At 42.3% G+C, this 144179-nt stretch overlaps 1 pseudogene; it reads left to right on the plus strand.

Moving 5' to 3' along the window:
• Positions 1 to 36672: 36672 nt before the first annotated feature.
• On the plus strand, positions 36673 to 110641 carry LOC114226013 (small ribosomal subunit protein uS10 pseudogene; annotated as a pseudogene).
• Positions 110642 to 144179: the final 33538 nt, after the last annotated feature.

Below are 144179 nucleotides of genomic sequence, written 5' to 3' on the forward strand. Positions count from 1 at the left end.
TCTGCAAGATGAAGAGATTGGAGTAAATGGTTTCTGAGGTTCCAGACTCTTTACAAAATAAATAAAGTTCATTTAGTTCCAAAAAAGTATTGGGTTATAATAACAATACAATTGTCGTTATAGCTAATATAATTTATTATGTGCTAAAATCTTTATGCATTGTTTTAGTTGATCCTTGTGTAATCTTAAAAGATAGGTATTTCCTCATCTATTTTTAAAAAAGATTTATTTATTTATTTGAGAAAGAGAGAGAGAGAGCATGAGTGTGGGGAGGGATAGAGGGCAAGGGAGAGAGAATCCTCAAGTAGACTCCCCACTGAGTGCAGAGCCCAATGTGGGGCTCAATCTGAGGACCCCGAGTTCAGGACTCTGCTCTTAACCAATGCCCTATAACAAGGATAATAATAGTAGCTAACATTTATATAGAGCTTTCATGTGCCCGGCACTATTCCAAGCATTTTGCATATATTAACTCATTCAATTTTCACAGCAAGTCAATGAGGTAGCTACTATACTATTATGATTTCCATTACACAGCTGAGGAAAGAAACTGCATCATGGCAATTGTAAATCACTGGCCCCATAAATGGCAGATCTGGGATTATAATCCAGGCAATCTGGCTCCAGATATCAAGCTCTTAACCATGAAGCTATTGTGTCCTTTATTATTATATGCATAACTGCAGAAGAGGTGTGGCTTTCATAATGTAATTATTACATTATTACATTACATTCTACACCTGAAAGTGGGGTGTGTGTGTGTGTTATGTGTGCATGTGCACTCGTGTTTCTGAGCGTGATATCCTAAGAGAAAGTCTTCCCGCCATCTTGAATATGGCTTGCAAATTGGGGAAGGATATGATTTTACAGGGAGGAAGCAAGAGGGGCAGTTCTACATAGGGATTAGCCAGCACCCCGGCAGGACATGGTAATGTGTGGTGAGCACGGAGTCAAGACACTGCTGGCAGCAAGGTGGTAAACGGCCTTGATAATGTAATTGTCAGTATTGAGTAGGGCAGATAGTGACAGCATATAAATCTTGGTTACAGCTTATTCTTTTTTTTTTTAAATTTCTTTTGGTTATGTTAATCACCATACATTACATCATTAGTTTTTGATGTAGTGTTCCATGATTCATTGTTTGCACATAACACCCAGTGCTCCATGCATAATGTGCCCTTTTTAATACCCATCAAAGGGCTAACCCATCTCCCCAACCCCTCCCCTCTAGAACCCTCAGTTTGTTTTTCAGAGTCCATCGTCTCTCATGGTCCGTCTACCCCTCCGATTTACTCCCCTTCATTCTTCCCCTCCTGCTGTCTTCTTCATTTTTTTCTTCTTCTTAATGTAGTGTTCCATGATTCATTCTTTGTGCATAATACCCAGTGTTCCACGCAGAACGTGCCCTCTTTAATACCCATCACCCGGCTAACCCATCCCCCCACACCCCTCCCCTCTAGAACCGCAGTTTCTTTTTCAGAGTCCATTGTCTCTCATGGTTCATCTCCCCCTCCAATTTCCCCCTTCATTCTTCCCCTCCTGCTATCTTCTTCTTCTTCTTTTTTTTTTCTTAACATATATTGCATTATTTGTTTCAGAGGTACAGATCTGTGATTCAATAGTCTTGCACAATTGACAGCGCTCACCATAGCACATACCCTTCCCAATGTCTATCACCCAGACACCCCACCCCTCCCACCCCCCCCACCACTCCAGCAACCCTCAGTTTGTTTCCTGAGATTAAGAATTCCTCATATGAGTGAGGTCATATGATACATGTCTTTCTCTGATTGACTTATTTCACTCAGCAGAACACCCTCCAGTTCCATCCACGTCGTTGCAAATGGCAAGATTTCATTCCTTTTGATGGCTGCATAATATTCCCTTGTGTATATATACCACTTCTTCTTTATCCATTCATCTGTCGATGGACTTCTTGGCTCTTTCCACAGTTTGGCTATTGTGGACATTGCTGCTATAAACATTGGGGTGCACATACCCCTTTGGATCCCTACATTTGTATCTTTGGGGTAAATACCCAGTAGTGCAATTGCTGGATCGTATGGTAGCTCTATTTTCAACTTTTTGAGGAACCTCCATACTGTTTTCCGGAGTGGTTGCACCAGCTTGCCTTCCCACCAACAGTGGAGGAGGGTTCCCCTTTCTCCGCATCCCCGCCAACATCTGTCGTTTCCTGACTTGTTCATTTTAGCCATTCTGACTAGTGTGAGGTGGTATCTCATTGAGGTTTTGATTTGGATTTCCCTGATGCCGAGCGATGTGGAGCACTTTTTCATGTGTCTGTTGGCCATTTGGATGTCTTCTTTGGAAAAATGTCTGTTCATGTCTGCTGCCCATTTCTTGATTGGATCATTTGTTCTTTGGGTGTTGAGTTTGATAAGTTCTTTATAGATTTTGGAGACTAGCCCTTTATCTGATATGTCATTTGCAAATATTTTATCCTATTCTGTCAGTTGTCTTTTGGTTTTGTGGACTGTTTTCTTTGCTGTGCAACAGCTAGGACTTCTAATAATATGTTGAATAGCAGTGGTGATAGTGGACATCCCTGCCACGTTCCTGACCTTAGGGGGAAAGCTCTCAGCTTTTCCCCATTGAGAATGATGTTCGCTATGGGTTTTTCGTAGATGGCTTTTATGATATTGAGGTATGTACTCTCTATCCCTATACTCTGAAGAGTTTTGATCAAGAAAGGATGCTGTACTTTGTCAAATGCTTTCTCTGCATCTCTTGAGAGGATCATATGATTCTTGTTCTTCTTTTGTTAATGTATTGTATCACGTTGATTGATTTGGGGATGTTGAACCAACCTTGCAGCCCAGAGATAAATCCCTCTTGGTCGTGGTGAATAATCCTTTTAATGTACTGTTGGATCCTATTGGCTAGTATTTTGGTGAGAACTTTTGCATCCATGTTCATCAAGGATATTGGTCTGTAATTCTCCTTTTTGCTGGGGTCTTTGTCTGGTTTTGGGATCAAGGTAATGGTGGCCTCATAAAATGAGTTTGGAAGTTTTCCTTCCATTTCTATTTTTTGGAACAGTTTCAGGAGAATAGGTATTAATTCTTCTTTAAATGTTTGATAGAATCCCCCTGGGAAGCCATCTGGCCCTGGGCTTTTGTTTGTTGGGAGATTTTTGATGACTGCTTCAATTTCCTTAGTGGTTATAGGTCTGTTCAGGTTTTCTATTTCTTCCTGGTTCACTTTTGGTAGTTGATACATCTCTAGGAATGCATCCATTTCTTCCAGGTTATCTAATTTGTTGGCATAGAGTTGCTCATAGTATGTTCTTATGATTCTTTGTATTTCTTTGGTGTTGGTTGTGATCTCTCCTCTTTCATTCATGATTTTGTTGATTTGGGTCATTTCTCTTTGCTTTTTGGTAAGTCTGTCCAGGGGTTTATCAATCTTGTCAGTTCTTTCAAAGAACCAGCTCCTAGTTTCGTTGATCTGTTCTACTGTTCTTTGGGTTTCTATTTCATTGATTTCTGCTCTGATCTTTATTATTTCTCTGCTCCTACTGGGTTTAGGCTTTATTTGCTGTTTTTTCTCTAGCTTCTTTAGGTGTAGGGTTAGGTTGTGTATTTGAGACCTTTCTCGTTTCTTGAGAAAGGCTTGTATTGCTATATACTTTCCTCTCAGGACTGCCTCTGCTGCATCCCAAAGATTTTGAACAGTTGTGTTTTCATTTTCATTGGATTCCATGAATTTTTTTAATTCTTCTTTAATTTCCTGGTTGACCCATTCATTCTTTAGTAGGATGCTCTTTAGCCTCCATGGATTTGAGTTCTTTCCGACTTTCCTCTTGTGATTGAGTTCTAGTTTCAAAGCATTGTGGTCTGAAAATATGCAGGGAATGATCCCAATCTTCTGGTACCGGTTGATACCCGATTTGTGACCTAGGATGTGATCAATTCTGGAGAATGTTCCATGGGCACTAGAGAAGAATGTGTATTCTGTTGCTTTGGGATGGATTGTTCTGAATATGTCTATGAAGTCCATTTGGTCCAGTGTATCATTTAAAGTCCTTATTTCCTTGTTGATCTTTTGCTTAGATGATCTGTCCATTTCAGTCAGGGGGTTGTTAAAGTCCCCCACTATTATTGTATTGTTGTCAATGTGTTTCTTTGCTTTTGTTATTAATTGCCTTACATAATTGGCTGCTCCCATGTTCGGGGCATAGATATTTACAATTGTTAGATCTTCTTGTTGGAGAGACCCTTTAAGTAGGATATAGTGTCTTTCCTCATGTCTTAATACAATCTTTGGTTTAAAATCTAATTTGTCTGATATAAGGATTGCCACCCCAGCTTCCTTTTGGTGTCCATTAGCGTGGTAAATGGTTTTCCACCCCCTCACTTTCAATCTGGGGGTGTCTTTGGGAATAAAATGAGTCTCTTGCAGACAGCATATTGATGGGTCTTGTTTTTTAATCCAATCTGATAGCCTGTGTCTTTTTTTTTGAGGCATTTAGCCCATTTACATTCAGAGTAACTATTAAAGGTATGAATTTAGTGCCATTGTATTGCCTGTAAGGTGACTGTTACTGTATATTTTCTGTATTCCTCTCTGGTCTATATGGCTTTTAGGCTCTCTCTTTGCTTAGAGGACCCCTTTCAATATCTCTTTTAGGGCTGGTTTCATGTTTGCAAATTCCTTTAGTTTTTGTTTGTCCTGGAAGCTTTTTATCTCTCCTTCTATTTTCAATGACAGCCTAGCTGGATATAGTATTCTTGGCTGCATATTTTTCTCGTTTAGTGCTCTGAAGATATCATGCCAGTTTTTTTGGCCTGCCAGGTCTCTGTGGATAGGTTTGTTGCCAATCTAATGTTTCTACCATTATAGGTTACATATATCTTCTCCTGAGCTGCTTTCAGGATTTTCTCTTTGTCTCTGAGACTCGTAAGTTTTACTATTAGATGTCGGGGTGTTGACCTATTTTTATTGATTTTGAGAGGGTTTCTCTGTGCCTCCTGGATTTTGATGCCTGTTTCCTTCCCTACATTAGGAAAGTTCTCTGCTATAATTTGCTCTAATATACCTTCTGCCCCTCTCTCTCTTTCTTCTTCTTCTGGGATCCCAATTATTCTAATGTTGTTTCGTCTTATGGTATCGCTTATCTCTCGAATTCTGCCCTTGTGATCCAGTAGTTTTTTATCTCTCTTTTTCTCAGCTTCTTTATTTTCCATCATTTGGTCTTCTATATCGCTAATTCTCTCTTCTGCCTCATTTATCCTAGGAGTTAGTGCCCCCATTTTTGATTGCACCTCATGAATAGCCTTTTTGATTTTGACTTGGTTAGATTTTAGTTCTTTTATTTCTCCAGGAAGGGTGTCTCTAATAACTTACATGCTATTTTCAAGCCCAGCCAGTATCTTTAAAATCATTATTCTGAACTCTAGGTCCGTCATTGTACTAATGTCCGTATTGACCAGGTCCCTGGCAGATGGTACTACCTCTTGTTCTTTTTGCTGAGGTGATTTTTTCTGTCTTGTCATTTTGTCCAGAGAATAGATGAATGAGAGAACAAAATGCTAACAGGTTAACAACATCCCCAGAAAATATACTCTAAACAAATCAGAAAAGACCTGAAACCAAGGGAAAAGAAAGGGAAAGAAAGAAAAACTTAAGAGAAAAAAAAAGAAAAAGAAAAAGATAAAAACAAAAACAGAACAAAACAAAAAAACACAATATGATCAGATATGATCAGGCTAGTGCATAGATCAGCGCCACACACTAGATTTTGGGTGTATTTTGGTCTGTTAGAAGAAAGTGCCTCCTAAAATTTTAAAGAAAGAAAGACATATATGTACAAAATAAGGGTTGATACAATGAAGGGATGGAAGATGACTGTGAAGATGAAAATTATAAAAGATTTTATAAAAGGAATTGATAAGAAGTTGTTTGAGAAAAGAAAGAAGATTTAAGAAAGAGAAAAAAAGGGAGAGAATGTGATCAGGCAGGAGACTAGAACAAAGCCATACACTAGTGATTTAGGGTATATTTTGATTTGTTAGAAGAAACTGTATCTCAAAATTTTAAAGAGAGAACAACTTATATATATATATATGCTAAAAATAAGGGTAACTACTATGAAGGGGTAGAATATGACTCTAAAAATGAAAAATAAAAATATTTTTTTAAAAAAGGGATTGACAAGATGGTTGAAAAAGGGAAAAAGAAAAATTAAAAAAAAGTTAAAAAAAAATCAAGTTTGAAAGACTAATGAATCATGGTAAAAAAGCCGTGAATTCTATGTGCAGTATTCCCCTAGTGCTGGAGTTCTCCCATTCTCCTTGATCGGTAAACTTGGTCTTGGCTTGCTGGCTGTTCGTGCTGATCTTCTGGGGGAGGGGCCTGTTGCCGTGGTTCCCAAATGTCTTTGCCGGAGGCGGAATTGCCCCGCCCTTGCCGGTCCCGGGTATGCAGTCTGCTCGGGTTTGCTCTCGGGAGCTTTTGTTCCCTGGAAGCTCTTGGTACAGCTTTGGAGGATGAGAGTGAAAATGGTGGCCTCCCATTCTCTGCCCGGAGGAGCCAAGAACTCGGGACCGCGCTCTTCAGTGCGCCCCCAGAGAAAAGCAGTCAGTCACTCCCGTCTCCCCGGTCTCTGGCCACTCTCCGTGCTCACCCGGCCTGTGACCGAGCGTTTCTATCTCTGGCACCCGACTCGGTGTTGAGTCTCCAAACCCAGCAGATCCCTGGAGTGCGCTCCCACGCCGCTACTCCCAGGGGAGGAAGGGGAGTCTCCCCGCATCTGCCACCTGTTGGGTCCCTGCTGGAGGAGCAGTGGCCCGACTGTGTCACCTATCACAGTTTATGGCCACCCCGAGCTGAGAGCCCGCGCCTCGGCTGCATCTCTGCAGCCGGCTTCCCCGCTCCGATACCCGGGAGCTCTGCCGCACTCAGGCACCCCCGGTCTTTCTGTGACCCCGAGGGTCCTGAGACCACACTGTCCCGCAAGGGTTCCACCCCCCGCTTAGCCACTGCAGCGACGTCCCTCAGCCGAGCCGACTTCTTAAAAGTTCCAATTTTGTGCTCCGCGGCTCTAGCACTTGCCAGAAGCGGCCGATGGAGGCCCCCTCCCCCGCCGTCTATCCTCCCGAATATCGCCTCGGATTCACTTCTCCGCACGTCCTACCTTCCAGTTAGTGGTCGCTTTTCTGTTCAGAGAGTTGTTGCTATTCCTCTCTTCGATGTCCTGTTGAGTTCGTAGGTGTTCAGAATGGTTTGATCCCTATCCAGCTGAATTCCTGAGACCAGACGAAATCCAGGTCTCCTACTCCTCCGCCATCTCGGTCCATCCCCGGTCACAGTTTATTCTGATAGATTTAGGAAGAAAGGAAGGTTTCAGCTGGTAGATGTAAACATTCGGGAAAGATGTGAGAGGGAAGAATAAGACCCTAAAGGAAAGAGTAATTGGATGAGAATTACTCATCTTGGAGAAGAGGCCTGCGGGAAAAAAATAATTTTCAGAGATTAATTTTTTTTAATTTATTTATTTGTGAGGGGAGGGGTAGAGGGAATAGAAAAGGGAGAGAAAATCTCCAGCAGACACCCCACTGAGTATGGCGCCCAATGTGGGGCTCGATCTCACGACCCTGAGATCATGCCCTGAGCCGAAACCAAGAGTTGGTGGCTCAACCGACTGAGCCACCCAGGTGCCCTGAGATGAAGTTTTTTAATAATCAAAATTGTGAGACTGTGGAATAAGTTTTTATGAGATGCCATGCTTTTCTTATCTGAGGATCCTTTAAAAAACAGCTCAGATTGTGCTAACTTAGTTTAGGTTAATCTTATTCCAAGGGAGTGTGCTGGCCATCAGAAATGACAGATATACAGGATGCCTGTCACCAGTCCCCCATGCCACACCTGCGGCAGGCTGCGCTAGCCCATCACCCTGGCGCTCTTTTTCTCTGAAGCCTGCTCTCGCCCCAGATAATCAATACAGTATTTCAGGAAATTCTAGGAAACTTCAAATAATTGAAGGTGTAGCATACACGTTAGAAGTTGTCCTCCATGGTTAGTGGATTTTGCAATGTCCCTTAAGGAATAGATGATTCTTCCTCCTAAATATCACCCCATCACTCCTGCTTCGACTGACCTGCCTTCTCATTTGTTTTTGCCCAGAAAATTGATAAATTTCCCCTTACAGACTCTGTGTCTCCAGCTTTCCTATCTCATCCTTTCTTCATGGCATCGTCCAAATTACCCTTCTATACCACCACCCTGATCATGCCATCACCCTGCTGGAATGCTATGCTGGTTTCACTTCCTCTTCAGAAGTGAGCCCCAATACTTGTGTGGACACTAAGGCCCCTTCCTATTTTCCTCCTGCTTGCTCTCATTTGCCCAAATTCAACCTAAAACCATATGATCTCACTTATATGGGGAATCTAAAAAAGCTTAACTCATAGAAACAGAGAATAGCATGGTGGTTGCCAGGAGCTGGAGGGGGTGGGGTGGGAAATGGGGAGATGCTAGTCAAAGGGTACAAACTTCTGGTATAAGATGATTAAGTTCTGGTGGTCTAACATTCAGACAGCATGGTGAGTCTAACAGTACCGTATTGTATACTTGAAAGGTGCTAAGAGAGATCTTAAATGTTTTCACCAGACACAGAAAAATGTAACTATGTGAGGTGATGGATGTGGTAACTAACCTTATTGTGGTGATCCTTTCACGATATATATGTATATCAAATCATCGTATTGTACACCTTAAACTTACACAATGTTTTGTGTCATTATACCTCAATAAAGCTGAAAAAAATCCCCCAAAGTCACCCTTATTCTAGCCCTCCCAAATTACTTGGAATTCTTAAAACTCCCTATGCTGTTTCTGCTTTAATATTTTTCCATATACTCTGTCTCTTCTCTTCTTTACAAAATATACTCACTCCTTTTTTTCTGCTTAACAAACTTCCTACACATGCTTCAAATCTTAGTTCAAGCATCAGTCCTATAAAGCCTTCCCTGACTTCCCCGAGATAGCTGGCTGCTTTTTCTTGAGCTTTCTCCTGGCCTTTTAGAGGCAAGGACTTGTCTTTTTCACCCCAGTATCCTGATGCTTAATATAACATCTGGCATGTAGTACATTATGAAATTTGATTAATAAAAATATACATCAAATGACATGCCCGTATTAGTTTTCCCCAGTCCATTTGGAAATGAATACAGTAAAAGAGAATTGAAACCAGGTTTTCTGACCACCACTCCCTTTGATTTTTCTCCCTTTTCCATCACGAGCTGAGGATCTTATTACTTAGACCCCTGAAATGGCCTCCTTCAGGGTTTCCTTGGTCCAGAGTTTCTTTCCACCAAACCAGCCTGCATCCAAGCCACAAGCAGATTAATCTTTTTAAAATTAATATTGGTACCACTTTTCTGTACAAAACTCTAATCTCTTTTTCTTCTACCTAGGAAACTTCACTCCTTAGCCATATATGTAAGGCTTCCCAAACTATCCATGATCTTATTTTCCCACTTTAGCTGACACTTCTTCCCAAGCAAACATTTCCTGCTGCATCATCTGTATGGCTTGTTATGGCCGATGTGCACCTTGATTGCTTACCTGTGCACCTTTGCCCACACCAACCTCTTTTGCTTGGATTGTCTATCTTTTTCCTCAGCGCACTGTAACTCTTCCCTCACATCCTTTTGCCTGTTCTCATTCCTCTTTCTTGCAACCACTTTGTGATTCTTTTTTTTTTTTTTTTGACCACACCTCTCAGAAGTAATCCTGCCATTTCTAATCTCCTCCTACAACACTTAGGCGATTTATACCATCTCTTTGGACCTTGTCATATATAGCATTATCTTGCAGAAGCCAGAGCATTTGGGTTCTAATTCTAGCTTCACCCTTTATAAGCAAAAATGATTTACTCATCTTTGAAATGGGAGTGGCAATAGATACCTACCTATCTTTTGTTATAGTATGATAAAGATCAAGCATGAAAATGGTATTTGTGTGAAATTATCATAAGCAGTAAGAAGGCTCTTGTTACATTTTATCCTTTACATCAGTTTGCTAGTCTTATGAAAGCCAAACCTGCCTCTTGTACAGTAACACTTTCCCTTTGTATCCTGAACAGTTGAAAGCCTGGTGCCTTGCTTATCACAGGTGCTCAGGAAATATCTATTGAATGAATGATGAATCATCTCCACAGGAAAGAGAGTGAGCCAGCTGATTGCCCTTGTAGGGTTTGTTTGTTGACAACTGAGACTCGGTATCAGCTAGAAATGTGAGATCATGGAGGTTTGCTGACACTCTCCTTTTAAGCTTCTCTTCCCTCAACCTCCCTGATATACTCACAACCACACCTACTTGTTCTCAGTTCTTCCTGGCTGTCACTGTGTTTCAGAGGGTACAAAGCAGGACTGTGAACATCTGCTATTCATTTTACTTCAGCGCTTGTGCGTGGGTAAGCCGCTGGGCCCTTTGCCCAAGCCAAAGACCTGGGATGTGTTATGGGACTGAGCATATTTTCTTGGTTATGGTAAAAGTGACAAAGGCCAGTGAGCTATTCCACAATGTTATGGAGGGAGAATGAGAGAGCTGGAGTTAGAAATTGGAGACAGACAGGTTTGTGGCTGTTACCTTTTAGTGTTGTACTAAAATCACCATCTAAAACATGCCCTCTAATGAACACCACTGCCAAAACTAAAGAGCAGTTCTGGACATTATTATGAAAGTGAACAGATCCTCAAAATGAAGGACTAGTGATGGAGCTGGGATGCCTGGATAAGAGCTCATTAAGTTTTACCTTTGTGGAATAGCTCAGGCAGGTGTCCAAGGATTTTTCAGTTCTGTGCCAAGACATATCAGGACCTAAGTCAAAAAGACAAGTCACTAATACTGATCCTGACTTTTTTTTTTTAAAGGAGTTTTTGCATTACTTTTACTCCTTACAGTGCTGCATTAATATATTATTTATCTTGATTATTGAGATTTTTTAATATACCTTAAATCTGTGCCTGAGGCAAATGCCTCACACATCATGACCCTAGTCCCGGCCCTAATTCATTTAATTTTAATGTGTGTATCTGTGTATGCACTGGTAACAAGTGAAATTTTTTTAAAAACGTCTCAGTAATAGAAAAAGTACATGCTTCCTTGATTGAGAAGATAATGAACATATACGACATTGCCTGCAAAGTCATAGAATAATTATTATCGTCATACTATCAACATTTAGTGACTAATAGTTTTTAGATTTCTGCTAGTGTATTCTGGAATGCTGTGGTCAACATCTCCCACCAGGGTGGCATATTTGTTACAATTGGTGAACCCCCATTGACACATCATCATCACCCAGGGTCCATAGTTTATATCAGGGTTCACTCGTGGTGTTGTACATTCTAAGGGTTTGGACAAATATATGATGACATGTGTCCACTACTAGAGTATCATACAGAGTATCACTGCCCTTAAAATCTGCTGTGCTCTGCCTATTCTTCCCTTCAGCCTTAACCTATGCAATCACTGATCTTTTCCCTCTCTCCATAGTACTGCCTTTTACTAGCATATCATACAGTTGGCCCCACACAGTGGGTAGCTTTTTCAGATTGGCTTTTTCTTCTTAGTTCTATGTATTTAAGTTTCCTCCATGTCTTCTCATGGCTTGATAGCATCTTTCTTTTTAGCACTGAGTAATGTTCCATTGTCTGGATGTTATTATGTCCATTTTCATATGAGGAAAACAAGGCTCAGTGAGATAAAGCACCTATACAAAAGTCAAAGTGAGCAGAGAGCCAAGGTTTGAGCTCCAAATCTCTCGATGCCAACAGGAATGCTATCTCCATGGATCTAGTGACTTCAGATAAGAAAGTAAAGGGCCGTTCAAATAGGGCTCGATACCAAAGGAAAGTGCCCTGATGGGCCCGCCGGTTAAGGGAGTGGTCTTTAGAACTTCAGTTTGAGATAAGACACCAGTGGGACCAGCTGCCATTTTCCTTTGGTGATTCCTGGAAGGTTTCCTGGAGTGAGGAGTCATCAGGAGGCATTTTAAGGGCTCCTTAAGGGATGAAATGTAGACTGGGGTTGGGAATTTCCCAGGCAAATGATGTAATTTGAGAAACGTGGAAAGACATAGGAACAAGTTAACTTCTTGAAAGACTCCCCGTACAGAGTACATATAGTTATGGTACCAGCTGCCAACTAATACAACAAAGGATGACAAAATACAACTCTTTCAACAGAATCAAGTCTATGGTTCTCTTATTTTGATATTTTTCTTCCCCACTTAATGATGCATGTGATATGGGTATTGACCCCCATTTGCATTTATTGAGTACTTAACTGCAGGAGGCCTGGTACCAACTACTGTATATGCAATAATTTATTTCTTTTTTTTTTGATGGAAGATTTAATCTTATTTTATTTATTTTTTCTTTGAATTTTTTATTGTTATGTTAATCACCATACATTACATCATTAGTTCTTGATGTAGTGTTCCATGATTCATTGTTTGTGCACAACACCCAGTGCTCCATGCAGAATGAGCCCTCTTTAATACCCATCATCAGGCTAACCCATCCCCCCACCCCCTCCCCTCTAGAGCCCTCAGTTTGTTTTTCAGAGTCCATCATCTCTCATGGTTCCTCTCCAACTCTGATTTCCCCCCCTTCATTCTTCCCCTCCTGCTACCTTTTTAAAAATGTTTTATTGTTATGTTAATCACCATACATCATTAGTTTTTAACGTAGTGTTCCATGATTCATTGTTTGTGCATAATACCCAGTGCTCCACGCAGAACGTGCCCTCTTTAATACCCATCACCCGGCTAACCCACTCCCCACCCCCTCCCCTCTAGAACCCTCAGTTTGTTTTTCAGAGTCCATCATCTCTCATGGTTCCTCACCGACTCTGATTTCCCCCGCTTCATTCTTCCCCTCCTGCTATCATCTTCTTTTTTTTTTTCTTAACATATATTTCATTAGTTTCAGAGGTACAGATCTGTGATTCAACAGTCTTGCACAATTGACAGCGCTCAACATAGCACATACCCTCCCCAGTGTCTATCACCCAGACACCCCATCCCTCCCACCCCACCCCCACTCCAGCAACCCTCAGTTTGTTTCCTGAGATTAAGAATTCCTCCTATCAGTGAGGTCATATGATACATGTCTTTCTCCGATTGACTTATTTCACTCAGCAGAACACCCTCCAGTTCCATCCACATCGTTGCGAATGGCAAGATTTCATTCCTTTGATGGCTACATAATATTCTGTTGTATATATATACACCACATCTTCTTTATCCATTCATCTGTCGATGGACATCTTGGCTCTTTCCACAGTTTGGCTATTGTGGACATTGCCGCTATAAACATTGGGGTGCACATACCCCTTCGGATCCCTACATTTGTATCTTTGGGGTAAATACCCATTAGTGCAATTGCTGGATCGTATGGTAGCTCTATTTTCAACTTTTTGAGGGACCTCCATACTGTTTTCCAGAGGGGTTGCACCAGCTTGTATTCCCACCAACAGTGGAGGAGGGTTCCCTTTCTCCACATTCCGGCCAACATCTGTTGTTTCCTGACTTGTTCATTTTAGCCATTCTGACGGGTGTGAGGTGGTATCATCTCCTTGAGGTTTTGATTTGGATTTCCCTGATGCCGAGCGATGTGGAGCACTTTTTCATGTGTCTGTTGTCCATTTGGATGTCTTCTTTGGAAAAATGTCTGTTCATGTCTGCTGCCCATTTCTTGATTGGATCATTTGTTCTTTGGGTGTTGAGTTTGATAAGTTCTTTATAGATTTTGGATACTAGCCCTTTATCTGATATGTCATTTGCAAATGTTTTCTCCCATTCTGTCTGTTGTCTTTTGGTTTTGCTGACTGTTTTTTTGCTGTGTAAAAGTTTTTATCTTGATGAAATCCCAATAGTTCATTTTTGCCCTTGCTTCCCTTACCTTTCGCGATGTTTCTAGGAAGAAGGTGCTGCGGCTGAGGTCGAAGAGGTTGCTGCCTGTGTTCTCCTTTAGGATGTTGACGGAAACCTGTCTCACGTTTAGGTCTTTAACCATTTGGAGTCTATTTTTGTGTGTGGTGTAAGGAAATGGTCCAGTTTCATTCTTCTGCATGTGGCTGTCCAATTTTCCCAACACCATTTGTTGAAGAGACTGTCTTTTTTCCATTGGACATTCTTTCCTGCTTTGTCAAAGATGAGTTGACCATAGAGTTGAGGGTCCATTTCTGGGCTCTCGATTCTGTTCCATTGATTTTTGTGTCTGTTTTTGTGCCAGTATCATACTGTCTTGATGATGACAGCTTTGTAATAGAGCTAGAAGTCCGGAATTGTGATGCCGCCAGCTTTGCTTTTCTTTTTCAACATTCTTCTGGCTATTCGGGGGTCTCTTCTGGTTCCAAACAAATTTTAGGATTATTTGTTCCATTTCTTTGAAAAAAGTGGATGGTATTTTGATGGGAATTGCTTTGAATGTGTAGATTGCTCTAGGTAGCATTGACATCTTCACAATGTTTGTTCTTCCAATCCATGAGCATGGAACGTTTTTCCATTTCTTTGTGTCTTTTTCAATTTTTTTCATGAGTATTTTATACTTTTCTGAGTACAGATCCTTTGGCTCTTTGGTTAAATTTATTCCTAGGTATCTCATGGTTTTGGGTGCAATTGTAAATGGGATCGACTCCTTGATTTGTCTCTCTTCTGTCTTGTTGGTGTATAGGAATGCCACTGATTTCTGTGCATTGATTTTATATCCTGCCACTTTAATGAATTCCTCTATGAGTTCTAGCAGTTTTGGGGTGGAGTCTTTTGGGTTTTCCACATAAAGTATCATATCATCTGCAGAGTGAGAGTTTGACTTCCTCTTTGCCGATTTGGATGCATTTGATTTCCTGTTGTTGTCTGATTGCTGTGGCTAGGACTTCTAATACTATGTTGAATAGCAGTGGTGATAGTGGACATCCCTGCCACGTTCCTGACCTTGGGGGGAAAACTCTCAGCTTTTGCCCATTGAGAATGATATTCGCTGTGGGTTTTTCGTAGATGGCTTTTATGATATTGAGCTATGTACCCTTTATCCCTATACTCTGAAGAATTTTGATCAAGAAAGGATGCTGTACTTTGTCAAATGCTTTTTCTGCATCTCTTGAGAGGATCATATGATTCTTGTTCTTTCTTTTGTTAATGTATTGTATCACGTTGATTGATTTGGGGATGTTGAACCAACCTTGCAGCCCAGAGATAAATCCCTCTTGGTCGTGGTGAATAATCCTTTTAATGTACTGTTGGATCCTATTGGCTAGTATTTTGGTGAGAACTTTTGCATCCATGTTCATCAAGGATATTGGTCTGTAATTCTCCTTTTTGATGGGGTCTTTGTCTGGTCTTGGGATCAAGGTAATGGTGGCCTCATAAAATGAGTTTGGAAGTTTTCCTTCCATTTCTATTTTTTGGAACAGTTTCAGGAGAATAGGTATTAATTCTTCTTTAAATGTTTGGCAGAATTCCCCTGGGAAGCCATCTGGCCCTGGGCTTTTGTTTGTTGGGAGATTTTTGATGACTGCTTCAATTTCCTTAGTGGTTATAGGTCTGTTCAGGTTTTCTATTTCTTCCTGGTTCAGGATTAGTAGTTGATACATCTCTAGGAATGCACTCATTTCTTCCAGGTTATCTAATTTGCTGGCATAGAGTTGCTCATAATATGTTCTTATGATTCTTTGTATTTCTTTGGTGTTGGTTGTGATCTCTCCTCTTTCATTCATGATTTTGTTGATTTGGGTCATTTCTCTTTGCTTTTTGGTAAGTCTGTCCAGGGGTTTATCAATCTTGTCAGTTCTTTCAAAGAACCAGCTCCTAGTTTCGTTGATCTGTTCTACTCTTCTTTGGGTTTCTATTTCATTGATTTCTGCTCTGATCTTTATTATATCTCTTCTTCTGCTGGGTTTAGGCTTTATTTGCTGTTCTTTCTCCAGCTCCTTTAGGTGTAGGGTTAGGTTGTGTATTTGAGTCCTTTCTCGTTTCTTGAGAAAGGCTTGTATTGCTATATACTTTCCTCTCAGGACTGCCTTTGCTGCATCCCAATGATTTTGAACAGTTGTGTTTTCATTTTCATTGGTTTCCATGAATCTTTTTAATTCTTCTTTAATTTCCTGGTTGGCCCATTCATTCTTTAGTAGGATGCTCTTTAGCCTCCATGGATTTGAGTTCTTTCCGACTTTCCTCTTGTGATTGAGTTCTAGTTTCAAAGCATTGTGGTCTGAAAATATTCAGGGAATAATCCCAGTGTTTTGGTACCGGTTGATACCTGATTGTGAATGTTATCACAAATATAGAATATAGAATGTTATCTATTCTGGAGAATGTTCCATGGGCACTAGAGAAGAATGTGTATTCCATTGCTTTGGGATGGAATGTTCTGATATGTCTGTGAAGGCCATTTGGTCCAGTGTGTCATTTAAAGTCCTTATTTCCTTGTTGATTTTTTGCTTAGATGATCTGTCCATTTCAGTCAGGGGGGTGTTAAAGTCCCCCACTATTACTGTATTGTTGTCAGTGTGTTTCTTTGCTTTTGTTATTAATTGCCTTATATAATTGGCTGCTCCCATGTTCGGGGCATAGATATTTACAATTGTTAGATCTTCTTGTTGGAGAGACCCTTTAAGTAGGATATAATGTCCTTCCTCATGTCTTATTACAATCTTTGGTTTAAAATCTAATTTGACTGATATAAGGATTGCCACCCCAGCTTCCTTTTGGTGTCCGTTAGCATGGTAAATGGTTTTCCACCCCCTCACTTTCAATCTGGGGTGTCTTTGGGAATAAAATGAGTCTCTTGCAGACAGCATATCGATGGGTCTTGTTTTTTAATCCAATCTGATAGCCTGTGTCTTTTGATTGGGGCATTTAGCCCATTTACATTCAGGGTAACTATTGAAAGATATGAATTTAGTGCCATTGTATTGCCTGTAAGGTGACTGTTACTGTATATTTTCTGTTTTCCTTTCTGGTCTATGTTGCTTTTAGGCTCTCTCTTTGCTTAGAGGACCCCTTTCAATATCTCTTTTAGGGCTGGTTTCATGTTTGCAAATTCCTTTAGTTTTTGTTTGTCCTGGAAGCTTTTTATCTCTCCTTCTATTTTCAGTGACAGCCTAGCTGGATATAATATTCTTGGCTGCATATTTTTCTCGTTTAGTGCTCTGAAGATCTCATGCCAGTCCTTTCTGGCCTGCCAGGTCTCTGTGGATAGGTCTGTTGCCAATCTAATGTTTCTACCATTTTAGGTTATATATCTCTTCTCCTGAGCTGCTTTCAGGATTTTCTCTTTGTCTCTGAGACTCTTAAGTTTTATTATTAGATGTCGGAGTCTTAACCTATTTTTGTTGATTTTGAGAGGGGTTCTCTGTGCCCCCTGGATTTTGATGCCTGTTTCCTTCCCCACATTAGGAAAGTTCTCTATTATAATTTGCTCTAATATACCGTCTGCCCCTCTCTCTCTTTCTTCTTCTTCTGAGATCCCAATTATTCTAATGTTGTTTCGTCTTATGGTATTGCTTATCTCTCAAATTCTGCCCTCATGATCCAGTAGTTGTTTCTCTCTCTTTTTCTCAGCTTTATTTTCCATCATTTGGTCTTCTGTATCACTGATTCTCTCTTCTGCCTCATTTTTCCTAGCAGTTAGTGCCCCCATTTTTGATTGCACCTCATGAATAGCCTTTTTGATTTTGACTTGGTTAGATTTTAGTTCTTTTATTTCTCCAGAAAGGGTTTTTCTAATAACTTCCATGCGTTTTTCAAGCCCAGCTAGTATCTTTAAAATAATGATTCTGAACTCTAGGTCTGACATTATACTAATGTCCGTATTGACTAGGTCCCTGGGAGACGGTACTACCTCTTGTTCTTTTGTTGAGGTGATTTTTTCCATCTTGTCATTTTGTCCAGAGGAGAATAGATGAATGAGAGAACAAAATGCTAACAGGGTAACAACATCCCCAGAAAATATACTCTAAAGAAATCAGAAAAGATCTGAAACCGGGGGAAAAGAAAGGGAAAGAAAGAAAAAAGAAAAAGAAAAAAACAAACAAAAACAGAAGAAAACAAAAAAAAACCAATATGATCAAATATGATCAGGGTGGTGCATAGATCAGTGCCACATACTAGATTTTGCGTGTATTTTGGTCTGTTAGAAGAAAGTGTCTCCCAAAATTTTAAGGAAAGAAAAACATATATATATAAAGGGTTGATATAATGAAGGGATGGAATATGACTGTAAAGATGAAAATTATAAAAAAATTTTATAAAAGAAATTGATAAGAAGTTGTTTGAAAAAGAAAGAAGAGTTTAAAAAAAAAAAGAAAAAAAAGGGAGAGAATGTGATCAGGCAGGAGACTAGAACAAAGCCATATACTAGAGATTTAGGGTATATTTTGATCTGTTAGAAGAAACTGTATCTTAAAATTTTAAAGAGAGAACAACTTATATATATATGACAAAAATAAGGGTAACTACTATGAAGGATAGAATATGACTCTAAAAATGAAAAATAAAAATGTTTTTTAAAAAAGGGATTGATAAGATGTTGGTTGAAAAAGGGAAAAAGAAAAACTAAAAAAAGTAAAGACAATTAAAAAAATTAACTTTGAAAGACTAAAGAATCATGGTAAAAAAGCCCTGGATTCTATGCGCAGTATTCCCCTAGCTCTGGAGTTCTCCTGTTCTCCTTGATCGGTAAACTTGGTCTTGGCCGGCTGTTCTTGCTGATCTTCTGGGGGAGGGGCCTGTTGCCGTGGTTCTCAAATGTCTTTGTTGGAGGTGGAACTGCCCCGCCCTTGCCCGGTCGAGCTAAGTAATGTGTTCGGGTTTGCTCTCGGCAGCTTTTGTTCCCTGCAAGCTTTCTGTACAGCTTTGGAGGACAAGAGTGAAAATGGCGGCCTCCCAATCTCCTACCCGGAGGAGCCGAGAACTCAGCGCCATGCTCCTCAGTGCACCCCCAGAGAAAAGCAGTCAGTCACTCCCGTCTCCCCAGTCTCCGGCCGCACTCCGTGCTCACCCGGCCTGTGACCGAGCGTTTCTATCTCTCGCACCTGACTCCGTGCGGAGTCTCCAAACCCAGCAGATCCCTGCGGTGCGCTCCCGCGCCACTTCTCCCGGGGGAGGAAGGGGAGTCTTTCCGGATCTGCCGCCTGTTGGGTCCCTGCTGGAGGAGCAGTGGCCCGACTGTGTCACCGATCACGGTTTATGGCAACCCCTAACTGAAAGCCCGCGCCTCGGCTCCGTCTCTGCAGCTGGCTTCCCCGCTCCGATACCTGGGAGCTCTGCCGCACTCAGGCACCCCCGGTCTTTCTGTGACCCCGAGGGTCCTGAGACCACACTGTCCCATTGAGGGTTCCATCCCCCGCTTAGCCACTGGAGTGATGTCCCTCACCGGAACTGGCTTCTAAATGTTCCGATTCTGTGCTCCGGGGCTCTATCACTTGCCAGAAGCGGCCGATGGAGGCCCCCTCCCCCGCCATCTATCATCCTGAATATCACCTTGGATTCACTTCTCCGCACGTCCTACCTTCCAGAAAGTCGTCGCTTTTCTGTTCAGAGAGTTGTTGCTTTTCTTCGATGTCCTGTTGAGTTCGTAGGTGTTCAGAATGGTTTGATCCCTATTCAGCTGAATTGCTGAGACCAGATGAAATCCAGGTCTCCTACTCCTCCACCATCTTGCTCCGCCCCCCTAATTTATTTAATTCTTGAGTGTCTGTAAAATAGGTTCCATTATTCTGCCCATTCTACAGACAAGCAAGTTCCATGTCTAAAGAGAAGTAACTTGCCCAAGACCAGGCAGCTAGTTTATGCTGTAGTGAAATTTGAACTCGTGTCATTCTGATTTCAGAGCCTAGACTCTATTCATTGCAGTCAGTATAATCTGGCCTCAAAGTGTATCCAGCTGATGTCAATTTTTCTTCCCCACGTTTGATCATCCTCTTGAGACTTCTGAAAAGAGTCGTGCAGGAGAACTCAGCACCACTCAACACATACTAAATCCATTATTCAATAAGGCTGTTCTACGTACCCTCAAGTTTCCTGGATGTGGACTTGATATTTGTGATCAGAAAAGTGAAACATGTTTTATGTCTTTGATGTTTCTGTGTTTACATGTAGTGACACCAGACAAATATTGTCACGTCTTAAACCTAGAGAGGTAAGTAGAGTTGGCAATTGGCCAAGGCTCATATATCGCATGAACACCGCTAATGAACAGAAGAGAAGCCAACATGTATGGAACACTATGGCAAAGATTTTATTCTTTCGATAATGAGGCATCGTTTTTTCATTTCAGAGGTGAGAAAACCAAAGCTCAGAAAAATGGTGTGCTCGATTACCGAGGAGCCAGTTAAGAGGTCGAGTTTAGGATTTCACCTCACATCTGTGTGGTGCAAAAGGCTTTATTCTTTCTTGTACATCTTAATGCTTCTTGTTAAGCTCAGTTTCCTGGATAAATGTTATTTCTGCCTTTTATATGTTGGCCCTGTTGAATACAGTACTTGTTGGATGCCTAGTAAAGACAGACATGGTAATTAAAAATGCCTGTGAGGAGAGATGTCAGAAGCATGTTGTGAGTTTAATGTTGGCTCTGAAATACCCAGGTGCTCTCTAAAGGGAATACTCAGATCCATCAGTGCTATTCTCTAAACTTCATATTCATATTTATACACTTTCCTCCCCTTTTAGGTGGGCTAAAAATAGTGCAGTATTGACTCAGGAGTCCTAGCCTATGTACAAGTTAGCTGTGTGGCTTTCTGCAGCTTTGGACATTGGTTTTCTACCACCACAAAATGCAAAGGGGGTGGGCACATTGTGTTCCTCGGCTTACAAGTTTATAATATACCTCAGATTTGGGAGTGTGCTCTGGCTGAGTCTTCCTAATTCAGCTGCGTAAGCTGGATCGTCACCTGGTAAAATCTTTATTTCTGACTTTTCACTATAACCACAAAACATCCATTACACTTAGACAACCTTCATTACTTTCCATGATTACGGTGACTTATGTTTGTATAGCTCTCAACAATTGGTAAAACTCCTTTGTATGCCAAGCCTCATTTTGTCTCTCAATAACCTAGATGAAGGGAAGCAATATCAAACATGGGTTTGAGTGCCTTAACTTCTTCATCTATAAAATGTGCATATATTAATATCTATCTCCTTAGTTGACTGTGAGGAAAAAATAAAATCATGCCCATAACATGCTTAGCAGGGAGTCTCCCATAATCATCAGTGTTGAATGAATGTTGGCTGGTTTTTGGTGGGTTGCTCCACATCTGACACCTTCCTGATAATGGATCTGGACTACAACCTGTGTGTTCTAACTCAGAGAGGAGTGCTTTTGCTAATACACTATACTGTTCTTCAAGGTCTGTGAGAAAAGTAGAAGGAACATTTCTTCTGGGGAAAGAGTGGACCATTGACTTTAATCCTGGGTCTGTATGTGCTCAGTATATTCACTCCATAATATGCTCTGAGAGCCACCTACTCTGGGTTAGGCACTGTGCTAGGCATTGAAGATACTAAAATAAAAAAGTAGCACAACCTTTGTACTCAGAGAGCTCACATCTAGTGGGTGAGACAGATATATAAAAAACAATGTGTCAGGTGTTTCATAAACATTCTTTAGATGAATAATGAAAGAAAGTACAAGGTGCTTTGGCATGCATAAAGAAAGAGTCACCTCAGTGCCAGGGGAGTTTGGCAGTTATGTGTGAGCTGAGTCCTGACTGATGAGCTGGTATTAGCTAGACAAAAGGCCAGAGGAAAAGAGGACATTATGAATAGAGAGAACAGTGTCTACACAGGAAAGAATTGTGAGAGAGCATGGCACACTCAGAGGATGCAAGTACTTCCATATGGTTGGACCTCAGTGAGAGTCTGAGGGGTTGACAGAAATTGAGTCTGAGGAGGTGGGTAGGAGTCCAATTGCAGAGGGATTGTATGCCATGCTAAGGGGATGGACATTTATCTTAAAAGTAACCAAGGAATAGTGCATGATTTTAAACAACAACAAAGTGGTAGACTCGTTTTTGTTTTTTTTTTTTAAGAGAACACTCTGGTGTTTATGTGGAGAAGGACTGGAGAATATGATTATCAGAAGCTGAGTTTAGATCCTAGTATCCTCTAAGCAAGAGAAACTGCAGATATGGTTTGAGACTACACCAGGGCACTGGAAAATGACCTAGATTGGTGATGTATTTGGAGATATTTGGGAGGATTGGTTGTTGGGAGTGAGAGTAATTTAGAGGAGGAAGGTGGGGTGACTCCCAGATCTCTGGATTGGATCACAGGGTGGATGAGTGGCCACTATTAGCACAAGGAGAAGTCTAGTAAAACTTTCACAGTATCTGTTTGGTGTTCCAGAGAGAGACCTGGATAGCAAAGGGAATGTGAATGAGCAATATCAGTGAAGTAGGCAGGAGTTGAAGCTTCAAGCTCTGGAAAAGATGGCCCAGGGAGAATGGGTAGTGAGGAGTTGCTTTGTTTTGCCTGTGTTTATAGAGACCAGAGAGATTACCACATGAATGATAATTGTTGGATAAAGCTCCTCTAAGAACCACAGTTCCAGGCATTTCACAGGGTCCCCACACTTCTCTGACTGGCAACTCCTGAGTAATTAGGAAGTGATTGGGTAGCCAGGAGGTGATTTAGGCTTTCTCCTCCCCACTGCTTACCTTCTGCCATGTCACTATTCATCGGAGGCTGAATCAAGTAAAGATGAGGAGGGAGAAAACAAAAGAGTCCACTTGGCTACATGTGAAAGACCCATAGTTTATTAGGTTTGGAGATGAACCCATTAAACAGTTGGCTATCATGATGTTATAGTGTTATTTTTGAATCTGTGTTGCCATACCCATGCTGTTACAGATAGTAGAAAAATGATGGTTTCAATTATGGTCCATATTCAACTTTGTGTGAGGCAAGCTTTTTAAAATTTAGTTGAAAAAAAAATTTTTTTAAGGACTCCTCTCTCCAAGGTTCTTTCTCTAGAAAGCTGCTCCAGAGTGAGTAGTGCTCTGATACTTTTCTCAGAACTTCTCTTTTCAGTTCAGAATTTTATCAGCAATTCTTATGCTAAGAGGGGTCAGGAGATGAGGCACTTCTCACGTTACCCTTGAAGCTACTCATGAATAATGGCCTATATCACCTCTATTGTCTGCCTCAAAACATAAGCAACCAGACATAAAGGCAGAGGAGAAATTAAAGATCACTGAATGAGCTGGACGAGCAGGCTGAGGCCGCGATAGTGTGAAGAGGTAAAAAATGCAAGGTAGAACAGATGGTTATGTAGGGGGAAATGTTTGAGTAGATTAACTACTCAACAGCTAGAGAATGGGCCAGATTCCCCGGTTTAAAGGCAAGAAGAACAACAGAAAAGTATTCTGAAATCTTCAGAGTGAGATTAAGGGCATCCCCACCAAAGAGTAATGTGGCTAAAATAAATTAGGGGTCATTATTCCAGGCTAAATGCATAATGGACTAAGAAGCTCACTGGGCTTTTCACTGCCCCTTCATATCATTTCCTGTGATTTATGCTGCCAGTTTTTGCTGTGTGGGGGAAATCTGTCTCTCTAAATACTTTCTTCCTTCATCTGTGAATTGATTTCATTGAACTCTGACTGGAGTTTAGGTTTGTCGGGTGGGGGCGGTGGTGAGTGAGCACAGAAGTAGGTACTCAGCAGGACTAGAACAGTCTAAGGGAGCCAATAATTCCACACTGGTGGACTCCCAGGGGCTGTCCTGGGAAAATTCATTTCCATTTCTTTGTGGGGAGGCTGTGTGTATTTTGTTTTCCTGGCCACAGGTAGACACTATATACGAAAACAATGACTTCCTCCAACTTGAAAGCATAGCACCTGCCTAACCCGAAAAAACTCATCGAAGAGTCTCAAGAGAGGGGCAACCTTCAAAATGAAAACTTGGCTGGGCTTCAATTCTGTCCTGGCTGAGTTATTCTTAAGTAAGAGGAAGAAACAAAGAACACACCGACTGAGGAGGTCACGGAGTGTGACAAGGGGTCTGTGAGAGGGCATACTGTGCTGCCTAACGAGAGAAAACCAAGCCCTTTGTGCTGGGGCACGAGTCCAGGGAGTGATGGATGCTTTCTGTACGGAGGCTCAGACCTTTCTGTCCTGCACCCTGTGACATGACTGGCTTGGAGGAGCCTGGCCTTTTGTTTCAGTGCCTTCTGAGGCAGTGACATCAGAGTTGATGGCTATTGGCGCCTTCAGAGAGGCAAGGTTTATGTTCCGATGTTTTTTATTAAAGCTTGTTGGAGCTAAGTAGAAAGGGGGTGCTTTAATCCTACCTGTGAATAAAAGAGCTGAAACTTTTAAATGAGAATAATAACACAACTACAATAAAATCACTTTTACACGCCGCCACCGCCCCCTCCCCAGACTTTCCCAAAGGTTTCCTGGACGCAGTACCTCTATTAGGGCAGGAAGAGAGTAAAACAGCATTGCACTGTAGCCGAAATTGTCCTTGTTTTGTTTTTAAACAAATTGTGTAAGGCAACAATTCTCTTTCTCCCCACTCACCCATATAAGCCCCGCAGTAGGGAAATTAAACCAATGGCTGCACTTTGGTGGGTTCGGAATACACCCTTTGGTTTGGTGGGGGTGCTGGTGCTGGTGCTGGTGGTGGTGGAAGGGGTGAAGGTGGGGTTCTCTTCTAGAGCCTAGAAGGATCTGATGTGTTCAGAGTATCCTTTGAGTGAGATGGTTTCAAGGCCTGTTCTAAGGACCGCCTAATGTTCACATCATGGACTGTTTGGACTGAGATGGTAACAAATCAGAATCTACAGAATCAGAATTAGAAATGGAAAGACTTTGAAAGGTCTTTCTTGTCCATCACATGTTGCTAGGTGAAGAAGCCCTTTAATTACCCTAGACAGATAAAAATCTCCACATATAGGACCTTATGCCCTCCATTTAAATAACCAATATGCAGTATTAAACACTCTCCTAAAATGACTATCCAGCCCTAGCGAGGGATGGCTTGGTTTTGTTATACTCAGAGCATCTTCTTTTTTTCTTTCTTTCTTTTTTTTTAACCTACTGAAATCTTCCAGATATATGGATTAATTAAACCATTCGTTTCTCCAGTAGGCATTGATATATTAAGTGCCTAGAGTGGGCACAATACTAAACTGAGCACTGTGGGGAAGACAAAAGAAGGAAAGGGATAGTCCTTGTTCCTTGAGGAGTATATCATATTGAGTGGGCATGAAAATAATTCATGAAGTGACTGGAGAACAATGCAGCACAGTGCCATGGAAGTATGATACCGTCGGGGAGATGACTCATGGAACGAGGCCAGTCTTGCATTGGCTTTTGGGAGAATGAAAGGAGTTTGGAAGGAACATCTTAACTTCTGTGGAGACTCTATAGGAATTTAGGATTCCATTCATACAATTGCAAATCAAGAGCGAGGTTCAAGTGAGAAGAGGAAGAGAGATCATTCCATTCATTTCTTCCTCCGAGGCTGCTCCTAGCCAAGCTGCGAGGACCATCCCGTCTACCTTATGACCCATAGTCTCCAACCACCACGGCTTCTGTTATTCACACTGCAGAGCTTTGTGCTGCTGGTTCTCCAAACCAGGCCCCATGTCTATGGGATGCAGATCAGGGACTCTAGGGGGAACTGGCTCCATGGAAAAGCCTCTGTGACTGGCCACCTTGCTTTTCCTTTCTCGTGGTAGGCAGTACTAGACGGCTGTCTGCTTTTCCCTTTATCTCTTTCAACCGAGGGCTGGTAAGCTCAGGTCGTCAGGGTTCTTGCATTCTTGAACATGTGCTCACTAGGGACAGCATAACTTCTGGAGGGCAGTATCACTAACGTCTTCAACCTTGTGAATTGCTTCCTTCAAGCCAATGTGTATGAGAATTTTATTCTCAAATCTTCTTATATAATCATGCTTCACATCAGCTTAGATGCCACTTGCTTAGGGAGATCTTCCCCTGCAGATCCACATGATCTCTCTTCCTCTTCTCACTTGAACCTCGCTCTTGATTTGCAATTGTATATTTACCTGGGTGGTTACCAGATTCGTGTTTGGCGCTCCCACTAGAATGCAAACTCCATGAGTCAGGAACCCAGTTTTGCGTTGTTCACCACCATATACTAAGCCCCTAGCCTAGGCACAGAAATAAATGTTTGCTAGATGGGTGAATGAATTTAAAAATAAATGCATGGGTAGTGATGCATGGTCTTGGGAATTTGGACATGTAGGGTCTCCTTGGGACTATTATCAGAGGCAGGGGGGTTTCCTGGCTGCTGGCCGGGAGATCACCCATAGGATCTCCCCGAAAGCAGTTGAGAGAGAATGCCTGCTGTCACAGTCTAGTGAAAAGACATCTCTGTGCCCTCTGAATGAACTCAGTAGACCCTTGGAACTGCCGTCCCAGCTGTTTTAGAGGTGCTGCCTTGTCTGTGATTATATGCTGGATGCCTCTAGCATTGCCACAGGAATCCATTTTATTGCAATGTGGATTTTCCATCAGGGATGGGAGCCTCAACTCAGAAAATCAGATTTGGTTATAGTATCTTTCCAGCAGGAAAGACATTTCCCCTTATTTCATGTTTTCAGTTTCTTATTGACTTTTGACCTGGGGTTCCACTTGTACATTCTGGATCCTAAAACAAAAGCAATAGCAACAGCTAATTTTTATAGAGACAGGCCTACTCCAAGTGCCTGTATGTATGTATCATTCCATTTAACCTTTGTAGCAGCCTATGGAATAGGTATTGCTGTATGTGTATACCCATTTGGTAGGTGAGGCATAGAGGGATGGGTCAGAACAAACAAGTAAGAGAGCTGGTGAACTCAGGTTTAGTCCTCTAGCTTGCATTCCCTATATTGTCTCCTAACACAGGTTAATATTTGTTTGAATGCTACTCAGTTATCAGACTCCTGTATCACCTGTATAGTTCATAGGTGTTTTCTTTTTTAGTGTTACAACAACCTTGTGAGGTGAATACAATTACTATGCCCACATTGCAGGGGATGACACTGATGCTCAGAGAGGTTAGGGAACTTACTCAGGATCACACAGCAAGGGTGACTGGGTGGCTCTGTCGTTAAGCGTCCAACCCTTGGTTTCGGCTCAGGTCATGATCTCATGGGTTGTGAGATCAAGCCCTGAGTCGTCGGGCTCTCTGCTCAGCAGGGAGTCTGCTTAAGGATTTTCTCCCTCTGCCCCTCCTCCTGCTCGCTCTCTCTCTCAAACAAATAAATAAATCTTAAAAAACAAAGATCACACAAGTTACTGGTGTAGTGAGACTCAAGCTTTGATCAGCTCACTCTAGAGGTCATGTTTCCAGCCACAGCACATTACCCCCACACACTCCCAGAGATGCCCTGTGTGGATCATTCAGTGTGGTGGCAATGGGGACTCGTTAATTGTGTGCCATGCAGATGGTCCATCAAAACTGCAGTAGAAAGCTGACAAGTTTTTCCACCATTATGCCACAGTCTTTTCATCCCTGTACCTTGGAAAGGGCAAGTGTTCTTTCTTTTGACAACTCTGCATCATCAAATTGACCTGTTTCCCCCCACTCGAAACTCTCACGTTTGCAAGACTAGCACACTTCGGGTGAATGAGCTGCTTCACTCCTCTTGCTTTCCGCTGGAATTGATTCTGGCACTGCACAGGGAGAAGGTGAACTGAGGCAGGTATCACCTCTGTTTATTTCAGTCAAAACTTGATCTTTGTACCAAAGAAAAACAAGGGAGCTTAAATGACCCAAGTCAGTTGTCTATAATACATTGATTTGTTTCGGGGGAAATACAAACTGTAGTGAAGGCGCCCAAACAATTTGGCCTTGGCCTTGACCCACTCTGTCTGTCTGTGCATTGTCCCTGTACCAGCTCAGGAGGTCAGCCCAGGGCCCCCCCATCCCTGCACACTTTCATACTGTATCTTCCTCTCTTGGAGATGCTTTGACTCCTGTCTTCATCCGGTTCCGTGAGAATTAGCTCAAGCCTGATCTGGTCTCTTCAAACTTTAATTTATGAGTGCTCTTGTCAGTGCCTGGGTCTTGACTTTCTCCTGCAGATTTTTATTTGATTAACCCCTTTGACTCTTGCCTTTCCCTGTTGCCTTAAGGTGGAATCTTCTGCCCTAATCTCAACTCCTATGAATTCAATTTCAGCCCTTTGGCCGTCAAGGCCAATCCTGAGACCCAGCTAGTTTTAGCAGCTGTCTTATCACACCTAAAATCAGCAATACAACTCAGCCCAGTCCTTAATAATAGGATATTTTTGTCTCTCACCCTGAAAGCAGAAGTCTTTCAGTCCTAGAGATGATGAAATAGAAAAATGTTCTGACAGCTCATTTACTGGAAAGAATTTAAATATGTAAACATCTGAATGGAAAAGGTGGCCCTGAAGCAGGTTTGAAAATATATACTTTATCATACTTAAAATATCACTGGAGATGGGGATGGGTACTAGGAAAATTGCCAGTTGAAAGGAAATAAAACCCTCAAGTTATATCCTTATCCTACAAAATGCACCAAAATATATTTTAGGCAAAATAACTTGAAGACAACATAGGTATTTAATTTTGAGAGGAAAGTACTTCAAAGTATAAAGGCATCTGATGATATCACAAAGGAAAATATCAGCAAATTTGTATATATAGAATACAAAAGTTCAGTACACTAAAAAGTCGTAAACAACTTGGAAAATGTATTTACAATAGTTGACAATATGTGTGATTAAGATATACATATATATGTGTATAGAAAAGACACAAACCGGTAGTTAATTAAATTTTTAAAATGGTCAATGAGTTCTTGAAATATCAATCTGAACTTACTAGATTCAAAGAAATAAAAAATTAAACAGCACTGCTAAATGAGTAGTAGATAGTAAAGTAAATAAAACAAAACTTAAGGCTTGTGATACGGCAGAGAGATGAGAATTTCCTCCAATATTTAAGTATGCTAATTGGCAAAAACTTTTTGGAAAGCAATTTTTTAAGACATAGAAAACACTTTGATCCAGTAGTCCCACTCCTAATCTGTATTAAGGAAAGCAGTCAAAGAGATGTCTGTTACAATCTTATGTATAATACAAATCTGAAATACATCCTAAATGTCCAACATTGGGGAAATAGTTAAATCACATTTCCTTAGAATGAATATTACATAATGTTTGGAAAGATATTAAACACCAAAAATGCTCCTAATATGATGTCAAATTAAGAGGGCGGGAAGCAAAGTTATTTACATTATGATCCAAATGCTGTAAAAGATGCATAAATATATGAAAACAGGAACATCCCCTGATGTAAAAGATTAGAGGGAGATCTGTTGAAATAGCAAATGTGGTTATCTTTAATTGTTATTACTATGGATCATTTTATTTTATTTACTTTTTTATGCTGTTCAGCTAGCCAACATATAATACATCATTTTAATTGTAATCTTTAGGTTTTTGTTATTTTCTTATAAAAATCTGGTAGCAAACGTTTTACTATTATAATCAGGAAAAGTAATAAACATTATTAAAATGTGCATACCTGCATTACTTGCAAAAAAAATATTTTTTGAGTGTCTGTTAAATATCAAGGGAGAGAGGCAGAGGGAAAGGTGTCTTCCTTCCCTCACTTGTAGTAAGGGGCTAGGTTAGCTTGAGAAGCAGAGGACCTGCATCTGCAAGGTAGTCAGCAGGGAGTTCGGGTGAGTAGCACACATCACATGGGACAGAGAAGATAAAAGCACATTAAAAGAAGGGACTGGGGTGAGCCTTACACCAGGAGAAAGTTCTACTGAGATGTGTTCCTGTCTGAGAAATTTCTAGATCCACACATTTCTGATCTCATGAAAGCTCTCCCGGATGGAAAACAAATATTCTGATTTCTCAATTCTAGTTTTTCTCACAAGGCACCTGTATTGTCATGGCCTTAATGGCAGTCTCTTACACCAGCCTGTAAGATTCGATGGGGTGGGAGCCTGCTGTGCCCGGTAGGTAGTCATGCTCAGTGGCATTTGCTGAATAAATAAATGCACCAATGCGTGTGCTGGGAAAGGAAGCAAGAGAAAAGAAGGCAGGCTTTCTAGCAGCTTCACACTGTTACATTTTGCTTTTGGCTCTATGTTTTCCTTGACTGTGTATATTACTTCTTTTTTTTTCTCTTAGAGCTCACACACAGTAGGCTTGGCTTGCTGGCCATTCAGTCCCACTTTGTACCGAAAATTAGAATTGATGAGAATCTAAGGAAGGAAGAAAAGAAAGGTGAGAGATATTGAGTGTACTAGTCAAGAGAGTGGGCTCAGGCATTACATCGCCTGGGTGTGAAATTTGGTGCTGCCCTATAATACTAGCTGTGTGATCTTGGGCAGGTCACTTGATTTCTCTGGGCTTTAGTTTTCTCATCTGCAAAACAATGATGATAACAATAGGATGTACTTCATAGGGACTTTGTGGGGATTAAGTGGGTTATCAGGCCTAAAACACTTAGCACATTGCCTGGCACTGCTTAAGTGCTATGTAAGTCGTAGTTATTTATTATTATTATTACTGCTGTTATTATTATCATTACTGTTATTATTTCCCTAAAAAGCAACAGACATCCTCTTTGGTTAACCATAGCTATTGAAATCGATTTTTAGTCTCTAGAAGCCTCCCAATGTTTTCCATCCAAACCATGCATAGATGATGAACTTGATGTCTTTATAAAGCTTCATATTTTGTAGCAACAATTTTAAGCTCCCTCATCTACTGTCTCATTTCATTAGTTAAAAACTGTCATGACAAAGTAATAGAAAGGGTCCTTCACAAATACTTCTGGTACAGCAGATGCCAAACGCCAGTTACCACAAAACTTTATGCCAAGACCTATAGTATTTTTCTCACTTAACACTTTGAGATTATTTTCATTTTATGATTTCAGTATTTTTTTTCTGGACTTTAAGCTCTTTGAGGGCCAAACCTTTCTTTCTACACCTCCTACCTAGACTGCAATTCATGAATATTTTATTGACCTACAAATATTTATCAAATGAATAATTAGATCCTTTCTCCTTTTATTATAAACAGGGGAAACACTGAGCAGTGACATTCTTTTTTTTTTAAGATTATTTATTTATTTACTTATTTATTTATTTAAGAGAGAGAGGGAGAGAGAGAGTATGTGTACAAGTGTTGGGGAGGGATAGAGGGGGAGGGAGAGCAAGAATCTTAAGCAGGCTTCATGCTGAGGGTGGATGCGGGGCTTGATCACAGAACCCTGAGATCATGACCTTGGCCAAAATCAATAGTCGGTCACTTAACCAACTGAGCCACCCAGGAGCCCTCTGAGTAGTGATACTCTTACCTCTTAGCACAGGTGTCTCTGACATACTGCTAGATTCCATCTTGTAATTTCATCTGGGAACCTTCAATCCTCATTTTCTATGCTGAAACAATGTCATCCGCAACTAAGGGAGAATCCACTGGAAGGCGGGTTGGTGGTGACCAAGTCACTTGGCATGCCTCCATCAGTAGACGTGACTACTGATATCCCCCCCATGGGTTTGAAATTCATAACTGCACACACGGTGAGGTACTGGACTACATTATTCATCTTTTGTGTCTTACACCGAATGATGTGTTCAGTTTTAAAAGCATTAGTGTTATTTTATAATAATAATAATGATAAGACTCTTGTTTTATATTGCTTAGCAGTTTATAGAGCATCCTGAACATTATCTCATTTAGTCTGTACAATCAACCTGTATTTTTATTGCTATTTTATATGCAGGAATCTGAAAATTGGGAAGAGAAAGGTTTAGCTAGTATGTGCATGTGCTTTACACACATGATGTCATTCAACCGCAGAGTAGCCTCTGAGTTAAGCAGTAGTATCTATATTTTACTAACACAAACCTGAGGTTCAAGGATGCTAACGGGTATATGATACGATTGATATTCACACTCTAGTTGGTTTGGTAGAAAAACCTATGGTCTTTTTACTATACCAGTGGTTGATTGAACCATATTGGAATCTTCATTCAGTAGAGTCTACTTCTTAGGACTGAAATTACTGTTTTTTTCCCCAACTTTATGAGGTATAATCGGCAAATAAAAATTATATATATTTAAGGTGTAAAAATGTGATGATTTGATATATGAAAGTTTACTACAATCAAGCCAATTAATACATCTACCACCTCACATACCGTTTGTGTGTGTGTGTGTGTATGTGTGTGTATGTGTGTGTGTGAGTTAAGAACACTTTGGTCTACTCTCAGCGAATTTCAAGTGTACAATACAGTCTTCTTAACCATAGTCACCTGCTGTACATTTGATCCTCAGAACTTATTCATCTTGTAACTGGAAGTTTGTATCTGACTCCTATCTCCCCATTTCCCCCATTCCCCTGCTCCTGGGCAAACACCCCTCTTCTCTCTGCTTCTGAGTTCATGAAGTCACTGTTGGTTCACCTCTAGTGACATTAAGGTCTGGACGTGCGCATGATTCTAGAGGACATCAGAGGACAGCCCTTTTTTTTTTTTTTTTTTTTTTTGCCTCATCCCTCCCACAAAGAACTCATACTTCGCTTGCCCAGTCCTCTGTCACTGCTGATGACCATGGAGAGTGCAGACTCTGTCATGTTGTTCTCTGTCACTGTTCACATGGTCTCAGACCAAGGCAGTGATTTGGGATGGGGCCGAACTCAGTTAGCCTTCTGATCATTCTTCCCCTGCCCTACTTTTTCCAAAACCGATTCCTCTGTGCAGAATGCCCTAGAAAAACTAAGATCACTAATTTGGCAGTGCGGAGCAATGGCTGCCCCAACCTACTCTCTGACTCGCATTTCAAGGATATTTGTTCCAAAATTCCCCAAACTGACCGATGTGACAAGACCGGTGGTGGTGTGAGTATATACTACAGAGAATCTGGTGAAAAAAAAAGAGTCCGTTTGCTCCTGACAAACAGTCTGATCTTTGGGTCCTAATAAACCTGTCTGGAAGGTAGAAACTCCAGTGTTCACTTTTGGGTCGGGGTGTCATTGCTCAATATGCTAAGAGAATTCATTTTCCTTGAGTGTTTTTCCTTTCAAGTCACGTTTTACTGCTGGAGTTACTCAACGAATTAATAGGTATAGAAATGCAAAGCTCTTTTCTTATTACATTCTATCGATCTGATTGCAGTGTCATTAATTGAAAGGCTAGGGAAATGTGATGGATAGTTCAGCTCAAGATTCTACATGCGTTTTGGCCCAGAGCTGTTGGAAAAAAGGCTGCATGAAGCCAACTGAAAGCAGCCTTTTGGTCCGACATGAATTATTCTTTCTCTGGCAGTCCTTGTAAGAGCGTTCAGTCCTACTGAGATTTACAATGTGAAATTATAAACTGTTTCTACTCTTAAAAGGCAAATCAAAACTCAGAATGCTTATTTGTGGAGTTGGAAATCATCCATGTTGTAATTCGTATTTACAGATTACATATATATGACATTGAAAAAAAAAAAAACAACTCCCAGTTCTGACAGAAACAAATTCTGACTCAAAAATATGCCAATGGGCATTTTGCTTTTCATTTTCAGTAATTTCATTTGGAATATCATGATTGTGAAACATTGTTTTCATTCAGCACCATCGCGTCCGTCCGTCTCGTTCTGGTGCTGTGTGAAACTTTAGAGAACTGGTGTGTGGTTAGAGATTGTTTTTTTATGGCTGGGTTTTTTTTTTTTTTTTGGATTGTTTGCCCTAGTATCCCTTGGATTTCTCCCATAAATTTAAATTAACTTGAGAGTTTTGTATATGTGTAGATATGTGCACATACATATTTAATAAGTGTACTCTAATATGAAAGATTTAAAGGAATGTGTTTAAATATTTTAATCCTCCACGTGGGAGAAAATTCCTAGGCTTGGACAAGTGCATACTACATTATATTTGATTTGTTCACGAAGGCTGAGGATGTCGCCTTTACTTTCTGCTTATCCTATTTTTCTCTTGTGTTTATTATTTGAAATATTTGAAGCTTCAGGTGAATGGGAGGAATACTCAAATGTAAAGCACATCTAAAGGATATAAAATGCCATCCATCCCTTGCTTTTAATAAACGTGTTGTTTGGAGAAGTTTAGAAGTTCAGTGCCTGTTACTAATAACACATGTCCTGCTAAATATATGTATTTTTTAATCCTTAGTCTATGGTGTTTGAATCGTCTTTGTCAAGGTGTGATTTCTTGTCCTGGTTGTGATTTTGGATGGTAGAATTAAGTCATTTGTGGAAAGATGGGAAGTGAGCAAATTGCCACAAGGCGTGACCTCATTTCGGGAACACATCTTGAAAATGTATTTAATGCTTTCTCTGTGCTCGGAGACAATGGGTTAGGGTTTGGGGTGCTCCTAACTGACCTTTGGCTTGGGAGAAATGTGGGCTGCCTCCTGTGATCGTCAGCTAGTCTCAGAGTGAACAAGAGAAGCGGATGCTATTGACGAGCGCACAGGCTGCCTTACCCCTGATATTATGTCTAAAAATACATCCACACAGAGGCAGGCATATGCTCGCGCCTTGGTGTGAAGGAGCTCTCGCCTGGGTGTCTTGCTCTACCCATCTAAATTCTGGAGTGAGGAGTTAAATTATTCCGGAAGCCCTGCCAGTTTTTGATTTGCCATTGTCTCTGCCTCTTCGTTGCCTTTGAATGGGACCCTTGATACGGGGCTTTCAGAGACCAGCCGGTGCTGATGGGGTCCGTGACTTGACGATGGCGCCTGCTCGTTCCCGTTGTGTTCTGTCTGAGGCATGCTTTTCTTTCCTTTTTGGGAGGCAGAGAGCACTGGGCAGAGGTTGCACTTGGCACATTGCAACGCCGTTGTCACTGCTGTGGCTGTTACTCCCCTCGGCAAGCGCCAAGGAGCAAACAGGACGGTGGGTCACCTCGCCAGCTATTTAGCACTATTTCCCTTCTCCCTCTCAACCTCGTTAGGATTTTTTTCTTTCTTAAGTGACAGGGTGCGTTGGAGGGGTGGGGGGAGGGGGTTGTTCCTGAGCCTCCCTCTCTACCCCTGCTTTATCTTGCTAGGGACCTGGGCTATCCTCCTTTCTAGCACCTCTCCTCATTGTGAAAGCTTGCTAGACTCACTGCCCGTGAGTCTGCAACTCCGCGTTCAGGCTCCGTGGTGGTGGTGGTGGTGGTGGTGGTGGTGGTGGTGGTGGTAGTGGTGGTGGTGTGTGTGTGTGTGGGGGTTCTCTTTGAGGGATATTTCCACATTGCTCTGCTTCTGTAGCTACCTGACAGATGAAAAGGGGTAAAATTATTGCTTGAGCCATTTTGTCTAGGAAGAAAGAAAACAGAAATTTCTCTGTAGAGTGGCAGTCCCCAGAAGAGGAATAAATAGCAGAGGGAAATAAGGTGATACTATGTTGCAGCTCCTGACACAGCTCGGCTGCAAATGCATGTCTTCAGGTGAGACTTTCTGTCTTGTTTACAGAGTTAGAGGAGGTTGTTAACTTCCAGGATGTGTGCCATACCTTGTCTGAAAATAGTTTCGATTCTAGCAAGAAGTGCTGAGGAAAGAAAATGCAGCTTTTCGTGCCCCAGAAAAGAGGGGAAAATCACAGATAACATCAGATACAGAGTACACCCTTCCCCTTTGAAATTATCCATATTCACAAGTGAGTCAGATCAACTGTTACTTATACCTCTCTCTTTCTGCGAGTGTATTCAAGTTAGCAATATTTTGATGTCCTTGAAAACTGTAAGGAAAGCATTGTTTTTCAAAAAGGTTTTTTTTTGAGGTTTCTGCAAAATGAGATAAAAGAATTCTTTCTATTGCTTCAGATTGTTAGCACAGAATACATCCAGAGAAAGTTACCACAGATAAATACAACACATACAATTAAAAAAATACACATGTACACACACTCTAGAACAAACCACCCAATGTTAACATCCAGATATGAATTTAAATCAAAATAATTTTATCTGTTATGGAGGAGAATTAATCTTCATATATGCTTTTCTGTAGCTGAATACTTCCCCCCTCCTCTTTTTATCACTATTTTATTAGCTTCTTTCATAAAAGCCACTGAAATGGACAAATAACTCTACTGTATACTTAATTTAAGTTCTACTTGCAGTTGTTAAAATGGAGCATGGATCAAATATGTCATAAACTCTGATTTGTCACCAGGTATTTCCTTTTAGTTCAGCTTAATGCATTTCAATGATGCCAAGGAAACATATGTACCTAGAGGCATTCCCATCCCTAAGTATGCAGGTGGATACATTAGTAGCCTGTAATTTCACATAGATTTGGGAGTTAAACAGGAAAAAAAAAAGAAAAGAAAAGAAAATCAGGAAACGGTGCCGATATTTGTAGCCAGCGAGTTGCGTGATCCAGGTGCTGGAGTATTTGCATGTCTTTCCACCTTTGTTCCTTCAGAGGCGTTGAGGGTCTCAGCTATTGCTGACTAATTGATAGTTGTAGTAACTGCTATAGGCTCCTTAGATTAGAAATGCATGCAGACGTGGGTCTCGATTCAAACCCTAAGGAACGCACACCCTCACTTACTTACAGGCAGAAAGTCTTCATACTAATAGAGGTGTGATGGAGATAGCAGGTCGTAAAACAGAAGAGAAGAGAGAGAGAGAGATGGCTGGCTGGCAGCAACTATGCCCCTGCAAATAGTTCTAAAATGCGTTTGCAAAATGCAGAAGCCTTCAGCACCATCCAACAATTCAGACACCCTTTTTATTTCTTCTCTGCGGGACGCCTCCATCCAGACTATTCGCAAAAACACGGAAAAGGTGAGAGCCCTGCCATCTTAGCTCAGAATTCATCTGATTTCCTTTTTTCCCCCCTGCCTTGTATTCCTCAATCCATTGTCCATGCATCCGATGGCAGCCGCCCTTGCTCTTGAATGCAAGTGTCACAGCAGGAGCAGAAAGAGGGTTGAAGGAAGGCATTGTCAAAGCCATGGTCAGTCAGCTATTGTTTCTTTGCTTTCACGGCTCTGCTGTTTTTTTTTTTTTTTTTCCTGAGGCTTTCCCTTACTAGTGGCCTCTGTCCAGGAGGAGGGAGAAAATTGCCAGAGTTCATAGAGCAGTAGAGTGAAGCCGTTTTTATTGCACACTGTTTGATAAACAGCTCAGTGATCCAGTCCACGAAATTAGGAGATAAAGCCAGAGTGGAGGGCTCTGGTGGGAGCGCAAGGGGGTGGTCTGGGGAGATTGTTTGCTCCAAACTAGATGCCAAAGGCAGTTTCTTTGCAAGGACTTCTGTGGTGGTATTTGTTTTCTGCTGCATTTTTGGTTTTAAAAAATCATGAGAAAAGTCTTTTTCATCTCTCAAGCTTTCCATTTGTTTATTTTTGTTCAGTTCAACAACTAGATGGAAATTTTAAGCAAGGCCAGATCTGCTGTTTGTGATTTGCTCAAATGTTGGAATCAGTTCAGGCTGAAATCAGTGATTGTCTTTTTCAGATCATTTAAGCTTGCATGTGAAATGTGTGTGGTAACTTTCCAATGTACATTACAAAAAAAAAAAGAGAGAGAGAGAGAGATGCTTTTGACCATCATTGACGTGGCTATAAATCTTAGGATTATGTTATTTTGCACCTTAACCAGAGAGCTGTTTTTTTTGGGTGACATTTATACAAAAGTGATTATCTGCTTTGAGCAGGCCAACTCCTCTGATAACTCCCAAACTTTTCAAAGGCTACAGAGGCACATGCTCAAATAGATTTTTAGGAAAGTATTTCAAATGGCCATTTGACATAAGCATGAAAATGCTAGGAATTTTTTTCCAGCAACTTTAACTTCATGTAATCTCTATTTCTTCAACCGAATAAAAGTGATTAACACTGATTCCACGTAGAATCAGAAAGCAGATTAAATTTGAATTCCATATTCCAGCAATTTTGCCAAAAAACAAACAAACTTGCAAATTTTATAAACTTAGTTGCAGTGTAGAAAAATCATGTCTATAATTGATTCTCCAGTTTTCTTCCTTCTAAATATTGTACTATCTATACTTAATGTAGAAAAATTATTCCAAATTGATCACTTTTTCTCCCCCCTCAAGCCATCTAACTTCTCACATGAGCTTGGGACTCTTCACTATTATCAGAAGTTGCTAAAACTCAGCATTTCAATCCTAAACTGTATTTTAAGCAGAGGAAGAAAATGTTTCTTTCAAGGAACCTTTCGATTTTATAACACATGCTGGTGGATTGATGTTCGATATGAGCTCATAATTTCTTTCTTTTCCAAATAATGATTGTAGTCTGTCTGTGAAAGGGGGGGAGGAGAATAAATTTTGGGCTCCCTAAGAAAACACCTTAAATTAGAAGTCAGGGGATCCATCTGTATTAACAGCTACTTTGGCACCCCACAAATAAATTCCCCCCTTTCTGTTCTCACTGCCTTGATTTAGGGGACTTGGGCCCAGCCACCCTGCCTCCTTCTTTTGTGAAGGAACATTTTGAAATGTCTATAGAAAGCAAACTTCTCGAAGAAATGCAGAACAGGGCATGGTTTGAATGCAAGTCTGAATTTAATTGTGGCCACCCTGGTAGCACACTGTTTAATTTCCAACACACATCTACATGATCCTTACAGCAACTCGGGGCCAGGAATTGTGAGCAAGGAAAATTTATCTGTGATAAAGTTACATAACTTTTGCCAAGGAACAGTCACTTGGGGTTGATTCAAAAGTCAAATTTAAATAAATGTTCCCAAAGCCTTTGTGTACGGGAAGTTGGTATTGCTAACTTCTTCAGAGTGTTTTGAGCCGCGAGGATTGGAGAGCCCCATCTTCTGACCAATCTACTTGGGCAGAATGTGAAGTCAGGGGCAAATGGCTGAAATATTACAAGGCCAGCTAGGATTTCCACTTTAAAATGCTGAAGACAAAGAGGTTAATGAAAAGCTCAGGGTCTCTATGATGGAAGTGGTATAAACAAGTTCCTTCTGCACTCCAAACAGTGGTTCTCCAAGGAGCCGGAAGGAACACTTAGTCCCTTAGTCCCATGGGAGAACAGACTTGGAGGGAACCCCATCTTTTAGCCTGTGCCCCCTGCAGATATTTAATTTCTGCTGGATCAACTTAAAAGGAACAACTGCTCTTGTGGCCAAGGTCAATCCCAGATATTTTAAAGGCATAAGTTCAAGTTCAACCATTAATCCAAATATTTTACACAACTGTCTAGAGTTGTTCCAGTAGATACAAAACTTGCAAAATCATACAGAAGACCTAACCTGGACATTTCTGAAAAAATGAAAACCCCATCTTTAATATTTTACATATTGAACGCAATGTGATTTTTTGTGTGATATTTTGCACAAATAAAAGATTATTTGTGCCTTTTATCTGCTGGGCCTTAAAAATACAAATCTTTAAAAAACAAAGGGAAGAATAGTATCTTTTGGCATTTTGGAAGAACACCTTACTAAGAAGCAAGCAAAAGATCACATATATGTGTGTGTAAATGATAAAAAAGGATGTAGCTGTTCTACTTCTATTTGCCCATAGGCCCTCAGGCTGATTTAATATAACCACTAAAATGGCAGGGGATGGCCCAAAATGCTAAACCATGTTCAATCCCCTCATTAACTCCAAACATTTTCATTCAACTGAAAACCTTTTTTTTTTTTTTCCAAAAGCTTATGGTTTGTTGAGACTCTACAGTTAAGTTACAGACACACCTCTCAGGGTCATCACCTTTTAAATCCTTTTGGATTTCTTTTTTCTCTTCTAAATTTGGGGGACAGTTGTGCTATCCCTTTCTGAATGAATAGCACACCTCCTTCTACCTAACTGTATGAGGCCTTCAGAGATAAAGTTGTTCATTTAACTGCCTTTGTGACATAGGGTTCTAAGTACTCATAAGAAGTATAAAACATACTAGCAAAATGAAGACTCTCTACTGTGCTCATCAACCAGCACAACAAACTGTTCTTGTTGCATTTTGGGAAGCAAATAGAAAGTTCCTAATGGTTTGTTAAATTAGCAAAGAGGTGGCATTTGGATATGATGTTTTATGTTCAGGAGTTGGGTTTAAAAATAAGCAAATGTGGAGAATGAAGATGCCATTTACAAAGGACGCTTTGACCGAGCTCTTTTTTTCTCCCCAGATTTATTTTTCTGGGGTGGTGGGGGGAGGTGTGTACTATTTCACTTATATAGACTTGCTAGGCTAACTGCCGATGTTTGGGATTTCCTTGAAAAATAATTATATTATTTTGACAGTTGACATTTTAAGCACAGCATAAGAATCCTAAGAATATTTTAGGAGAAGTTACGTGGTAATCCAAGGCTTCCCCCCACCCCACATTCATTTAATCTGAAGTTCTATGTAAAAGAAACACTGATGATGTGGAGATCCATCCTCTACCCACTTCTCTGAGAGTAGATCTGAAAGGATGAGTAAAAGATATATAATATTATATAAACATACCCATGAATACGTAATCCATAAAATGCCTGCTCCAGGACTGTTGGCTCGAAAGTTTGTGGAAGGGTATTAAAAGGGATGTCTCAGATTAGCCATCCTTCAAACAGCGAGCGATATTGTAAGGCCTCTCTAACATTCTTCAATCCCTTTTTACAAGTCCCCGTCACTTTGGGCCCTCTCACCCTTCCCTCCTCAACTCCAGCGACTGGCAAGATATGACTGAAATAGAGCCTGACAGGAAACACCAGTGCCATTTGTCCAGTGAAACCAGGTCATCTAAGCATCCAAGAACTCATAGAATAAATGTAATGTATTCACGTTGTTTAACCTCTGAAAGGAAACCGGTTATTGTCCTTGTTGAAAAACTTTTTCCCCCCCAAAATGCTCAAGTCATTTGATCATCACAATCTAATTTTGTCTTTATACTCTTGAAAGGAGTGACTTTCCCCCCCTTGACGTACATAAGGGGATACTGAGGACCAGAGAGAGCTTTGGCTTACCCAAGGTTGAGAAATCCATGGTGCTGGATCAGTGGACCAAAGTGAAGAAACTAAGCTTCCTAGTTCAGCTCCTTGTGCCAGCGCTCATCACTTTGCATGGTTACTCTTGAGATCTCAGAGCAATTCTGGGCTGGTTGGTAGGATCCAAGACCTAGCCTGCCCTTAAAAACTGACAATCAAAGAGGAAAGTTGTTTCAATAAGATGCACTTTGCTGGTTTCAGGGACCTATTTCCTGGTAAAGAGAATCAGTCTTTCTGCACATTGGAGACATTTAAGATAGTTTTGAATTTCCCTTTCTTTTCATGTAAAGCATTAACAAAGCAGAACATGGGAACATTAAGATGGATCGTATTAGAAGAGTTGAAACTTCTGAAAATGGTTTCCACTCCCCTCCCCCCACTACTTGCTCATCTGGGAAATGACCTAAAATGGCACCTCAGCATGGTGATCTTCACTGGGGCCCATCCTTCCCTGATGAGGACTTGTTCTTTTGGATATGCCCACCACTTCATTTTGTACCAATGAAATTTGGTGGTATGGATAATCAGTTAGAATCACTTAAGCCCAGACTCAATGTTTTTTTTTTTTTTTTTTTTCCTGGTATCAGATTTTACAGGACGAATCTGAACCAGGGCCTCAATTCTTGACTTCATTTCATTCTTCTTGATGGAGCCTTAACACACTGCATTACGGCTAATCACACAAATGACCTCATTGTAGAAAGGCAATCATCTATCCTTGATCATAGAAATTGAGAGTAATCATGACTCTGGGGAGTTTTAAATAAAATCATAAAATGTGAATTCAAGTTCACCAATATCCCTATGTCTTTTATCTTAAATAAGATGTGCTGGGTCGTTATTTTTTGCCTCTGAGTAATTTCACACACAAACCTATCAGGAAAGAAACTCTAAGATTTTTTGACATGTCTGCTATTTTGATGGCAACCATGCTTTCTGTCCCTCCTCTCAGTCTGTGTGCTATGACCAATGTTGAACTTGTTCTTTTTATTTAACTCAAGTTAATGTGATTTCCCAACTTCTAGAAAAATGGTTTCTCAGGGGTGGCTCACTAGCTAACAGTGTTTTGAATGATAGTTTCAGCTAAGTTGTACCTAAGCTTTCAAAATGGTTGGGCAATTTATAAGCTTGTAAAAGGTTATTTGTGTTATTTTATTTAAATATGGAGAAAAAGAGAGACTTTATCATGTTTATGCTTTTAAAAAACATGGTAATTATTATTACTGTGTAAAAGAAAACATACCACACATTGTTTTCATAACTTTTAATAATAAGGTGCAATTGAGTGTATGCCCATAAATATCTTGATATTTTGGTGTATTTTTTAAAAACAAGATTTCAGATATTTCAAAATTTCAAAACTCTTCAGTTGTGGATAAAGTAATGTTAAAAGTTTTCGTTATCCAATAGGCCTATGTACTATGAACACACTGAACAGTGATCCAACCCTCAGCTTTGAATAGAACTTCTCACATAAGTAGGCATTACTTTTGATTTTCCTGAGAATTTTATTTCTGTGTCCCCTCTATTTTTTTTTCTTTTTTACTCCTGAACAAGATTAATATGACACATACCAACCTTGTGAATATATTGGGACAACTGGAGAGGAGCAAAATGGCTGGTATTTGGCTGGATAAATAAGCTAGAAATTAGAACAGTGACAGATCCTTGTTTTTGGTGACTTGACTTGAAATACCAGGATAGATACAGGACAATGGCTAGGGTTGGGGTGTAGCCATGAAAGGCTCAATCCGTCCTTTCCTGGAAACACAACTGAGAAGGGCATTGCATCCTCTCAACTTATTCTGGAACATTCCATAAGACTATGTCAATTGACAAATATTTGCTGAATGCTTGTGCTCAGTCCAAGGCTGGAGGAGGTGTCAAAATGTAAGAGTGGTAAAAGATACAGTGAGGATCCCTGCAAAGAAACAACAGTACATTCAGTTTAGTTGTTCTAGAACATTGGCGAGTGGAGCTATTTGTCAGACACTGTGCCATATGCCACAGGTAAGAAAGAGAAAAATATGTTTTGGACCCCTAATGGAGTTACAGTCTTAGTTAAGGACATGGACTCCTCAATAGATAGTGTCAGTAAAAAGTGGTATATGCAGTGTGCTGTGGTGAAGCAAGGCATTGCCACTTCTTAGAGCTGGGAAAAGCTGACTAGGAGATGATGTCTAATTTGAACTTTGAAGATATATTTAGTGGCCACTAAAATTCTGCACTCTTGTTTGGTGCTGGGGATTCAAAGAAAGATAAGACGGTATCTATCTTTGAGGAGATCACAATTTAATTTAGTCGACAAACAGGTCAGGAAACTCAGCGCACACTCACATACACACACACGCAAACACACACACAGAGTGCAGTAGGGTGTAACTATAACAGACTTAAACAATTATATAGGAGACCAAAAGAAAGACCTGTAGCTTTTTGGAGGGAGTCAAGGAAGGTAGCCTACCCAAACTGTTGGTCAGTAGATTAGCACTGTGAATAGAATGATACGAAGATGCAGAGGAGAGAACAGCTAATTCTGCCTGGAAGAGGAGAGGAATTGGTGAAGACTTCATGGAAGAGTTGGCCTTGGTTTGAGCACTGAAAGTTAAGTGGGATTTTTTTCAGGTAGGGTTAATGATATGAGAACAGAAGGGAATTCCAGGGTGAAATGGCATGAATCAGGGAAGGGGGGTGTGAGAGGGTATGGTGTGTCTAGGGCAACAAGGTCTAGTCGGTTTGTCTGGAACCTCCTGGGCCTGGAAGAAATTGGAGGAAATCAGGTCAGGAAAGTGGCCTGGAGCCATGGGAAAGCCAGGTTAAAGAACCTGTTGTTTGTTCCTGAAAGGCAGTGAGGAGCCGTTATTCCTGGAAATTTTGAAAAGTAATTTGGGCAATAGAGGGAGAAAGGATCGGAAAGGAGGAGGTTTAAAACGATGGTGCTCAACAGTGATGGGCAATATATCAGAAAAATCTGGGAAGCTTTTGCAAAATACACAGGCTATTTTTTTTCCCCTCCCTAGTCTTCTGTCTTTTCCCTTACCTCAGCCAAGTTTCTGACCTGATACAGGGTGATGGGAAGGTAAATAAGGATATTTTGAAAGGCTTGCTAGGTGATACTGATACATCATGCCCTCCACCATTGCATTAACTCAGTCAAGAGATGTTCGTGGAAGGCTGAGGCAATGTAGATGAGGGAGGATGATCTCAGCATTGCACATAAATTGGGATTAATAGGATGGATTGGAGGTGGGTATGTTGGAGAGGAAACATGATAAATACTTGAGTATCTAGTGTAAGCAACTGAGAAACCATGAACGGAAATGAGTCCAAGGAGAGGAGCTGCATCTTTGGACAAGTTCATGGATTCAACTTGGTACCTGTAGAATTTGAGGTCCCTGTAGGCAGTTAGAAACAGAAGAAGCTGGAGTTCAAGAAAGCTTACAACCATACATACCTGAATCAATTATGAAGCAATAGAAAATACCATATAATGTTTTAAAAAGGCAACAAAAACCCTGAGACAAGGGAGATTTGTATTGGCTGGAACAGATGGATAAGTCTTCATGAAGAAGTAGAACTTGAATTGCATCTCAAAGCATAAATAGAAAATTCAACTTCAAGAAATGAGATTAAAAATGGAGATCATTTGCAAAAAAGTGTGGGAGAGAGAAAGAAAAATGCTGTTTCAGGAGGGCAGAACAGTAATATAAATGGCTTAATAAAACTTAATACACTCTCATTTATTTCTCATTCTTAGCTGGGGCCATTATTATTTGCAATTTATAGATGAAGAAATAAGCTCAGAGAGGTTAAACAAATGATCCAGATAGTTCCAAGGGAAACAGTGTGCCTTGACTCTAGAGCCTTTACAAGAGTTTTGTTCTGATCCATTAGGTTGTGTGTCCTTAAAGGCAGGGTTCATTTCTTACATATTCTTAAATACCTTCTGGCTAGTGGTAGCCTGAAAATAGAGTAGACTCTCAAAAACTATTTGCTGAATTAAACTTCTCATTTTTTTTGTGCATCAGTTTAATTATTCATCATCTATACTTAAGACTAAACGTGGAACGTAACATTGTAGGACCAAAAAGTACCATGATGATTTTCTAATCTAGTCAGCTCATGTTATAAGGAAGCAAGTTAAGTCTTGGGAGAGGAAGTAACTTACCTAGAATTTCACATCCGTGTCACATCTCATATCATAAATCTCACATCTCCTATTGGCAGAGTGAATCAAGACCTCCATCTCCACTCTTTCTTCAACTCGAGCTTATCTCGCATACCACTGAATCCAAGAGAGTCATATGTGCAAAGTGTGAGGCTGTCCTCCTTCCCCTGAGCTCTACAGAGTTAGATGGGAATGAGACATGTGGATAGGACATAGAAGGTTATTTGATAGGTAAGATCTTTGACTATCTTTTTAATTACCCGGTCTAGTCATTGTATTTAATGGCTTGAATAAGAGAAGGATGATGCAGAATTCAGACATGGCATTTAATGAGCAGTTCATCTGAGAAAAGAACAGCAAGTAAAAGGCTGAGGGAGGTAGTAAATGTTTCAGTGTGTTTGGTGATCGGATGCTATGGAGTCACCTTTGGTTTGCTATTTTTTAAATGGAAAAAAACGTAGTCTCACCTGCTCAGGACAGATGAGGAGAAATACCATCCCCAGGCTGGAGAACTGACAAGGGAGTGGTGTGAGCCATGGCAGAAAGGGTCCAGGGCTGGGATCCAGGACCTCTAGGGGCACTAGCAGGCTGTGAGATTTGGGGGCTCTCCCAGGTTCCACATCTGTAAATGAAAGGATTAGATGAGATTTGTCTAGCTTTTGTTTATCACTTGCCCCTTCTCAACTAAACCCCTGCCCAAAGCTGATGAGCCCCTCCTTCCCAGCAAGGGAAATAAAGAAATAACTTGAGCCTGTTCTACACCACCATGAATGTTGGTTCCTAAGGCTGAGCAGAGTCTCTGGGGCTGCATGAGCACTGAGTGGCAGACTCCTCACTCAACCAACACCACCAGGGTCCAGGTGGCCTCTCTGGTCCCGTCAGCCTGATCTTCTAGGCCCATCCCCATCAGCCTGTCCTCCGGGCTGGACTTGACTTCTGGCCTTCTGTGCTTTACCTCAACTATACGTTCTTGATGATGACCATTCATTGATCTCACTCTTCATCTGCTTCTCCCATCCTGTCCCTCACGTTACATCCCTTTGATTTTTTAATGCATTTTTTCTTTAAAAATTTTTACTTTTTAATTAACATATCATGAAACTGACTTATTTGAGTATACATTTCTATGAATTTTAACACAGCTATAGATTCAAGCAATCATCACCAAAAGCAAGATCCAGAACAGTTTCATCAACTCCAAAACATTCTTTCATGCTCTTCCTTTGTAGTCATACTCTGCTCTCACCCCTGGTCCCTGACAATGCTGAGATGTTGAAAATCTTATATAAATGAAATCATGCAAATAGAGCTTTTTGAGAATGGCTTCTTTCACTCAGTGTAATGCCTTTGGGGTTCATCCACATTGTTGTATGTATCCATAATTTACACCTTTTTTTTTTTTTTTTTTTTTTTTTACTGCTGAGTGGTTTTCTGTTCTATGGATATGCCACATTTATTTTATACATTCACTGGTAGTAGGACATTTGGATCATTCCCAGTTTGGGGTGATGACGAACAGAGCTGCCATAAATATCTATGTATGAGTGTTTGCGTGAGCCTAAGTTTTCTCTTCTCTAGGGTAGTTCCCCAGGCCGGGGAGTGCTGGGTTGACCCCCTTCATAGGGATTTGCCTCCCATTTAGGAGCCTCAGTTGGCCCTACCCTGGGACTCCTGATGCTGCGTTCTTACTTGCTGCCTGCCTTCCTCCTCAGATGAGCAGGCCCGTCTGCCAATGTGCCAATGTCCTGCTGGCTCCATGTCTTCCCTCCCACCCCACTTTCTGGCGAGGCGCTCCCAGCAAGTGATAAGACTAGAGCCCATTTTCATTAGTCTGAGTCTCTTCCGGCTCTGGATTTGCCCGGAATCAGATTATTGCACCAGTGCTGTAGTACCCTCTGCTGGCTGATCGGCAAAGCTGGCTTCCAGCCTGCGCTGAGGGAGAAGTCGTAGGTGCAGGGGCAGAAAGACAAGTAAGTCGGGGAGGGAGGTATAGTTGTGGCATGCTACCATTGTAGTGACAGTCTGACAAGGACACTTCATGTATTTGATGCTACACATATAGATAAATGCTGTAATATTTTTGTGGAACCCTACAATATTGTGCTTGTCTTCTCAATTGTAGGCAAAGATGGGCTGTCTGGAAAGCTGGACTCAGCCTGGAGCCTGCTACCCAGATTGCTATTTTGTGAAGACTTCCGCATACAAATGACTCAGATGGAAACATTCAGAAATGATCTTGGAGGGCCATCTGGTCCTTGCTGGTTCTAAAAGCTTTATTCAGCCTGGTGGATGGATCCAGTACAAAAGATAGTGAGGGCCCTTCATTGAGGTTTAAATATGCTCCACGGACCGAGGCGAGAGGCTGACTTTAGAACTAGCTGATGCAGATGCTCAGGGGCCAACTGATGGCGCCTCCCCCTTCTAGGTCCGTGGAAGTCTGGTGAATGTTTAACTGATGATCATGCAGTTGTATGGAGGCTTCGAAACACACACACACACACACACACACAGTTTTGCATCAGTGGGGAGCATGTGTTAATTTGTCTGGGTGTCTGAAACGGGTGGGAATGAGGCTGACCCAGCAGGTCAGGCAGTGAGGTCTGTCAGAGCCATGGGATCATGGTGATGTGTCATATTTAATCTGTGAAGACAGTGCTGCCAGCCTTGCATTTTGGACAGTGGTGCTGATGGGCTTGCCGTGGGCACTCACTGGCCGCTTGCCTTTTGACCCGAGGTATGGCTGTGTGTTCTGTGGCCGAGGGACAGGGAATGTTTCCTTGCTGGGAGGCTACCAGGCTTGGATGGGGATGGAATCCTATGCTCTCAGCCTCATCTCCGGGCTTTGACGGAGTCCAGAAGAGACTGGGCGTGTAGTGAGAGGGACGCTGAGCACCAGGGAGCATGGGTTTGAGACAGCCATCTCATCCGGCCAAGCACGTGAAGAGCCCCCTCCTTTTGTTCCTCTGGGCTCTAGCTTTCTCTTCTGACAGTGGCGTGAGGGGAGACGGGCGCGCGTCCTTTAGTTTATGCAGACAGAACGACAAGACATCCTACGTTATGACAACGTAATCCATGCTTTAATGCTTTCTCACTCCCTAGGATGAAACGTTACTGAGTCCAGGGGTTGCACCTCATCTCCATGTGCCCCCAGCCTTAGCACAGTGCTGAGCCCACAGATACATGGGAAAGGGAGCTCATTAAATGCTAAGGAGAGAGGCATGTTGTTTGAAAGGCACCCAAAAGCTGGGTGAGGTATATAAGTGTTGGGACGATGGGGAAATTATTTTCCCTTTACCTCAAGTAATCTGTCTTTCTTGTATTCCCTCTCAGTAAAGATGCTGCTGTTCCATCTTCCATTGTTCTCATCTTTCCAAGACTGTGGTGCTCCAGGAGATCTGCCCTGTGGAAGGGGAACCCAGATCTAGACTATCGGTCAGATGAAGTCAACTGGTAAGTCCTTCCCTGCGAATTTAATGTTTTGTTTCAAAAACGTATCAAATCACTACAAAGGCCACATTGGTCTCCATTGCCCCTGCCCGAAGACATGAAGCAAAACCTCTTACCAGTCAAAAGCAAAAGTTAACGATTTAGAACTTTTTAGGCTATTCTGATATGTCTGTTCTATCAAGATGGCGCTGCAAGTGATGTCTAACTATGGATGGAGAAATTTAACATTATTGGTTTTATGAACCTGTGGTGAGGCTTATGGTCTGCAAGAAAGACTCTGTCGGGGTCCAGGGTTCACCATCTTTCTTCAGCAAAGCTTTCCCTCTTCTCCTCTCAGGATCCATGCTTTCTCACAGAATCTTAGCCTTTCTTTGTTAGTGGTTTTATAGGGGCTTCCTCTAGCACGGTCCCTTGCAGTGTTTGCCAGGGCTAGAGATTTCCATTCGCTCCTGCTAAGTTTACTGATGGTGGTGATTGCAGTGCCTGTATTCTCTTATTTTTTTATTTTTTAGTAAATATACATGACATAAAAATTACTATCTTAATCATTTTTTAACAAAGTTATTACAATATTATTGACTATATTTCCCATGCTGTACTTTTCATCCCTGTGACTTATAATTGGAAGTTTGTACCTCTACCTCTCCTTCCTGATATCAACGCCCGTCTCCCAATTTTCCTCCCCTTTGAAAACTACCGGTTTGTTCTCAGTGCTTACGAATCTGTTTCTGTCTTTTTGGTCTGTCTGTTTGTTTTGTTTTCTAGATTCCAGATACAAGTGAAATCGTATACTATTTGTCTTCACAGTTTGTTGTGTTGTGACTGGCTTCTGTCACTTAGTGTTATGTCCTCCAGTCCATCCATACTGTAGCATGTAGGAGGATTTCCTTCTTTTGTAAGGCCGAGTAATATTCCATTGTATGTATAGACCACATTTTATTTATTCATTCATCTGTCAGTGGACACTTGGGTCACTTCCACCTTTTGGCTCCTGTCAATAATTCTGCTATGAACACGGATGTACAAATATCTCTTCAAGACCCTGCTTTCAGTTCTTTTGGGCATGTACCCCCAAGTGCGATTGCGAAATCATAGGGTAGTTCTATTTCTAGGTATTAGAGGCACCACCATACACTATCTACCAACTGGCTACGTTATCTTACATTCCACCAAGAGGGCATATGGCTTCCAATTTCTCCATACTTTCTCCAATGCTTATTTTCTGCTTTTTTGGGGTAGCAACCATCTTAAAGAGAGGGAGGTAGTATTCCACTGTAATGTAAGTTTTGCATTTCCTTGAGAAGTGGTGATATTTTCACGCACTTACTGGCCATTTGTATGCATTATTTGCCAAAATTCAAGTCCTTTGCCCATTTTTGAATCGAGTTACTTGTTTTTGTTGAGTTGTAGGAGTTTTTCATCTATTCGGGATCCCTCATCAGACGATTTGCAAATATTTCCTTCCATTCAGCGGATTGCCTTTTTGCTGATCATGCCATTTAATGCACAGAAGTTTTAAATTTTGATGTAGTCTGATTTATCTATTTTTTTTTTTTTCGTTTTCTGCTTGGCTTTTGATGTTACATCCAAGAAATCATTGCCAAATCCAATGTAATGAAACTTATCCCTATATTTTCTCTTAAGTGTTTTGTAGCTTTAGGCCTTATATTTAGGTCTTTGATTTATTTTATATAGTACCTGTTTTTAACCTTCCCTAGACGGTGAGTCTCTTGAGCGCAGAGGCTGTGGCTGTCCATCTGCATATTCTTGGCACTTAGGGTATACCTGGAACAGAGTAGGTGATCGGTAAATTATAGCTGAAGGAAACAACTTTATCAGATACGATGAGACTACACCAAAGAATGTATTTATAGTGATTTGCCTTCTCCATATTAATGATAGCACACTGCCTTGGGGACCCATAAAGAAATCTCTGAATTAAAAAAGTAATACTTCTTGCAAGGGCTTTTTGGCATTTTATGTATTTACTTTTTCATCGAGGATATTTAATGGAATATTTGACTAGTTGTCGTACTGGTTGTGGCCTCATCACACTTGACCTTGAGTGCCTTTCTCACAAGCTCTGTGCACAGTTAGCTCTAGACTGATAAAACTGTGCGAAGAGGTTGTTTCTCCTGTCCACACGGGGCCCCCAAACCCCGGGTCAATCAATGGAAGAGGCAGGCACCCTGTCAACAGCTGACCAAGTTAGCTTCGTGACCTGAGGCAAGTTTTCCATATCTCTGAGACTCCTTCAGTTCCTTTATTTATATGAGAGTCCTAGTTCTAAAATTATCCATGTAGATACCGGTGGTAGGATATTTCAAATAGAAGTAGAATTTTTTAAAATTGTATTTTATTATGTTATGTTAATCACCATACATTACATCATTAGAAGTAGAAATTTAAGTACCTTTGGGAAGAAACCAAGAGAAGATGGACCACAGTCTCGCTTGCAGAGAACCTTCCTACCCTAGAGATGGTCTGAGAGTCAGGTGGAGAGAAGGCTGTACCCACAGTCTGCAGAGATGTTCTTGCTTGCACCGCATGCGCTGTCAGGGAAGGCGGTGAATTGAGAAAAAGTCCTATTATTGTTGTTGTCATTGCGTCAAGGACATCAGCCCATTTCAGACATTCCAGCGCCAGTTGTCTTGTACTTGGGTGTGTGTGGTGGCACAACCAGTTTAAAAGATAAGAGGGCTCTTGGTTACACTGTTAGTTAAAGCTGTGAAGACTGCTCCTCCCCCCGCCCCCCAAATCCCATACATCCCACGTGTTTCTTGGTGAGTTTCAGCCATGTTTGAGAGACAGTTATGGCTCCAGCCTCCCTGGTGGACTCCTCCACAGGGCAGCCTAGGTGTACTAGCATCTGATGCTGAGGTCTCCCCTCTGCCACAGCCATTCTTGGACCTTTCTGAGCCTGGGCACTGGGTCATCTTTATGGTGCCCATCAACAGCAGGGCCTAGCAAGGGCGTCAGGGAAATCTGGATTCTGATCTCTACTCTTTCCATCTAGATGAGGTTTGGGCAAGTGAATGACCCCCCATGGGAATGGGTTTTGACAAGTGTGAAATAGTAGAGTTTTTATCTACTATTTTATATAGAGAATTGGGTTGTCGAAAGAGGGAAGAGTGGAAGGAACTAAGTTTATTGAGCTCTTTTATATGCAAGGTACTCAGCCAGCGGCTTATACAGTTTTGCTTAATGCTCACCTTAGGATGGGAAAATTGATGCTCAGAGAGGTTAGGTGACTTGTTCAGTGTCACACAGCTTGTACACAGCAGAATCAGGATTCTAATGCATATCTGGTGGATCTAAAGCCAGTGTTCTTTCTCCCACATCATCGGACCTTGGTCTGGAATTAAATGGGTATATTCTGCACTGATGGGAAACCCCTTTTCCCTCCTTCCACTGCTTATGTTGCTAATTTGCTTTCATTCGGGCACCTGTGAAGGAGGCTCTCAACCTTTGAGCCTTCTGGCTTTTACCTTTGCTGAAGGGCAGATACCACCTATTTTTCCCAGAAGCTATATTTTCTGGAGAAAACAGAAACTTTGGGTCAAATTGTCAAATGAGGGGCCGGGGGTGAGGGTGGGGGTGGATGCAGTGTAAAAATTGCCCCAAAGACAAAGAGTGAAGTACAAGTGAGGCTTCATTTATCTGTGATTCCAACTTGTGGTCGTTTCTTTTGCTCTCTTTTCCTTTTTCTAAACATATTGTTCAAAAACTCATTCTTGCTGGGGGCCCTGGTGAGTGTTATGGTGTCCAGATTCCTGCTCTGGGGCCCTGGATTCACAAAGGCCAAGTTGACGTCCATTCTGCATCTGGCTTATTTGATGCCAGAGGAGCGCTGAGGTCTCCTGAGAGAGCCAGGAGAGATTTGCCTCCTGCAGAGGTTTGGATAAGCCCCAGCTAATCTCCATGGCTTCTTAAGGGCACACCTGCTTGTCTGCCAGCCAGCAGCCTCCTCGCTCATTTCCCGTGGGACGGCTGGGGTCAGAGGGCCTCCAGAAAGCCTTTTATCCCCCACCACCCCGCCAGGCCCCCCTCAGCAGCACCTGGGTCCAGACATAAGACTTTCTTTGAGGGGAGGTCTAGACGTTGTCCCTCCCAGAATGGGGGCTGGTGCCCTTTTCCTTCCTTTTGAGGCAGCTTGCTTGTTCCTTCCTTCTAAATAAGCATTTAATTCAAGCTTTATCATGCATGGCTCGAACTTTATCCCACTGGGGCCAAGTTGATCTGATTTAGTTTCTGGGCTGCTGAGCTGTGAACACATAGTAGGTGCTCAGTAAGGAAAGATGAGGTCTGGTGATGATCTGCTTAGGACTCCATGAAAGATCCACTGTCACTTTCCATCTGTCTCATCGCTGGGATGTGATAGTAACACCAATAATATAACATGTCAGAGAATTCAAGTCATTTCTGGTCAGCCGTGGGAGTTAGGGATTCTCTCCTTCCTCCTTTCCCAAATCACACTGTCCTTCTTAATTATCCTTTAGGAGTAGCTAGTGGTGAAGTGGATTTGTATTCTATGGGCATTCTGCGTAGGATGGGCAGCCAGGGACTGTTGTTGGACATAGGAAGCTCCCAGGTGTTGCCTTCTTTCTTTTTTTCCTTCCTTCCTTCCTTCCTTCCTTCCTTCCTTCCTTCCTTCCTTCCTTCCTTCCTTCCTCCCTCCCTCCCTCCCTCCCTCCCTCCCTCCCTCCCTCCCTCCTTCCTCCCTCTTTCTTCCCTCTCTCTCTGTCTCTGTCTCTCTATTTTTTGTATGTCAAATGGAAGCATGATCATTTTTGAAGAGTACTGTGAAGGGCAATCTATAAGGGTATGGCTGAAAAGAATCTAATTTAAAAAAACTGATCCTCTCTTCCTTTGAACTCACCAATTGTTCTGCAGGTTTGTAATTCCGCTTGTTCCTAATTCCACTAATATTTGTTAAGCCCTTCTTCTAAGTCCCTGGGCTGAGTAAGAGGGGATGAATCCAGCCCCATGGAAACCAGTTTACCTAGGGAGATAGGCCACTGGAATTACATGAGAGAGCCGTGTGTGGGTTGAGGGCGTATTTGAGCATTAAAGAAGGGAGTGGGTTAAATAAGCCTCAATTCCTCTGATTGTGGGCATGATATCACAAGCTTCTCCATTCTTCAGTTATCTTCCCCAGACCATGCCAGGTATACAGTGTCATCTCCGTATAATAGATGAGGAAATAGAAGCTCAAAGGGTTGAGTCATTTGCCAAGTTGGTTGTAGTGCAAAAGCAATAGCCCGGGTGATAAAACTAGGATTTGGAAACCCAGGTATAATTTGAACCCAGCACTGGATCTGAACAACCCTCGAGTTCGATCCTATTCCATCGACATAGAAAAGCCACTGTCATGGAGGTGGAGAATTCTGTGTAGGGAGCCACTTGAAACAGTTAATACTGTAAAGTGATTAAAAAGGTGGTGGGAGGGATGGGGTGTCTGGATGATAGACATCGGGGAGGGTATGTGCTATCGTGAGCGCTGTGAATTGTGCGAGACTGTTGAATCACAGATCTGTACCTCTGAAACAAATAAGACATTATATGTTAAAAAAAAAGAAGAAGAAGAAGAAGATAGCAGGAGGGGAAGAATGAAGGGGGGAAATCAGAGGGGGAGACGAACCCTGAGAGACTATGGACTCTGAGAAACAAACTGAGGGTTCTAGAGGGGAGGGGGGTGGGGGGATGGGTTAGCCTGGTGATGGGTATTAAAGACGGCATGTTCTGCGTGGAGCACTGGGTGTTATGCACAAACAATGAATCACGGAACACTACATCAAAAACTAATGATGTAATGTATGGTGATTAACATAACAGAATAAAAATAAATAAATAAAATAAATAAATACAAATAAAATTTTTTTTATTTGATTTTTTTTAAAGGGGAACACATGTAAAGATAATTTACCAGCTAACTGCTCCTCTTCCTTGGCAGTGTGGGTTGTATACATAGCAGGGTGTGTGGTGACTTGAAACTATGGGGTTTAATTATTTTAGCTGGAGCGCGCTACCTCTTCCTCCACCTGCAGCATCCCCGTTAGGATACTTCCTGCTTGCCGGAATGCTTTGGCATTGTCTCTCGCCTGATATGTACACAAATGGATATTCCACACCTGCCTTTTCCCTAGTGGAGCACACAAACAGCAAGCAGACAGACACTATCTGAGAGTCTGCAACTCAGGGCCCATAATATTGTGGCAGAAAGTAGAAAATAAAGCAGTCAGTGCTGGGTGCAGGATAATAGCATAATAGGATAAGTGTGAGAGAGTCAGGAGGCGGTAATGGCCCTGGAGATGCAGAAATTCTGGGAAAGTAGGGCGGTATGAAAGCAGAGACGCCATCTGGGGGATTCAGGCAGTTGTGAGAGACTCTGAATGACACAATATGGAGATCTGTTACACAACACACCGAATAGTAGTAAAGTAATCATCTGGCCTTACAATCATCAGACATACTTTGTTTGAAATGCCACCTTCCTGACCACCGACACCGGGGTAGCCATGGATAAATGGCAAGGTATGAATTGACTCTTCCTCCAGCCAGTTAATGTTGCAGAAAGTGAGAAACTCAAAAATCGATGACTCCTTTCTTCCCTAGATGGACTTTGCACTCAACCAGCAGGGGGCACTATCCATGCCCTCACTGTTTCTCCTTCAAGGACAAGAAACAGGTAGATCAGAAGGGATTGAGAAAGAAACTCCACTTTCCTGAGTGAGTGTGTATTGTGCCGGGTGTGTTGGTTGGCTTTTCGTGTAGATCATCTCATTTGTTCCTCATCTTGCCCCTTTGAGGTTGGTGGCATCATTCTGATTTTAAAGATGAAGACCCCGAGCCTCAGAGAAGGACTTGTTCAACTTTCCCTCGTTGGAGAGCCAGGATTCTCATTTGGGTCTGGATGACTCCCAGGTCCCTGCTCTTTCTGCTACATGCTGTGTTTCCTGAGGTGGACCCATCCCTGAGCACACTATGTCTGCTCATTTGAGATCCTTTCCCAAATAGACATTATCCATGAAAGTTTCTTTTGACATGAAATGCTTCTCTTTAAGTCTCTGGAAATCTGGAATCAACTAACCGACCAACTCATCAACTAATCAACTTTCAAGTAATTGGAGTGATTTTTCTCTATGTCAGTTTTAGACAAGAGAGACAGAGGAGAGGCAAACCACTTAGTTAAGGAATTTTGACAAAGCATTAACTTCTTGAGTTTACATTGGTCTCAGTACAACTTCTCAGCTCAATATTCTGTACCTTCTACTCTATTGAACTATGACTGCTAAAGTTTACAATGATGACCCAGAGGTGTGGCAAAAATCTAAATCATTAAAGAGGACCAAAGAAAAGCATAGAAGAAAGAGTACTGATTTTGAATGTCATAAGATTATAAACGTGCATCCCCGGGCAGCCATATAGGTCCTGGCCCTGGGCAAACTGATCACTGTAACCTCAGTTCCATCAGCTGGAAGGTAGTTGTGTGGTACCTCAAAAGGTGGCTGTGAGAAATCAATAAGCGAACGTGTGGATAAATCATCTAGCACAGGGAGTTACACACTGGCCCTGCTGAGTAAATCCTGGTTTCCTTCCTAAGGCAGAAGAGTAATTTTTAACCACAAGTAGAACAAAATAGATACTGGTCATTTTAAAGTTTTTCCATTTTTACCACTAGTGCCGCATCTGTGAAATGGGTCAAGAGGATTGAGGAGCCACAGAGCATTTGCATCTGCAGAAGGGCCCTGACAGCGTGCTCCCAATGTAGAGTGTAAGTCCTGGCAATGGACTCTGCCTCTTACATTATTTTTGCTTCTGTTGGTGTAGGTTCTCAAAACAATATGTCATATATCAAACAACAACAATAAAAACAAAAATATGGAGGTGTGAGCAACGCGCAGTAGAATTGGCCAGTTTATCCCCTTAATTCAACAACTCAGCTTTCTCTGAGCAGACTTAGCCAAGAGGAGCAAATAGCACAATACTAGGCTACAATCTCCATGCCCTCTGCATTTCCCTGTAATCCATTGTTCTATGGCTCCAGCCTCCACCCAGACAGCTCGATGGACTTTAGAAATATATGTCCTTGTTTCTATGCATCAAGATGGGTCAAGTGCACACTAGTGACCCCGACTTGATGAAGACCATGAGGAAGAGAAAGGCCTAGAGAAACATATCTAGTTGCAGTTACAAGTGAGCCCTATACAGAGCTGTGTGGCATGGAGTTAAGGCCACTTTCTGACTTTGTAGTGAGTCAGCCTTGGTGTGAGTCTTGGGGTTACCGTGTACAATCCTGGGATGTTAGGAATGTGGCTTAACAGCTCCAAGCCTTAGTTTCCTTAGTAGTGAAATGGATCTGGCTCATGTAATAAGTTCTCAGTGGGTTTAAGTCATTAAATACAATTTGCTTTCTGTTTATCCTGCTGTTCATAACTTCAGTTAGCTACCTCCTAATCTCTTCTGAGACTGAGGTATACTTTATTCTCATTCTCAAAATAGTTCATACTCTCAGTGTTTGCTCCTTGAATCGGCCAGATGGGTGCTAAACTATTTGGAGTTTCTCAGTCGCAGACAACACAAGAGCTGGAAGACCACCCCTGGCTCCTGCTATTTCTCTCTCCCCCATTCTCCCCTCCCGCGGAGAGAGGGGGGTGTCACAGGGGCAATGCGAGTATGGCAGATGTAAGGCTTCCATCGGGAGACCTGAGCATGGAGAGCATTTTATTTGAACTTGCAATGATTTGTTTCTCACTGCAGACATTACTCTTTAGCATTATTGATCTCCTCTGTCTACTGAGCCCCGTCAGATGTCTTTGACCCTGGTTTGCACAGGAGCAGTCAAGGGGCCGCCTGAGACTGTCTGGCATTGTGATTGAATTCAATTCCTCTTACTGTTTGCATATGCCGTGTCGTTCTGCCTTGAAATGCTTCTGCCTTGTGCCGGGGCAGGTGGGGTCCAGAGTCCGCCTCCTTTCTGTCCTGCTTCTCACTACAGTAACGGCCTCCCTCCTTTGGAATCTCTTCCCGGCATGACCCCTGCTGTCCTGGGGAGGGAGGGGCTCTTGAAGCTTGCATCTCTTCTCCAAGAAGTTGGCCGGTATAGTTTCAGAATGAAACTAGGAGGGGCTGGAGAAGACATCAGTGAATCCACACATAGAAGCAGAAATGATAAGGTGAGAGAAGGGGAGGAAAAAGGGAGTCTAGGCTAAAAGTCGGGGTGCCTTCTTTGTTTCTTCTTAGAGTTGGAAGTTTTCCTGAAGTAATAATAAGAAAAGATGTCAGGGGAGTTTTTTTTCTTTACCTTTATCGTTCAAAGAACAGCTAGCGACATTTGTCTGCCCAAAGTGTTCTTGCCCGTCAAATATCTCTACTCCGGCTTGCCACATTTCATGAGCCCAGACCCATTTCTTTTCTCTTTTAATTTGGATCCAGGCCACCTGCCCTTTGTGCTGTCTCACGATTATTGCCTCCAGACACTTTGAAGCCCTAAGGTCACTCAGAGAGAGGAGTAATATCCCTGGGGGAGGTAGACTAGCCCTGCTTGAAACATTTAATTTTCATAAGAGAGTGATGATAACTTGAATAAGGAGCAAGTATATTGCAGAGAATTAGGCTCCTGGTCCACAGAGAGGGGATCAATCAAGGCTCTGTGTGCATGGGGAAGTAAATCAAAGAGTTGGGGTAATTACTTAAGAAATTTGCTCCAAAACCTCTGCTCAGGAGGGGCTTAATTTGATTGCTTACTTTAAATTTATTGTCTATTCAATTCATCAACTCAATCAGATTCTACTTGTGTAGGCCCAGTCTGTGTGTGTGTGTGTGTGTGTGTGTGTGTGTGTGTGTGTGTTTTCCAGAAGGGTGGAGATAGAGTGATGATCTTCTACCAATAATTTCATCTTTATTCTAAAATCCATTTCATTGCAGAACTGACAGTATTACCAAATTGTGAACAAATCAGTGTATTACATTATGGTTCCTAGAAGGTGAAAGACAAATAGTTGGCTACCACACGTAACCCTTAGTAGAGTTTTCCCTGTCTGATATAATCATTTTATGTTTTTGCTGGCATGGCTAGCACCAAGCATCCCAGTACATCACGTGCACTCTGTTGCTCTAACTTGTTGCCATGACAACCTCAACATTCTCCCACAGTAACAAAATTTAAATATGTATCTATGAATTTGAAGAAACATAAAACCCTCCTAGCATCATTCTGTTTCCTATAGCATTCTGAGATGATTTCCATAATAACAATTACTGGATATAATTTCATGAGATGCAATCCATAGTTAATCTTTTCCTTGAAAAGCATAAAATAATCAGGCTCTTTCATAAGCAAATGGGTGAATACCCTATTTAGTTATTCATCATCTCTTGAATGGATATATATGCCACTGTGTTAGGCTTATGTATTAGTTAGGGCATGCTCCAGTAACAAATAGACCCTAAAACATTTTAGGCAAATTTTTTAAAGAAATAGAAGTATATTTCTCCTTCTTGTACTAGTCCAATACATGGTTTCTAGTCCACAGTAGCTTTCTTCCATGCAATGATTCCTGAGCCCTCATTAAGCTGGCAGCGTCTGGCCTCATCAAGGCTTGTACCCAGCTGGTAGCGGGCAAAAGAGAGTGTGGATGTATGATACGTTACAAAAACCTCAAGGTGAAGTACATCACTTCGGCTCACATTCCACTGACTAAACCTAGTCCTGTGGCCACACCTGGATATAAAGGGAACTAGAGAAAGCAGTTCATGGCTTGGCAGGAGCTTCTCGGCTGCAACTCTGTGTTAGAGAGGGAGAATCATGAGTGTTAGTAGATAGCTAGCTAGCTCTTCCACTGTGTAGTTAAACAGAAGAAGAGGACATACTTCAAACACATGAGGGTTTCACAGTTTCGGGGGAGAAAGTCATGTAACCTGTAAGTGCTGTAGTGAAGGGGTGAGCCCAGTGACGTGGGAGTGAGTACTTCTGCTTGGCAGGATTGGGATGGTTGGTGGCATTGTCTTTATGGTAGCTATACCTTGGACTGACAAGGAGAACCATCTTATAGTAATTTTTAAATAACAGACTTGCTTAAAAGCATATATGTGGGAGTGGGAGGCCGGAGGAGATAGGAATGAAGAGGAACAATTAGATAATGTCGTTGTCCCAGCTGGTTCTTAAGCGATAAGCCTGTATTTGTCCCTCACCCTCCACTTGCCTGATCACGAGTGGGTGACCTTGATGAGACATTTTCAGCACAGTATCTGGGGTTCCTTTTAATCTCCTGTCAGTTGCTATCACTGTCAGCATGACCTAGCTCTGGTGAAAAATTCAGCTTTCGTTTCAGCCTTCCCAGGAATGCTAAATTATGACGAAATGTCAGGATGGGAGGAAACCATAAACACTGTGGACACATTACTTAAGGGGGTGATTGAAGGACACAGAGATCTCTTCCTTCAACATTGCAAGGACTAAGAAGACCTGTATTTGGACCTTCTGGATCTTTCTACAGTCTGAGTTGCTATAGCTTGTCACGTGAGCACTGTCTTTCTCTAGTGCTGATTGCTGTTGTGTTCTAGCCAGGTGAATTGCAGTGGACATTTACTTGCCTGGAGGAGGAATGACCTCCAGTTGCCAGTTTACCAAAGGGCACAAGACTCCAGACGTAGCTTTCACTGGTGAGTGGGGGCGATTGGTGGGTTTGTGGTTGTAATGTTCTTTGGGGTCTGTTCATGAAACAGATACCAAAATGAAATGGTCTCCATGAAAATGTTTTGAAAAGTTACAACGACTTCAAGGTACAGAGTAATTGTTACCCCTGTTTCAAATGGAGACTTTCCCTAGTGACATTTATGTGAAGCACTTCAACCAATCTCTCCTATCTAAGGAAAAGCAGAAGTTGGGTTTGTGTGAAACGTTTTTAGTGGTTCTGTGGGATGCTAGCCAACCACAGTAAGCATGGCAAGAGATTGAGATGGTTAAAAAAAAAGACATCATCCTCAAGTCTTTGGAGTTCAGGAGAAAACCAGTAAACACAACATAACTGATAAAATATGAATGCAAACATATAAATAGGCAATAGAAATTGAGGCGGGTATTCAGATAAATTGGATCAAAACCCCTTACCTATGAATTACTGTACATTTTTATATATTTTGTCATATAACAGATTAGTTTTTTTCTTTTTCCAAGATTTTTAAGGAAGAGAATTGCATAGTTTTATTTGGTTTTCAGCTCTTGGCCCTTAGGTTCTTTGCTGCTTCTTTACTCCAAAATAGTTAGTCACTTGACAGCCTGAGCCTTTGTTTGTATAAATCCGTAAGTGGATAGCTGAAATGATGTCCCACATCCCGTATTTTTCCACGGGTCTTAAGATACTAAGGGTCTGCACTGAGGATTTGTTCTTTTTATGATGATTGCTTGTGATATACCTCACATTTGATTAATTGCATGGTGGAAGCTTTAATCATGATATGACCCCTCTTCCCCCCCACCCCCTTTCCTCTAAGCTCTACTTCTTTAAGGTTCTAGGTCTCAAAAAAGACCAAATCTCTCCCCCACTCTTTTAGTTTATGCCTGTTATACTAATGACATACTGGTTGAACAATATAATCTTTTTACTGAGACTTTATTTTCTGTTTTAATTGTCGATGGGATAGGGGACCCCAAGTGTCTAAGGTATCATGGGCTCTAAAGTTACTTACCTCTACGCTGCCCAGAAAAGGATGCAAGCCAAGATTCCACTAATGATAGATAATTCATCTGATGAACTGGGGCCAGGGTGCATAGAGGAGGCTGTGAGGGCTCAGGCAGCACAGACAACCAGTGCACGGTGTGTGGGTCAGTAAGAGGGCAACTGACATTGTTTCAGGAGCTTCTCCATGTACTCAACAGGAAGCCTCTCCGAGGAGGGATGGAATGTTCCAGTGACGTCCACCTCATAGAATAATCTCCTGATTTTCTTGTGAGGTCCTTGAATTCTATAATTTCACAGTTGTAGGTGATATGAGAAGTCATTTAGCCTGACTTTCCAACAACTGAAAGGCTTCCCCATATGGAATCCTTGAATAAGGGCCATGCAGCCTCTGTGTGGACCCCGAAGTCATGTCAACGAGAACATACTGTCCTTTTATCTCTCTCCCAACTAATTATAAGTTTCAAGAAGAGCTCTGAGTGGCTAATGTTAAGATCAACTGGCTAATGTGGATACCAACCAGAGTTTTAATTATAGCTGTGGCAAATTTTCTACATTTAGCGTTGATGAGGATCTACAGACTGTTAACTGCTTTGATAATAAGAAAGCAGCCTGCCGTGCTGGAAAAGAAAACTTCTTCACTATCACGTATGGAGCCCGTTTGAGGCCTTTCTCAAACATGGAGTGCCCCTTTTCTGGAGATGTTTGAATATGGATTGATAAGCAGTAACTCGAGATAAGAGTGAAGACCACTGACTGACGCAGGTAGCTAGTCGTCAATTCTTAATCTTATCCCTCTTTTTTGTGCCCTCGTCTTCTCTTCCCTTCTAATGCCCGTTCTTCATTTTCTCCTATTCTTTTCCACTCCGATCTGTTCTCCTCTAGATAGTCACCTTCTGAGTAGCGATGACAATTAAAAATCCTAGACTATCTTTACCCATTATTATCAGATACATTGCTAAGATGCAATGTGTGTATCTGGGGGGGGCAAACCAGTTATGAATTTATCTTCTGCAAAATCAATTTTAGAGGGGTGTATGCATGCGCATGCACGCACGTGCGCATGTGCCTTTGTGTGTGTAGAGAGGAATTATGATATTAATCAAATACACATGTCTTAGAATTAACATCTCACTCAACTTTTCCATAGCAATGTTCCTCTACATTTAGGACCAGCCATCTAGAATGCATCATGCCTTATATTTTTATGGCCTTAGAAAAAAGTATAAAATATGCCAATCATGAATTTGCTGTCCCAGAAGATCAGCACGTCTTATTAGTCAGTGTCACATTGTTTTTGCAGCACACCTGGACTAGGCTGTATCCCGTCTTGTGCAGATCAGCTGGTGGCTGTCTTCAGGGTTTACTCAGGTATCTATTTATCTAGCTAGCACTTGGAAAATGGCAGTGATAAATGATCATGTACTTCTTGGGAGCGCAAGTGTATTTCCAGGGGTCAAGCACATTGAGCGGCCTGCTGATGCTGTCTAAAGGCAGAAATCAGGAGCCACAAGGCAGGACAATAGAAAAGGCTGAAAGTTAAGTAGGGGGCAGATTGGGCCTGAGCTGGGAGGTGCTGAGTCGCAGGACCTTGTTCTCTTGTGCTTTCTAACAAAGAGTCGTTCACAGCAGTTCATGAACTTGGTGAACACATAACCTTGGAACCTAGTGGTGCAGGCAGGCCCTTTGAGAGGGCTCTGGCTCTTCCGTAGCTGCTTGTGAAATGTGGTGAAAATCCTAGAAGAAAGCTCCTTCATTGTCCCTGAGACACATTTTTGTCATCTTTCTCCCTCAGAGGCATTTTCTGTGATTATCTGCTTTGCCACTTAAAGAGCCCTTTACTGGCATTCACTAATGAAGCTCACAGTTCCATGGATTGTGCTCCCCATTTTTCAGAGCTTGGGTTATTAGAGGCAGAGAGGTTAGGGTAATTGCCCAAGAGCAGACTGTTTCCATCTGAAATGAACCTAGACATTGAGGATGCTAGCTCTAAAATGTTATTCCCTTTCTGGGTCCGAATTGCAGTTCTCTTATGTATGACTTATGGAGTAATTTATTTATTCGTTCAGCACACATTTACTGCATATCGTTTTGTACTAGTGTGATGGCAGAGAAATTAATATATGAAGTATAATGTGGTCTCCACCATCGAGGACTCCAGACTGAAAGGGGAGAGTGATGTGAATAAAAATAATTGTGACATGGCATGACTGATGTAGCAAGAGAGGAATAGATGAACAGGTGCGGGTGACAGTGCTCCGACTCTGCCTTGGCACTTAGGAGGCCAGAGGAGGCAGTCAGAGTCCCAAAGCGTTAGTAGGAGTTTGCCAGGCTTCCCAAAAGGGGACATGGCATCTCCATAATGAGCTGTCCAGGCAGTGTCCAGCAACATCCTCGCTTCTTTTCCTAGAACTCTCCTTGCCGAGAAGGTCAGAACCAGCTGATGTGAGCTGCCTCATTGCCCCTCCATATCAAAATGTCTCTGTATCTCCGTCTGTCTCTGTATCCCCGTCTGTCTCCAATTCCTTCCCTTTTTTTTTAAAGTTTGTTTGTTTGTTTGTTTGTTTGTTTGTTTGCCAGAGAGAGACACACACAGCAAGAAAGGGAACATAAGCAGGGGGAGTGGGAGAGGGAGAAGCAGGCTTCCAGCTGAGCAGGGAGCCCGATGCGGGGCTCGATCCCAGGACCCTGGAATCATGACCTGAGCCGAAGGCAGACGCTTAACGACTGAGCCACACAGGCGCCCCTCCTCTTTCTTCTTGAATCGTAGGCAGAAAGGCACTCCTCTTTGCCGAGGCTAGAGCTCCCGCTGGAGCCACCCCACACAAGCTGTCCATATTCTCTGCTCTTTCCTAAGTTGCTCACAACTGTCTCTTGCATCGTCACTCTTTCTCCACATGTAATTCCATTCTGATAACAAATAAGGGACCCTTGTCTGGGAGGGGAAGGATCCTTTGAACTAACATTCCTGTCTTGTCTTCCTTTTGTTACTACTCTTTTCAAAAGTTAAGTCTACAGTGATTAGAGATACTTTCCTACAAACCCTTGTCATTTGGCTTTACCCTCCACCCTCCATGGGCTCTCTCTCCCTTCACTGCGCTCCTCACTGTGCCACATGCTGGTTGTTCTCAAGGCTCCTCCGCTTCTCCATCACTGTAATACTTGACACGACTAGCCACTACCTCCCTGCTTTCTTTAAAACTCTTTCCTCTGGCTCCCATGACACAGCATGCTACAGCTTCTCTTCATTGTTCTCTTTCCTTGATGTTCCCATTTGGATTTGGTGACTCTCATCAGCTCTTCTTTTGGTACTTTTATGATTTTTATTTCTCCTGAGTCTTATCATATGTCAGCTTGCCTTATGAACATTCTTTTCAAGAACTGTATCTGATTCATTATGACCGCAGCCTGAGCCAAACAGCCTGTGTTTGAATCCTGGCTTTGCTGTGTGGCCTTGGGTAAATTACTTAACCTCTCTGTGCTCAAGTTTTCTTACCTGTAAACTGGGGATAATGATACTTTTCTTACAGTATTGTTGTGAAAATCCAGTGAGTCAAAACATATGAAGTGTTTAGAATAGTGACTGACTCATGGTAAAGAGTCTGAAAGTGTTAATTAGCTATATTTGCATCTACCATGGCACCGAGCTCAAGAACAATATTAATATTGCTTATACACATTTATTTAAAAGGTAAACCATTATAAATAATACACATTGTGCAACTTCATTATTATTATGAGAGCTTACTATTGGCAGACTTTGACCTAAGCACTTTTCTTGCTTTATCTCAAATACCCTCACAACCACTCTAGAAATGATCTCCATTATGACCTCCATTTTGCAGATGAGGCGACACAGTCTCTGAGAGGTTAGGTGGCTTGCCCAAGTTCAAACAGCATGTGGTGGAACTGACCTGACTCCAGGGTGATGGTTCTTTTTTTTTTTTAATAGGCTTCACGCCCAGTTTGGAGCCCAATGCGGCGCTTGAGCTCATGACCCTGAGGTCAAGACCTGAACTGAAATGAAGAGTCAGAGGCTCAACTGACAGAGCCACTCAGGCGCCCGCAGGGGGATGGTTCTTAACTACTGTGCTCTTCGTAGGTTTTCTGTGGTGCCAACCAACTAACATATTCAAGAATTTCCCCAGCTTCCAGCTAACGGTCCACAGCCACGACAAACTTAGCTCTCTTACTAGGCAGCATGTGAAAAGTTAGAAAGCTTTACAGAGTGATGCAGCCAATGTTGGGCTTGTATTGCTCCACACTCACCTAGCTTGTCTAATTATTTTTCTTATGCTTCTTTGGATTCACCGTCACATTTTGAATATCCGGAGTGGGGGGGTCCTGTCTTTTCCTTATTGTACGTGTGTCCTCCAGTGTCAGAGGGAGCTCTGGGTTCACGCAATCCTTAGTGATACACACAACAGGCAAGAAAGGTGAAACAGAGCCAGAGTCAGTGAGCAGGACCTTGGTCACATGCTCCCTCACCCTCCTCACCCTCATCCTGACCTGGCACCTCCTCTGAGAAGACTTCTAGGATCTCACTCCCTTCCATCACCCTGCCTCCTTCTGCCTTCACATCGGAGCTAAGCACTGTTGGCCTTCGCCTTCTCTCCCCGGATTCTCTGTACACCTTTCCCTCAAGTGACAAGGTACAGCCCTCTTCAGTTCAGGCTACTTACTACTACTCCTGCTACAGGTCAGGGACCTACTTGATCCTTTGCATATTCTTTGTGCCTCGCAGTGCTTGGCACATAGAAAGTTCTCAATAAATACTAATCCAATAAGTAAATGAAGGAGGCTTTTTATTTATTTATTTATTTATTTATTTGAGAGAGCGAGAATGAGAGAGAGAGCACATGAGAGGGGGGAGGGTCAGAGGGAGAAGCAGACTCCCCGCTGAGCAGCAGGGAGCCCGATGCGGGACTCGATCCCGGGACTCCGGGATCATGACCTGAGCCGAAGGCAGTTGCCTAACCAACTGAGCTACCCAGGCGCCCCGAAGGAGGCTTTTTAATAAGCTTTCTGGATCTCCCTAAGAATTGACCGATGACAATAGCACTTGATTCCTTGAGGTCTTTTCCCAGGAAAGGAGAAGGATTTAGACCCTCTGTGCGTGTATTTTCTGCGTATGGGTGGCAGGGAGCGTGTGGTCAGGCTTTCTCTCATTGCCTAACTGAGTTGTGTCTGTCAGCGCTGCTTGCCCGCTCTCTCTGGCTAATGCAGAGACATCCATCCACATCTCCACTGCCACCCAGTGATGCCAATGTCTCTAGACCCCTTGGCCATACCCTTTGGCTGTGCTGCCTTTAGAAATGAACTCCCATTCCCAAGCCCCCTGCATCCCCCAGTGAGTCCTGCAAGTGTTATTTATCCCCATGGAACTTTCGAATCAAGAAATATTGTCAATTTTCCTGTGTGCCAGTTCCAGTTATCATAATGACTTTTGATGTGTTTGCTTGCATAAAGCCTTTAAAGCCTTTCCCTTACCGAAGCACTGTCACACACTTTTCTTCATTTGGATGAAGCAACAGGGGGAGTTTAATAAGAATGTTGGCAATGTGAAATGAATGATCAGTAATATTGCTGAGTGTCTGGTACCAGAATCAATACTTTACGTATTATTTCATTTAATTCCTAAGTGGTGGCTAAGAGTTCTCCAGAGTTCGGGCTGGTTGGATTTGAATCCTGGCTTCACTTGCCAGCTGTATGACTCTGGATAACTTACTTCAGGTCTCTATGCCTGTTTCCTTGTAAGAAAGAAGGGTGTTCAATAGGAAATAGCCCATAGACTTGTTGGAGGTAGGAGATGAGATAAATGCGTGTCAAGTACTAAACACAGTGTTTGGCACGTAGCAAGGATGCAATAACCGTTATTACTGATCCTCATAGCCATCCTGTTACCAACTGTATTTTGACAGAGGAGTAGAGAGAGGCTTGAAGTCCAGATTCAGGCTCCATGTAGCTAACTACCATGCGTCCCACCTCTTGGGTATTGGCAGTCATACGTTCTTATTAGACTGGACTTGACGACTTGGGGCAATTGGTCTTAAAAAGTAATGAAAGCTTCCGACATGTTATTGGAGAATTTTGAATTCTTTTTCCCAGGTGGTATGTGCCAAGCTCTCTGATCTTTCTCCCTCGTCCCTACCCCCCACCAGACTATAGGAACAAACTTCTAAGTTTGCAAGGACAGCACAGTCCCCCGCTATGGTTGAGCGGTCACATCCCAGCCGCCGACCTTCCCACCAGCTGTCACACCCTCTACCTGCTGCCAAGTGGCCCTGGAAGAATCATCCAAGTGATTTCCTGCCCCGGGAAACATCAAAGCCATCCCTCTCCCTCTCCCCATTCTTTCTACTGAATGCGCCACTGGTTGGTATAAATGGAGGCAAGTCCTCAGTAGCCTCAACAACTTGGGGGGAATTCAGGTTCGTGGGAGGGGGGGCTCAATGGCCAAGGCAGGGAGGTGAAGTCCTACACAATGTCCAGGGATGTGGCCAGACACTCAGGCCCCAAAAAACACCCGTGGAAAAACCAGTAGGTTAGGTGCGTCGTCATATACCCGACACCCTGCGTGGGTTTCAACAGGAAGCCTGCTGCCTTGAGTTATTATTTCTATATTGCATAATAATCAGGCCACTGTTTTGAGATCATGTCAGAGATAACAAAGCATCAGAAGCCTCTTCTGTTGCTTAAGAACCAATCAACCTAAACTAATACCTTAATGACCACTTTTCCCAACGAGAAAACAAATTCAGGCAAAAAAAAAAAAAAAAAAAGAAGAAGAAGAAGCAGGGCTCTGAGAAGGACCTTGTCTGGTCAATGAAAAGAAGAAAGAGACGTCTGCAGCCATGGCAATGGAGTAGGGATTACTTTGATCTGGAAAATAGGTTGCTTTTTTTTTTTTCCTCCAGTGCTTTTTCTCAGGCAGCCAAGAGATGCTATTGAGCTTGATGAGTGAGCCCTTTCAGAATGAAGGGGCACCTCAGAGGAGAATTGAATGACTGCTTTCATGGACAGCTACTTTAATAGTCTCATGTTTGAAAAATATGCAATTAAAGGAAGTACTATTACAAATAGCCCTTATTTGTGGCTTTAAAAATACTATCGATTAACTGAAAAAATGAGAGAGGTGTGCAAGATTATTATGTGAAGTGTAAACTGCAGATTGTAGGAGGGAAACACATGCATACACAGACACACGACCTATATACAACACCAGAGGAAATGGGGGGGGTGGCGCAAGTCGTGAATCCTAAGCTCTTTATTCCTTTCCATATAAAAAATGACTTGCAGAGAAAAGTCCTGCCCGCCAGAGTTTTTAATCACTTTCTTCATGTCAGTGCTGTTCATAAGAACGAGAGTGTTATTGGTTAAGATTCAATTTCTTCTAAAGTTAATCTGCAGCAGTTGGGGGTCTTCATGTGTGAGAATGATGCTTTTTAGTGAATGCTCTTTGGGCATTTTAAGTGAAACAATGGAGATCCTGGCAGTTTGATCTTGCATTTTCCACGGATATGACCCCTACCTTGTAGCCCCCTGCCAACTCCCTTTCCATTCCGCCACCTGCCTGCCTGCGACGTCCTCGCTCCTCTTAGATCTTGCCCTGTGTTAATTGGGACATATTCAGCAAACAAGTGCATGTGTGCTTTTAGTGGAGGATAAAGGAAGACTTTATCCCTCCCCAAATAGACAGAAACATCTCTGGGTATTCTTTTAAGAGATTTCCAAAAATCTCTGTCCAGGTAACCTGCCTCGTTGTCATGGCAACAGCAGGATGGTTCCTGTCTCTCTTTTTTCTTTGCCTTCACGGATTTATTTAACACTTTTATAACTGACAGATAACTGCTATTTAAAAATATTTCTGCACACTGGTAGAAAATAAGAAGGCAAGGTGTCTAAGAGCTTTGTTAGTCCCCAGATTGTGTACAAATTTGTAGATGCCGATGAAACGAGCCTTTTCAGTTTTTAGGCTACAATTTGATCAGCAGTTATGATGAACTAGGCACTCTGTTCGTCTTTTGTCTCTATTTAATCCTCAAGACCAAGTTTGCATGTAAGAACTATTACTGTGCCCATTTTACAGATGAGAACCTGAATCATTGAAAAGCTGAGTAAGTTGCCCAGTGTCAGTAGCTCATTAGTAGCCAGGCCAGGAGGCGAATCCAGATTCCAGGGTCCAAGTGTGGCTGTGTCACAGGTGTTTGAGACCCTCTTTTCAGAGGTCACCTCCTGTCCTGCCACACAAGAAAATAGAGCTGAGAATCTAGGCATTTTGTTTTAGCAGGAAGCATTTATATCAGACCTAAGTAAGTGTGTCTTCATAGAAAGGATGATCTGACACTGAAATGGGAGGCTAAGAGAGTTGTGGTATCTTCTCAGGAGCCTGACAGTACAGTAAAATCCTTTCTGGAAGCAGAGAATGAACTAGAATAGCTCTTGGGATCTTTCTGGATCCCCTCATTCCACGTGACTGAGTCAGGGTCAGAGATCTGCTTGCTGATGCACAGCAGGGAGGACCCTGTGGCCACAGGGGCAGGTGGGCAGGGTGGACACGGTGAGGCACGATTCCTGGGGGCCGCAGCTTACCAAAGGCCTCTGGGCAGCACAAACTCCCCTCAGGGACAGGTTGGCCACCCCAGGGCTGAGCTGCTACCATGCCTTAATTGGAAAATGGCTACTGTCCATCTCAGAGTGACTAGAGCCTCACCTGAAGTTGTCAGAGCCCTACAGAAAGCTCCTTCAGCTTCTCTGCATAGGCTGCCTGAGCTCCTCCCATGTCCTTTATGTGTGCGGGGCCTTCGACCTGGACCACCCTTCCTCTCCCTCCTCGGTGACTAACCTACCTGACAGGAAGCCTGGAACCCTGGTCAAAGGCGCGGTCTCTGGGCGCCAGCCTGCCTGCTTTTCAGTCTTCCTTCTCCCACTGACCTGGAACCCTGGGCTAATTATTTTCCTTCAGCCCCACTTTTCTTACCAGTAAAATGGAATAATGATAGCATCTTCCTCATAGAGTTATTGAGAGGTTTATATGAGGTGACACATTTAAAGTGCTGAGAGGAGAGGGCACATTCAGTAGGAATTTGTTATTATCACACAGTCCTTAGAAGTTCAGCCTAAATACCAAACTTGCCAAACAATCTTGTGGTCCCACAGTTGGGGTGACCACTACCACTCTGTGCTTCTCTAGGGCCTGCGCTTCTTTTTGCTTGACACAGTTGCTTGTTAGGCTGGGTTCCCAGTCATTGAAAGAGGTTGGTCTTGCTCACCTGTGCCCAGCATATGGTTTGTGCAGATTTGCCCAGAGTAGCATCCGGAATGGGAAAGCCAGCCTGGACTCGAGGAGGGCAAATAGAAGTTTTGTTATGTGTGCAAGTCATTGTTTTTTGTTTTTTTAAGATTTTATTTATTTCTTTGACAGAGAGAGACACAGCGAGAGAGGGAACACAAGCAGGGGGAGTGGGAGAGGGAGAGGCAGGCTTCCTGCAAAGCAGGGAGCCCGATGCGGGGCTCGATCCCAGGACCCTGGGATCAGGACCTGAGCCGAAGGCAGACGCTTAATGACTGAGCCACCCAGGCGCCCCTGCAAGTCATTGTTGAAGAGGTGTTCTGTTAACCTAGTACAGTCCTGGGCATGATGGAGAGAGAGAGAGAGAGAGAGGAGACACATACCACACAATCAGGACACATCTAAGACGTGATTGACCATTTAATGCAACAAAAGAGAGTGTTCGGCATGAAATGGGATTTTGTGAGAGAGACATATGCCAAAGCCAAGGTTTTTGGTGAGCCTGACAGGATGCAGAGGAGTCAGTAAATCAGAGGAGACTAATTTAGGAAGGGAGAGCAGGGGTAAAAGCCCAGAGTTGAAGACACCCAGTGAGCGGATGTGGAACGGGGAGGAGGGTGTGGAGGCTGCCCTGGAAGGTTCTGGGTGAAGAATTCACAGCTGTCTAGGAGATCATCTAAATAGCAGTTACAAGCATGGATTTTTTTCTCCCCCGTTTTATTGGGAAATAATTGATATACATCACTGTATAAGTTTAAGGCATACGGTAAGATGGTTTGATTTCCATAGATCGTGAAATGAGTGCTGCGCAATAGGTTCAGCTAACATTCACCTTCTCACATAGATACAATAAAAAGAAAAGAAGAGACAAGGAAAAAAAATTCTTTGTGATGCAGACTCTTCACTCTGCTATCAACTTTCCTATCTGTCGTACAGTAGTGCTAGCTAGAGTCATCATGTCATAGATCACATCCCTAGGACTTACTCATCTGAGGACTAGACATTTGTATCTTCTGACCGCCTTCCTCCATGCCTGTCTCTTTCCACCAGCCCTCCACCTCGGGCAACTATAAATCTGATCTCTTTTTCTCCGAGTTGGGTTTGGTTTTTTAGATTGCACGTGTGAGATCATATAGCATTTGTCTTTGTCTGACTTGTTTCACTTAGCGTAATGCCTTCACGTTCGATCCATGTTGTTGCAAATGGTGAGATTTCCTTCCTTTTTTAAATAGCTGAATAATATTCCATCGTGTGTGTGTATATATACATATGTACCACAGCTTCCGTATCTGTTTATCCATTGATGGACACTTCGGTTGTTTCCATATATTGGCTATTGTAGATAATGTTGCTGTGGACAGGGCAGTGCAGATATCTTTTCAAGTTCGTGTTTTTATTTCTTTTGGATATATTCTCAGAAGTGGCATTCTTCATGCTGTTTTCCACAGTGACTGTACCGATTTACATTCCCACCAGTGGTGCACAAGGGTTCCCTTTTTTCCACATCCGTGCCAGCATTTTTGATCTCTTGTCCCTTTGGTGATGACCATTCTAACATGTGTGAGGTGAGCTCACCTTGTGGTTTTGCATTTCCCTAAGAACTAGTGATGTTGAGCAGGTTGTCATGTACTTGTTGGCCTTTCATATATCTTCTTTGGACAAATGTCCATTTAGGTCCTATGCCCAATTTATAATTGAGTTACTATTATTATCTTTTGCTATTTTATTACTAAATATTTTATTGTTTTTGGTGCTATTGTAAATGGAATCCATTTCTTTTTCAGAAATTTCATTGTTATTGAATGAAACACTACTGATTTTTGTAAGTTAATTTTGAATGCTGAAACTTTACTGAATTTATTGATGAGCTCTGACAGTTTCGGGGATGAGTGTTTGGGATTCTCTATATAAAATTATGTCATCTGCAAAAACAGATAATTTTACTTCTTCCTTTCTAATTCTGATACCTTTTTTTTCTTTTTCTTGCCTTATTCCTCTAGATAGGACTTCCAGTAATATATTGAGTAAGAGTGGTGAGAGTGGGCACCCTTGTCTTGTTTCTGATCTTAGAGGAAAAACTTGCAACCTTTCACCATTGAGGATGATGTTAGCTGTGGGCTTGTCATATATGGCCTTTATTACGTTGAGATTGTTCCTTCTTTTTTTTATTTATTATGTTCAATTCGCCAACATATAGTACATCATTAGTTCTGATGTACTGTTCAATGATTCATTAGTTGCGTATAACACCCAGTGCTCATCACATCACGTGCCCTTCTTAATACCCATCTCCCCACCCCCTCCCTTCTGTCACCCTCTGCCTAATTTGTTAAGAGTTGTTTTTTTTTTTTTTTAATCATGAATGGATGTTGAATTTTGTTAAATGCTTTTCTGCCTCTTTTGGGAGGACCATATGTTTTTTTTCATATATTCTATTAATGTGATGTATCACATTGATTAATCTGTGTATGATGGATGCAAGCATCCATCATGGTGAATGATCCTTTTAATGTGCTGCTGAATTCAGTTTGTTGGTCTTTTATTTAAAAATTTTGCATCTATATTCATCAGGGATATTGGCTTGTATTTTTTTTTCTAGTAGTGTCCTTTTCTGGTTTTGGTATCAGGATAATGCTGGCCTTCTAAAATGAGTTTGGAAATGTCCCCTCTTCTTCAATTTTTTGGGGAAGGGTTTGAAAAGGATTGGTTCTAATTCTTCTCTAAATGTTTAGAAAAATTCACTAGTGAATCTGTCTGGAACTTGGCTTTTCTTCAGTGCGGGACTTTAGATTACTGATTCAACCTTTTCACTAGTGATTGGTCTATTCAGGTTTTCTATTTATTTTTGATTCAGTCTTGGTAAAGTTGTATGTTTCTAAGAATTTTTCCACTTCTTCTGGGTTGCCCAGGTTGTTGGAGTATAATTGTTTATACTTCTTAAGATCCTTTGAATTACTGTGGCATCTATGGTACTGTTTCCTTTTTCATTTATAATTTTGTTGATTTGGGTTTTTTCTCTTTTCTCCTTGGCTAAGGGTTTGTCAATTTTGTTTATCTTTTGTTTTGCTTAACTCTTAGTTTGGTTAATTTCTTTCTGTTGTTTTCTGTTCTCTGTTTCATTTATTTTAAGCATGGGTTTTATAGTCAGAATAGCCAGGGTTTGACTGCTTGATCAGCTGTCTGCTGGGAGGTGGCAGTGGGCAAAATTTCTTAACTTGCTAAGCTTCAGTCATCTCTCCTGTAAATTGGGAGTAAGAATATCTCGCTCATATGTTGTACATCTGAAACTAATATCACGTTATATGACAGCTATGCTTCAGTGAAACGAGAAAAGACTAGAACCAGGATTGGAGTGTGCCCATCAGATTTATTTTAAAAAAGACCTAAAGCCCAAAAATAACAAAGAAAAGATGTCACATTAAAAAAAAAAAAAAAAAACTAAGCAAGGGCTTGACTTATCCCCTATCAGCCTATTAAAAAAAAAAAAAAGAATTGGTTAAAAATATGGAAAAGGTTCAGGAAAAATAAGTCTTCCTCTGCTTCATATAAGACATACAACTTCTGTTAAAAAAGAGAGAGTATCTCCCTTCTAAGTTACCTGAGAGAATTCAATGATAGGAGGCATGAATGAATTGAAGGCTCACATGGGGAGTGTTCAGCTATTATTTCCTTTGTTACCAAACATCTCTCTCAGAATTAAAACAAAACAAAACTTTTTTTCTTGACTCTGAAGATTGATGAGACATGTGGTTCTATTTCCAGGTCCTCTAAAGGAGTTTATTCTCTTCTGCTTGTTTAAGTTAATCCCAGTTTTATCATTGATTGATCGTGCATGCAGCTACATGATTCAAAATTATGATTTGCCAACGGATTATTATATTTCAGTAATGTTGTGAAGTAGGCTGAGGAAGTGTGGTTATTCCCATTTTCTAGCTGAGCCAACGGAGGCATGGAAATGCTGGAGGAACTTTCCAGGGTTACACAGTTAGTGGGCAGGGATGCTATTAATACACTTGGGACTTCTGACACCAGAACTTCCTCCCTCCCAAACCAGCTGGGTGTGTGTTCCTGGTGACTGGCTTTGATGAAACCAAAGTCCTCTTCCCTGATGTCCTCCATATCTTTGTAAAATTTATGTCCCATCATAATTTTCAAACTTGGGGAAGGCAAGAAGGGATAAAGGCATTTCAAGAGCAGTGATTTTGCAACATTTTCTCTAAAGGACTACTGCAAGAAGAACATAAAGAAAGAAATCAATTTACCAGAGATCAGCCTCAAAAAAACACAAAAATTGTACCAGGTAGATAGAACCCAAGGGGACTGTGTGCTTACTGCCGTAGGCATTATGTGTGCCACGCATATTATGGGTCACTGTAGAGATTTTTGTTTATTTTGAGATCATGGAGTTGATGCTATCACATATTGGAGTTTTGCTTTGGAGTATTTGGTTCCACTAAGTGATGTTGGCAGAAGACCTCATCACTCTTGCCTACTTTAGCAGGAAGTCTTCCAGCGACCGGAAGAGGACCTTTTTAGGAGAGAGTTGGCAGCTTCTGGTAGTGTAAATCCCCCTCTCAGGTACTACAAGAGCAACTGAATGCTTCTTCCAGCCTGGAAACTGAGTAGATCCTGTGTTTGAAATTATTTCTTGGAGCCTGCTGGACATTTTTTTAAGCCTCATTTCTGGAATTCATGTGGTGATAGACTACTTTCATTTTGTTTTGAAGCCAATAAAATAAAAGATCTGAAGTCACAAGTGTGCTTAGCTTCTGATGGTCTCTGGGATAACAAACATAGGTAACAATTGTACCTGTCATTGTTCTGCTAAGACATTTGATAATTTGATACCTGGGTGGGATTACTGAAGCATTGTTTTTTCTTTTTTCTTTTCTTTTTGGTTTGTTTGTTTTTAAATCCAAGAACCATCAGTCTTTGTTCAGAGGCAAATTTCACAAATGAAATCAACAATCTAGTTAGGACATTGCTGCTTATACTGCATAACTGAGCCATCTGTCTCAAACGGTAAATTTGGGAATTTCTTTAAGATTTCATTGTGGTGAAAGGGTGACATTTCTTGGCCAAATCTTCAAAACACATGGTATAAGGTGATAGAATGATAAAATGTTGGAATGGGACAGGATCACAAACTAACAGAGAGCACTGAGGTCCTGATTGTTTCCTACTGAAGAATATATAAATACAGAATCATAATCCAAATTGAGAAGGAACCCTTGCTATTACTGTAGGACTTAAGAAACTCCACATATGCTGTGAAAGCAGTGGTTATGCTTATATATTTCTTTGGGGGTTTTATTCAGTGATGGGTTTTCATCATATTTATGAAATCAACTTTGCATTTGAAGACTTTGATTAGTACATGTGTCCACACACTTCTCCACACATCTGGGAGAGCTGTAATACCAGTGCCCTGAATCCTCAATGCCACTCCAGGTTTTATGGTGTTGTCTGTATACACATACTATGTACTTCAAGCATGTTGCAAAGCTTGCTACCATTAGACATTCCAAACTCACCTCTTCAAGTTGAAAAAATTGTCTAACATATATAAGATATAAGATTGATTTGTTCTTAAACCAAAAAAAAAGGGGGGGGGATAGGCAAATGAACAATTCTGTGAAGAACTGGAGAAGCTCATAAGCAATAAGAATGATTTTTCTGCACATAAAGGATGGCAGAGCAACTGCGCTATTATATCAGAAGGCAATTCATCCCTACATTGGCTGAGCCATTTGCATGTAATTGAGTGAATTCAAATGAGAGCGTTAATAGATGCCTTATGTGTTGATGTGTAATTGATGATGACATTGGAAATATTGTCAATGAGTGTAACATATTCCAGGCTATTCAACTTATTCTACCAAAGGTGGTTTCTCCATGGGAATAGATGGAGGAATCTTTGTCAATGACCCACATTATTTTGTGGAACTTTTTGAATATGTTCATAGATGGCACTCAAGATATATTTTTGAAACAAACTCTAGCAGACTCTCACAAAATGGTTCAAGATGCTCTTTATTCCATTGCACAAATCCTGCTGAAAAGTCACAGCACTGAGTTTGGGTATTAGTTTTCTATTGTTGCACTTACTCAAACTGTGAAACTTTTATTTAGGGAAGGAATACTTTTTAGAGCAGAGCATCATTATGTCCCAGGAAGAAATTATTGTTAAAGTTAACATCTTTTAGGTTACTTTAGGCAATTAGATCCTTTGTTTTATTCCAAAGGAGTTGTCCTGGAAAATTCCAACATCTACATATGGATAAATATATTGGTGCTAATTAGTCCTAAATGAACATGAGGTTTATTTATACCTTACTGAGATCCTCTTTGTGTGTTATAGATTAAACCCATGTGCCCCAGACATGGACAAGGGTATAAGCCATCCTTTTTTTTTTTTTTTATATAAGAAAGTTAATCAACTCTACCTTCAAAACACATCTCTAAACAAAAGGTTGTTTCTTTCTATCTCTACTACTTTACCACTCACCACTATTTCTCACCTGGGCTACCGTATGAGTACTAGTTGAATACTGGAGAACTAGCTGGCCTTCTGACTTGTTGCCTAGCATCTTCTCTTACCACTCAAGATCCATTCTTTCCATTGTAGCCAGAGTTATATTTTTAAAAGGCATGGCAAAACATGCCCCTCTTCTGCTTAGAATTCTCCAGTCATGCTTAGAATAAAATCCAAATTCCTTCCTTTGGCCTACAAGTCTCCACCTCATTCATGTGTTTGATTAAGGGCTAGTATCTCAGGTCTGCAGGGCCTGCTTCAGAATGGGAGACTTGCTAGAGTCTTAGTTATCAGCTGGCTGGGAGAGGGTAGGCCGGGTCTAGGAGGATAAACACAGCTGTAGGAATGTATCAAATCACAATATCAAGGGGCATGGCAGATTTGGGTCCAACACAGGATGAATTCAATATTCTTGGGGGTCAGTCTGGGAGCAAGGTATTATAATAGGGTTCTCGAATTTAGTGACAACACTCCCCAGGCTGATGATTCCAGGCATATTAAGGTCAGAGCACTACTTCGCAGGGTCCAGCCCCGCCACCTCCTCAGCCCCCATGACAGCTAACAAATCACCTGTGTTCAGAATAGGACTCCAGTCCAGGAGGGAACTGGTTTACATTCTGGAATCTAGTGGTTGGGAACAGGGAGGAGGAAGGAAGGCTACATTCTTGGTGGACTGAAGTATACTCAGGGCAGAATGAGCCCTTGTGGGCTGCATCTGCTATGGAACTTCACAGGACTCATATTAATTCAGAGTCAGGCAGGGAGAAGCCCTGCGCTTGATGGTTTTCAACACCCGTAGCTGGATGGGGGCCTCTGGAACCCAGGGCTTGTTCTGAGCCTCAGGTCATCCTCTTTCCCTCTGAGTGGGGACCCACTTGCCTCTTTCACTGTGAACTGTGTTGCCATAGTGTTCAGTCAATACTTGATATTCAGTGGAAAAAGTCCTAGCCAGAAAAGAGTTTTCAAAATTAAAAGCTATGCTGAAAAAATAAACAACTAAAAAAATAAAAGCTATGCTGAACAACAACAGTCCCTTCATCCATTCATTGTACTGGCCCTCACAGAGGAACACTTATTTATTTTACTTTAGTTTAGTTTAATTTAATTTAACTTAATTTAATTTAATTTTATTATTTTATTTTATTTTACTTTATTTTTTGTCTAAGGCTGAAGTACGTGCCCAATGTTCAGTGTCTGGTGAAGATTTTTGATAAACCTCTAATGGTGACAATGGAGTCTACGTTTTCCTTTGAGCTTAATGTGGTCTTTTCCCATAGTTTCCTTAAGCATCTTCAGATTGGCCTACACAATCACCTGTTCACATTTCTGTTACTTCCTCTGTATTTCTTTCATAAGCAACAGGATTTAATAATCCTCTTAAAATCCTCAAGTTGTCCTTAGGATTTGCCTCTGGCACCCTTAATAGATCCTATCCACCCTTGTTTCTCTGTCCCTGTTTTTCTTGCTAGGATATGGTAATGCTTCCTCTGCCTTTTGATTCTCTGTTTTCCACTTAAAAAGAAATCAAGCCTCTCAAAACTCCGAGGCACCAAAGACCATTCATTTTCAACATTTAACTTCCTGGTGGAGAGAAAGACACGCATATTCCCTGGGAAGGTGCATCGGATGTTCTTCAAGAGCCAGATCTTGTTGTGCTAGAGGTGGACATCAGAGGGATACATGGCAGGAGATCAAAGTTGATGTAGCTCATCTTTGAGAATTGAGAGTTGTATTGTCTTGAGCCTCTTTCATCTGAAAAATAGAGGTAAATGCGAAGAAGGGATAGAGAATTGGATTGTTTCAATAGGAACATTTTCAGTTATTAGCAATAAAGACAATAGTTAAACCATCAGCGAGTCATTAGAGTAGGTTACCCGTTGTGTTTGTGGAGTTCTTGGAAATCACTGAGAAAAAGAAGAGACAGTCACCTGCCTAGCTGGTTTTGGCATTGTGCTTCCTTGCAAGCAGGTGGATGGGGATGCACTGGAGGTAGAACAAAAAACAGCTAACAGAACAAGGGAAGTCAAAGAGCACCTTCCACAGGTAGATGTGGAGCCAGGCTGAGCATCTCCTGGACCAGGACAAGCAGATACTATCTTCCTCCTCATCTCCTTCGCCCCTGGTATCCAGCACATGCAGATCTAGGATTGTAGTTTTCCCATGTGGCTAGGGCTGCCGTATTGGGGAGTATAAGAAACTAGGGGAGCGTACTACCTGGAACAGAGAGGTAATCAACAAATGCCCATTGGCTGACAGAACAAATGCAAGGATAAATGAAAATAATGAAAATGATGAATGAACAATGGAAAAAATAAATATCTATTTGACTCACAGGGTTGCCGTGAGGGTCAAGGGGTTTAATATGCATCTAAGAACTTTGTTAACAAAGTTTTTGAGCTGCCATTCTAAAGGAAAGTGGTATTTGGAAATGAGGTACTACTTAAAAATTTGCACATAAGTGAATCTTATTTATCATTTTTTAGATGGCAGTGTATTAAAATGTAGAACATACTTTGTTACCTTCTTAATACTTCACTTGGATTTCAGGTATATCATCAGTTGAGCAAGGGGGTACATAAGCAGTTTGAACTTTGAGTATTTTTAAGAGCATTAACTACTGGGAATAGTTGTGTGCCTGATGTCAGTTCTTCTTCTTACCACATTATCAACTTGCAGCTTCTCCTGGCATGCTTAACTTAAAAGCCCCTCTCCCTCCCTTGCCCTCTAGTTTGTTTATAATCTGATATATTCTGAACAACCAAGTAAAGAAGCTGATTAGAATTATATGGTAGTCAGTGAGTGTTGGGAAGCCTCCAACTGACCCACTGCATATGACCAGTACATACAGAAGGACATGTGTCTCAGCCTCCAGAGGGGATAGAGGTCAGGAAGGCATTCTCGTGACATTTAATTCAGAATTCAGACATTGTTTGCCCTTGTTTATTATAGGACTAAGGCTTTATCCAGAAGGCAAAGTATGGCCTTTTATGTGGTTGTGATCTTATTGTTTTGCTTGATTTCTACACATAGTCTAAGTTAGGTTCTTTCTAGCTGTAGGAATCATGAGCTTTAGACAGGCCTCCTCTTGCAAAGGGATCAGTGGGGGGCTAGAGTGAGTATTGGGCAATGTTGGCTCTGTTCCTGGCTTAGACAAAGCTTCTATTTGACTTTGAATGCAAAGGATACATGCCTCATTCATTCTGCCACTTTATTGTGCAGTTAAAAAGCTAAATAATTTTGACAATCTTGTTTTATTAGCAAGAACTGTGTCCTGTAGGTTTTTCAGGAAAGGTACTGACCGATGCATGAGAAAGTACAAGCATTGTCAGAATTGGCTACTAGCCTTCAGGCTTTGTGTTGCCCGGGACAGTGTGTGCCCAGCACTTAGGACAGAGGTGGGCACAGATTAGAGCTCTATAAATAATTGCTGAGTGACTAGTGAATGTATGATGAGTGAATGAACCAGTGTGTGTATGAAAGAATGAACAGTGCATGTAACTTGCCACTTGGTTTTCGTGGGATTAGGCACAACCCAGTTCTTAGCTAGTCTGGGGAATTTGTGCTGACCTTACTTGATTGCCTGGGAAGGTTTTCCCTGGCACACTTAGACACAGCTGTCTGTTCAAATATTATCCAACAGCAGCCTGGTTTGTCAAACACCAGAAGCTGGTAGACTTGGTCTTATTCACATCTTTAAGCAACATGAAATGAATATTACAAAGAGTTGCTCTGAACCACCTGCTGGCAGTCACTTTTTCCCTAGGGCCAGCTGAGTCAGAGACATCCACTAGATCCAATTTCGTCTCTCTGATTTAATTGGCAATTTTGCTGGGTAGCTGGAGGGGGGCTTGCTTTCATCTCTGGCAGATCTGGCTAAGTTGTATGTAGTAAAAGGATCTGGAAGAGAGCAGCTCTGGGCCACTTGGACCTCACTGGGTTGGCTGCTAGATGCCTACTTCCTCAGGGTCTCGTAGAAGAGAAGCAAAGAGTGGACAGGCTAGAGCTGTCAGGCCAATGGCTGGCCCTGCAACTGGGACATCTAGGAGGGGGAGGTCACTGCCTTCTTCTTGCCCAGGGTCCCCAGGAGATGGGGAGCAGAGAGCCCTGGTCTTGGGTGTGGTCAAATTCACACTGCTGTCTGAACCCAAGTTAGAGAGAACCAGTGGTCAATTGGCCAGTTTGTACAAATTTTAACTTTTGTTCTTTGAGAGATGTAGTTTCATGAAAGTAACTGAAAAATCAGTCACATGAAATAATTTTCACATCAAAGGCACAATGAGAGATCTGGATTTCTAAGACATTTTGTTTAGACTTACTGAATCCATTCTCATGCTGGGGGGAGGAGGAAGAACCCTTCTACTTTATTCTTTCCTTTCTACCCCAATTTTGCACTGTACAAATTTTTTTTATTTAAAATTTTTTATTATTAGGTTAATCACCGTACATTACATCATTAGTTCTTCATGTAGTGTTCCATGATTCATTCTTTGTGCATAACACCCAGTGCTCCATGCAGAACGTGCCCTCTTTAATACCCATCACCAGGCTGACCCATCCCCCCACCCTCCTTCCCTCTAGAACCCTCAGTTTGTTTTTCAGAGTCCGTCGTCTCTCATGGTTTGTCTCCCCCTCCAACTTACTCCCCTTCATTCTTCCCCTCCTATCTTCTTCTTTTTCTTTTTTTTAAACATATGTTGCATTATTTGTTTCAGAGGTACAGATCTGTGATTCAACAGTCTTGCACAATTCACAGCGCTCACCATAGCACACACCTTCCCCAATGTCTATCACCCAGCCACCCCATCCCTCCCACCCCCCATCACTCCAGCAACCCTCAGTTTGTTTCCTGAGATTAAGAATTCCTCCTATCAGTGAGGTCATATGATACATGTCTTTCTCTGATTGACTTATTTCACTCAGCATAACACCCTCCGGTTCCATCCACGTTGTTGCAAATGGCAAGATCTCATTCCTTTTGATGGCTGCATGATACTCCATTGTGTATATATACCACTTCTTCTTTATCCATTCATCTGTCGATGGACATCTTGGCTCTTTCCACAGTTTGGCTATTGTGGACATTGCTGCTATAAACATCGGGGTGCACTTACCCCTTCGGATCCCTACATTTGTATCTTTGGGGTAAATACCCAGGAGTGCAATTGCTGGATCGTATGGCAGCTCTATTTTCAACTGTTTGAGGAACCTCCATGCTGTTTTCCAGAGGGGTTGCGCCAGCTTGCATTCCCACCAACAGTGGAGGAGGGTTCCACTTTCTCCGCATGCCCGCCAACATCTTTCGTTTCCTGACTTGTTCATTTAGCCATTCTGACGGGTGTGAGGTGGTATCTCCTTGAAGTTTTCATTTGGATTTCCCTGATGCCGAGCGATGTGGAGCACTTTTTCATATGTCTGTTGGCCATTTGGATGTCTTCTTTGGAAAAATGTCTGTTCACGTCTTCTGCCCATTTCTTGATTGGATCATTTGTTCTTTGGGTGTTGAGTTTGGTAAGTTCTTTATAGATTTTGGAGACTAGCCCTTTATCTGATATGTCATTTGCAAATATTTTCTCCCATTCTGTCAGTTGTCTTTTGGTTTTGCTGACTGTTTCTTTTGCTGTGCAAAAGCTTTTTATCTTGATGAAATCCCAATACTTCATTTTTGCCCTTGCTTCCCTGCCTTTCGCGATGTTTCTAGGAAGAAGTTGCTGCGGCTGAGGTCGAAGAGGTTGCTGCCTGTGTTCTCCTTTAGGATTTTGATGGACTCCTGTCTCACGTTTAGGTCTTTCAACCATTTGAGGGCTCTTTTTGTGTGTGGTGTAAGGAAATGGTCCAGTTTCATTCTTCTGCATGTGGCTGTCCAATTTTCCCAACACCATTTGTTGAAGAGACTGTCTTTTTTCCATTGGACATTCTTTCCTGCTTTGTCAAAGATGAGTTGACCATAGAGTTGGGGGTCCATTTCTGGGCTCTCGATTCTGTTCCATTGATCTATGTGTCTGTTTTTGTGCCAGTACCATACTGTCTTGATGATGACAGCTTTGTAATACAGCTGCAAGTCCGGAATTGTGATGCCGCCAGCTTTGCTTTTCTTTTTCAATATTCCTCTGGCTATTTGGGGTCTCTTCTGGTTCCATACAAATTTTAGGATTATTTGTTCCATTTCATTGAAAAAAGTGGATGGTATTTTGATGGGGATTGCATTGAATGTGTAGATTGCTCTAGGTAGCATTGACATCTTCACAATGTTTGTTCTTCCAGTCCATGAGCATGGAACGTTTTTCCATTTCTTTGTGTCTTCTTCAGTTTCTTTCATGAGTATTTAATAGTTTTCTGAGTACAGATCCCTTGCCTCTTGGGTTAAATTTATTCCTAGGTATCTTATGGTTTTGGGTGCAATTGTAAATGGGATCGACTCCTTGATTTGTCTCTCTTCTGTCTTGTTGTTGGTGTATAGGAATGCCACTGATTTCTGTGCATTGATTTTATAGCCTGCCACTTCACTGAATTCCTGTATGAGTTCTAGCAGTTTTGGGGTGGAGGCTTTTGGGTTTTCCACATAAAGTATCATATCATCTGCAAAGAGTGAGAGTTTGACTTCCTTTTGGCCGATTTGGATGCCTTTGATTTCTTTTTGTTGTCTGATTGCTGTGGCTAGGACTTCTAATACTATGTTGAATAGCAGTGGTGATAGTGGACATCCCTGCCGTGTTCCTGACCTTAGGGGGAAAGCTCTCAGTTTTTCCCCATTGAGAATGATATTCGCTGTGGGTTTTTCATAGATGGCTTTTATGATATTGAGCTATGTACCCTCTATCCCTATACTCTGAAGAGTTTTGATCAAGAAAGGATGCTGTACTTTGTCAAATGCTTTTTCTGCATCTATTGAGAGGATCATATGATTCTTGTTCTTTCTTTTGTTAATGTATTGTATCACATTGATTGATTTGCGGATGTTGAACCAGCCTTGCAGCCCAGGGATAAATCCCACTTGGTCATGGTGAATAATCCTTTTAATGTACTGTTGGATCCTATCGGCTAGTAATTTGGTGAGAATTTTTGCATCCATGTTCATCAAGGATATTGGTCTGTAGTTCTCCTTTTTGATGGGGTCTTTGTCTGGTTTTGGGATCAAGGTAATGGTGGCCTCATAAAACGAGTTTGGAAGTTTTCCTTCCATTTCTATTTTTTGGAACAGTTTCAGGAGAATAGGTATTAATTCTTCTTTAAATGTTTGGCAGAATTCCCCTGGGAAGCCATCTGGCCCTGGGCTTTTGTTTGTTGGGAGATTTTTGATGACTGCTTCAATTTCCTTAGTGGTTATAGGTCTGTTCAGGTTTTCTATTTCTTCCTGGTTCACTTTTGGTAGTTGATACATCTCTAGGCATGCACCCATTTCTTCCAGGTTATCTAATTTGCTGGCATGGAGTTGCTCATGATATGTTCTTATAATTGTTTGTATTTCTTTGGTGTTGGTTGTGATCTCTCCTCTTTCATTCATGATTTTGTTGATTTGGGTCCTTTCTCTTTTCTTTTGGATAAGTCTGGCCAGGGGTTTATCAATCTTGTCAGTTCTTTCAAAGAACCAGCTCCTAGTTTCGTTGATCTGTTCTACTGTTCTTTTGGTTTCTAGTTCCTTGATTTCTGCTCTGATCTTTATTATTTCTCTTCTCCTGCTGGGTTTAGGCTTTATTTGCTGTTCTTTCTCCAGCTCCTTTAGGTGTAGGGTTAGGTTGTGTATTTGAGTCCTTTCTCGTTTCTTGAGAAAGGCTTGTATTGCTATATACTGTCCTCTCAGGACTGCCTTTGCTGTATCCCAAAGACTTTGAACAGTTGTGTTTTCATTTTCATTGGTTTCCATGAATTTTTTTAATTCTTCTTTAATTTCCTGGTTGACCCATTCATTCCTTAGTAGGATGCTCTTTAGCCTCCATGGATTTGAGTTCTTTCAGACTTTCCTCTTGTGATTGAGTTCTAGTTTCAAAGCATTGTGGTCTGAAAATATGCAGGGAATGATCCCAGTCTTTTGGTACCGGTTGAGACCTGATTTGTGACCTAGGATGTGATCAATTCTGGCGAATGTTCCATGGGCACTAGAGAAGAATGTGTATTCTGTTGCTTTGGGATGGAATGTTCTGAATATGTCTGTGAAGTCCATTTGGTCCAGTGTGTCATTTAAAGTCTTTATTTCCTTGTTGATCTTTTGCTTAGATGATCTGTCCATTTCAGTCAAGGGGGTGTTAAAGTCCCCCACTATTATTGTATTGTTGTCAATATGTTTCTTCGCTTTTGTTATTAATTGCATTATATAATTGGCTGCTCCCATGTTCGAGGCATAGATATTTACAATTGTTAGATCTTCTTGTTGGAGAGACCCTTTAAGTAGGATATAGTGTCCCTCCTCATCTCTTATTACAGTCTTTGTTAAAATCTAATTTGTTTGATATAATGATTGCCACCCCAGCTTTCTTTTGGTGTCCATTAGCGTGGTAAATGGTTTTCCACCCCCTCATTTTCAATGTGGGGGTGTCTTTGGGTCTAAAATGAGTCTCTTGCAGACAGCATATCGATGTGTCTTGTTTTTTAATCCAATCTGATAGCCTTTGTCTTTTGACTGAGGCATTTAGCCCATTTACATTCAGGGTAACTATTAAAGGTATGAATTTAGTGCCATTGTATTGCCTGTAAGGTGACTGTTACTGTATATTTTCTGTATTCCTCTCTGGTCTATGTGGCTTTTAGACTCTCTCTTTGCTTAGAGGACCCCTTTCAATATCTCTTTTAGGGCTGGTTTCATGTTTGCAAATTCCTTTAGTTTTTGTTTGTCCTGGAAGCTTTTTATCTCTCCTTCTATTTTCAATGACAGCCTAGCTGGATATAGTATTCTTGGCTGCATATTTTTCTCGTTTAGTGCTCTGAAGATCTCATGCCAGTCCTTTCTGGCCTGCCAGGTCTCTCTGGATAGGTCTGTTGCCAATCTAATATTTCTACCATTGTGGGTTACAGATCTCTTCTCCCGAGCTGCTTTCAGGATTTTCTCTTTGTCTCTGAGATTCGTAAGTTTTACTATTAGATGTCGGGGTGTTGACCTATTTTTATTGATTTTGAGAGGGGTTCTTTTTGCCTCCTGGATTTTGATGCCTGTTTCCTTCCTCACATTAGGGAAGTTCTCTGCTATAATTTGCTCCAATATACCTTCTGCCCCTCTCTCTCTTTCTTCTTCTGGGATCCCAATTATTCTAATGTTGTTTCATCTTATCGTATCGCTTATCTCTCGAATTCTGCCCTCGTGATCCTGTAATTGTTTCTCTCTTTTTCTCAGCCTCTTTATTTTCCATCATTTGGTCTTCTACATCGCTGATTCTCTCTTCTGCCTCATTTATCCTAGTAGTTAGTGCCCTCATTTTTGATTGCACCTCATTAATAGCCTTTTTGATTTCGACTTGGTTAGATTTTACTTCTTTTATTTCTCCAGAAAGGGTTTCTCTAATAACTTCCACGCTTTTTTCAAGCCCAGCTAGTATCTTTAAAGTCATGACTCTGAACTCTAGGTCCAACATCTTACTAATGTCCGTGTTGAGTAGGTCCCTGGCTGACAGTACTATCTCTTGTTCGTTTTGCTGAGGTGATTTTTTTCGTCTTGTCATTTTGTCCAGAGGAGAATAGATGAATGAGAGAACAAAATGATATCAGGTTAACAACGTCCCCAGCAAATATACTCTAAACAAATCAGAAAAGACCTGAAAGCAGGGGAAAAGAAAGGGAAAGAAAGAAAAAAGAAAGAGAAAAGAAAGAAAAAAAACACAAAAAGAAAAAGATAAAAACAGAAACAGAACAATACAAAAAAACAGAATATGATCAAATATGATCAGGCTAGTGCATAGATCAGTGCAACACACTAGATTTTGGGCGTATTTTGGTCTGTTAGAATAAAGTGCCTCCTAAAATTTTAAAGGAAGAAAGACTTATATGTACAAAATAAGGGTTGATACAATGAAGGGATGGAAGATGAATGTAAAGATGAAAATTATAAAAGATTTTATAAAAGAGATTGATAAGATAAGAAGTTGTTTGAAAAAAAGAAGAAGATTTAAAAAAAGAAAAAGAAAAACGAAAGAAAAATAAAGGTAGAGAAAGTGATCAGGCAGGAGAGTAGAACAAACCATACACTAGTGATTTAGAGTATATTTTGATATGTTAGAAGAAACTGTATCTCAAATTTTAAGAGAGAACAATTTATATATATATGCCAAAAATAAGGGTAACTACTATGAAGGGATAAAATATGATTCTAAAAATGAAAAATAAAAAATGTTTTTTTAAAAAAGGGATTGATAAGATGTTGGTTGAAAAAGGGAAAAAGAAAAATTAAAAAAACAGTTAAAAAAATTAACTTTGAAAAACTAATGAATTGTGGTAAAAAAGCCATGAATTCTATGTGCAGTATTCCCCTAGTGCTGGAGTTCTCCCGTTCTCCTTGATCGGTAAACTTGGTCTTGGCTTGCTGGCTGTTCGTGCTGATCTTCTGGTGGAGGGGCCTGTTGCCGTGGTTCCCAAGTGACCGAGCGTTTCTATCTCTGGCACCCGACCCCGTGTGGAGTCTCCAAACCCAGCAGATCCCTGCGGTCCGCTCCCGCGTCGCTCCTCCCTGGGGAGGGAGGGGAGTCTCCCCGGATCTGCTGCTTGTTGGGTCCCTGCTGGGGGAGCCGTGCCCCGACTGGGCCGCGGATCACAGTTTATGGCAACCCCGAGCTGAGAGCCCGCGCCTCGGCTCCGTCTCTGCAGCCGGCTTCCCCGCTTCGATACCTGGGAGCTCTGCTGCACTCAGGCACCCCCGGTCTTTCTGTGACCCCGAGGGTCCTGAGACCACAGTGTCTCACGAGGGTTCCACCCCCAGATTAGCCACTGGAGCGACGTCCCTCAGCGGAGCGGCTTCTAAAAGTTCCGATTTTGTGCTCCGCGGCTCTAGCACTTGCCAGAAGCGGCCGACGGAGGCCCCCTCCCCCGCCGTCTATCCTCCCGAATATCGCCTCAGATTCACTTCTCCGCACGTCCTACCTTCCAGTAAGTGGTCGCTTCTCTGTTCAGAGAGTTGTTGCTACTCTCTTCTTCGGTCTCCTGTTGAGTTCGTAGGTGTTCAGAATGGTTTGATCCCTATTCAGCTGAATTCCTGAGACCAGACGAAATCCAGGTCTCCTGCTCCTCTGCCATCTTGCTCCGCCCCCACTGTACAAATTTTGAAGTGGACCAGACCATACAAGCACCAAAATAATTCTAGAATCAGGGACCTCACTGGGGAGAGCAGATCAACAACAGTGGTGGTCAACAATGAAATCCACAGATCCCAGGGTAGCCTGAATGTAGGCCATCCAATAGGGAGAGACTGTCCAGCACCATTGGAGGGGACCGGCAGCCTTTCAGGGAAAGTAGTGAGCTCTCCAGAGGCGTTGAGGTGGTCCTGGAGGAGCTTAGGCTCCAGCAGATTTGCCAGGGGCACTCAGTGTGTACTCCTCTCCCCATGTTTGATTTTAACTCTTTAGTCTTTGAGGTCTGAGAAACTGAGTTATATTTGATTACTAATTCACATGACTGCATTGCCACCTGCATACACTTGAGCATCTCCTCTTGGATTTTTCCTGATGCTTTTGGGAGGGACAGGGTGGAATGAAAAAAAAAAATATCATTCACTACCCTCAAGGAATTTCAGTCATGTCACAGAAGCTGTAAGTACAATGTTGACAGAAGTGCCAAACGTGTCAATCCTATGAGAGAAGACTGGATGAAAAACTTCTCTAATGGCTTAGATGAGATCCTGACTCCTATCAACTATTATTAGAGGGGGGTCCTTCATAAAGCTATGCCACAGCACCCCTGAGGAGCATAACTTTGAGGAATGTAGACCTAAATATTCATTAGAGTGTACTTTCACGTTTTACTCATGACTGAATATAAAAATCCACAAGTGCCCCACAAAGAACCCTTTCCATAAGGTGTAGACAAAACAGGTGGAGGTCTTACACAAATGTTCAGAGAAGAAGGTAGGAGCATTGCACATGCCAAGAGTTGATTGAAGGAGTAAGCATGACCCATGCTATTAAGAAGTCACACTTGACTAGTTGCAAGCTGATGAATTAATTGAATGAAGTCAAAACAAAAGAAAATCAGAGCATTTAAATGCACACATAAGAACACACACACATGCACATACAGACACACACACCACTTGCCTCAAAGATCCATTAGCTTCTCTTTATTGTAAAATCTTAACTAATCAATCCATGTCAATCAGATGGCAAAAACAGTTAAAAGAGAAACCGATTTCATGCATCTGACATCAGAGATGGATTGAACACCAAATAGTCACCTAGGCATTGGCATTACTGACAGGTTTTTGGAATATCAAAAATATGGGTCTTCAAACCCAGTCTGAACATGAAGCCTTTGGAACAAGAGTTCCTCACATATTAGAACCATCATTACTTAAAGTTGACTGAAGAGTTCCAGCAAAGCCAGAAACAATGCTTTTGAGACAAAAAAAGCCAAACAGAGGTTCTCTATAACCCACGTGTGCCTGAGAACCATTTTAAACCATTATTAAAATTGTACATTCCTGGGCCCCACCAGGAGAGGCTGGGATTCAGTAAACCCCAAGCAGGGCTTGTGAGTCTTCGTTTTTGACAAGTTCTCAGATGATTCAGGACTACATTCTGAGAAACACTGACCTATGGCCACCATTGAATGAATGGAAAATACTACATTAGCCATTTTCTTATTCATTTATTTAACCAAAACCGATTAATCAGAACCTCACATTGTACCATTGGCCCACCACCTGCTAGAGGAAATTAGTACCTAGATCCTACAAAACAGAGCTTTTGACTAACCTAGATGGAACCTGATAAACCAGGTAGTTTGAAAGGATACTATGCTATTGTGTGGGTAGGCTTAAAGACGCATCTTGATGTCATAGAAAGTGTTATTCTCCATTCTGGGGCTATGGAATCCATGGCACAGCTAGTTTTAAGTGATCTTTTAAGGTTACACTGAAAATAAGTTGCAAAGCTAGGAAGTGAATTTCTGCTTCTGTGTACTGTTCATTAAGAATTTATGATAGAGTGTCCTTTATTTTCTCTTGACCGTGTTTCCTGGGGGAGGTGGGAATGACAAAGATAGATGTCTATGAAAGAATGAATATTGATGATACATTATGTAAGGCTCAATGAAAGTTGTGAATTCACCAGATGCTTGGAAAGTCAGCAGCTTCTCTATTATGCATTTCCTTGGCCTAAGCTTGGATGTGTTCCAAGAAGCAGTTACAGAAGCAAGTAGAAGGACCTGGTGTGAGTGAGTGTGTGTGTGCGCATGTGTATTTGTGTGTGTGTAAACTCTAACTTGTTAAAATGAGGAATGTGTGAGCAACTTCCAAATCTTCCTTTAACTGAATGATGAGCTTACATTTTATAGGAAATCAGATTAGAGGCTGGAAAAAAAAAAAACAACCCACCAGGATCCTTACTTCTAAGCAAGCTGGCCTCTAGGCAGTCATTTTTACGGGAACCAGGTCCTTACTGCTAAGTTTGCTTAGCAACACGTTTTCTTGATGATGGTTCTCAAAGCAGAGGGAAGTGAATGGAGGTTTGATTAACCACAGGCCATAATGGCTATATCAGTTTCTTTTGTAAGTGAAAGATTGTCTTTGCATATTCATAAGGGGGGGTGTCTAAGCCGCGCTGCTGGAGCTGTCAAGGCCCCTAAGCTGTGTTGGATTAGTAAGTGTATGGGAGGCCTCCCAATGGGTGGCCCTGGGGACATTTTTTCACAATCAAGGAATTCAGATTGTACAGAATTTACTCACTGTAAAAGTTGTTAGGCATGGAAGGAGGTTATAGAATTTATTTTTCCCATAGATCTTTAAGGACAGGACAGAAACTCACTGAATAGGTCGGACTCAATACAATCCTGAAGCCTTTGAAATTAACTATTACTAGAGTGGAAGGGCTAAAGGAAACGGAGAAACCCAGAAGCATGAAAGTCAATCCAATTATCTAAGCAGCTGGGGGTGGGGGTGGGTATATAAATTGGACATTGTGTGGGATGAAGGATAGATTTTGTATTTTAGGATAATTCAGATTTCCCTGGTCCCATGCTACTGTAATGAGCTTGGCCAAATGGGTCTAACCTGTTAAAATGTATCTATATATCAGGGTCATCTGAATTAGGAAAATAATAAAAGGCTCACATTATTTATGCCAGAGTCAACCAAAGGCTAAAATTTTATTTCATTTAAAATTTTTTTTCTTTTAAAGTTACTCATCATGTATTATTTCATTTTATTCTCCAAACAGGTTCAACTAAATGATCAAGGTCCAGGCTACATTATTTACATCCTGTCTTAGAATTATCAGCAAGGCTAAGGTTAGAATCCAGCACTCTTCCCACAAAACCATATTGCTTCCTTCTGAACACTTCTCCTCTTGGCATTGTCTTAATTCTGCAGTTTTCTAAAAGGGTTCGTGTGTCAAAGAGTATTCCATTCTAGAGATATGAATCTAGAGAGGCGATCCCAGCTACCTGTGTAAGAGTAGATCAAAAACAGATTTCCACCCCCCTGGCTCCACTCTAGCCTACACTTCACAAAATCTATGCTGTGAGGAACATGTTCACGGACATTTTGTAAGAGACAGATGTGATGGAAGGATGTACATGCTCACAGCAGCTTTAAAGCAGTTCCTACCCAAGATAAAAACTTAGTTTAGTGAATATACACACAGAGCGATGAGTGCTTTTCAGAGAGTTGGTTTTGCCTGTGAGCTCCTAGAGACCATTTTTTGATCCCTAAATTCAGCTTCCAGGAACCTTTAAACAAATGTATGCTGCATTATTCTCATTATTCAATTATGACAGTCTTTCCCCCAGCATTTTAATTAGCACTCATTTACTGAGAATTAAACTGTCATTTTAGTTGAACTCAAAGGAGTACCCCAGGGACATGCATTCCACAAGATAATAAAAGCACCATATAATTCTGATGCTTCAACAATTTAGATGGGAGCCATGACAGGGCTTTTTCTGTCAGCCATTTCTGATGGGACTTAATCATTATGCTTAAGGTGGGGGGCTTGGGGGGCACCATCATTCTGTACCTGAAAATTTGAGGCCAAATCATGTTGGGTCAAGAAAATCTGATCTTTGATGCCTGCTTGATACTATTCAGCAGAAAAGTCAAAGGAAAGGATCAGCATGTTAGACATTTGGCTCCCAACCCTGGTTTTGCCCCAGGACTGCTGTTTTCTAGGGAAGGACTGGTCCTGCTTTTCCACAGGTGTGATGGGTATGGTCATGACCTGGTTGTGATTGTGGCTTTGACCGCTTTCTAGATCTGCCCTCACCTCTTCGGATCCGTCCCTTTTCCTTGCTGTTCATCGTAGAAGACGTTTCATGTCTGAGTGTGGCAGGAAATGCTGTCAAGACTATGAGATAGAGAAGCACAGTAGAATGTCCCATTGTTATGTTGGACAAATGCCACTTCCTTTCATTTCTCCAGGTTCAAGATAGAACCAGTGGGTTTTTTTTGTTTTTTGTTTTTTTTTTTTGGTTTGTGGTTTTTTGTTTTTTGTGGTTTTTTTAGCCTGCTTGAGACCTGGTTCATCTTACAGATTTTCATGTTTTCCACTCTGTCAGCCAAGTAATTTGCCAGTTTTGTAAAGCTGAATGACCTTCGTTGATTAAAACAGGTATAAATCACAGGACCACAATTAAAAGGTACAAACTTCCAGTTATAAGTTAAATAAGCCCTAGGGATATAATGTACAGCATGGGGACTGTAGTTAACAATGATGTATTATATATTTGAAAGTTGCTAAGACAGTAGATCCTAAGAGTTCTTATCACAAAATCAAAATTGTGTGTGGTAATGGATATTAATTAAATTTATTGTGGTGATCATTTCACATTATATACATATTGAATCATTAGTTGTAAACCTTAAACTAATGCAGTATTATAGGTGAATCATGTCTAAATAAAACTGGAAAAAAAAATCACAGGACCATAGGATTGCAGAAGAGACACGACCTTAGCAATCCAGTAGTATCCGGCACCCCCATTTTACAGTTGGGAAGACCGAGGGTCACAGAGATTTGGTGACTTTCCTGGGGCCAAATGACTTAATTTGTGGGAAATGAAAACTAGAGCTCAAGTATCCTGATTTTCATATATTTGTCTTCCCTATACCTCGGAGGCAAGCAGTACATTGTAGTGAGGAAGACCAAGAACTCTGGGCTCTAAATGCCTGCGTATGAGTCCCAGCTCCATCACCTCCTACTGAGTTACTTTGAAAATGTCTTAATTTTCATGAAAGTACTATCTCGGTTCTAACATACAGTAAGGGCTCAAAAATATTCTGTGTTGTCATTACTATATCTTTCTATTTTCCATGAGTCCTTTTAGCCACCACAGTGTAGGAAGCAGGCACTTGTGTTTTGTCTGTCTGTCCCCATCCCTTACCTTCTTCCACCGTGCTTTCTACCAGCTCTTTGTGCTTTATATCTAAATCTCACAACAACCGTGCAAGGTAAGTGGTATCAGTCCATCTCTAGGATGAAAAAAATAGGCACAAAGAAATAATTTGTCCAAGGTCCACAGAGAACAAATCAGGATTCTCGTTGATTACAAAATCTAGACAACTTCCTCATATGTAAGGTTGTTTTAACTTACAGTTCTAAGGCTAGACCTTTCAGATGTTATCTACTGTCGTGGAGTTTGTTAGAGGAGGAGAGGGTAGTGTGCATCTTCCCAAAACATGTTTTGGAAGTACATTCTGTTGTTTGCTGGTGGGATGGCTTCACCTCCAAACCTCTTCCTCTTTGGCAATAAAAGATTGATCTTTTCTTACCTCGGATTCCCTGAAAGTCATGTACGTGGAGAAGAAGTTTAGAAGTCCTGTGAGAAAAAAGGGTGAATTCCTAATAAAAGTGAGAGTATCTTACCTTTTTGTTTCTTGAGGTTGTATTTGGCCTTAAAAAGACAGAAGCAGGGGCACCTGGGTGGCTCAGTCAGTTAAGCCTCTAACTCTTGGTTTCGGCTCAGGTTGTGATCTCAGGGTCTTGAGATTGAGCCCCGAGTCAGGCTCAGTTCTCAGCGTGGAGTGTGCTTGAGATACACTTTCCCTCGGCGCCTTCCTCCTGTGCTCTCTCGCTCTCTCAAATAAATCAGTCTTACAAAAAAAAAAAAAAAAAAGAAGCAAAGAAAAAGTCTTCTTTGAAAAACAGACAAGAACAACTTGACTGAGTAAAAACTAAGAAAACTCATTTTTGTTGTTGTTCTCACAAAATTCGCCAGGAACATTTGCTCTGCTCTCAGTAATAGTCTGCCATATTGATGTTCCCCTTACAGAAGAATGCTGAAGTCCAGAGCTCTTACAAAACTTCTTGTTAAATGCTTGTTTCCTTTTAGTTCAAGTGAATTCTTTTATTCCTGTGTGTGATTTTGAATTTTCTTGGCAAACTAAGGGAAAAAAAACTCCTTCTGAACAGATGAGCATCTCTCCTCTTCATATTGATTTGAGAAAAAGAGCTTCTGCACATACTTCCATCAGGTTTAAAGAGTTCTGATGTCTGCCCTGCAAATGTGAAATTACAAGAAGTGGCCAGGATGGAATGATGGTTTATCAGAAGCCAACCTGAAGCAGGCATTGACCAATTATTCTTTTGAATATAGTAAGAATAACAGTCAATCTGTCAGCCCACATTTACTTGTTCTAGAACTGTCAGTGGACATAATGGCATCTTTGACCTTAAGAATTTATCTCTTAGTGAGAAGACAAACAGTAAACACAGAAATAAATCCAGGATCCGACAATAAGCTGATAATTGTAGTGCAAATGTAATAAGAAGTTGTAGTTCACTAACTGCTCTTCTCTGCATTATTTCACTTAATCTTCAGGATTAATTATGGTTTTCTAGGGAGGCACTGGGCACTGGAGTGAGAAACATATTCTCTCTGGCTGTCTCTCTTTTCTGTTCCATTTGCTCTGGGTTGGTGTCATGCCTTGAACCGCCCTTCCTATCATGGAGGTAAGAATCTCTTCCTCTATTTGAGCTCTGGGTCATCCTCTTGTTTCTATGACTACTCTCTCCCAAGGTGAGCTCATCCAACCAATGACTTTACATAGCATCACCATGTTGATGCTCCCAGATCTGTATCTTCATCCCTACCCTCTCATCTGAGCTCCGGATTCATATATTTTACTATACAACTAACTACAGATAATTGTATATCTAACTGTAATTAGATACCTCACAGGAATCGCTGTGTTAAAATATCCAAAATGGATCTCTTGATTTCCTCCTGCTCTCAAACTCGTTCTGGCTGCACTCACTCTTCATCCCTCCCAGTCCTACCTCTAAAGACAAAAGGCCTCACCAGCTGGCCTGGGCTCAGACCAGGAACTTCGGTGACCCTTAATTTTTGTCCTTCCATCATTGCTAACAGCTAGTCTATGAGCAAGTCCTCTTAATTGTGTATCTACAACATACTTCAAGCTATTTTTTTCCTCCTCATCTCCTCTTGCCACCATCTGAGCCCAAGTCCTCATGGTCTCCTGCCAGGTACCGGCAGTGGCTCCCTAATCTATTGCCCTGCTCTCACTCTGCCCTTCCACCCATCCCTGATAAGCCATTCCCTAGATAGTATCTAGAGAGATCTATAAATAGCAAAATAAAACAAAGCAAAGCAAAACCAACTCGTGTCTTTCCTGTGCTTAAATCTTTTAATGATCTCCAATTCTACTTAGAAGACATTTAAACTCTTTTCTCTGCCTTAAATACCGTGTGCGATATGGCTCCTGCCCATATGCTAAACTCCCCAACCTCATTCCAGGCTCCTGTCTCCCTTGTCACCATTGTTCAGCCTTCCCTGGCTTTCTGACACTTTTTGAACACACCAAGCTCTTTCCTACACCAAGGGCTTTGCACCTGTTGTTTTCTTTCCCTTTCTGGCTCTTAGCCTGATTCTTCCTCATTTTCCATGCTTCGTTTTAAATTTAACCTCTCCTGGTCACCCCCTCCCCTTACTTATTTCTCTATCACCACACCTGGTTGATTTTCTTCTTAGGGCTTACTTTTGTCTAAAATGATTGCAATCTGGAATTGGGATCGTCCATGTATTTCGGGGCAGTTTTCCAAATTTCCCTATTTTGGACCGGACGTTAAGTCATCTATTTGCCTTTTTGTATCAATAGCTCACAATGGCATCTCCTAGAATTCTGCCTTACCTTGATTTCTAACAAGGTTAACTGGTTTACCCAAGCCACGTAAAGGCAAGTTCTCTGTTCGCCAATCAAAGCTCTTTGCACTTTACTGAAGTTTAGGTGACAGTGGTGGTTAATGGGGGGCGGGTGGTGATTTTCAGAAAAAGTGACAAAGAGTGTGCCTGGTGACTGCATATGACTGATGCATTTTCACTAAGTAAATTCCAAAACTATTTGTCAGTGATATTCAGTTAGCTACTACTTGTGTCTCTCTTCTCTCTCTTTAGTATAATGGAAATTCAAAAACTCTGCTCACCCTCATGTAGACACAATATAAAGACCAATGAAATCTTTGAACTAGGAAGGCATACTTGTTACCTGGGTAATTCACTCTGGTTTTATTTCAGAATGATTTTAAAACCATAAGAGGCAGCTTCTCAGGACTAACATTTTATATTTCTCATTGCTTTCTTTTCTTGCTCGTAGCATTGTCATCCTTGTTAGGTGCCCACCTCAGAGTACCCTTTGTTGGAGAGAAAATGAATAAGACAAAGGAAGAAAGACATGACACCAAAAGGGGGTGGTTGGGTCAGAGTGCAGCAGAGGCCAGTATGAACAATCTCTGCTCCTGCCTATTTTAATTATCTCCCAGTTTAGTTCAACACTAGCTTCCCTGTGGCTGTCATGAGCTGTGACTTGAGCTCATGGTATCTGAGTACATTGAAATTTAACACCACCAACATTGTAATGATGCTCAGTACCATGCTCTAATTAAAGCCAGCCACTGGCAGCCATGTGAACCCTATGCAAAGGAGATGATGCAGTGAACATGTTGCTTGAGAGAGAAAGGAGACGCAGCAAGGAGGGAGCCAGGGAGAGCAAGAACTCTGAAGTCTATAAGAGGAGCACAATGTTCAAGTATTGACTGTTATCTGTTCTTCCATCCTTGTGGCTCCTAGGGGATCCCCCTGCTCTGGTTTAGCTTCTCCAGAGTGAGGAGAGGTGATGTGGTTCAGTTGGGAAATACCCAAAAGTAAACACACACAAAAAAGCTTCATTCCATAGGGAAGAAAACCAAGGCCTGGAAGAGGAGTGTAATGACAAACCCAAGCTTCTCCCAGATCATTTTTCACACAACTACTTAAAGTGTGAGGCTTAGCAATGATCAGTGAATTGATAATGGATCTGCAATATTGACAACTAAGCTCCAGTGATTTTTCTTAAGAGACAGGCTACTGCTGGCTAGGCCATGAAAGCTGCATCAACTGTATTGAAAAAGAGAGACAAAGTCAGGGTCAATGTCATCTCCATTGACTCTCCCGCCTTTACCCACCCCCAACTGATTGCAATAAATGGCACCATCTCATGCGGTTCTTTAAGTTGAATCCTAGGGGTCATCCTTGATCCTCTCATTTTGTTCACATTCAACCCACTGGAGGGTCTGTCCATCTGCCTTCATGATAGTCCCCATTCATCCATTATCCAGCTCTACCACCACCATAGTCCAAGCCAATGCCCTCTTTCCTGGACTACTGGACATGATCCCTGAGCAACCCCCTATATCCACTCCTGCCTTTCTACCACCTGTCACCCTGACAGCAGCAGAATATTGTTTTTACCATAAATCAACTCATTTTCACACCCCTACTTGAAACTCTATAGTGATTTTCCATTACATTAGAAAAAAATTCAAACACCTCATCCTGGCCTATAAATCCTTATATAATTTGGCTGCAACTAATTTCTCTGACTTTATCTGGTACCTCTCTCCACATTGCTCACTACACTGCGGCCACACTGGCCTTCTTCTCTTCCCTGAAGATGCCGAAGCCATCCCTCCTTAGGCCTTTTGTACCAGCTGTTCACTCTGGAATGCTCTTCCCCAAGACACTCTCTAGGCTGACTTCTCATGACTCAGAACTCAGCCTCAAATGTCTCCTTCCCAGAGAGATTGCCATCTCTCTGTCATCACTGTCATCATCACATTATTCTGCTTTATTTTCTTTGTGGCACTTACCAGTCTCTGAAATTATTTTATTACTTCCCATTGTCTTTGACTCTGCTCTCTAGAATGTAAGGCACATGTGAGCTAAGACACTGTGTCATTACCCATTTTATTCTCAACGCCAGGAACAATGCTGGGTGCCTAGAAGGGGCTTGCTCAATAAAAAGTTGTTGAATGAATAAATGAATGAAAACACGGAAGGTCCACCACCATTAATATCAGCCTCATAGCACCTGTCACTTTCCATGTGCTTATTATATACCAGGTGGATTATCTCAATTAATCACCACAACTACATGATAAAAACATTACTATTGTCCATTGATAGACAAAGAACTAAGGTTAAAAAGGTTATGGGACTTCCCAAGTTTGCAGGTAGAGAAGAATGAAAGCCGTCTGTCTGGCTCCAAAGCCTCTGCTTTTCCTCTCTCACACTATGGTTACGGCAGTTGGCTGGAACTGCTTTGGTGGGGCATGGTTCTAAATCCATCCATTTGTTCATTGTATGCTAGGCACACAGTTGTGTGCTAGGCACTATATGAGGTGTGAATTTTGCAGTGAACAAGATAGAATTCTTGCTTTCACTTCTCTTACACTCCAATAATTATTTGGTTAATGCTTACAAGCGTCATTCTGATTGTATTAGTCGGCTCAGGCTGCCATAACAAAATACTGCAGACTAGGTGACTTAAACAACAGAAATTGATTTCCTCACAGTTCTGGAGGCTAGAAGTCCAAAATCAAGGTATTGGGAGGGTTGGACTCCTCTGAGCTTCTCATTGGTTAGCGGATAGCCACCCCCTTGCTGTGTCCTCACATGGCCTTTTCTCTGCACACGAGCATTCCTGGTGTCTCTTCCATTTCCTATAAAGACACAGTCATAGTGAATTAGGGCCCCGCTGTTATGACTTCATTTACCTGCACCTTTTTATTTTTATTTACCTTTTTTTTTGAGAGAGAGAGTGCACATGTGCATGTGTGCTTATTGGGGGAGGGGGGCAGAGGGAGAGAGAGAATCCTAAGCAGGCTCCATGCCCAGTGTGGAACCTGATGCAGGGATTGATCTCAAGACCCTGAGATCATGACCTGAGCTGAAATCAAGAGTCAGTCGTTTAACCAACTGAGCCCTTGGGTGACCCTATCCATACCTTTTTAAAGGCCCTATCTCCAAATAACAGTCACATTGAGGGTTAGGGCTTCAACATATGAATTTGGAGAGGGCACAATTCTGTCAATAACACTGATCATCTAAAAATAGGAACTCTTTAAAGATACGAATAAAACCTGAATTTCCAACTGGATTAATATTAGTATTTTTCTAAAAGATTTTATTTATTTCTTTTGAGAGAGAGAGAAAAAGATAGTGAGAGAGAGAACATGAGCAGGGGGAGTGGGGGGGGAGGGAGAAGCAAACTCCCTGCTGAGCAGGGAGGCCCTTGCAGGACTCATCCCAGGACCCCAGGGTCATGACCTGAGCTAAAGGAGACACTTAACCGACTGAGCCACCCAGCCACCCCCAGATTAATATTAGCATTGTATAAGTCCTAGATTAAATTCATTTATATTAGTATGTGATGTCTATGTTATTTCAAAGTCCAAGACTATATTTTACAATGAGGTACAAAATCAGTTATTTCTGAGAGAAAGACCTGAGGAAATTGTATCACAAGTAAGAAGGGCACTCACACAGATAATTTTCACAGTAGCATCGGGTGGCCAGAGAGGAACAGATTTATCTTGAACATAGCCAAGGCTATTTCTTCCATTCACGTCTTCCTAAGTGAATGAGAGACTTCTCTACAGAATGGATTTTCATACCACATCTCCTAGCAGAAGTGTATAAAGAAGGTTCTGGAAGGATAGTGACTGAGGGTATGAAGCAGGTTCCAACTGGATTTGAATAATCTCTCCCAGCAGACTTTGTAGAACAGAGCAATCTAATGTTTGGCTGAGATTCAGCTATATTTACAACTTTTGCCTGGAATACCAGCATCGATGATTAACTGATGGAGGGGTACAGTGGCCCAAATACTTAAAAAAATAGTGTCTATACAAGAGCATCTTTATATTTGGGCTTGAAAAAATTATTATGGGGCCCTTTGCCTGTATTCAAACAATTAAAATTTTTTATTTTCCTTAGCACGTAACCAATTTAAATTCCAAAAGCTATCAGGTGTAGGGCAGAGCGTGGTACTCTTTTCTGTCTGTAGAATTTAGCATAGAGGCTGGAAGAGAGTAATGTTCAAGAAATGTCAGATTTTTGGAAAGCCTCGTTAACGCAGTAACAACAATAAAAATATTGCATTGTGATTAGAGAAACAGCTTGGGTGGTGGGGAATAAAACGGGTATAAAATAGGCTGAATTCTGGTCCACACACTGCTCCTGACTGGCCAGGAGTCTTAAGAACGAGCAGACCACCCACCACCTGCCAAAAATCTCTGGGGGAGTCTGGGTTTCCTCATATGTAAGATGAGGCAATAGGGCTGGTTCCAAGTTCTCTCTAAAATGTCCTGTTTTAATGGTGTTGGGTGATGATTACCAGTTGGATCTCAGGTAGGGTTGCCAGATTTAGCAAATAAAAATACAGGTGTCCTGTATTGTGTGTCAACCCTCATCTACCCTCTTAGTAGAGAGGCCCCTGAGAAAACAATGTCCTCACGAATAATCTGTAATGTGCATAATCTGCTGGCACTTAAAGGAGACCGTCAGGTTATTAAGCTTATATTAAGTTTTGGAACTTGCAACATTTCAGATTGGTTTTGAGTTCGTTCTGAATGCTCCTGTCCCTACTGATACAGCCCCAGGCACAGAACTCAGAGCAAGCTAAGTGACTAAGTGCCACAGAAACCACTAATATTACACTATATGTTAACTAACTAGAATTTAAATAAAAACTTGAAACATTAAAAAAAAAAAAGCAAGAAACCATTGTAATCGCTTTTCTCTTGCCCTGCAGTGGTTTCCCAATGGGGCAAAAACCCACCAGTAACACTCCTCATGCAAGGTTCTGCTGGGGTCGAGAAGGCAGCCAAATTCTTGTTATGCCTCTGCCCTTTTATACCAAGCCATACATTGGCATTCTGGAAGAATTTACATGCATAACAATGTACACCATCCTAGGAAAAAATACATACATCAGGTTCTCTGGGATCTTGAACCAGATTCAGCCCCAGCCTGGCCACGCTCTCACGGGATGGGGAAGAAAGGTATTCCTGGGTCAGGGAAAACCATCTCCTTGAAGAACTTCAGAAGAATGTTTATGTGGCAAGAAATCTGTGTAGAAACCAGCAAGCTATTTGTTCTCTGTACCAGGATAGTGCTGCCCTTCCGGCATTTTGACAAATGACTTATGGTTCAGGTCAGACACAGTAAGTAAATTCACCAGCCACGTTGTCCAGCCCATAGCAAAGAGAATGTGAGTCAAGCATAGCAAGATGAGGCATATGGGTTCTGGGTTTTGGGGTCGTAAATACAGGTTAGGAGCTTCATACCAATTGCTTCTATCCCTTGACACATTTCCATTTTAAGGTTAAGTAGGTTTAATTACACAGCTCCTTTTCCCATCTTTGCTTCTTTTTGACATTACATAAGATATTTTAGGAACAGAGAAAGGTTAATGGGCCCATGATGGGGCCTAGAATTAACTTCCTTAATTAAACCTCCAGAAGACATCTTTTCATTTCTTTTAATGACCTGTCTTGGTTAAAAAAGACCCAAAGCTCCTGCAGTTTTGTGCGGGTCTTGCTCATATAAGACCCACACAATCCATCATATGATTGGAGCTTTGTCTTAGATGATGTTTCTGGTTTAAGCAGCTGCTGTCATCAACAGGGGGGCCGAAGTTGATGGGCAATGAGAAGATTAATCTGTTCAGTGTTGTGACTTTGGAAAATTCACCTTTGTGGATTTCGACACTTACGGTTCAGGCATCAATTTATTTTTAGAGAGTAAATCGATGACTATCTCTCTTCTCAAATTATCCTCATCAAATATTTGTAAATTAAATTACAATTTAAATGTACCGGTGAGTGGACTGCAGTCCAAAACCTTGCCATGCATCTTTTCTAAAATTCATATCATACTCCAAATTTATCTCTTATTATTTAAGAACTTTAGTATGTGTTTCTCTTCCATGACGGCTTGCTCTACATTAATTTATTTCCTCTTTTTTTCAAATGAAGTCTCTTTGAGGAACGGTCATCATTGAGGGGATTTTTCAGAACCATTTCATTGTGACCAAATTCTTTTTATATTGAAGGACACTGTAGTCCTAATTTTTTTGGTTTAATTTAGCAGTAGCTCATTTACATTTCCTGGTATTATTGGAGGAGAAAATATATATGCTATTAACGTTCTTGCTCTTCCAAGATGATAATTTTAGCAGTATTTCCTATTCAGTAATATGTATCCGAATCTCCCTTTAAAATGTTAGCTATTTTAGCTAAATTTTAGCTAAATATAGATATGTATATATATATTTATATGTATATATATGTATATTTATTTCTATTTATATGCATTATATTTATTTATATGTATATTGTATATATTTATATCTGACTGGCAGGTTCTGATTTAGAGATCTGGACCAAGACAATGAAATATAATCTGTGTTTCTCAAAGTTCCCCAGAGGATACTGAAACCCACCCCATGTCTATATGTGTGTCTGGAAATGCAGTCTGCTTTAGAACTCCCAAGCCCAGGGCAGTGGATGGCTTCTTTTCCTTCTTCTCCAAGTCTTCTCTTCTACCTGATCACAGAACTGCCTGATAAGGGGATTGTTGCTAAACAGCTTCTTGTGACATTGACCTCAACATTGAGCATGAAACAGAGAGCTGTTATTATCTGAACTATGCAAATGTGAGTGTCAATGAATATGCACTTCATTGAAAAGGCCTGTGAGGGACAAAATCCTGAATCTGTTCCAGGTGCTTCCACAGTTCTCTCTCCCAGGTAATGGAGGAGCAATGGCTTGTTTCTTATGGTGTGTAGATCCTTCAGTTTGCTAATGGACATCCTGTGTTTCGTTACAAAGAGAGTTTAAGGAACCTAGGTGGATGTCTAGGAGAATGTCTGCAAAGTGGTGCATTCTTAAACATGGCACCTCGTCTTTCCTCCTTCTCTAATTCAGACATTATGTGGTGTGGATGCCTGTCACCACTTGGTGTTATATTCATATTATATACCCTGAGTTTAATTCCTTCTATGAGCATTAATTGTCCATATTAAATAGAGTGGAAAATAAATGACCTTATGTCTGTCTTTTGCTGTCCTCTTCAGGATAGGGCCAGAATGAGCAAATTAATCTGTAATAGGATGGCCAGACTGGGAGGTGTCAGGGGACATGTGGCATGGGGACAGAGGGTGTGCAGATTCAGCTGCGAAGTTCAGAGAATAATATCCAAAGAGTAAGGCAACCCAAAGTAGTTAAAATCATGGACTCTGCAGTAATCAGACAGAACATGATCAGGAGACAGCAACAAGCAAACAATATATGGAAACTTTTCTGTGTTTCCCTCATCTGTAAAATGTAGATTATTCAGTACTTAGTAAATTGGCTTGTTGTGAAGATTAAATTTGCTTCATAGACATAGAGCACTCTGAATGGTGCCTGGTGCATGGTAAGTTTGAATTAATGTGTGAAATAGCATTATTGTTATTGTTTTCATCAGCAGAAACCAGAGTATAAGGTGGGTTCTGGGCCTTAGGAGCAGGGAATAGGAAGGCAAGGTGGAAGACAGGGTGCAAATGTAGCTTGACCTCTGACAAAGAATGCTGAGTTGGAGCTCTTGAAATCTTCCCTGCTTGAGTCCCAAATTGATCTTGGAGACCAGTTGAGCTGAGCTTGAAGCAGAGGATCCTGAGAACCCCAGTGTGGGGAAATGGGGTAGCAGAGGCTAAGACCCAATTTCTAGAACTGTTTAATTGAGCCCACCTCTTGACTTCCTTTCCTTCTGACAACACCATCATGCCCCAAGGGAAAGAGTTCTCTGACCATCTGGGAGAGTGGCTGGTGTCCATGTTAACTGTCGTAGACAGACAGTCCCCAGAAGGCAAGGTTTGGTTGTGCCTTAGGCTATAATTCTTCTGATTATTAGATGTCACAGGTGATTAGGTGTTTAATAAATGATATGAGGTAGATCATTTCCCTTTAGGGTAGCGGCAGGGCTAACTAACATAGGTAATTTTCACTATTAACATCAATTCATTCCTTAATATCCATCATTGGAGAATCTCAAAGATTAATCCATTGCAAATATTTCCACTAGATCTGTGTTTGCTGTGTATTTTTCACAGTTCCCTGGGTAAGGTGGTACCTACTTCACACATTGACTATATTCCTTTAATTATTTCATTCGTCAAACATACACTGAATGCCTACTATATGTTAGGGATGGTACTTGATACTCAAGATACAAAAGAAGAATGTGACATGGTTCCTGACCCCAAAGTGTCATAAACTGGTACAAGGACAGAGACAAGTTGAAGCAGAGTTCAGGGAAAGTGCTGCTAATTGAGCAAACACAAGGTGCTGTTGGGATCCAGGGATGATCAGCTCTACTCAGTGGTTGAGAGTCATGGTCAAGAGGAGCTGATAGTGGGATAAAAATAAACTCCAGATCTTCCTCCACTTCTTTTAAAAAAATATTTATTTGTTTATTTGAGAGCAAGAGAGAGCACGGAGGTTAGGAGGGGCAAAGGGAGAGGGAGAGAGAGTCTTTTAGGCAGACTCCCTGCTGAGCTAAAGCCCCAAGCTGGGCTCCGTCTCATGACCCTGAGATCACAACCTGAGTAGAAACCAAGAGTCCGATGCTTAACTGACTGCACCACTCAGCCTCCCCTTCCTTGACTTTTGATGGGGTTACATCCCAGTATATCTATTGCAGCTTGAAAATACATTTAATATACCTAACCCACCAAACATAGTAGCTTAGCCTAGCCTACTTAAACATGCTCAGAACACTTATATTAGCCTGCAGTTGGGCAAAATCACTTAATATGAAGCCTATTTTATAATAAAGTGTTGAAAATCTCCTGTAACTTATTGAATATTGTACTGAAAGTGAAAAACAGCATTGTTGTAGTACAGAACAGTTGTCAATGTTTGGGTTGTTGACCCTGATGATCATGAGGCTGACTGGGAACGGCACGGGGCTGCTTCTACCCAGTATCACAAGAGAGGATCGTATCACGTAGTGCTAGCCAGGGAAAAGATGCAAACAAAATTCCACGTATGATTTCTCCTGAATGAAGATGCCTTTCGCACCATCATAAAATCAGACCGTAATAAGCTGAACCATGATAAATTGGGGACTGTCTATGCAAGGTCTTAAAAAAGAAGAAGAGGTTTATTTGGCAGCAAAAGAAAAAGTATGCACAGCAAAGAGGCAGCTTGGGAAAAAGGAGAGGAACGAAACACACTGGTTGGTATAAAAGTAAGAAAGTGGGAGACACCGGATTGGCCGGGTGAATAAAAGCACTGTCACCATAAACCTTGCATGAAAAACTTGAAAGTACTGAATTTGCCAGGAATCATTAAAGGACTCGAAACAAGAAGACAATGTGATCAGATTTGCCTTCGAGAATGTTCTCTCTGATGCCAGTTAGGAGGATGCAATGGATGAGCAAAATAACTACATAGGGAGGCCAGGTGTGCAGTTGAGAGACTATTTTAATGTCCACATTACATATGATAAGGACCTGAGCTAAAGCAGGGCAGTGGGGATAGAAAGGAGGATTGAAAAATCCTTTAGGAGCATCCATGTGGTTGCAAATGCAAGATTTCATCGATTTTAATGGCTCAGTAATATTCCATTGTGTGTATATATATATATATATATATATATATACCACATTTTCCTTACCCATTAATCTATTGATGGACACTTGGGTTGCTTCGGTATCTAGACTGTTGTAAGTAGTGCTGCAATAATCATAGGGGTGCATATATCTGAAATTAAGATAACACTGTATGTTAATTATACTTGAGATGAATAAATAAATAAATAAATAAGTAAATAAATAAATAAAATCATTTAGGAGGTAAAATCAAAAGGACTTGGTGGCCAGCTGGATGTCTGTAAGTGAAGAAGTACTTTTTTTTTTTTTTTAAAGATTTATTTATTTATTTTGAGAGAGTGAGAATGAGAGAGAGAGAGAGAGTACCTGAGAGGGGGGAGGGTTAGAGGGAGAAGCAGGCTCCTCGCCGAGCAGGGAGCCCGATGCGGGACTCGATCCCGGGACTCCAGGATCATGACCTGAGCCGAAGGCAGTCGCTTAACCAACTGAGCCACCCAGGCGCCCAGTGAAGAAGTACTTAATGCCAAATATATTTACTGCTGGTTATCACAGTCCACAACTCATGTTACTCGAGGTCCTTACTGGTGATTAGAAACAAATTCTGCCCTAATAGTCATTAAAGGGGAAAATGGGGTTGATAAACCTGCTGGAGCAAAAGAAAGAATATTTTAAGGAAGTTTTGGATTTCACTGGGGTCCTTTCTTTCTCCATTTAAATGCACAGAAAACCCAAGGAAGTTTGTTAACTGAAATCTCGTACATGGAGCTAATGGTGAACCCAGAGTCATGGTCTTCATCTCTTGATCAGTCCTTCCCAAATTTAAGATGCACGCCAATCACCTGGAGATCTTACTAATCCACAGGTTCTGATTCAGTGGGTCTGTGGAGTGGGGTTTGGGATCCCTCCTATTTAACAAAGCTCCCAGGTGGGGGAGATGCACTAGACTCCGATTTGAGTAATCTGTCTCTAGATTGTTTCACAAAGAGGGAGATACATTTTGTTAGTGCAACAAAATGACCACTAGCCCACTGCAGCAATAGGGAAAAGAGTACAAGTCTCAGATTATGCTCTGGCTATTGCTGCAGACCTTTCAGACCTTGTCTGGGGGGGGCCTCTTGGGAATGGTACGTATCCCAGGAAAAGAGTTGGTAACGTTCTGTACAGTCAAACGTAGTCCGAGCCAACAAGGTTGTCCTGGTGTTCCTCCGAGAGCCACAGAGAGTTCTCCCCCGCTTCCCCCCCGCCCCCCGCCCCGCCGTGCTGCCCCCGGCATGTCTCCCTGAGCAATCAAGCCCTAACTCAAACCTGAAAATGACTCCAACCCCCTGGCCCACACACAGTCCCACCCGGCCGAAGTGGGATAGCGTAAGTTTTGTTTAACTTGCTGTGGGGTTGAGGAATATTTGGGGTTTAAAGAGTTATAAAGGGCTCTTTGTAGCAATTGCGATATTTATGTACACGTCAGCAGAGACAAACAAGACTGGAAATCAGGGAACTGGCTTCTTCTCACCTTGGGGGTCAGTCCTCATCCACGTTTGACCTCTACTCACTGACCATGCGGTGCTCAGGTTATGGTTTGTTTATATATGCCAGCTCTTTAATTATGAGAGCATAAGTCCTAGGGACCAGGACCAGATGCTGGGGTTGGCATTGCCCGGTGGGAGACTGGCACTGACAAATGGCCTTGGGTGGCTCAGACCCAACCTGGCCTGCTCTGGTTGCCTGAAATAGAGAGGAAATTTTTGCTGTGGGGAGACTGCAGTAGGCTCTGAAATTAAGAGGAGTCTGGTATGAGGAAAGGTGCTATCTTGGGAATCAGAAAACTAATTCTAGCTCAGCAATAACTGGTTATGTGATTTTGAACAAGGCATTTTGTCTTTCTTGGCTTTGGTTTCTCTCTCTGAGAAATGAGGAGGTAGGCTAGGTCAGTGGTGTTCAACCTGTTCTCTGCAGAACCCTTTATGGAGGTACCAGGAGCGTCAGGCTGGATCTACCAAAAAATTAACTCTGGCTCATGTGAGTTTTAGCTCCCCCGCATACACATGACCTTGGTTTTTGGTGTCATGGTAACCTTTTGCTGTTCCATAGAGGTGTTTCCACTGGTGAGGCCACTGATTTAGATTTTAGGCTTTCTATGGTAAGCACTAATAAAATTCTAGAAGAAAAGAAGACTCAAAAAAAAAAATCGGCTCTAATGTTGCCCTCAGGAATTCCATGATCATGGATCACACATGGAAAATACATAGAAAAAAAGCACATTAACTATATGAACATGACAGCACCAATTATATTTCTAGGGTATACCTTCTAAGAAAATTGACCTCTGAAAAATCAGCTCCAGAATTAATTTTAGTAAACCAGACCAGAACAAGTCTACTTTTTAAAAAATGCATTTATTTGGGGTCCCGGACCATAAGCTGGAGCTACATAGCGGGAGCAACCACTAGACTTGTCTGTGTCTCAGAATATTTCTTCTAAAGTAGCCTATAATCTTGGCAATTCATTTAAAAGGGGTTGACTTATATGCAAACGATGAATCATGGAACACTACGTCAAAAACTATATGGTGACTAACATAACATAGTAAAATAAAAAAAAAGAGGTTGACTTATTTTCATTGTCTTGATTGTGTGCTCATATGTGTTAAAATCCTTTCTGAGGTCTAGAGGGATTGTTGCCATACTAGTATGTCACCAACTCTGATTTTCCCAGGAGTGTTTTCCTTCAGCATGTTGTATGGGTTTACAAGGACTGAAGTGCCTAGGAGCAAAGTTCAATCAAAGTGGCTATTTATATACAACTTGTACTTACAGTGGAGCAATTCACAAAGAATTTCCCTTTGTAACACTGACAACAGCGTCTTGAAAAAAGCAGGCATACTTGTTGAATGACTGAATGACCATTCATTCATTTATTCATTCCATGGAGTTGACCCCATCACAGAGCTTTGTATGAATTGTTTCCTGTTTTCTGCTTTGGAGAATTGAAATGAAGCTATGCTTCTTCTAATAACTATAGTTTCATCTTGATTCACTCAGCCAGCTGGGGCTTCATATTTACCTGGCTTTGAAGATCAGTCTTTTGGGGGACAGAGGCTACTCACCATCATCCTACTGTTCTGTTTCCTTAATAGGATTCTCCTCTTTGGCTCTTCCCTTGACCACAGAAGGATCATTCAACACAGAGACTACTGACAAAAGGGGGCATTTTTTTGTGTGAATAGGGGTAAGTCACGATTAGTTAATAGAAACTTGATTCTCAAAAATACAGTGAAATCTAGGGGATTTTCATTTTCAACTGAATATAGTTCTTGATCAGATTATATTAGAATATCCAAGTTCATGAGCACAAATTTTGAATTGGTTAGACGTTTTTCATATTACAAGCAAATAAATACCTGATTGAAATTTGACATCAGGAGGCTGATAAATTGGACTCAGCTTCCCATGGGCTTGAGAGCATCTTCAGAAAATAGCATTACATTCCTACCTTCCAGGAGATGGGGAATTGGCTTTTTAAAGCATTATGTTTGAGAAAGGTGATTAATAAACTATAAAAGATGTGAGATATTATAGACCCTAGAAAATCTGTTCTGGAACTTAAAGGATCAATGGGTCCAATTCACTTAGCTAAGAGAACTCTGGGTGCGATAGCATGAGACACATGAGGAGGCTGGGAGAGAAGAAAGCAGGATATTGTGTTTTCTGTCTCCTTACTTGACCTTGAGCCTCTGTGGAGCTTAGCATGCCCATCCACAAACTAAGGACGGAGGATCTGCCTCTCACTTTTCAGTGATCTTGGAGGTTTGTGGAGATAGTAACGATCAGAGCATTCATGTTAAAAGTGTTGGGGTGCCTGGGTGGCTCAGTGGGTTAAGCGTCTGGCTCTTGATTTTGGCTCAGGTCATGATCTCAGGGTCATGGGATGGAGCGCCGTGTGGGGCTCCATGCTCAGCAGGGAATCTGCTTGGGATGCTCTCTCTCTCCCTCTCCCTCTGCCCCTCCTTCCACTCTTTCTCTCAAATAAATAAATCTTAAAAAAAATAATGTTAAAAGTGTCACAGAGGAAGTGACACTTCTTTGAGGAAGACATGGTTGCAGCTATAGCAGAGCTCTGGACGCCCCACTCCTGCTCCTGACTCACCACTCTTCCCTCTGGCTAAGGAACAAGCTTTTAAAGACAGTGGGAGGACACTCATGGAAGCAGGGGTGGCAATTCACCGAATTCGAGTTACCATAACCAGCCACAACGTAAAATCTCTGGAGAAGATATGTGCTGACCTGCTCAGAGGCACAAAGGAGAATAATCTCAAAGTGAAAGGACCAGTTCAGAGTCCCAGCAAGACTCTGAGAATTACTACAAGGAAAACTCCTTGTGGTGAAGGTCCTCAGACTTGATATACTTTTCAGACGAGGATCCACAAGCAACCCACTGATTTGCACCATCCTTCTGAGATTGTTAAGCAGATGACCCATCAGTGTGGAGCCAGGACTTGAGGTTGAAGTCACCATGGCAGACGCTTAAATCAACTTTTGCCATAAATCAATGATCAGTTGTTAAGGAAAAAAAAGTCACAGAGATAGAAGAGCGACTCATCATGAGATAGCTATGGCGAAAACACAGGCGTTGAAGCCATACAGACCACTGCTCAAGTCTGAAACCCTGCCACTTATTAGGATACTTTGACAAAGGCATTTAAATTTTCTGAGCCACACAACCGTGGCTCTACCTTTAAAATGGAGATAATAAAATTGGGCTAAAAAGGTAATTTACATGCAGGAAATACCAGACCTTACGGAGTACATATTCAGGTCACAGCTCTCATCACCATCATCCCAGCTAAGAAATGAGAAGTTCATTTCCTAAGCATTCATTTATTCAACAGGTATTTTGAGTGTTCGCCATGTACGTTGGAAATTAGATGTGATTTGATGTCAGCTTATGATGTCAGTGGAGACAAAATGAAATCACCTTAATGCATATGAAGGGACTATGTTGCCCTTAAGTAAAATGTTTCAGTTCATAACTGACCAATAAGATTTCAGCTGCACACAAATGACTTTTGTTTGTTTTTAGATTTGTATAATCCGTTATTCATACTCTCATCCAGTTAATCAAATATGATTAACCACATATTTGCAAGATGGTCACAGAGTGAAGTAAAGCTGGAATCTAAGCTAATAAACAGTGGGCTCCTTGGAGGCAAAACCTATGTCATAGTTAACTGTGCCTTTCAGGGCCTAGGGATAGCATCTAGACTTTGAGTTTTATTCTGGAGGAGATGGAAGCCGTCTGAAAACTTTGAGCAGAGGGGTATCATGAACTTACTATATTCAAAGAGACTTATTCTGTCTTATGTAGAGGACAGCTGGGTGAAGGCAGAGAGGCCCTTAGATGGTCATTGCAATAATAAAAAAGTGACATTATAGTGATTTGGTCTTGAGTAGCTGTGGTGGGAGGTGGTGAGAAATGATTGGATTCTGGATCTGATTTGAAGGCAGCATGACCGAATTTGCTGGTAGACTATAGCGTGGTGTGAGAAAAAGGGAAGAGTCAAGCCCGAGACCGAGGATTTGGGACTGAGCAATGAGAAGAAAGATGCCACCACTTTCTGAGTTGAAGAAGACTGGGAGCAAGTGGGAAAACTCTTGAGGGGAGGATCAAGGATACAGTTTTATGCGACTTAAATTTGAGACTTCTATTAGATACTCAAGTGAACATTCAGAGTTAACAATTGGATTATTTGAATCTAGATTTCAGGGGAAATGTTGAAGCAGGAGACAGGGATTTGGCAATCACTGGCATATAGAAGGTATTTGGCATCAAGGGGCTAGAAGAGATCGCCAGAGAGTGAACAGAGAGCAAAGATGAGGTCCCAAGTGTGGGCCCTAGAGCACTGCCATGTTCAGAGTTCAAGAAGACGAGAAGGAACCAGCAAAGGAGAACTGAAGGCAGGCTAATAGGAAGGAGGAGAACTCGAAGAGAGACTGGTGTCTCAGAGACAAGAAAGATTAAAAAAGTAAAGATGTTTCAAGGAGAGGGAATGGTCAACTGTGTCAAACGTGGCTAATAAGCCAAGTAAGATGAGCACTGAGAATTGATCTTTGGATTTGGCAAAGTGAAGGTTTATTGATGACCCTGACAAAGACCGTGGTACTGGAAACATTGGAATGGTGATCTGACTGGAATGTGTTCAAACGAAAAGAGGAAAAGAAACAGGGAGAGTGAGAACAGACCTCTCTTAAAAGGGTTTTGCTATTAAGGGGAGGAAAGTCATGGGTGGCGGGGAATGACTTGAAAGTGTAGGGTGTCAGCAGGGATCGTACATATGGCCCCAGGACTGCTAAGTCTTTTTTTTTTTTTTTTAATTTTTATTGTTGTGTTAATCACCATACATTACATCATTAGTTTTTGATGTAGTGTTCCATGATTCATTGTTTGCATATAACACCCAGTGCTCCACGCAGAATGTGCCCTCTTTAATACCCATCACCAGGCTAACCCATCCCCCCACCCCCCTCCCCTCTAGAACCCTCAGTTTGTTTTTCAGAGTCCATCATCTCTCATGGTTTGTCTCCCCCTCCAATTTACCCCCCTCCATTCTTCCCCTCCTGCTATCTTCTTCTTCTTTTTTCTTAACATATATTGCATTATTTGTTTCAGAGGTATGGGACTGCTAAATCTGATTGGATGCTGGCTATAGGTCTGGAGCAGGGTCTTGGAAGGCCCTGCTGATCCAGACTTTAACCTTTGGTTGCTGGATTATGGAAGGTCCAGGAGGTCCCAAGGGAGGGTTTGGGTTGAAAAAAATGGGAGAGGGGATACTTGGGAAGCTCAGGGTAATGGGTGCTTCCCACCGGGTCCAGAGGTATCTCAATACTTTAACACTCAGCATGGTAGTACCAGCATATTTTAGCTGAACACCGGCCTGGATCCATAAAGAGGGTTTCCTTCTTTATTATCTTTGTTTTTTAAGAAGAGGATATTGCGGTATACTTTCATGATGATGAAATGTGACAAGAAGGGAGGGGAGATTTGGAAATTCATTGATGTGAGAGAATGAGGTGACAATTATAGGAGATCCTTGAGTTGATGAGTGGGGATGGGGTTAGCATATAAATAAAAGGGTTGGTTTTGATGGAAACACAATTTTTTTTTTTTTTTTTTTGGTTCCTTGTAGCAGGAAGGAGCACAGAGGAGGGGGGCACAGACATGGGTGAGCTGCTAAGTGGTGGTAGAGGGCATGTGAAATTTCTTTGCTGGTTGCTCCTAGTTTGTCTGTGAAAGGGAGGAAATTTATTAACACCGCAAATTCTTACCTTCCTCAAGATCAGTATGCATCCACATTTTATCTGAGATTTATGTAGAATTCTGGGAAAATGCTGGTCACTCCACCAACTTTTGATTCAGTGTCTGTGTCTCCTGCCAGGAGACCTTCAACTGTGGGATTTTGATCCCACCTCATTCCATGAATGACGATCAGAGCCCAACTTCCTTTAGAGACAGTTTGTAGAGTGTGATAACCCCTGGCCCTCTCATGCCCTGGTTTGCTATGGAGTGACCCAGAAAGGAAACGTTTCTTGCCTGGCACAGTGATGCATCCAGGGCCACGACAGAACCTGACTCAGAGTAGGTGTTCAATAAGTGAATGACTACAGGAAGGGAGGGAGGGCAGGAGGGAGGGAGGGAGGGAAGAAAATTCAATTTGCATCTAGAAGGGACACCACGAATCTAGCCTAGTTGCACTATGTTTCTGTTCAGGAGATTTACATCTTGTTTATAACTAATTCCTCTGTTGCACGTTTGGCATTCTAAGATTTTTTTGCCAAGACTCAGGAATACGTCCAAAATGGCTGAAGGACGACAGTGTTTGATTGCTTGCCTCTCTCTCTACCTCCGAAGTTAATATGATCCTATCTGAGTGCAAAGGCACAGACAGGGAGGAATTTAATGCAAATTTAGCAAGAAGTCTAGTGCCACTTCACAAAATATTGATTAGGTGTCTGATTTGCTCTCCCCTGACAATGGGCCATAGGAATAAACCAATGAGGTGGGCTCAACCCTAGCTCGTCATGGTCATTCGATAAAGCCAGGCAACCAATGAGGAGCAGCTACCTTTTGATTGGGCGAGAGGCCAGTGAGGGGGGGAAACCATCTTAGCAACAGCAGAAAATATTGCACACGCCCTTGCACACACTCACAAACACAGACATCATGCTTTACCACCCTGCTGCAGTGAACAGTCACCGATTGTGTCTCTTAAGGCTTTTTTGTTTAACCACACTCCCACTTCCAAAGGACCAGTTTCTGTTCACAGATCACACTGCTTACCTGGTCAGTCAGCCCATAATCCGTTTTTAATGGAACGAAGGAACAACACTCCTCTCTGTGCCCCCTTCAACACACATCTTATTAAGGGGTGAACTTTGTCCTGCAGGTGGATGGCCCAAGCTTTGTTCTGAAACATACCGCCCTGATCCCTTTCTGGGAGCCGACCCACCTCTGTCCTTTCCAGACCCAACAGGCAGATCGGGGCAGGAAGTGTGGTGGGCAGGGCAGGCTCACTGCTGGACGATTGTTTCCTCTGTTCCCTGTAAGACTGCATGCAGCAGAGCTTCCCCGGGGCCAGCGCAGGCTCCAGAGTCCATGTGATTTTCCTTACAGGCTTCCCCTTTCATTGTTCATGGCCCTCACATCCAGGGCCCAGGAAAGCGTGCCTGTGTTCAGTGTGACATTTGGCAATGTCTTTCTTAGCCACTGGGTTCCAGATATTTAGCACTCTCATTTGAAAGTCTCCCCACCTCTGGCCTCTACTGTGTTTTTGTTGCTTCCCGAGCAGCTGCCCTTATTTCCCAGGTGCCGGGGCGTGGAGGCTGCCTGCCAATCCCTGGTTTCCCCAAATTAGGAGCTGCCATGGCCTCCTTGCCTCATTTCACTCCTCGCCCACCCCACAGCCTGGCTCTGATGGCAGGTAACAGGGAGGACGCATTGGTACTCGACATCATTCTTTCCTCCATGAGCTTTGCTTTCTCTGCTCCCATGGCTCCTTTCAGGCTGAATCTTTGATCCAAGAGCATCTGTCCATGATTATCCAGTCCTGCTGGTGGCTCTCGCTCCGGTTCCCTGCTGACAGTTATAATTCTCTCTGGGTAGGAAAGCCCATCCGTTAGGACAATCTTCACTCTGAGGCGTGTGGCTGGTCTTTTATTTCTAGACAAGATGAGCCAAGTTGATGTCAGAGGACTTTTCCAGCCCAAGAAAGATGCTTGTCTAGGAAATGGTAGCTTGCTCTTTCCCACCTTCCTACCTACACAACAAAGGGAGATGGCATGAAATGGAAGCCAGAGGGGATGAAGACCGGCATGAAGCATGAGTTTCTGAATATTAGGGTTAGCAGAACCTGGAATGTATTACCAAGTGAGGCTTTGGAATTGCTTTCTGTGTTGGGTACAGTACCCATCTCTTGGAGTTTTGTGAAGGTGTATTCTCTTCTCTCACAAAGGCAGTGGCATGGGCATGATGATCTACAGGGCAGCATGGTATGGACTTTGAAGTCAGACTGGTCTAGATTCAAGTTGCCGCTCTGTTGCTGTCGAGCAATAGGGTGGTAGCAAATTTCTGAGCTTCTCTGGGTGTTTAAAAAAAAATCTGTAAAGTGGAAGGCACAGTATCAACCATATAGGTTTAAATAAAATCATGTATGTACTATGCCTGGCATAGGGCTTGCCCTGTAATGGGCATTCAAAAATGTCCAGTCTTCCTTTCAATTCTAGAACTCTCAGAGCTTCGTTCCATCCATACGCTTGCGGATACAGTATCGTTCATCGGTTTTTAAAAAGTGAGCATCTACCTAGAGCCTAGCGCCGTGAGGTCTGCACATGGTTTCTGCCCATGACAATGTACAGTGGAGGCTGGAAAAGAAGCCCCACAAGTTACGTCTCAGGGAGCAGCTGAAGCAAGGCAAAATGAAGGCCAGTTTTACGCAGCCAGGAAGTATAAAGGGAGCGGGACAGCTACCTGGGTTAGAATCCCCCCAAGAAAACATGATGGGAAAGTGGGGACTTGATTAGAACCTTAAAGAACAGTTACAATTTGGATAAGTTGAAGGGGTGGAGGTAGAGAGAGAGCATCCGTGGAGGCTGAGGAACAGCCTCCTGTTCCTGAGTGGGCCAACCCTCAGGAGAAGAACCAAGTGTGAAGTTTGAAGCAGGAAGAGGGTGTCTGAAGGATGTTGGTAAGGGCCTCAGGCCCTGGAATTAGGCCTACCTTGGTTTCAGTTCAGGAACTGCCACTTCTGTCCTTGTGACTCAGTTTCCTCAGCTGTAAAATGGGCATCATAATAGGATTAAATGGTATTGGAAGCAGATAAAGCCCTTTGGGTATATCTGACTGCAAAAACCATGCTTTAACCCACGCACACAGCCTTCGTAACAGGACCGCCAATCACATCTTTTTAATGTGAGACGTGAATAGATAAAAGGTAACAGCTCCAAATGACGGCGGGACAGAATTTCCTGGGCTGCTGTGGAACTCCATGACAATGACCTCTGGTGTCCTCCCAGAGAGCTGCTGATACCCACTTCTCCCTCTGTGGGTTGTGATTCAGCATTTAAGCATTTTCCCTTTTATCTCCCCATTTGCATGCTCGGATTAGACATGGATTTGGTTAGACCTGCATCTGTTGAGACAGCCAGCCAATAATAGAAGCCCCATCGGGACCAATGCCGTCTGGTTTCAGGAGTGGGTCTAGCGAGTGAGGTCTAGGTCAGGAAGCTATTAGCTGCAGAGTCAGGGAATATATTCAGCTGTCATCACTTTTTAATTAAAAATAGCCTGGTGGCACTTGCATTCCACGACTGTGTGGTAGGGATCGGAGCACCACCCTCTCCCCTACAGTGGGTCCTCCCACAAAACAGGACATGTGTCTTCTCTGTGGTCCCAGGTCTCCAGAGCTTGTGCAGAGACCACAAGAAACCTAAAGACCACTTTAGGAGGGAGTGGACACAATGCATACATAACCTCTTCCCAACTCTACCTTTAGTAATGGTAGGTTTGTGAGACGATTTATACCATGGAAATCTGCAAATGCTAGAAATCAGGGCCTCTTCCTTGATGGAGAATGGCATGCCAAACACTGACCATCACACTACTGGGAGAGAGGTTAGGTAGACCCCCAGCTGGTAATTCCTGAGAAGACCCTTTTGAAGTAGGATTTTTCGACACTCCACGTTTGGTCTCCGTTTTCCATCATGTTAAATCCACTTCTCCCATTGCTTATATGGAAAAGAACCTTGAGAGCCAATGTGCCATCACTTTAAGAGTCCACTCCGTTAGATCAAAGTTCAAATCCCTGCTCCTGAATTACCTGTCATGTGGCCTTGACCTTGTCTACTTTGTGAAGTGTTGGTTTTCTCATCTGTAAAATGGGGCCAAGAATGGGGTCAACTAGTTAAGGTCACTGGGATCATCAATAAAATCTTTCATGTGAAGGACTTAGTACCATCCTGGCATGAAATAATCATGAGGTAAATGTAGGCTACTTTATGAGTCTCAGACTTTATCATTCTAGTTGGGGGATATGATAAAAAAAAAAACTGAGCAGGTATAGACTAACCGGGTGTTATTGGGCTTGTCATAAATGTAGAAGTCTAATAACAATGTTATTGGACACAGTTCTCTGACCCATGTAATGGTGAAGTGTACCAATCGGGTGCCACAACACTTAATTAAAATGTTTAATTTATTACTCTTGTGTTTTTTGCCTTTAAAGATATTTGTGCAAAACAAAATGCAACACAGTCCCCACTCTCTTAAACTGGCATAATACACAAATTATATATTCAGCATCTTATAGCAGTATGCAGATAAAACATCTACATATTTGCAGCTTCACCAACACAAAACATTTCTTTTGTGCTGTTTTCCATAGGCACAGAACAAAATGATTCTTGACAAAGAGGGTCAATTTCTACTCTTGGACAAATCCAATTTATACTCTTTTGGAGTTTATGGTAGGAAAGAGAACACTGAGATCCCTCTCATAGGTAGGCAGACAGATAGATGAGAGAGAGACAGAGAGTGCTGTGAAGGCAAAATAAAAGTTTTTGTATCAAGAGCTAGTTCATAGAAATCTGAAGTTATTTACCTGTGTTGTGAGTTAGATAATATTCATTGTAGATGAATGTGAGTTAGTGTCATTGGAATCTTATACATGAGCCTTTGATTAAATCTAACTGTCTATGGTGACTAATTTTAATTTGGTTTTCTTTGCAGTGCAAATTGCTCTTACAAAGTCAGCCAGACCAAAGTGAGGGGCCAATTTAGCAGAGACCAGTGGCAAAAGTCACCCAACATTTACCAGCCTATTTACTCCAAGACCTGTCTCCTGGTTGTGCTGTTTCCAATGGTAGCTCTAGAATCAATGGTTCTCTACAAGGCTCCTCTCTGTGGCAAGTCTCTACACTTTCCAGAGAAGTATCCCCAGCCAACCTGCAGGAGAATCACCCAGAGTGCTTATAAAAATGAGGATTCCTAGGTCAAAGTCCCGTCCTGTAAATCATGCATATGGGACCTAGGAAGTTTGCATTTTATCATGGGCCTCTCGTGATTGCTGTCTCCACCAAACCACTGCTCAAGATGCTACCCTCTTGGCATACTTCATATTCTAGGCTTCCTTATTCCTTCTACTGCGGCTGCCTTAGTTCAGAGGCTCAGCCTGACTACTACAGAAGGTTCTCAATTGGCTTCCTAGTTATCCTCTTTACTATAATAAATATAAACTGAATAAAATTCCTATCTTATAGCACCAGATCCTTCATAACATCCTACAATAGGATATTTTCTAGAGGATGATTTAGTCTCTTATCTAAGACAGATAAGACTCTTCCCAGCCCCGTCTCCTGCCATACCCACTCAGTGGTCACTTGCATGCTGCATCCGCACTGATGGCTCTCCAAGTTTTCTGAACACGCTTAGCTGTGTCACAGCCCCGGGCTTCTGCTCCTGTTCTAGTATCTCGCCGGAATGACCTCCCCTCCACCCACTCCTGGCTTTCTGGCAAATACCTACTCATCTTTAACATAAGAGCTGAAGAATTACCTCTTCCATGATGACTTACTAAACCTGTTCCCATTTCTGTGCCACCTGCCTCTGATCTGTATTTACTTTGATGACAGCACTTGTAACACTCCACCGCAGTATTTGGTCCTTTGTTTGTTTTTGTTTTAAAAGATTTGATTTATTTGTTTGAGAGAGAGAGAGAGAGAGTGCAGGCAAGAGAGAGAACAGGAGCAAGGGTGGGAGGGGCAGAGAGAGAGGAGCGAGCAGACTCCCCACTGAGCGGGGAGCCTGATGCGGGACTCGATCCCAGGACTGTGAGATCATGATCTGAGCTGAAGGCAGACGCTTAACCAACTGAGCCACCCTGGTGCCCTGCACTGCAGCATTTCTTGACACGTCTTTAACTCCCTTGAAGGCACAGCCCATGTCCTACTACTCTTGGCATCTGAAGGAACATACTAATGTTTTCCAGACTAAATGAATGAACCCATGCACTGTACCACAGGGAGCCTCGGTGTATTCCCAAACTAAATCTGCAGCTCAAGTGTTGGCTGTGTCGTCTTTCTTTTAGTGATGTAGCTCTTACCAAGAGTTTTGAAGATCACGAGAAAAATGAAACAACTTGGAGTTTCCCATATGTGAGCAGGCTCAATCCAGTTTGACTAATAAATAACTAAAACTGGATGAAGCCCACAAAATGCTCCTTCCCTCCAGGACAGGGAGATGAAAAAGGAAGAATGAGGTAAATTAAACCAATGTCTTTGTTATACAAGTATCAGGGTAAATTTGGGCAAATGAGCAATTTCTGTGGCAAATATAACTGATCTTTCTGGAGTTATTTGATTTAATTGGTTGATTTAATTTCCTAGCAAATGAAATCTGAAAATACTATCCTTGAGAATACTTGCTTGCTACAAATCCCTTCTCTTATCTAAACCTCATTTATTTCAATTAATTTCCCATCATTCCTTCTCTCTGTCTAGAGTGTGATTTGGGTATTTCCCAGTTTTCTTTCAAGGTGGTGGTTCAAAGATCAAACATAAAAAGTTGAATACTTGCCATTCTACCATCTAAGGAATTTCAAAATCAGTGGTTGCCCTCATGGGTTGTGGGTGGGAATGTAAAATGCAACAGCCACTTTGGAAAACAGTGTGGTAGTTTCTTAACATGTTATATGAAAACTTAGTACATGACTTTAATCAATTTCACTCCTAGGAATTTACCCAAGAGAAATGAATATCCATGTGCACATAAAGACTTATGCATGAATATTCACAGCAGCATTATTCAGAATAGCCAAAAAAGTGGAAACCACCCACAGGCCCATGAATTGGTGCATGGATAGACAAAATGGGTTGTATCCATACAATGAGATACTATTCAACAATACAGAGAAATGGATTATTGGTACATGCTACAACACAGATGAACCTCAGGCCATGCTAAGTGAAAGAAGACAGGCACAAAAGTACTCATATTGTATGATTCCATTTATAGGAAATGTCTAGAGAAGGTAAATTTATAGTTATAAGAAGGTAGAGTAGTGGATGCCTGGGTTTGGGTAGGCGGTAGAAGCCGACACTGAATACAGACAGGCTTGAGGGGATTTTGGGAAGTGAGTGAAATATTTTAAGACTGGACTGGGTGAGAGTTGCCCAATTCTATACATTTACAAATCATCATTGAATCGTACAGTTATAATGGGTGAGTGCTATGATGTGTAAATTATACCTCAACAGACCTACAGAAGTGGTAGAAATTGGCATCCTTCTACCTTCATACTTTTAGCGATATTACGGTTTTAAAAATCTTTCCCAGGTAGTATTTTTTTAAAAAGTGTTTAATCACGGAATGTAGATTTTAAGTTGGTTTCTTTCCTCTTCCACGAACCCCTGAGGCCCTTCACCTTTATACCAGTGGAGACATATTCAGACTGTAAAAACTTTTTTCTCCTTCAAACTAATTAAGCTCTGGTGACATCAGCTGTATTTGCAGTGCACCTGATTAAGGCCATGATACTAATTAAATTCCTGAATGATTAGAAATGCAAATTACCAGACTTGATTCAGCAACAGGCATTGCTGCCTGGCTCCAGAAGGGTAGAGGAAATAGCCCACCTCATCTCAGGTAATGGAATGCTTTTGAGTCTAACCTGAGTTTAATGGGAAAATAATATAAAGTATGAATGGCTAGGACTTACCTATTTCATGTGGGGCAGTACGTCACTGATAGATGCTGCATGTTTCTAGGTGGCTCATAACCGTGTCAGCACATTGAAAAGTACCATAGTGGGATGGGAGGACCCCCAAGTTTTGGAGTTATATGGAACAGAGTTCAAATCCTGCCTCTGACACTGGCCAGTGGTGTGATCGAGCTAATTACCTAGTTTCTCTGAGCCTGTATACCTTCTTCTTTTTTTTTTTTTAAAGATTTTATTTATTTATTTGAGAGAGAGAGAATGAGAGAGAGAGAAAGCACATGGGGGGGGGAGGGTCAGAGGGAGAAGCAGACTCCCTGCCGAGCCGGAAGCCCGATGCAGGACTCGATCGAGGGACTCCAGGATCATGACCTGAGCCGAAGGCAGTCGCTTGACCAACTGAGCCACCCAGGCGCCCTGAGCCTGTCTATCTTCATCTGTAATAGGGGATTTGATTATTTATCTCAGAGAATTGGAGGACTAATTCAGTAAGATCACTTATATCTCTAGGCCTAGCATACAGGAGGCATATAATAAGTGGAATCTATTCATGGGATACCTTAGATAAACTGAGGAGTCCTGACTCTTCATTTATTTGACAAATACTGAGTGCCGACCATTCATTTACTCCTTCAATTCAGCAAATATTTACTATATTCATCTTACTATATTCCCAGTAATATTCTCAGTGAATATTAAATAAAGTGAATTTAAAAAGACAAAAACCCATACTATAGCAAAGCCAACTTAGAAAATATCTATACACATAATAAATAACTAGATTATATATGATAGGCCACAAAGAGGTATGTCCTATGGAAAAAAATCAAAGTGGGGGCTAAGGGGGATATAGAGGATGGAGGTAAGGGAGAGGATGGGTTGCAATTTAAGGTGGTGAGGGAAGGGGTCATTGAGGACGTAAAGAATGAGCAGAGCCTCGGAGGAGATGTGGGGAGTTAGCACTTAGCAGCAGATACCTGGGGAAGAGCCTAGCAGGCCCGGTAAATAGCCGGTACAGAGGTCCCCCGGGGAAGCATACCAGATGCCTTCAGGATGTACCAGGGAGGTCAGTTACCGTGGCAGACACTAGCTGTACCGTGGTAAATGCAGCAGTCAGAACCGAGCTCAAATTCTGCCTCTGCCACCTACCAGCTCTGTGATCTTTGGCTCATTGTTTAACGTCTCTGAGCTGATAGCTCTCCATTTATAAAATGAGATTTGAATATCTATTTCAAAGGATTATCTGTCTCAAAGTATTAAAACATTTACTCCAGTCGTCTCTGAAGATAGAATTCGTAGATTGTGCTTTAGCAGAACAGGAACTACTGTTTGATTTCTGTCTGGTTCTGATCCATTTAGTGGCATGGGGCCATCCTCCTGCACTGAGCCTATTCCAGAACTCCAGTGTGGTTGGGGGTGGGGGTAGCGAGGAGGTGGAACAGGCTGAGATCGAAAGCCTGTTTGGAGATAGAAAAAGGGATGAGAGAGATAAGGCTTAATTTATTCACTCAGTTAATAGATACTGAGCTTCTGCTGTGTTACGGGCACTTACTGCATGGAGAAGAACCATGTGGAATGTGTTAAGGAGTTTTAAATACCCGGATGGCCATACATTTTATATATATATGTGTCCACGTTTGCCCATATGTGTGTAGTTTATCTTAGAATCAACTGCGCACCAAAGGTGACTCAAATGTTTCTGGAACTTTCATGAGAGACTTCAGGTGAATAAAGGGTTGGAGGTCGAGAGAACAGAGAAGGGACATGGTGGCTCCTTCAAAGTCAGTCCTCTTGAACTTGTCTCTCGTTGTCTCTGGCTGGCTCTGAGTGGTGTCACGAAAAGAATACTGGATTCAGAGTCAGAAGACGTTGCTTCAACAGCTGTCCCTTCACTTTTTAGTGTGTCTTGTGCTTGTCATTTAACTCCTCTGAGCTTTATTTTTTCATTTATATAATGGAAATAAAACCTCTGCGTCATCTGCCGCCCAAATGTCAAAGGTCCAATGAGAAAATGGATTTGAAATCATCTGATAAACTATAAAACGACAAGATGAGGCAAGGAACAGGTCTTCGCTAAAGAAAGAGGCTGATGGGAACTGGGGAATGGTCAGTTGCCTGTTGTGGGAAAGAATGGTTTTGGCATTTCTCCACAGAGTAGACATTTGGTGCTAATTTATGCACATTAGTGAATTTTGTGCTGCTGGGGCCTCCACCAGGACTCCTTGGTGGGTGTGCCATCCTCGACAGAATCAAGGAAACCACATGCCTCAATACTGTGATCCTTCCAGGCAGGGATGGGGCTGAAGGAGACAGGCTCTTGAGCACAGGCTTGGCTGACAGTTTCAAAGTCATCTGCTTGAGGACACCCTATGGAGGCCTAGGAAGTTGGATGAATAGAGAACCCCCCCCCCAAAAAAAAAATGGTTAGGTTCATTTTCAACCCGGCTTTCCAGTCCTTTGGGTTCTACATCCTGGGCATTTGGAATATTGTCACTCCGTGGTGACTGGTGGTGTTGTGCCCTCCTTTCCAAGCTCTGAAACCATCTGGAGTGGCTGAGAGTGAGAAGGAGAAAGTGGCATACTTTTCAGGAGGAGAAAAACACTTCTAAGAGTCAAACTTAAGGCAAGTTCTTGGAGAAAAGAGAATGATTCAGGAGAAATGCAGCCAGATGCTCTGTAGAATCATGTGTCTGATTGTAGCATACGTTGAGGGTGGGCAGGAAAGAATCACTGAATCTGAAGAATTATTGAACCCTCACCGTGGGTGGGACTCAGGTAAACCATAGATGCCCTTGTATCTCGGATTCCACTCTGCACGCTGCAAGCCGTTCCTCAAGAGGGGCAAGGATTTTGTATTTTTCTCTGTCTCCAGCGCTCACCCGAGGGCTTGGTCTCCACAGTGTCTCCAGATAGGTTCTTGGATGGAGTGTTGACACTGGCCCTCTCCACACACCCAGGGTGGCTAGGGAAGGAGGGCAGTCCCTGAGTCTTCTGTGGGTAATTTGCTGCAGTGTTCTATAGTCCTTGATATGTGGGGAAGATTTTCAATTAATTAAGAGATAAAAATATTCCCCTTCTTCAGTAACCATTCATTTTGAGTATGCTTGTTGCACCAAGAGTGGGCTAGAAAGGGACCAGAGGGCAGAGCTTCCCACGGGGTGCCGTGACAGGCCTGGGGTAGTTGGAGTAATTTACAGGTGTTTCCCGAGATATGGATGGTTGTAAGTTTCTTATCATGGTAAAATGTGAAAATGCAATTTTGATAATATTTAGACATTTTCAATTCTATTTGAACATTCATTGTATGGCTTCGTCCATAATCTTCTTGACTTCTATAATGACTTTTTGAGTGCCTGAAAGTCTTTGAACAGTCTCCACCATCAGAGTGTTCTGGGGCAGCTACAAACAATCCACTTCCCCTTGATTTATCTGTTAAAATGTACTGGTATCTTAAAAAAAATACAACCCCCCCCCAAAAAAAACAGTCCTGGTCTTAGTTCAGTCATGTTTTAGTCATGATTTGTCATTAGTGATGTTCTTTGCTTGGCCTGTGTGTTAAATGTTAGGCTTTTTTTTTTTTTCTGATTTAATTTGCTCTTGTACTTTATATTTTTTCTAATAACATAAAAAGCATATGTGATTTTAATCTTTACGTCTTAAAAATCAGGTATCAAGTGTTCCTAAGTGGAAAAATATTTATTTTACTGGAAGATGTTTTAAAAAGTCCATATTTAATATCTTCCATAACATTTTATCACTGTAAAAGTAATTAATAAAATTTAATTAATTTGTATCACTAAGTCTCAAATAGAATCTCCCAAATTCTTTCCAACATCCCAGTTACACAATTGTCATAATTTACTGTGTGTGTCATGACGTGAAAAACATAGGCAACATAGGTGTAAATGATCCTTGTTGCAATTTTTTTTTAAGATTTTATTTATTTATTTGACAGAGAGAGACACAGCGAGAGAGGGAACATAAGCAGGGGGAGTGGGAGAGGGAGAATCAGGCTTTCCACCGAGCAGAGAGCCTGACGCGGGACTCAATCCCAGGACCCTGGGATCATGACCTGAGCTGAAGGCAGACGCCAATGACTGAGCCACCCAGGCGTCCTGCTTGTTGCAATTTTTCATCCAGTCTTTTGGACTGGATAGAAATGGGAAGAAAGTTAATCTTGGAGGAAAGGACTTGGTAGAAGAATCCATGATGTTGTTATTTTCATTTTTAAAGTTCCATTTGCTACAATAGTGAAATAAAGAGAGTAAGTTAAACTTCAGGATGTTTCACAATGGTGGACACAGTCTGATGAGATTGGATGTGTTTTTGCAGATTCATGCCTTGCCAGCTGGATCTCCCTTGCTTCTTCCAGGAGAGAGGGGGTTGAAAGAGCCAACAGGAACTGAGAAGGTAAATGTCACTGCTTCCAGCCTGCCATATTTTGAAATTAAACATGGATTTAACAGATTTCAACGTGTCATAGTCATACAATTCATACAATTCATTAAGCCACATTTAAATGAAAAGTAAGTGATAACCCTACCATTTAAAAATAATTAAGCCAGTGTTTTATATTGAACTGAAACACTTCATTTCTATTGAATAATACACCCAATAAGGGAGTAAAAGCACAACATGGATCTGAAACTGACCTTAGATTACTCTTCCAGCATGCTAGAAGTGTGGGCAAGAGGTGCTCCCTTTTCTTCTTGGAGGGCTGGGGAGAGAGGTCAGGGCTGAGAAAGTGCACCTACAGCTTTGAATGGCCCTCCTGGGGCGGGGGTGGGGGTGGGGTCAGGGACAAGGCGGGAAATCTGCCATCTCAGGAGTCAGGTTGCCATATTGAGCAAATAAAAATACAAGCCATGCAATGTTGGTGATATACTTCCACTAAAAAAAAAACGGTTTGTCGTTTATCTAAAATTCTAATTTAAGTAGACATTCTGTTTTTTGGGCAACCCTATGTGGGAGGGAGATGCACGGAGAGGGATCTGGGAAGAACATGAGGGAAGGAAGGAGTCTACAGCATGGTGGGTAAATATTAGGGTAGGAGGTGGAGATACCATTATTTCTAGATTGTGTACTTAGAATGAGATTTGTATAGAATTTCTAAGGATGCACAGGGGCAAGGTGCTGGTCGGGGAGGCTATCGGCTGAGATCAGTACTGATTCTTGAAGACCAGAAATTACCCACAGAAGGAAGCTGCTGGGAATTGAGGAAGGGTTTTCCAGGCAGAACAAAGCATGTGCAAAGGCACAGAGGGATAAAGCAACACCAATATCCTCCTCCAGGAAGTCCTCCTGGTCCCACCCAGGTGGCAATTCATCCTTCCTTGCTCTGTGCTCTCCTGGCCCTTTATTGGAGACTGAATCCCCTCATTCTTCTACTTTCTGCTGTTGAGAGTCTGTGATGTGGGCCCTATCGAGTTGCAGGTGGTAGGTTATGGGACAGACCCCAGACCCATCATCCACTGTCCTAGGTGAGCTATGCAGCCAACAGTGAACCTAGCTGAGCAGATCCCACTTTTTGCAGAAGATAGAGAACAAACACATGAAACGTTCCAACAATTTTTCAAGCAATGCAAAGTTTGCATATAGGTATATGTCCTTAAGTAAACATAGAGATTTGATTTATAGGACATCAGATCTTAAGTATCTAGGATTGTTTCCCCAGAGAGAGGTAACAATATGAAAGTAAACCAAATGGAAATGGAAGTCAAATTTGTTACATTCTCTAGGATTTATCCTCAAGCCGACCCACACTGCTTAAGTGTATGAAGTGATTTCTCTCTTGCACCACTCAGCCGTTGATTGCTTTTCGAATATTATCTTTCAGAGGAGAGGTTGTCCTGTATCTTGCGTGTGATACTTTTTATCCCTTTGCTTAGAGTCTTTACCTGCTTAAAGTTCTTCAACTTAGGGTGCTGCGTACACAGATAAGTAAGACCATGCTTTCTGCCCGTGGGGGCACAGAGGCTGAGGAGGCTTGGGTGTATGTGGAAAGGAAACTTTCTGGCTGCCCTCTTCCCATGAAGGTGTGATTCAGAGGTGAGCTCACCTAGAGATAAGAACATCAAAAAGTCATTTCCCCTTAAATAGCTTTGAGATGTTTACTTTTTGTTTAAAAGTGCTGTTTTCCGGGGGTACCTGGGTGGCTTAGTCGCTTAAGTGTCTGACTCTTGATTTCAGCTCAGGTCATGATCTCAGGGTTGTGGGGTCGAGCCCCGAGTTGGACTCCACACTCAGTGCAGAGTCTGCTTGAGGATTCTCTCTCCCTCTCCCTCTCCCTCTGCTTCCCCCGCCTACCCTGTTCTCTCTCTCTTTCTCTCAAATACAAAAAAAAAAATCTTTAAAACAAAGAGTTTTACCAGCCAGAATAAGTGTTTTTTGTTATTGTTTTCATTTTGTTGGTGGGGTGGGGGAGGCTATTTGGGGACTTATACTTTGCCGAGCAGCTAAGTGTTCTGAGTGGTGGGAGCCTTTTAAGTCTAGGAGTGTTCATCTTGCCTCTGAAGCTAATGCTGTACATTGTTTTGCTCTTGCCTTCTCTTCATGCATTTCCTCAAAGTGCTGGCCATCCAAGGATTGGACTCGGACTTCTGAGGACCTACCTTGGCTTTTCCTTACCTGAGAAATAGCCCATATCTGGCTCTACGTTCCATCTGGGAAATTTGCCTTTTTCATCACCTTGCAGAGAGTCTGGTCTCCTTTGCCTTTCTTGGCCCTAATGCCTCCCTTCGGGGCAGAATGAATACCAGGTTTTCTTTCTCGGGGCCCACTGAGGGGTGGTTTCTGCTCTCCTGCGCCACCTGCTGTAACCAGCTCCAAACGCAGCCTTCCCCGTCTCCAGCCCCAGTCCCCCAGCAGGAACCAGAGCCAAAATCTCAGACCAAGCAGATGTTACTTAGACTGCCAGCTTTCTGTCCTGGTCTTATCTGTGCCGTCTCCACTGGCTTGCTAGATCAGAATCCCAAATGTCCCCAGATGACTTGCCTCAAGTCACGCAGACCCTGAGCTCCTTGGCCAGAAGGAGGGAGCCTGCCAGTTTGGGGGTTGGTGACCAGCAGCTCCTGCCAGGTTCCTGAATACGTGGTCAGAGGAGGCCAGCCCCTGCCCAGCAGTGAAAATGCAAATGAATTTTTTTCACAATGTCAATATACACACGGCACTTGTCCTTGAATTGGCTCTCCAACACATCTCCAACATGTTGCCTGATTGGGCCATGAGATTTTTCGCAAGTTGCTCAGGAATTAGAAGCTTTGCTTTGTTTTTTAAGCACTCTGGACTTTTCTACATTCTCAAAACTTGGCGATTCTAACCAAGGGATCACAAACAAAGTAGGGTGCTGCTTTTTATTAACTAAATTAAGTACCCCTCCCCTTACTTCCTATTCTAGGTTGAAAGTCTCTTGATGCGGGACTTATGCATTTGTTTATCGTCCATCATACAGAGTCCGGCACATAGTAGGTTTTCACAAAAGCTTGTTGAAAGTCCTTTTCTATTTGTCTATTAAAAGTAAAACCTTTTGGGCCAGAGACTTGGATAGTTCATTCCCGATTTAAGCCTGAAAAAATAAAGCTGACTTGGTAGAAAGAAATGATGAGTGATAGTGGTGATTTCTACTATTACTCTGATAAGAACGAGGATGTAAGCAGCTGTTGTCTCCTGAGGTTAGAAAAAGTAGCAAGGCATGTGTGCAGGAGACAGTTGGGTTAGATCTGAGATAGAGCTTCCTGAGAGCAGAGGTGATGGTATACTCTTATAAAGATATAAAGGAGGGTTTATCCCAGCAACTATTCTAGAGATAGATACACACCCATTTAGTTCAGTAAACATTTATTGAATTCTTAATTATGCCAACACCATACTGGAAGCTGGAGTTAAAAAGATTAATGAAGTCCAGTCCCTGACCACAGAGAAGACTGAAACAAATAGATAGTTTCAATGTCATTTCTTCAATCCTAGGAGAGACATGTGCCTGGGGTGTTGTGGGCACATGATGAAGGGGCACTAATTCAAGCTATGTAGTCAGGGAAGGCTTCCTGGAAGAGGTAATATTTATACCGAGTTTTACCATTGAGTGAGAGATATCCAGATGAATAAATGCAGTCAGTGCATTCTAGGAGATGTGGGCAGCTAGATTAATTGATAAAGAAACATCTTTGGATCATCAGTCATTCCGAGTTGAGTCATCTGGGAAATGCTGTTGTCTCATAAGAAATGTCCTACAATCCTGATGGCAAAAGGTGGGGGGAGCTCGGTTTTCTGTTCTGTGTTTGACTTGTCACCTTATTGGGACAGCCTCTCATGGATTTAGGAGGTTGGAAAAGGTAAAAGAGGGAATCTTGTTTTCCTCTGCATCCGAGGGTCGTGATCCTTCAAGCAGCCTCTCTGTTCCAACATTCAGAACATATTCAGAGCTGGCATGTCCATGATCCATCAGATCCGATGTGTTTGGGGGCTGCCTGCAAAGCCATGGGATCCAGGAGGCCACATGGGGGAAGGCTAGGGCTGAGGCCTGCCTGCTAGGTCAGAGAAAAGAAAGAGACTACTACCTAGAAACTCTCTCAGTGGCTACTTTTTGAATTCTGAAAGAATATTTTACCAGGTCCCAACGTACAGATGGGAAAACTGAGGCTGACGCCCACGGAGCTGCCTCCCAGGTCCTGGGGGACTAAGAGGCAGCTCCTGTGTATTCATTTAGCTTCTTGTTTCTTACTTCCGTGCTGCAGGGAGGACCTCAGGGTGGGAACCTGTGAGAGGCATTTTTCCCAGAAAGAAGTGCTTTTGAAATGGCAGGCTAGTCAGTAATGGCCTGTTTCCACTGGATACCCTGCTTATTGGGCTGGCATCGTGGGGTGGGGGTTCCCAGCCTCCTCCAGGGAGGTCCTTCAATCCCAGCCATGGCAGCTGGTGTCCTCCATGCTCCGGACCACCATCAGAGAAAGGAATCTGAGGGAAAACAAAGAGTGCCGCCCGTGGCTGCAGACCTGAGCCCTCCACGCCCACTTGCCCGCAGCGGGCCCCAGTGGGGCTGGTGCCAGGCGCTGTGCCACTTCTCCACCCCTTCCTGGGCCCCTCAGCTCATCTGCTGGCTTTCAGAACTGCAGCCCTCCTGAATGGGTCTTTGTGTGCGCCCCAGGAGCTGGCTCCGAAGAGCCCCGATCGAAATGCTGGACAGAGATGTCTCCTCTGGATCCAGGCGCAGCTCGGCGCGGTGCCCATCTTGTGGGAGGCAGGCCTTTCTTGTGCCGCCGTGTGGCTCCATATCTGGGAGCGAGCCGGGACTCGGATGAATGGGAGAAGTGCTCTGCACCCTGCACAGTGGGGTCATCGGCAGGGCCACGGGGATGCCAGGGGATGCCAGCGCCTTGGTCATCTCCCCTGAGCTCTCTTTCCCACTCGCTCTCCTTGCTACGTCGCCTCTAGAGATGACTGTGGTAATGTTAGTACCAAGAGGCGCCATTTAATGGGCCCTCCTTATGGGTGCCAGGCATTGTGAGGATGATTTTATCCCATTGAATCAAACCTTCCCAGCAATCCTGTGAGATACATCATCTTACTACCCCCCACTTTACAGGTGAGGAAACCAAGCTTGGAGACGTGAACCTGCCCTGGAAATTTTTTTTTTTTTTAAAGATTTTTATTTGTTCATTTGAGAGAGAGAGCATGAGCGAGGGGAGGGGAGGGGAGCAGAGGGGGAGGGTGAAGCAGACTCCCTGCTGAGCAGGGAGCTGGATGCGGGGCTCCATCCCGGGATCCTGAGATCATGACCTGAGCACTAGGCAGACGCTTAACCATCTGAGCCACCCAGGAGTCCCTGCACTGGAAATTCGGAACACAGATTGGGTGGGCTTCTGCCCTTGCTCCCTCCTTCTAGCCCTCAAGTTGTCTCTTCCAGACGCGGGAGTCCCTAAGGCCGCTTCATGCTTGGCTACCTGGGAAATCACCATGCTTCGGGGTGCTGGCAGGCTCAGGGGACCCACGGGAAAGCGAAGTCTGATTCTGGCAAAATGCAGACAGCCTCTTGGCCTTCCAAAATCCCATTGTCTTTACACTGTCATCCCTTTGTGCTTTTTTCTTTTTAAACCAAGAATAACATTTTCTTTTATAAGATAGGAGGAACTATGGATGTAAGGAAAAGCTTGGGGGTCCAATCACATACAGAAAATTTTGCTGAAGGACCGTACCTCACGCCCAGGAGATAACATGGTGCAGGGGGGCCAGAGCACGGGATTCATTTCAGGTGCTAGTGGTCCCCAGCTCATCTACCAACTGCACTGCTCTGGCCTAGCGTCCTGCTGTACCTGAGGGGATAAGAATTAACTCCAGGGGTCTGGTCAAGTTGAAGCGTAGGCACAAATCTTGCTTTTATTTTTTTCTCCGGAGATCGAAGTGATGGTAATGATAGCATCTGTATTCACTTACCTGGCCTCTCATTCATCTATGGCAGGGCTGGCTAACCTGAGAGGTATGATCTATACCTTTCTTATCAAACCAAGCTCAGTGACCCTTTTGAGGGACAGAAATGTTAACCATGGCTTTTAGAACGGCTCTGTTACCTAAGCCAAATGGCCAACAGGATGGGCTATATTTTTCTGTTTGCAAAGAGGCTATGAGCAATCAATGGTAAAACAAACAAAAACAAATGCAGGTTAGATCTTAAGAAGAACTTTCCAACTGTGCAATTTGTTGAGATAATCAGGCAAGGCTATGAAATGTCCTCCAGAGTTTGTCTGTGCTTGTTTTTTGCTTTCTAGGCTAGAATGATTATAGTCCATACAACTTCTGGGGGTTGGGGAATGATTCTCATAGGCCTTATGTAAAGGGAGGCCCCTTTAGGTTGATCTTCCACACATGACAAGAAACTCTAGAATTGGGATCCTTAGAATTGTGTGTGATATGGAGAGTTCCGCCCCTCCCTGTGAAGAGTTAACGTTCACTGCCAGCCACTGATGCACCAGCCCCAGAAATGGCAATGTTGTAATGATGGGTAATGTGACTGACTCATTTTTCTATGCATTATTCTCCAAGTTGCTTTCAAGACTATGCATTGCACCGATATCCACTCTGTTTCCTTGAGCATGTTCCTCCATTAAACCATTGCTATCATCATGGATTATTATTAGAGTCTAGTTGTGGTGATAGGTGATAAATACTTATGGTTTGAGTAACTGAAGCCTAAGTGCAGCAGAGGAATACCCATCACAATCAAGATAATAGTCTGTAGGTGATTAAGTTCCTAAGATGTAGGGTGTTGCATACACGAGTCACAAACATCCCTTCATTTACCTTTCACTTCCAGCCCTCCCTCACTTAATAGGTCACTATTCTTTGGTGTTTCCCTTGGAGTCACTTGTTTCTTTTTGACTTTGCTAGTCTCATTTCTGAGAGTGGAACTCACTATTTAAACAACAGTTGAAGGTAGCAAAGTCAAGAGCCTGAGAGATAATTCAGGGAAGAGGTCAGAAAGGACTTCTTGATTGTGACGAGGAGCATATATAGGAGAGGAACCCATTTGGGTAGTGCAAGTACAGTCCACCTCTGGTGCACGGGCTCCAGGAAGTGGGAGCAGTTTTCTGGATCTTGGTCCTTTATTCATAGGGTAACATGGGAGTCATGGAACAACTTAATCTTTTTGAACAAAGCTGGCCATTTATTTGCTGGACTTTGGTCCAGCAGTAGGCAGTGCAGAATCCCTATGTTTGGACTGTGACTGGTGGGCAACAGAACTTCACCAAGAGCGTTGGGATGGAAGGGTGACAGGATCAGGGGTATGCATCGGAAGGACTAAACTGGAAGTCGCATGTAAAATAGGTTACGGTAGATAAAATTACTGGGAAACCCATGGGAAGAGATAGCAAAAGCCCAATAGAGAAAACATGAGAACTTCACCAAGGGCAATTGCAGCAGGAATAAAAGAGATTAGTGCAAGAAGACATGGAGGAAGAGTGGTCAGAGCTTGGCAACTCAGCAGTGCTAAAGGAGGGCTCGGCCAAGGGAAGAATGAACTCTGCCACCATCCCTAGCAGGGTCCCCAGGGAGCCACTGGCCACTTGTCCAATGGCCAGGGGGAATAACTGGACTTTCTGCACTTTTCTTGCAGAGAAAAAAGGAGGGATCAGCAGTGGCCTGTTAGCTGTGCACACTTACCCCCATAACCTATTATTATGGGTGGAATACGGCCTTGACAAAGGGTGAGTCAAGATCAGAAATAGGGTGTTAGACATAGGTTTGCATTTCCATGATGGGCGAAGCCATTGTGTGGGTCCCAATTCCACTGCTCTGCTCCCACTCTTAATGGGGATGACATCTAATACTTGGCTTGCTTTTCATTAGTGGGGCTCTCCATACACAGAAGTGGGGAGAATTCCACAAAGAATTGAGAGGGAAACATTTAACAGAAAATGCCATGGCAACATCCTGCATGAGCAACAATATCGGGTGACTTGTAATGTTTTAAATTCTTCCCACCCTCACTTTTCTTGTCACCATTTCCCGACTCATAAATCCAGGGCTCTGATACCAGATTTCCTTGGCTTTAACAGTGAAATGAGGAATGACTTGCAATTAAGTTCTATGTTCACTGCTGTTCTGCCACCTGAAGACAGAAGGCCTTGGGAGGTGGAGTGAACCTGGCATCTTCCTGGGCTCCATGATTAAAGACTGCAGCATGGGAACGGTGGGCTTGTCTCACTGCCATATCCCTGGGGCCTCTCAGATAACCTGGCGGCACATTCTTTTATGGTGACTTCAGGACCAGAAAGAATATTCTTTGGATAGGCAAAACCCAGATGACTAAAGCTCTTTTGTTAAAAGAAAAGCCCGGCAGGCGGGGGGTGGGGTGGGGGGGGTTCCTCTTTCTATGATCCAGTTTGGTCTCTGGCCAGGAACCTATGAAATCCCCTGAAGAAGAACAGCTCTTGAGGGTCTAGCTGTCTTCTTAATTAAAGACAAGCGATCTGACTCTTCTCATACCCCATTTGGTTTTCCACCTTGAAAGTTGCCTTTAGCCCAAGATGGCCTTTCTTTCCTTGGTTGAAAATGCTCAGATCTACATTTCGTTAGTTGATACAGGAAAACTAAGCATCCCTATAGTTAAGTCAGGGAAAGTTCAGTCTATAAAATTTCCTCCGAAGCACAGGGATGTCGTTATTTTCCATTGCCAGTCCCCAGGGGGACTGGAACTTGCTGGAGAGCTTCTGGGTGAAACAGAGTGGGGGCTCCCAGGCAAGCTCATTCCTGCAAGGGGTGGCAGCATCAACCCTCTTGCTCATAATGCCAGGCTTTTGGATAAGAGCACTGAAGCCAGCTTAGGTTCCTAGAATGTATTTAACCATCTGTGAATTGGATTTGCCCTGATTTCTTTGTCTTCTAAATTAAAAATTGTGCGTTTGACCAGAGAACCCTTTTGTTTCTGTCTGGGTAAGAACATTCAATACTGAATGCCTGCTCTAGGTATCTCTGGACACATGCGGGTCATCTTGGCCTGTGAGAACAGTTCAGATTTTCCTTTCCAAGAGACTCTGCTTCTCCAATCTGAAGAATACCCTCAGACTCGGAGCATGAACCTACAGTGCTCTTGCCTTCATTAGCCATGAATTGATGCCAAGAATTGAGGACACACTTCAATAATCATTTTGTTGTTGTTGTTGTCATTGGAAGGCTGCTTGGCTGATCTTGCAGGCACCTCTGAGAAGCAGTCAGTTCTCAATGATCTGTGCACGGATTACATGCTTTGTGAATTATTCATGCATAATTTTAAATTCCAAATGGACTGTGGCACTGCTTGACATGCGTCTCTTAAGACACCCTTCCATATCCTCCTTTCAGCTAGGGATACCTAGGGAATGGGATGCATTCTGATATTAGCATAATATAAAATAAACCGGGACCTAAACTTCTTGAAAAATCGTCCTATAAAAATTTCCAAATCAGAAAAAAAAAAAAAAGCAACTTTGGAGCAATTCCCCACGTGGAATTGGATTATTTCTGTCCAAACACATCCCTCCCTGATTACATATAGCTCGTCATTTATATACCGACTCCATCTTCCTCCCCAAACCAGAACTTACAAAAATGTAATTGCAATGTTGCGAGAGGGTATTGGCACATATAAAATCTTCTGCCGACTCGAGATCCCATGGGGCTTGCACTAAAAGCTTCCCTAGCCCTTTCTCAAGACGGTCTTCAAGGGAGCTGACTCTGAGCCTTCTTGTCCATCTTAAATAGCATGAAACCCAATCAAGCAATGTAAAGCCAAAGTGAAAATTGGTCGTGCCTCATTCTCTCTTTGGTAAAAACATCCCATGCCTACTCCACCTTAAAAGTGGAACGTGCCCTTTTTGTGTGCAGAGACTGCACAAAGTGGGCCCCCTGCTCTTTCCAGGGAGGGAATGTAAGCAGATCCCTGAAGAAACCGCTCAGCTCAGCAATTTTAGGGCTTGTTGTAATTGGCCTGGCCTAAAAGAACTCAGTAAACTGTGTGTGTGTGCCAAGGAAAATGCAAACGCTTCCCTGAAACAGGGGTTTAGGGTGGATGAGAGCAGCGGGCTCATCTGTGAACCCAAGTAGAAAAGCAAGACGGACAGAAAATTCAGGAAATCAGAGAGGCTCCTTAGGGACTTTTTTTTCACTTAGCCATGGGTGGTGGCCACACCAACTGAACTGGTCAGACCAGGCAGGGCGAGTGGGGTCTAGTGGGGAAGATCTTGAGTAGGAGGCTTCCTCCTTCCATTCCGAGTCTCGCTGTTTCCCTTGAGAGGTAGAGCTGGTCTTCTTGCCCAGTCTGGCTCCCCACCAGTTGCCCCCATAGACCCCTGCTGGGCTCAGCATCCACCACCATCCTCTGGACCTTGGGAAGTTGACTGGGGATACTTCCTATGGACTGACTACTCCTGTTCTGTATGGCTTCTCACATCTCTTTTCTGTAAAAAAAGGTAAAAACTAGGAACCCAATTTTCTACGTCTGCTATTTTTCTCCACAGCGCCCTAGAATTCTCTGCAGTTTCTTTTATGCTTGGCTGCCCTTTCCTCCCTCCTCTTTATCTGTGACCTCCATGAGGGTGGGCCCCAGTCATCCTGACTACATTCCTAGTGCTGACCATGGCCCTTGGCTTACCATGGCCCTCGGCCCATAGTAGTTACTAGACAAATGCCTGTTAATTGACTAATAGTAATTCAGATTACTATGGGATATTTGACAGCATGACTTTTTTTAAATTTAATTTTGTTTTATTATGTTATGTTAGTGACCATACAGTACATCATTAGTTTTTGATGCGGTGTTCCACGATTCATTGTTTTCGTATAACACCCAGTGCTCCATGCAGTACGTGCCCTCCTTGATACCCATCACCGGGCTAACCCCTCCCCCCACCCCCTCCCCTCTAGAACCCCCAGTTTGTTTCTCAGAGTCCATCGTCTCTCATGGTTCGTCTCCCCCTCCGATTGCCCCCCCTTCCTTTTTCCCTTCCTTCTCCTAATGTCCTCCCTGCTCTTCCTTATGTTCCACAAATAAGTGAAACCATCTGATAATTGACTTCCTCTGCTTGACTTATTTCACTTAGCAGAATCTCCTCCAGTCCCATCCATGTGGATGTAAAAGTTGGGTATTCATCCTTTCTGATGGCTGAGTAGTATTCCATTGTATATACGGACCACATCTTCATCCATTCATCTGTTGAAGGGCATCTTGCCTCTTTCCACAGTTTGGCTATCGCGGACTGTTGACAGCATGACTTTTTAGTAGCATTTTGATTTCTATTTCTATGACGTAGCTGAGCATATGGGAAGTGTTCAGTCAACACTGGACAAATTCAGATTTTTCTGATGAATTAACAATCCTCCACAGCCAGGAAGGTACTCTTGACTGCCCGCCTCTGAAAGATGACTCGTCAGTGTTGGCTGGGTGGATCAGTCAGTTAAGCGTCTGACTCTTGATTTCAGCTCAGGTCGTGTCGTGTGCTTGGGGTCATGGGATGGAGCCCCGAGTCAGGCTCCATGCTCATTCTCTCTCTCCCTCTACTGTTTCCCCTGTTCTCTCTCTATTTCTCAAAATAAATAAATAAAATAAATCTTAAGAAATAAAAGAAAAATGAGCTAGTCAGAAAAATGGAGAAACCAAGTCCTGTGATGAGTCCAGCTTCCTTGTTGCCTCTTTCCACTCACATCTTTCAGTGCCTAGGGTCTTCCTTTTGTGCAGCCTCACCCCCATCTCTTACCATCTCTTGAGACCCCGAGATGGTCTTGGAAACAGCCCAGGTATCTTGGACCTCCCTGGAGGCTCTCTCTTCACTTTTTCCAACCTTTAAATTTCCGTTACTGATCTCCTGTTTCTCCCTTCCCCTCCATCCCTAATCTCTGTGTCCTTTCCCTCATCCATTTAAGGCCCTCTGTCTCCTCTGCTCAAACACAGGTGCATTCTTGAACGTGCTGTTTTTCTCATCTGCCACCCTCACCAGCTTTCCGCTTGCATTCACAGCCCTGTCCTGGGTCCCAACATGCAAGCCATTCCAGACACAAGCCACCTGCCAGGACCTCGGAGCTCCGTGGTATTTCTTCCTCATCCACAGTCTTCACCTTGTTTATTTCTCTTGCCCCTAGTCTTCTATCTCCCCACCTTGCACTGGAAGGCTTGCACACACATGCAAAAGACAGTGTAACACACAACAATTTCACCTGCGTTTTTACCAGTAACGTGTAGAATTAAAGGTGATATTTTAACTAGAGGTGATATTTTAAAAATTTCCTCTAATTCTGACTTTTTAAAATCCTGATTCACTTTAGGTTCTGTCTTTATACTAACGGTACCATTTTTCTTTTCCTGTGTTTCCATGTCTTGCTGGTGCATTTTGAAAGTGTACATTTTGCTTACTCCCTATTAGAATGGCCTGTGATGAAATTAGCTTTGGAGATGGCTTTCCAACAGAGATCAGGTGGTATTCAATTGGGGAAGATATGGAATGAATTCAGACAGGAGGGGTTGGGGGTGTTCAACAAGACAACCTCTAAAAATCTTTTCTAAAACCTTAGATTCTCCTTAAACTGAACTGAGTGGAGGAGTTTTACCTTTTCCTTTTGTTGTCCCCTCTACTGAAGGGCATTTGCCCCACCTAGAAGGTGCTTAAATACTGGAATTAGCTGAGACAGTAAAAATAAATAATTCTGTTTGAGGGAAAGAGAGGAAAAAGCAGCAAGGACACTCTGGATGTAGGCGATCTTTGAATGCAATTTAGGCCATGAAATCCCTCAGTAGGAGTTGAATGTTTTGTGTGAGGATTTCATGTGTTTCTTTTGTCCAGCTTTTCCTTTTGGACCTCAGGTTGATCATAGACCCAAACACTGTCAGAACTAGAGGGATCCCCAAGGGTGGTTTCAGTCCGGTCAGTCTGTGTGCATGCCCCCCTCTCTTTGACCAAGGAACTTCCGACCACAGAGCCCTCCTAGCCTTCTCCAGACAGGAAACGATCTTTCCAATTTGGGGTTGAGCCAGCAGAATGTTTTTCTTCTAGTGAGTAAAACAGCATTCTCTTCGAAGTTTCTCCCCATTGGTTCCAGTCTATTCCCTGATGCTCAGCAGAGCAAAATCCCATCCCTTTTCTGAGAGCCCTTTGGATAGTTGAGGGCAGTCATTATTTTTGATATGGAGTTTTATCTTCATCTGCCTGCACATTTCCAGTGTTCCCAATTCCTCGTGACATGATTTCTAGTCTTTTATATACTTCGGTTGCTCTCTTTTCAGTGTACTCCATTTTGTCTAGCGCGGGGTCAGAATGGGATGCTTTGGCCAGCCCAAAGAGGAACAGGAGTCTCTTTCACCCCATCCATCATCCTGTTTGTTCTTCAGCCCCTGACACAGTGTCCTTCACGTGCTCGTCCCCCTGATATGTTCTCCTTGAGCAGAATGTCTGGGCTTCTCTTCCTCCTCCACAGCATTCTTATTGCCAAAAGTCCTCAGTTTTAGATCCATTTGCATGAAAGGGATTTTTGTTTGTTTGTTTGCTTTTGCAGCTTTCCTTGAATTCTCCAAATCTTTATTGCTGTTTTACACTTGACTTGAGTTTATAACGAAGTTTAAGTGTCTTCCGGGCTGGTTGCTTTTTTTTTTTTTTTTTCATATTTAGCCCAGAGCCCAATATAGGTCTGAGAAATAGATCTTGAGTCTATGATCAGTAACCATATCACGAATCAACTTATCATCATCATCCTTTTGGTGGCACATAGCTCCTTTTGTCTCGGGTGTTTGTTTTGTCTTTATGCCCGGAGTGTCTGCATTGCTTATGGAGAAAGAGCCCGTGAAGAAGGTTTTTTAATACATGGAGTTTTATGATTTTATTCCAAGCTCAGTCTTCCCAATGTGACTCAGTACAGAGCTGCCACCAACATCAGGGAGCTAGTGGAATTTAGTAGGGATCGGTGGGAAGCAGCTTGAGATTTGGTTTGCTGAAACTAATATGAGATGCTTTATGTTGACGTCCCTGGCAGAGTTCCCTTGCCAGGGCAGCCAGAGGAGTCCCGGAGGCCATGCGATATGGTGAGAAGAGCTCCAGGCTTAAATAGATTTAGGTTTGATCCCAATCGCTCCCACTTATTTCATTAAACCACTGTGACCTCGGTTTCTTTGTCCATAAAATGGAGGTAACATAACTTCACAGCCAAGGTCTCAGAACCAGTATTATGGTGGAATGAAATCATGTGTCACAACCCATGTGGTACGCTCTGGACATAGCACTGTTGTTCTTCAGCAGAGTGTCTTTATTCAGTCCCCACTACCAGTCCCCACTTCTGGGAAATAAGGAGCATCCCGATAGGCCATTGGTGGCTTCCCCTGCATTCCACATGATGACGAATTCTCTCCTGCCAGCTCTGTCTGGGACTCTCTATGTGTGTCATACCCAGCACGCTGTCCTCGTGGCTGGGGAGTCAATCAGTACTCCTTAATGGTGCCGCTCATTGCCCTGCACTGAGGAAGGTCAGTGAGCATCATTTCCCCTTCTCTCCGGAGACAGAGCATGTAGTCTAGACACACCGGGCAGGGGGAAGGCAGGAAAGCTAGGCCGTTAACTCCACTGACAGTCTTCCTAGTGCCTTGGGCACCTTACTTGGTTGCATGAGCCTCTGGTTCTGTTTGCAGAAAGAGTAATTAATATCTTTGATTTCCTACCTGCCTGCCAGGGTAGGGGAGAATGAATGAGACTCTACCTCTCCCGGGAAAGATACTGTTTGGACATACAGTCTGTTTCCATCAAGGTGGGGAGCAGTAAATTGCCAGGGGCTCCAAAAGGCCGCGCGCCCATACTGGTGAGAGTCCAGGAGACTGGACCTTCACTCTTGACTCAGACGGCGGAGGCCACGCCTGTCTCTGCAGAACAGCCCCGTGTGAATGTCCGACTTTATGATACATTTGTGCCGGTGAGGGAATTGGACATGAAGCGGAGGCAAATGGTTGCCAATCACCACTTCCCATACAGAGCGCCCGGGGCAAGCCCGTGACTCAGGCCACACTCACCTGGACTCAGAAACCTCCAGGCACGGAGAGCTCTGTCTCGCCCGAATATTCCCCTGATTAATTACGGAGGGCCTCAGCCCTGCACCTCACACAGAGGCCAGTTCTTCGTGCCCGGAGCCGGACTCCACAGCCCTGGGGTGTGTGCACTCTGCTCTCCGGCCCTCCTCCCGCGGAGGCACCGGCCCAGCCCGGTCCTGCCTTGCCATGCCCCGCATCTCCCACAAGGGGGAGCCCCCGGAGGGCAGTGGAATTTGGGAAGCTGAAGTTTTCTCCTCCTGTCCTCTGATTTTCGCGCTTGACCCAACTGTGAGATTTCTTTGTTGCAATGTTGGGGTCTGAGATAACACTTCTGGAGGCTGCAGCCGAGCACCACAGCTGATGCCATCTTTTATTGTTTGCTATTAATTACCTAGCATGATAAACGAAGGAGGAAAAGTAACAAAGAGCTTGAAGACTTTCATGGCTCCCAGGCCCTGGATGGAGGCAGGCGGCCCCAGACAGACAGAACCAAGGAGGTGCCTGTGGCTGCAGAGCCCAGGTAGGTGCCCGGGAGAGGACTATGGGGGGGAGGGTGGAGGGGGGTGGCCGAGAGGCACGGAGGCCCCGATGGTGGGAAGGTGGGTGGAGTAGACACGGGGTGGTCAGGAGAGATTGGGGGGGAAGGCAGTGCAGAGAGACTGAGGGAGAGCAGAGGGAGGAGCCCCCGAAAGGAGCGCAAAAGAACAGAAATGCTCCTAGGATGTGATGCAAAAGGCTGATCGCGGATCCTGAGCCGGAGCCGGAGAGGGAGGGTTTGTGAACTGACTCAGAGACTTAAACTAGTTTAAAGTTGGTTGCAACTCTGCCGCCCAGAAACTTCACAGGACCTGAGAGGCCGAGTCTGAGAGCCAGTGCTCAGCTGCACAAGAGGATTCAAAGTGAGTAGGTACATGCCTGAACGTCCATCCAAGCCTTCGGGTTGTGTGTCGTAGAGCCACACCCACTCCGGACTCCGGATTCCCTAAACTGGAAAGAATTCTGGTCTGATGGCCTTTTCAGGTTCTCTCTGCTCCCAACTACCGTCTCAGACGTCCGCCTTCTTCCCTCCAGGCTCCCGCAGTTGCTCTGGGTAATGGACCAGGAGTCAGAAGTGCACTCTGCCACTTAGCCAGATTAGCTTAAGCAAGGAGCCGTCGGAATCACCCTCTTTCTTTGTCTATAAAAGGGAGATAATAATATATTACTGATGAGCCTTATAGGATTTTTCTGAGGATTGACTAAGTAAGATAATGTGAATAAATGCTCCTAATAGATTATAATTGCTAGCTAAATAAAAGATGGCATTAATAATAATTAATCAGTTAATATACCCTTATGCCTCTCAGCAGGGTATTTTCCTACTGAGCTTTGGAGGAACGTGTGTGTACTGTTTGCGGGAAAATTTAAGTACAGGACCCCTAACTGCCACATCAATTTTTAGAGTAACCTCTTCGGCAGATAAGTGGGGAACTTTGTGTTCTTTCCCTTTTAGCCACCTTCAAATGTTCTCTTTGCGGGCCTCTGCTACACTTTTCTAGTTCACAAATGTGCAGATAATGATTGATGGTGTCTGGTTGGCTATCTGGACGAGTGATTTGTCTGTGTCCTTGACACTGTGCTGCTCCAGTGAATGTCACAATGTGTCTCAGGCACATGATCAGACTATACTTGGAAGAAGCAAATGAGAGGCTGTGTTAATAATCCCATTGCCATATTCCCTGTCTGGAATGTTCTTTCCAGACTACTCGTTACTTATTCATTAAAGTGTCTCAGATGGGAAAATGGGGTCTACACTCTGGTTCAGGTTCTTTCCATCAACCTACGAAGGCTGGAGTTGGCTTTGATACCTGTGGACCCATTCACCCTTTCTTTGGGTTCCAGAAGCATTGTGGTGTATGGGGAAGGTAGTGTGGACCACGGGCAAATCCCTTGACTTCCCTGAGCCTTCTCTTTTCATGTGCCAGATGAAGTTGCTACTACTACCCTTTCTTACTACATCCAACTGTACATGGGAGGCACCCATGAGATTATAATTATAAGGCATCATCTTTGTTGTTCTGCTGCATGTTCCTTGCTAGTGACCGCCCCCTATTTCACAACCTTAATTATTTTAAAGCTGCCTTTCCCCCGATGTTCACGTATTCTATTTCTTTTCTTCTCCCCCAACTGACTAATAAATTAAATATCGATAGAGAGGCTAAGTTTAAGTCATATTCCTACTCACCTTCAAAAAGTTTATATCCTCTCTAAATCATGTGCATAGCTGCATAATATGTCCACAGACTGTATTTTTCTAAAGCCACTACGCAGATATATACATTCCTTCTTTCCAGCGGGTACTTTCTCCCCTTTTGATACAAAATATATGCAAATGTATATTTGAGCAAAATACATATGCCGACATTCACGCAGCATACTCACTCAGAGAGCACAGTTAATGGGGAAGAAGAATGAGCACAGCACTGTATCAGCATTTCAGCAATTCTAGAGTCCAGCAGTGACTGCGATACACAATTCATGTGGTTTAAAAAAAAAAAAAAAATCACGGATCGATTTCTGCCCTGTTCTTAGTAATGAATATCAATATCTGCCTCTTCCAGACAGACGCTCGGCAGCTTCAGATATTTTTAAATGAGTTTTTTAAAATACATTTGCGAAGTTAATTATTTTGAATCTCATCTGAAGCAATTAAAAAAAAAAAACATCCTGACATTTAAGGTGATATTTTTTCCCAAGTAAAATAATTATAAATAATACTAATTATGAACAAATCATTCAGTTACTCTCAGCCTGGTTCAACCTTTAGGTTAATAAACCAATCCATTAAAATTCATCTTGCTCAAAGGACCAATTTGTTAAAAAAATGTAGTGACCTTTCACCACAAGTATGATGGATATTTTCTTTAACAATAATCAGAGCTGTCTTTCCCAGAAGAGAGTGTGGTCAAGTGGTAGACGTGGTCAACTAGGATCTGGTAATACTTCTAGATTAGGTACAAAATGATGTTGATGGTGATGAAGATGAATGTACAAAACAGGAGCTCTGTTTCAAAAAGTACCTTAAAGAGATGTCTGAAAATCTCAGGACAACTGCTCAGAAAAACTCATAATGTCATTCTCCACAGCAGGAAGGATTTTAGATATGCCCCTCTGTCTGCCTCTGGTGTTCATTCTGTCCAAAGATGTAAGGCAGGGATTTGCAAATACGGCTCATGGGCCAAATCCAGCCTGCCATCTGTTTCTGCGAATAAAGTTTTATTGGAACAAAGGGCAGCTCT

This window comes from Eumetopias jubatus, unplaced genomic scaffold (assembly GCF_037043125.1).
Source record: "Eumetopias jubatus isolate StellerSeaLion01/CBP00866 unplaced genomic scaffold, mEumJub1_p1.0 scaffold_13, whole genome shotgun sequence".
Taxonomy (NCBI): domain Eukaryota; kingdom Metazoa; phylum Chordata; class Mammalia; order Carnivora; family Otariidae; genus Eumetopias; species Eumetopias jubatus.